The following is a 144,179-nucleotide window of genomic DNA, read 5'->3' as shown; positions in this document are numbered from 1 at the left end:
CAGCAACCTGAAGAATTATTTTCATCTATGTGATTGAGCATATTAAAAGTACAATGAACCTAAAAGTCATTGCGACGCTGACGCTAACTAGTCAGAATATCAAAGTCAGTGTCAGAATCAGGATCGGGTGTCACACTGGCATTATTCTGATACTTGACTTTGATATCTGATAATGTCCTAAAATGAACACTGTACTCTTGGACATTGCCAGCACCTTGCGCAAGCCAGTGGACCCTATGAAAAAGTGTTGCATGGCTAGGTTATTAACGTGCGCCATGCAGAGAGCATGTAATATATCTCCCAGGTTCAGGGCGGCCAATGTTGCTGTCGCTGACCACATTGCCCAGTTGAAGTTGATGTACTTTAGCAAATGCTCGTATGTGTGGCTACTCTCACCCAGGCCGATCAGCTTCAACATGGTGTGGCAACGCTTGACTTGACACGTGATAGGAATGAGGGGAGTGAGAGCGGCGCTGTGGGTCTAACCCTCCCACAGTGTCAGCAGCATCACCAGATCCCGAAGCAGAGGTGGCCCTGGCTGTTCTTTGGGAGGTATGTCACCATCCTCCTCTGATGTTGCCTCCTCCTCTGCACTCCGATCTAGGTCCTGTCCAACACACCATCGTCATCTGAGTCCTCAACCTCCCTGCTGCTTTTATCAGACTGTGAGATACAAAGGTGGGCTCCTTGGCCCCCCTCCCTCCCCTGCTCTGCATTTTCCCCGACTGCCACTGTCACTGCCCCCACTGCCGATAAGTGGCAACGGGTGCCACTACTACCACCATCAACACAGCTATGCATGGGGTCTACAGCCTCCTCCTCAGGGCAGTACAAACACTGACTGCTCTCACACAAGTCATCAACAGGGAGACTCTCTTGACTATCTGCCATAGGGCATAGTGCGGTTTTCTTGCCTCTTATTAAAAAGGAAGGCACCCCACTAGGAAGGGGCAGTGAAGACTGAGAAAACTCCTGGGAAACGATGATCTTTTGTGCACAAAATATGAGCTTCGGTAATCGGCGGTGTATTTACTTTGCCAGATCATCGAGTGTTACTAGTATCGTAGCAATGATTGTTTCAATTTTTTCGACCCGTGTAAAGGACCCATTAAATAAGTGTTTTTGATCTTTTAGTAATTTAGAGATAAGGGTTATTAGATGACCGGCACAAAGTGAAAGTACCAGTCACACAGCTAGAAAAATAATGAACCCTTGACAAAATGACTTAATATTTTTAATAAAGGCCAATTGAAAAAATGTTTTTTAGCCCAAAATGAGTAAAATGCAATCACAAAAAAATGGTCTCTGAAGCTGTACTATAGCCTTTAAAGACAGGGAGGCATAATACGATGTCCTTCCCCTTCTACAAACACAGAAGACACTGCTACTGACAGTTGGCTTTGCGAATGATGCCCTATCGGTGCCATTAACAGATTTGCCTAATGCTGAAAGTCTTTAGGGCGTTAAAATATGCAGACTCAGACACTTGAAGTGCTCGGAGATGCACCATCACGGATTTTGGACTAGTTTTTCACTCAGAGATGTAAACCATTCAGCCTAGTATTTCTCTATATAATCTAACGTATCCAATTATGCGTAAACGTGAACGGGGACCACTTTCAGCATCTTCTGTGACTTGTGGGGAGATAAAAAAACACTCCACTTGCTTATTCATCTTGTCATGCTATCGCTGGAGCCGGTCTACTTTTTCATTGGCAACACTGTGTAATCGTCAGCTACCCTGTGTGTTGTAAGATGCCCTGAGTTCAGACTAGTGTTTCAGGTGTTTTCGCTGAGATTTTAAATGATGTATCTATATTCTAGATAGTAAAACACGTGTTGTACAGTTTTAGGTTTATTCCACCCCCACCCCCTACACACACAAAATTGTATTTCTGCCAAAATGGCAAAAATAATAATAAAAACAATGCCCTTGCAGGTAGCTGCTTTTGATGTTCTGCAGGAATCCCTGGCTGACAGCTTTCCCTGCCTTTCCCTATTATGCACAATTATTCTTCTTTCTATCCTCTCCCTTCATTGCCCCTCACACTAGAATTGAAGCTTAATTGTGACTCTCTCTGACTCCCTAAGGCCTATTTCACACGACTGTATGGCTTTTTCAGTATTTTGCGGTCCGTTTTTCACAGATTCATTATTCAGTTTTTTGTTTCCGGTCCGTTTTTCTATTCCGTTTTTCCGTATGGCATATACAGTAATTACATAGAAAAAATTGGTCTGGGCATAAAATTTTCAATGGATGGTTCCGCAAAAACTGAACGGATACGGAAGACATAGGGTGTACATTCCGTATAGGTTCTGTTTTTTGTTTTTGTTTTGCGGACCCATTGACTTGAATGGAGCCACGGAACATGATTTGCGGGCAATAATAGGACATTTTCTATCTTTCAACGGAACGGAAATACGGAAACGGAATGCAAACATTCCTTTTTTTTTGCAGAACCATTGAAATGATTGGTTCCGTATACGGATCGTATGCGGAACACAAAAAACGGCCCGCAAACAGAAAAAAAAACTGGTCGTGTGAAAGAGGCCTAAGATGTTTTCTCTGTCAGACACTGTAAGACCCATCCACCCTCATTCACAGCGCAGCACAGAATGACGTTCTGCTAGGCCACCTACCTCCCTGCTGCAGCACTGATTGGCTCATCCGGGCTGTCTGTCAGTCTGTGAGCCCAGGAGAGGATTGGCCATAGCCCTTACAGGGAAATTTTCCAGTGGGCCGATGCCCGGGGGGCTGCCTGAGTCCTCCTCACGGTCAGCCAGTGGAAGTTTTTGGGGATGTATGTTAAGCTGCTGGCGGTTGAGGTGTTCGCATGAAGGATGAATTCACCCGATGGACAAGCGTCTTGCTCATTCATCGGGTGATCTGCGGCATCTTTACACAGGCGAATTATCAGGAATGAACGTTCATTTTCAATAATCTGCCTGACATTTGGGCAGTCTAAATGCAGCATTAGGATACGTCCACAAAGGGTTAAAATAGTGAATTCTTCCATAATCTGGAAATCCACAGCATAAATGTAAAGGTTAGATGTGGGTTCTGTTGTAGTCTTTATCTTTGCTGGTACTTCAATAGGCAGCAGATTTTCCGGATGCAAAATCCATACCATGTAACCACACTCTTATTTGTGCTGCCTCTCTTTTTAAAAAGAGGTTCTTCAGCAGCTGCAGGCTGTAGCGTACAGTTCTATGCCTACCTTCTACATTATCAGATGCTGCATCCCTTCTTTTTGAAAATAATAAAAATGTTTCATGTTATTCAATTAGAGGTGCACCCACCATTCGCCACCCCTTACGCTATTTCATATGTTGCTGTTACCACTGATTTATTTGTTCAAAAACAATGTTGGCAGATATTACGGTAAAGGGATTGTGCCACTAATGTAAATGAATCCTGCCCAGTAGATAATTCTGTTATATCACTTTCTCCAAATACCAACATTTATCGAAACTGAATTATTCTAAAGTTATTGGCCTACTGTTGTAACCTGTGGCAAGAGGTTACAACAGAGGTAAAGAACAAGGGGCGTGGTCATGGTCACAAGATCTGCTGATGTCAGGACACATCCCGCTGCCATAAGGCATGATGGGACATCAGACACGTGACAAACCAGGAAGTAGAAACATAGGGGGTCATTTATCATGCTGAAAGACATGTATTAGGCGTGTTTCAGGTGCATGTCAATGGCTAGTTGACAAAGATTTGACAAATCTTAGCTACACCTTGCGTATATTTTCAATGCTAAAATTGATCAGCCGTACTGATTTTGAAATTTGAAGCTCGTCAGGGTGAGATCAGGTCAGGTCAAAGCTGCAAACAAATTCACAAAACCCGTACCAATGTGCAGATAGCCTTAAAGGGAGTCTGTCCCCAGGAAATTTACTGATAAACCAAGCAAAATGTCTTATAGGGCTAGGTCAGCTGGATGTAATCATACCTTCGACTTAGTGTGCAGTGGTCGGGTTTGGGGTGGCCCCAACGATACGCTGGGTCCCCCGGACACAGTCGAGGTGTCACCATGTGTTGCTGCTGTCCGGAAGTGATGGTAAGGCGTGGTGCACCCCAATGGGAAATAAGTCCAGAGAGTCAGGGTCTCCAGTAACCAGGGTGCTTCTTTACTGGAGGCAAGGAATACAGCTGGCTTCTCCAGTCTCCTCCCTGGCAGAAGAAGGGTTCATGCTGAGGAAAGGCCTGAGCTAGCTGTCGCTCTCTCTCTTCAGAAGGCTGGTACCCTAGTCCAAGGCTGGTGGCCCATGGTCTATAGCTCAGTAGTCCAGGTGGCTCCTTGGTCACAGGGTTGGTGGCTCAGCGTCCCCATCTCAGCGGCTTCTTCTGGTCACTCATGCAGATTAGCAGAGTCTCCCTTGTCACTAACTTCAGAACACTAGGGGCTCTGGCTGCTCTCCTTATATACAGTTTTAGGCCTCTTTCACACTACCGGAAACAGAAACACAGGGGAAACAAAAAAAACGGAACAACGGATCTGTGAAAAATGGACCGCAATAAACTGAAATAGCCATATGGTAGTGTGAAAGAGGCCTTAGCTAGACTTGAACCTTCTAGTGGGAAGGGTGGAGTGGAGATGCTCAGCACAAACAGATGCATTGTTTCTGTCTCATAGACTTACATTAGACCTTCAATGATACTCAATGGCAATGACAGTATTTTTTCCAGTCAACAATAAGTTTCCAGTCATAACAACAGAGCTAAACCAGACATTCAAAAGGTAAGTCTGTCTGACATTTTCCCTTCAAAACATGCTCTTCTTTAAATCCTATGGCAGCTGTGGAAAATTACCAGCTTCTCATTCAAAGTCCTAACGGTCTCTCAATATTCATTAACCCTTTCCACAGAGCCTTGCAAATACAGTGATAATGAAAAGGATATATATATATATATATATATATATATATATATATATATTTTAGGAAGGCGCAGGGGTCCGTCATTGACGGAAGGTACATGTCACCGAGGTTCCTGGCCTCGGTGAGATAAGAACCAGTAGTTTTGGGTGTCAGCAGCAGCTAGGCTAGCTGACTCAGTGTTTTTTTACTTAGTGTGTCAGTAAATCCGATCCAGGCCGGTTCTTATTGGGAGCAGCCAAAGAGCAGGGTGGGTGACTGTTCCCCACGCTGCAGGCCCGGTTTTGGGCTGGGAATAAGAACCCAGCCAGCAGTCACAGCTGGATTACCCTGCATTTTCATAGTGGAGCTGTGAAGCACTGTGGTCTTGGGTTCCAACCAGTTGGTAGCGTGCTGGAGAGCTGCACGCTGAAAATCAGGTGCCCTAAAGCCTGCTCTGGACGGCTGTGGATTGCCATAGACAAAACAGTCCGCCAGATGACACGTTTGTGCTGTGGACTTTATGTGGTGTGAATTAGCACCAGGACTCTGCACAGTGTTGTTTTTGCTTTATTGCTTTTTGTGTAAATAAACACTGAACTTTTGCTTTACTACCGTGTTCTTGCCCCTGTACTGCGTCCGCTTACCCTGCCTACCAGAGCAAATCCCTACAATATATATATATATATATATATCACAACATATAAAATGCAGTTACACAGTAATGAACAGTATAAGGCCTCATGCACACGACCGTAGGTCCGTGGAAGGTCTGTGCGGCGCATTGCTTATAGCACAGACCTTCCACTTACCACTAGGAGGAGCGCCCGGCCGGTCACAGACATCGCAGCTCGCAGGTAAGTATAATGCTTCTAAAAATTGCTAAGTAACCATGGCAACCAGGACTGCAGTAGCGTCCTGGTTGCCATGGTTACCGATCGTAGCCCCAGCGATTAAACTGGGACTCCGATAGGTACTCTTCGCTGCCACCAATGATAGTGGGGGAGATTTTAATTAGGAGGGGGGGGGGCCCACTGGCTACCAATGAATCTACAGTACTACAGGGGAGGGAGGGGGGGGGGGGGCGGGCGCACTGGCCACCAATGTGTTAAATACAAGGGAGGGAGGGGTGGCCCACTGGCCACCAATGAATTAAAAACTTGGGATGGAGGATGCACACAAGATTGGCATCCGCGTCCGTGGCCGTAGGCTACTTTCACACAGACGGATCCGCAGCACCTGCGGGGTTAATTGTGCGGATCACAGCCCCCTGTAAGAGATCGGGTGCTGCCAGGCAGCAGGGGGCAGTCATGTACACAGTTCAAAGTATATTCTAACTAGAAGCGTCCCCATCACTATGGGAACGCCTCTGTGTTAGAATATACTGTCGGATCTGAGTTTTCACAAAGCTTTTATGCAGACGGATCTGCGGATCCGTGTGTGTGAAAGTAACCTACGGCCCCGGACCACGGAAGCGGATGCCAATGTTGTGTGCATCCGTATTTTTTCACAGACCCATTGACTTGAATGGGTCCGTGAACCGTTCTCCGTCAAAAAAATAGGACAGGTCCTATTTTTTTGACGGACAGGAAACACGGATCATGGATGCGGCTGCAAAACGGTGCATTGTCCGATTTTCCCACTGACCCATTGAAAGTCAATGGGTCCACGAAAAAAAAAACGGAAAACGGCACAACGGCCACGGATGCCCACAACGGTCGTGTGCATGAGGCCTAAGGCTACTTTCACACTTGCGTTCGGAGCGGATCCGTCTGGTGTCTGCACAGACAGATCCGCTCCTATAATGCAAACGATGGGATCCGTTCAGAACAGATCCGTCTTCATTTTATTTGAGAAAAAATTCTAAGTCTAATTGTTAGTCAGACGGATCCGTACTGACTTAACATTGAAAGTCAATGGGGGACGGATCCGTTTGAAATTGCACCATATTGTGTCAACATCAAACAAATCCGTCCCCATTGACTTCCATTGTAAGTCTGGACGGATCCGTTTGGCTCTGCACGGCCAGGCGGACACCCGAACGCTGCAAGCTGCGTTCGGGTGTCCGCCTGCTGAACGGAGCGGAGGCCAAACTCTGCCAGACTGATGCATTCTGAGCGGATCCGCATCCACTCAGAATGCATTAGGGCAGTACGGATGCGTTCGGGGCCGCTTGTGAGAGCCTTCAAACGGAACTCACAAGCGGAACCCCGAACGCAAGTGTGAAAGTAGCCTAGGTTAACCCTTTCAAGAGAAATAAAGTAAACTTTGCATAGGGGAAATGGGAAAATGTCCACAAATGTCCAAACGTCAAAGTACCCCCTTCTTCAGGGCACTACAAGTGATCCGTTGCTTCATTCTGGAGAAAAAGTACTTTTAATCCATGTGCAGCACAAGCCACTGTATGCATCTTTGCTCCTTCTGTTTCCTCTGCTAGCAACTGGAGGGTGCACTTAAAGGGGTATTCCCATCACAATAATCACTGTTAAATCTGTTAATGATTTGACAGTGATCATTTTTGTAAATACATTTAATTACCCAATTCCCACCCTTTTTGAGAAAATAAGTCCCCTCTTACCTGATTGTTGTTTTTCGTCTCCCCTGGTTACGGCCACCTCTCCTGTCGAATCCCGCCAGGCCGCACTTGCGCAGAAGACTGTAGATTTTCTCCCGGCCGGGCCGCGCAATGTCCTGAACGCGCACGCCGCCGCGCATGCGCCTTGATGACTTCTTCCTGGCCAGTATAGTACAGAGTCGCGCACGCCGGTTCTGTACTATACAGGCCAGGAATAAGTCACCACGGCGCATGCGCAGCGGCGTGCGCGTTCAGGACATTGCATGGCCCGGCCAGGAGAAAATCTTCAGTCTTCTGCGCAAGCGCCGCCCGGCCGGCAGAAGAATCCAGGAAGTGAAGGTCGCGCTCAAGCAAGGTAAGTATGAAAAGGGAAGATGGGAATACCCCTTTAATTTAGGATGAGGTGCAGGCCTCATAGATCAACAATATCAGATTGGCGAGTTGATTTAAGCCTCTTCCTAGGTCAGTGACATCACCGTCGATCACATCATCGTATATATGCACTGAATGTACCAAACACATCCACTGTACCATGGACAGCTCTGTGCTTGGTAAGCTGTGAGGAGCACAGTGGCCTCTTCAAACAGCTGATCACCAGGGGCGCCAAGAGTCGAACCCCCGCAGATCTACCCTGAGCATAGGTCATCAATATCAAATTCCTGGATAATCCACTTTAAAAGCACTTGAAAAATCTAAAATCAGATTGTAAAATATGAAGAATTCAAAGAAGGAGGAGATTGAATTGTGTAATAACATGATGATATGGTAATTAGATCATTTATTTCTGCTCGCCCACCACTTGATCATCTTAATGAATTCATATGTCATTATTCTATTTCTTAGGCTTTTCAGGTTTTCTCATAATATGAAGTGTGTTTTGTATGTCTCTGCTCAATCTTCTATCCGAGGTCTCACCTATCATCACATTCTGGTATTATCCCTAGTCTTATAACTCATATTTTACCAGTGGATGTGTCAGGTCCTCTCTAATTAGACCCTTTCACAAGCCTCATATAATTAATATAGATATTCATGTCTTATTATCCTCTTTATGTACTTACTAAGAGAAATGATTCACCCTCTGTATACTGCAGTAAGCATGATGTATAGCTGGGTAGATCAGCAGGTAAACCTCATTTAAAGGGGGTATTTCTGGGGCACCCTCAAGTTACAAGCAGCTCTATTACTGCATTCTGGGGTATGCAATAGCTTATACCAAGATAAAGACTATACATCTGACTGGTGGAGATCCGACCGCTGGGATATCTCCGGCAGTACCTTAGAGAATGCGTGAAGAGGCGGGTGCATGCTCGACGGCTGCTCCAATTATTTAGTAAGGGGGAGAAATCACAACCCCCATTCTTTGGATCGGTGGGGTCCAGCTGCGGTTTTTCACATTGGAACAAACCTTTTAAAGTTAAAGGGATTGTCTGGTTATTTTTTTTTTTTAAGTCTCTGAACTTTTTAAAGTAAAACAGGGTTGGCAACTGATTGGCAGGGGTGAGAGGAGTCCTAAGCATAGGTCATCTATAAGGAATACCACTGGCCGAAGCCTATAAGGGTGAACGATGGAGCTGGAAGCCATCAGCTTCTGTGCCCCGCCACAGTATTCAACTGTATCGCCATCCTGAAAAGTGGAATTCCGGAATGGCACCTGCGGCTGCCAGGGGGATACATAAGTACCTGCCGCTCCCAGTGTTATTTAAAGGGATTCTCCAGGATTTGCACATTAATAACTTATTCTCAGAATGGGTCATCAATATGAGATCAGTGGGGGTCCTACTCCCTGCCGATCAGCTGTATGAAGAGAGGCTGTGTTGTGCCGTGAACGCTTAGGCCTCTTCTTACACCATATGAAGTCATGTTCATCAGTCACATGGTCTAGTTATAGCTGACCCCCATTCAGGTGAAAGGGGCTGAGCTGCAATACCATGCATTGCCGCGATACTATGTACGGGCGGTGCTTGGTGAGCTGCAAGGAGGCCACGGCGCTCATGGGACTGCTGTGACCTATTCAACCAGCTGATTGCCCAGAGTCAGACCCCCGTCAATCAGATATTGATGACCTATTCTGAGGATAGTCATTAATATTGAATCCTTGAGAACCCCTTCAACGCTGGGAGTTCCAGAATGAAACATAGCGACCAGCGGCCGTGGAAGGGCTTGAGCGCCCCACTGGGCATTGGTCCACTGGGAATCATCCCAGTAGGGTCTATGGCCATTTTTCCCCTGAATTCCAGTCTTTCAATTAAAGGGCCATTTGCTTCACACATTCCCTGTTCCCTATAAGAACAGATGCTTATGATGTATCCTACGTATACTCCATACATGGTTATGGTTGAAATTCTCATCACCAAACGCAAGGTAAAAGTAAATCTCAAGTACAGAATGACAACCAAAAATAGTTACATTACAATTGTAAGGTGAAGCAATTCACTTCTCTTGTTTTAATTAGTGTTACGTTGTTATTCAGAAACTTTATGGTCCAAGCTACATGGCGACATCCAGTCACTTATAGAGAAGTCAGCAGGTAATGCCGTGTAGTCAAAGCATCTTCCAGTTAATTCAGTTGCTTGGGATTGACATTCATTTTAGCGTTTCCTTACAACCGTGGAAGCAGCACTATAAAATACTTTGGCGAATAATTACATTTTTCGACAATCTAAGAAACAATTAAATTCTTCTTGCGATAGTTCTTTGAAATGGTTTTGATAATGTGTCATTCCTAGCAGTCACATTATAACTGGGAGCGCAGACTATTTTGATTCAATCAGATAGAATGCGTGCGTTTTCCGCAGGGTGATCTGTGATTAACGAAGAATGATGTTTTTGAAATGCAAATGATTAATTTGTAAAGAGATGCAAAACAAGAGCCCGTTATCTCCTCTGAATTTACGTCGCTTGTCATTTCTACATTCTGATTGTAAAATCCTGTTCTAATTGCATGTTATGCTCCTCCGCATTCAATCCATCTGTCACCCAGGTAATGAAATCCACCAGATAGAAATAATATAAACCTATGTACCACCTGTCTCTAGGTCCGCTCCGATGGGCTGCAGTCAACTGTATCCATAGTAATATTCTAAGTGTAAAATGTATTTTATAGCTTGAATCATTCCAGCAAAGCAGAATTAGTGTGATAAATAACTTTATAGAATTATCTTTTCAACTACTAAGTATAAAGAAGGAAGTAATTTTGAATCTTAAAGTGTAACGGTCAAGTTTTCGTTAAAAAAAATATTTTTTTTTAGCATATGTTATTGCCGCAGTAACATAAAGCAATCTTTAGTTTCTTCACATACCACTGTTTTCCTTGAGCCTTTCCCTTAGGGTACATTCACATGACCGTATAATTTTATCCGCATTTTGCGGAATAGATGCAGATCGATTCATTTCTATGGGTGAATAAAATGTGCAGACAACGTTCAGTATGTTGTCCGCATCCGTGTTTCCGCATTTCTAGTCCGCAAAAATATGAAGCTTGTCCTACCATTGTCCGCACAGATCGATGTCAATGGATCCGCAAAATGCGGATGACATATGGAATGGTTTCTGTATGTCATCCGTTTTTTGAGGATCTGTTTCTGCATTTTTGAAGGCCTTAATAATTCCTTTTTTTTTTTCAATATTTTTTTTTGCCTTCCATTTTTTGCGGACCGTAAAAAACTGAAGACATACGGAACACAAACGGAAGTCATTTGTCCGCAAAATGCAGACACACGGTTCCGTTATTTGTTTACCGCAAAACGGAAAGGATTACACACTGTCGTGTGAATGTACCCTAAGTTAGAGGATCTTCTCAAGATGGCTCCTCTGCCAGTTCTCTGAGGCCAAAACTGCCTTCCCTCACTTCACATACACATTTTCCTTAGCCAGCAGCTTCCTGACAGCCAATCAGTTTGGATTACTGAGAGGCGCCTCCTCACTATGAAGCCTAATGCAGTGTATGTCTTCTGTTTATACTAAAGGGAAGACGGACAAGCCATAGCAATGACCTTTTAAGGGACTAGTGGAAAGAGACAGGGGACATTAATGAAAGCAATTATTGACAGATTAAGGCCTCATGCACACAGCCATTGTGCGGCCGTTCCATGCATTGGGGACTGAAATTTGCAGTCCCCAATGCACGGGCCCAATCCATGTGGCAGCCACAACGGATCCAGACCCATTCAACTTGAATGAGTTTGTGATCCGTTCGCACTGTTAAAAATAGAACAAGTTCTATTTTTTGCGGTGTCGGAGGCACGGACAGAAACGCCACGGAAGCACTCTGAAGTGCTTCCGTGGGGTTCCGTGCCTCCGTTCTGCACCAAAGCTCCTGATTACGGACCCATTCAAGTGAATGGGTCCGCATCCGTGATGCGGGGAGCACACAGCCCATGCCCGCATATTGCAGGCAAGAATAGAACATGTTCTATTTTTTTCCAGAGCTACGGACCGGAAATTCGGGGCCGTGTTCCGGAAATGTGGATGCGGACAGCACACTGTGTGCTGTCCGCATCCATTCTTGCCCCATAGTGAATGAATGGGTCCGCACCCGTTTCGGATAATCGCGGAACGTGTGCTGACACATTCTACGGATGTGTGAATGGACTCTTACTCTAATAAACTAGCAAATCAAAAATATCACAGTTACACTTTAAAGACGTTGACTGGTTTAGGAAACAAATTTTTGATTACGTTATTATGGGTTTTAACCCCTTTAATGATTCCAAATTCTGATACAATAATACTTTTTTGTGTGATCTAACAGAGAAATGTAATAGTTAATGTATCAGCATGCCCAATAGTATTAGATGTGTCAAAAATAACATTTCACTCCTGCAGTGCATATGACACACACATGATACACATGCTTACATAATTCATTCTCGCTGGGATCCATGAGTACTGCACATTTCAGATACTTCTAGCGCATTTATTAATGTGTCATTATTATAATAGAATTGGCGATGCAGTCACAGTAGCCGTGGGAACACAGAGAAAGATAAGTGACATTATCGTTCATGAACGTTTCCCTCTAGAAGGTCTCTGCTGAGACTGTTACAAACATATTGGACGGACAGAGCGTGTTCCAGAGGCCTGGTGAGTTTTCTGACCTTCAGTCTCTTGATTGATCCATCTAAGGTCCAGGCCCCATGCCGACAGATTTCAAAAGCTTTGAAATTGTGAATATTTTATCATTTCAGATTCATAGTTAAGAAAGCCAACGTAGCCGGGTAAACTGACATTTACAATATATGGCTTTTAATTCAATACTTAGAGCCCCAGGTTCTACCTCACACTGTTACCATCACTTTTATAACATTGAGTTCAAGAAATAGTTTTGGTAGAGTCGGGAGTGAAAAGACCCTTTCCGGGCTCATTAACAAACCCAGAGGGGATCGGATATAGCGGGTACAAGGCTGGTGATGATACGTGTATGTGACCTGTGCTGTCACACACAGAGAGAGCTGTAATAAAAGCACCATTAAAACATATTTTCTTTCAAATTATGACTTTGATGAAGAATTTTCTAAAAAAACTGATAGTTCACAAAGGTTCATAATTTCAATAATCACATGTGATCAGGGAAAGGTAGACGGGGGTGCTGGAGCGATGAGCCTGTAATACCTGTGTTATGAAGGTGAGGATCAGAGCATTAAGAAGACAGCAGCTTCCTTCACTGCATATATTTAATAGTAAGAACCAGGGGCAGACTGGGAACCTAAAGGCCATGTACACCTTTGGAGGCAATTTTCGTTTATGATTGCTTTTTTCATCAAATTTTTGCTAAAAATCATATTTTCAATTGGCCTTTATTAAAAATATTGAGCCGTTCTGTCACAAAAGGTTAACTGTTTTTCTAACTGTGTGACTGCTACTTTTACTTTGTTCCGGTCATCTAAAAAACCTTATCTCTAAACTGCTAAGAGATCATAAACACTTATTTAAGCCACATTCTTATCAGTAAGATAAGAGCTGAGCTATAATGAGTGTTTATAAGATCAGAGATCAGATATAAGGAGCCCTTCAGCTCCCCAACTGACAGAAAAGACAGAAAATCCAGAAGCTGCTGTTAGAATATTTCAGCAACATATTGAAAAAATGATTTTTAGCTCAAAATGAGTACAATGCAATAATTTAAAAAAACTGACCCAAAAGGTGTACATAGCCTTTAATGTGGCCCTGGAAAAAAAAAGCGGCCCTGTGTTGTAAACGGGTCCAAAATGGTACAAGGCGGGAAAACACAAATAAACAGTGTCAACACAAGTAGATGGCCCCGACGCAAGTAGATGGGGTCAGCAATACCATAGTGCAGCACAAAATACCACCCCAGCAGAACTAAATACCACAGTGCATCACTAAATACTGCCCCAGCTGTCCCGCTGTGGTGGGTGGTGACCATCAGTAGTTTTACGTTCTGTGCTTCTCCAGTTGTCTCTGATTAAGATATGAGGCCATCGGCTCCCATCGCCCGTTGCAGTATTAAACTGTATCACCATCCTGAGGACAGCCATCCAATTAAATTCAGGAGGGCAACTGCAGCCGCCAGTACCTGATGTGCCCAGCATTAATTACCGCTGAGGGTAGCAGAGAATTATGTACTTGGCCAGTGGCACTAAGGAGGACCTGGGCGAACCTCTGGGCATCGGCTCACCAGGAAATTTTCCTGTAGGGTCTATGGCCAGTTTGCCCCTGTTAACAACTGTATTTTCATAGCAGGACATAACCAGGTGGTGGGATAGAGGCAGGGGAGCACACAGGAATTTTGTCTTGGGGGGTCCAAAAGGCAAAAAAATGTGGCCTGTGTAGTGCGCTGTGCTAATTCAATTTTTTAAAGCCCCCTTTATATTTAAAAATGCGGGGAAGGGGTGTAGTGTGTTGCAATGATTCTTTTACTTGGCAATTCTAAAAGCCCTGTAGGAACAGAACAATGCGGCACGCGAATGGCCCCGCCCATTATTAAAAGCCCCCCTACATATAATAGGCCACTCCCAACAAACACTGTACAGCTGACATTCTATAGTTGCGGCCTGTCTCTACACATCATACGGAGAGGGGAGGCCCGTCCTGGCTGCACTGCCTGCTTCACATCATACAATAAACAACAGCAGGCTACATCCAGGAAGCTCTCCGCTCTCCTCCCTCCCCAGATCCTGCTCAAGGCCTGTGGTTCCCCCCCACCATCTGCCACCCGCCCGTGGCCTGCTTCCCCCCTTGGCCGTCCTCACCCAGCTCTGAATGCTCCTTCTGCAAATGGCAGGGGAAGGAGCCGGAGCATCTCCTCTCCTACATAGCGCCCCATACCTCTTACATCCAGTGATGTCACCTTTGTTATAGACGATCTCTTTCTTTATCTTCTCCATTCAGACCAGACCGCCATGATGATTTTTCAGCCATCTCCCGTCTCTGCAGAGATTGACAAACAGACATTAGTTTCCCACATTTCCATCATCTTCACATCTTCTGAACACCCTTTCCTGCCACCCCCAATACTGTGCCCGCTGTGCCCCCAATACTATACTGCAGAAACAGTCCCCCTGGAAATACTACTACCACACAGATAGTGCCCCCTTCAACAATTATTGGCGCACACAGTGCTCTAAAAAATAACTGCGCCCAGACACTAATAGTATAAAGATAATGTCTCCCAAAAATTATTGTGCTAAGCTGATACTGTGGCAGGGTGCCCCCCAAAGTAACAGGGCTCCCCAAAATAGAAATAATTCTCTGCCAGAGCACACTTAGTAGTAATAATGCCCCTATAGTGCCCATACTAGTAATCATGTTCCTCATAGCCCCCCAGTAGTAGCAAAGCTCTGCATAATACCTCCTAGTACTAATAATTCTCCCTACAATATGACAGTACATGAAATACCCCGCTTAGTGCCCGCTGTTGAGCTAATGTCCCCATAATGTATGCCAGTATAAAATACCCATATATAGTGCCCCAGTAAATGCCCTCGTAGTGCTCCTCTCCCCCTTAGTGTCCCCCATAATATACCAGTAAAAAATGCCCCTTCTAAGTGTCACCATATGCCCCAATAGTGCTCCTCTCCCCCATAGTGCCCCCAAATAATGCCCCATAGTGCCGCTCTCCCCTATAGTGCCTCCCATAATGTGCCAGTAAAAAATGCCCCCTTAGTGCCACCAAATGCCATAGTGCCCCCCATAATGTGTCAATAAGAATAAAGGCCCCTTTAGAGCCCCCACTTCCCCATAGTGCCCCCAAATAATGCCCCTATAGTGCCACCAGATGCCCCATAGTGCCATTTTCCCCTATAGTGCCCCCATAATGTGTCAATAAAAAAAGCCCCTTTAGACCCCCCAGATGCCCCCATAGTGCTCCTCTCCCCCATGGTCCCCCCATAATGTGCCAGTAAAAAATGCCCCTTTGAAGTGCCACCATATGCCCCAATAGTGCTCCACTCCTCCATAGTGCCACTCTCCCCTATAGTGCCTCCCACAATGTGCCAGTAGAAAATGCCCCCTTAGTGCCACCAGATGCCATAATGCCCCGATGTGCCAATAAGAAAAAAGGCCCCTTTAGAACCCCCACTTCCCCATAGTGGCCCCAAATAATGCCCCTATAGTGCCACCAGATGCCCCCTAGTGCCGTTCTCTCCTATAGTGCCCCCCATAATGTGTAAAAAAAAAAAAAAGCCCCCATAGTGCTCCTCTCCCCCATGGTGCCCACCAAATAATGCCCCTATAGTGCCACTAGATGCCCCATAGTGCCGTTCTCCCCTATAGTGCCCCCCATAATGTGTAAAAAAAAAAAAAAAAGCCCCTTTTAGAGCCTCCATAGTGCTCCTCTCCTCCATGGTGCCCCGCAAATAATGCCCCTATAGCGCCACCAGATGCCCCATAGTGCCGTTCTCCCTATAGAGCCCCCCATAGTGTGTAAAAAAAAAAAAAAAGCCCCTTTAGAGCCCCCATAGTGCTCCTCTCCCCCATGGTGCGCCCCCCATAATGTGCCAGTAAGAAGTGCCACCCCCCAAAAAATGGGACTGTAAGAAATGTCAGATGCCAGCTCCCCCCTCCAAAAAAAAAAAACAACAACAAAAAATAAATAAAACAGATACTTACCTCCATCAGCAGCGATGTGATGCAGGCCTCTTCCGGCCTGTGTCCCTGCTGTGTGCTGCCCGGCTCAGGCGGCGCGATGATGACGTCATTGCGCCTCCTGAGCCGGCCTCTGATAGGCTGCAGGCATCAGAAGAACAGGGGCGGGACACGCCTCTCCCTCCCCTGCCGCAGCACAGCACAGCCATCTGTATCGCTGTCTTGAGGACGGCGATACAGATGGATATGGAGATGAGCGCTTCCACAATGGAAGCGCTCATCTCGTACTGCCCCCCCCCGGCACCCCCCACCGCTTCTGGAATTACATCCAGGGCCGCGCCGCCTGTGGTGATCGGTGGTGCTGCCCTGAAGGATAAAAAAAAAAAAAAAAGTATTGTCGGTTGTTCTAGGGGGGGTCCAGACCCGCTGGACCACCCCTGTAGGTGCGCCACTGGATAGAGGTTAATAGAGCAGCAAATTGCGCCCATCAGGCTTAAATAATGATTTCAGATCTACCAGAAGAAATGTTATACATGTAGCAGTGCAGATCTAGCTCCAAGTTGATTAGGCCCTTGGAGAATAGAATCTCCTAGAACGTAGGTTAAAATATTAAAAATGTGACTGTTTTTTCATATCCAATAGCAGCTAAATATAACGGCTCACCTACATAAATGTCTTTGTTCTACTATTTTTTTCAGGTTTATAGGAAAGGATAATTAACCAGCAAATGGGGAATGTATTCTGTGTATGTACTCTAATATAGTGGTTATTCTTCAATAAACAGCAAAGAGCACGTAACATAATTCTTGTCAAAATATATATAAAATGGGTCTACCCGTGTGCTGATTGGTGTCCCATCCACCTAATCTGCCTAACTCCAGGTAGATTGTAAAGCATTGAAGGATACTCTTAGGGCTGTTTCACACGAGCGGATGCCGTGCGTGGCATCCGCTCCGTGAAAGAGTGCCAAGACCCCATGCAGACTGCAGAGGCACGGAGCAGTAACATGACTGATAACGCTCAGTGCCTCTCTGTGACCTCTTTACTACGAAATCACAGCGACAACTTTATCTCACAGAGAGGCACGGAGCATTATCAGTCATGTTATTGCTCCGTGCCTATGCAGTATGCATCGGGTCTTGGCACTCTTTCACGGAGCGGATGCCACGCACGGCATCCGCTCGTGTGAAACAGCCCTAATTGGAGGCTATATATGCAGGGTTAAAAGACAACCTCCACCTTTAGTGATGATTAGAGATGAGCGAATCGAAGTTGACGAAGTGGAATTCGATCCAAATTTCTGGAAAAATTTGATTTGCGCCGAATTTCCTCACGCTTCGTAGTAATGAATCAAATTTTTTCCTAAAATGGCTGCTGCACGTGTGAGGACATGGAGCAAGGAACTCTGGGAAGGCGGGATCCCCCACAATGCCATGCATGCATCCAATCAGCAGCCAGCCAGCCGTGTGATGTCACAGCCCTATAAATAGCCTCAGCCATCCTGGATTCTGCCATTTTCCAGTGTACTTAGTGCAGGAAGAGACGTCAGCAGGCACTAGGGACAGTGCTAGGAAAGACTTTATTGTGCTAAGAAAAAACAATTTACAATTTCTGGGAAAGATTATTCAAGGTGTAGGGAAAGAATAGGGAGGACTCATTCCACAGCATTTATGTAGAACAGGGTTCAGTAGGGGAGGTTACAGACTGGGTAATAGGAACAATCCTATTACACCTTGCTGCACTGACTGGGGATCCAAATTGCCATTATACAGCTCTGTAATTCCAGCAAACCGTTCGTGTTATTGGGGTGCAAGTGCTGTTTGATACAGCCATTAACAGGGTTTATTACAAGGAAATATTTCTGTGTCTTATTTGCCCTTGTGCGGTGCAGTTATATGTTCTAAAGCATTTTTTGGCTTGTATTAGTGGGAAAAAAGGGCTTATTAGCCGTTGTGTGGTGAAGTGCGAAAATGATGGCCCTTTTAGTCATGTATTAGTGGCAAAAGAAAAATATATTTGTCGTTTAGCGGTGCAGTTATATGTTCTAAAGCCCTTTTTGTCATCTATTAGTGGCAAAAGTAAAATATATTTACCGTTCAGTGGTGCAGTTATATGTTCTAAAGGTTTTTGTAGGGTGTATTAGTGCAAAAAAATAAGGGCCTGTTTGCCGTTCAGCGGTGCAGTTATATGTTCTAAAGCCCTTTTTGGCATGTAATATAATAAAATAAAAATATATTACACTGTACCCCATGTATATTACACTGCCCCCATGTATAATTTTGTATATTACACTAGACTCAGGGGTGTAGCTAAAGGCTCATGGGCCCTGGTGCATAAATTCAGTCCCCCCCCTTCTTCTTCCCTCAGGGCTGGTGCACCTACTTTTCTGCTGCCTGAGGCAAAAATTTAAACGTCCCTCCACATGACAAATTCTCAACCTAACCCATTCCCTCCAGTCCTACTGTTAAAGCGTGTTAAAACTGTTTTTTTACTACTGTTTGAAGAGAGGCACAACACCAATCAAAATTAACGCCCAAAGGCAGTAATGGCTGTGAGTTAAAGATAGAAATGAATAAACACCTATAATTGTACAACACAGCCGTGTTCAAATATAAAGCATACCAAATCTTTATTGTTACATACAAAACATAAAAACATAATAATAAAAAAACATATATATGGCAATGAAGACACAGGAATAACACTGGACTGCTGGAAATGTAGCAATATAATAAATGCATTAAATCCCATCTACCCCTGACAAGTGCCAAGTAGGTATCAAGTCAATAGGTAATAATAAAGTGCAAAGTGCATTAAAATGGGGATAAAGGTGGGAAAAATAGCTGCTCAATAAATACAGACCAGTATTTCCATTGGACCTCCAGACCCCAATCAGACACACATCAGACCTCCAGACCCCCTCATACCCCCATTAGACCTCTCCAGACCCCCACTGGACCCTTCAGACCCCAATATCAGACCTCAGATCAGACTGTAAAATAAATAAATTAACTTGCTTCTCCTGCCGACACTCTCCTGGTCGTGGCTCTCTTCTCTTCTTGGGTCTCATGCTGCACAGTCACCTGACTACCTGCAGCGTAAGGTAAGAGAGCGCTCTATATGTCATGACGCTGCAGGCAGCCAGTAGACAGCAGCGCGGGCCCCAAGAAGAGCAAGCAGGAGGAGGGCTAAGTACAGCGCTCACAGCGCTTCACTCCCCAGCCTCTGCATACTAGTGAGTAGTGATAAGCAGCATAGGCATTATTTTCTTTCGCAATATTTTGTGAATTTTTGGTCTAATATTCCCCATAAATTAGCAAATTCTAGAATTCGTGATCTCTAGTCATCATTATTTTCTTGATTGCGAAAATCGGCAATGTAATATGTGCGTATTGTGCGCGCAATACAGATGTGGGTCACTTTTGCTACATTTTTCAAGCTGCTAGAAGTTTCTTGAGACTGGAGAAAATGGTTGGCAGCAACTTTCGTGACTGTGAGGAAGAACTCCTGATCACTGTAAGTAATTTTACATTACAGCACTGTTTTTTATTACATTTCGCATTCATGGCAGAACAATAGCTTTATATGCAGATAGAGTGCTCCAATGTTTTCGCGATTGCGCAAATCGGCAATTAATGATGCGCATATTTTTTGGCACAATACATGCAACTTCCCATTTTATCAGGTCTGAATAGATATTACTGATTGGTCCTGCACTGGAACCTATCAGCTACACTATATCAGGATATAACCTACACTGATCTCCAACTATCTGTATTATATATATGAGCTAACTAACTAACTAATGTAATTGGATAAGTCATAGTAGCTAGTAAGTACAGTACCACTGGCAAGGGGGGCCATCTGCACCCCCCTGCCTTAGGGGCCCAGTCGCAACTGCAACTGTGATCCCTATAGCTACGAAAGTAACTACACTCCATGTATACTCGCACCCCATGTATATTCCTGTATATTATACTGCACCCCATGTATAGTCCTGTATATTACACTTCACCCCATGTATAGTCCTGTATATTGTACTGCAACCCATGTATAGTCCTGTATATTGTACTGTACCCTGTGTAAATCCTGTATATTGTACTGCACACCATGTATAGTCCTGTATATTGTACTGCACCCCATGTATAGTCCTGTATATTGTACTGCACCCCATGTGTAGTCCTGTATATTACACTGCATCCCCATGTATAGTCCTGTATATTGTACTGCACCCCATGTGTTGTCCTGTATATTACACTGCATCCCATGTATATTATACTGCACCCCATGTATAGTCCTCTATATTACACTGTACTCCATGTATAGTCCTGTATATTACACTGCACCCCATGTATAGTCCTCTATATTACACTGTACTCCATGTATAGTCCTGTATATTACACTGCACCCCATGTATAGTCCTTTATATTACATTGCATCCCATGTATAGTCCTGTATATTGTACTGAACCCCATGTATAGTCCTGTGTATTACACTGCACCCCATGTATAGTCCTGTATATTACACTGTATCCCATGTATAGTCCTGTATATTACACTGCATCCCATGTATAGTCCTTTATATTACACTGCACCCCATGTATAGTCCTGTATATTACTCTGCACCCCATGTATATTCCTGTATATTGTACTGCACCCTATGTATAGTCCTCTATATTACACTGCATTCCATGTATAGTCCTGTATATTACACTGCACCCCATGTATAGTCCTGTATATTACACTGTACCCCATGTATAGTCCTGTGTATTATACTGCATCCCCATGTATAGTCCTGTATATTATACTGCACCCCATCTATAGTCCTGTATATTACACTGTACCCATGTATAGTCCTGTATATTACACTGCATCCCCATGTATAGTCCTGTATATTACACTGTACCCATGTATAGTCCTGTATATTACACTGCATCCCCATGTATAGTCCTGTATATTACACTGCACCCCATCTATAGTCCTGTATATTACACTGCACCCCACATATAGTCCTGTATATTTCACTACACCCCATGTATAGTCCTGGAAATTGTACTGCACCCCATGTATAGTCCTCTATATTACACTGCACCCCATGTATACTCTTGTATATTACACTGCCCCCCATGTATAGTCCTGTATATTACACTGCACCCCATGTATCATCCTGTATATTATACTGCACCCCATGTATAGTCCTGTATATTACACTGCACCCCATGTATAGTCCTGTATATTACACTGCACCCCATGTATAGTCCTGTATATTACACTGCACCCCATGTATACTCTTGTATATTACACTGCACCCCATGTATAGTCCTGTATATTACACTGCACCCCATGTATAGTCCTGTATATTACACTGCACCCCATGTATAGTCCTGTATATTACACTGCCCCCCATGTATAGTCCTGTATATTACACTGCACCCCATGTATCATCCTGTATATTATACTGCACCCCATGTATCGTCCTGTATATTACACTGCACCCCATGTATAGTCCTGTATATTACACTGCACCCCATGTATAGTCCTGTATATTACACTGCACCCCATGTATAGTCCTGTATATTACACTGCACCCCATGTATAGTCCTGTATATTACACTGCACCCCATGTATACTCTTGTATATTACACTGCACCCCATGTATAGTCCTGTATATTACACTGCACCCCATGTATAGTCCTGTATATTACACTGCACCCATGTATAGTCCTGTATATTACACTGCACCCCATGTATAGTCCTGTATATTACACTGCACCCCATGTTTAGTCCTGTATATTACACTGCATCCCATGTATAGTCCTGTATAGAGATGGCCTTGCGGTTCGCCTGGTGGTGGTTTTGCGGCAAACTTTGCCAGTTTGCGATTTGCTGAACATGCGAACTTATGGCGATATTCGCCTGAGCCATATTTTTTTGCATAGCGCCGAACTTTGGCCCATGACACATCCATAAGATGGGACAGGACAGCTAATTTTGGCGTTTCAGCACATGGAAACACCCCGAACCCTATAACAGAACCCGATCTGGCAGCCATTTTACATTATGTGTTTTGCCAGTGTAGGGAGAGGTTGCATTTTTGAGCAGGGACAGGCTGTTAGGGACACCAAACACTAGCTAATGTAGTGTCCCACTAGGTATGGGTGGGCACTACACAAGGGTCAATTGGTGTGCGCGTTACTCCTACTCACAAGGAACAGAAATGTCATATTTAATTCTGCATTTAATGTATGTTTTAATGTGTTGTTATATGCAATGTACCCCTGTCTAATGCAGCAGCAGGCCTAGTTGGGTGTAGTTAGACATCCCAGACACTAGAGGGAGATAGGGAGCCCCTAGTATAAATGTCCAGGCCCAGACAGGGAGAGGGTGTGCAGAGTCAGGAGTCTGAGAGGACACAGGTTAAGAAGCCTGCTCCTGACATGCAGCTGGACAGCCCTGGCTGCTAATGATGTCCAGGAGGCTGTTGAGAAGCTCCAGCCTGCCTGAGAACAAGAGAGCCTAAGTTAGCTCTGAAGAGATATCCCAGTTGCAGGATTCAACCTCCTGGGAGAAACCGACAGTTATCCACCTGATGGGAGGAGGCGTCCCAGGGTAAGCAAAGTGACCCTGATAGGCAGAGGAACTTAGGAACCATAGCAAGCAGTATATTACCTGAGGAAGAAAGTAACCAAGGATATAAGCCACCCTTTTAGGCATCCGGGCCTTGGGAGATATAAAGCCAGAGCAGGAGTTCTATAAAGGACAGTGTACAGTGATTCTGAGGAAAAGTACAACCTGCTGCTGAGTGCTTGTAGAATTTACCCTCAGTGTAACTTGCATGACTATTGCCTGCCATACTTGTGAATAAGCCCCTTTCTGTGGAACTGTAATACAGAGACTATACTACTCCCTGCTGTACAAAGTTGGATTGTCCAGTAAAGTTTCCGTTTGGTTCACTGCATACTTGTGTACTTTCATCTTTCCAACCATCCACCGGCGTGCCACCGGCCAAAGGCACTGGCGTCACGAATACCACAGGGACCTTGCCCCAGGCACACAAAATACCTGTAACATCCAGGGCACCTCAACTACCATCAGGCCTGGTCCCTATCTACAGAGCGTGCCCCAGAGGAACTGTGTCTACCTCTCCTTCACTGCCACGCGCCTGCCCAGGGTTCTGCAAATATAGTGAGTACCCTCGATTGCCCATAACTGTGACCTCACTTCGTCATACCCTGCAGGTCTGGCGTGTTGCATAAATTGGCGTCACGAACAGGATCCGAATATTCCTGCGCCATAGCGGATTTAAAAACTGTGTGCTGAAAATTGTCTTAAAGTGACATGCCCCAATTGTTTTATTGAAAATTGCTGGGCCAAAGTGAACTGTAATAATTGCGGTGTGAAAATAGCATTGTGTGGACTGTTTTCTACTTATTTAAGTCACCGCTTGCTGTCAGTGAATAGACAGCTATTTTGCTCAAAGATGGCCGCTGAGCTTGATTGAAATTGTTTGCTGCGTCATCTTCATCTTAAATTGGCGGTAAAAATTGGCGCCTTCTGCTAAAAGTGCGGGAAGGCTGTATGCTGGCGCCACCGCCCTGTCTGGACATTTGCATGTCTGCTGTGATGGACTCCGCCTCCCCCATACTGGAGTACCTGGGGGGCGGCCTCCCAGTGTAATGGGAGGATCTGTCTGAACTTGTTGGCGCCACCCTGTCGCTCTCCAGAGAAGGATCGAGCATGTTGAGGAGTGAGGACTTTCCTGCTGATATGTCCGCGCCTGATTTATTAACCATGAATGTGACTGGTGTTGAGCAAGAGGATGCTCCACCGGCCTACTCTCCGGGACCGGAGAGACCCGCCTGCCCGCCACCGAGGACGCAACCGGAGACCTACTATGGCTCCTGGAGAGACTTCTTCCAGCCCTCGTTCAAGTGGTCAGCTCTAATGGCAGAGATCCGGGAGGCCGCAATAAAGAAGACGACTAAAGCCAAAATTTACTACGAAGAACTGGCAAAGACCGTTCACGAGTGCCACACCGACACACAACCCCGCCTGGAAAGGAGAAGGGGGTTGGTTGTGGCCTTTGACAAGGACCGAGGCTTCGGTTTTATAAAAGACTACCTGACTGGACGAGACTTATATGTCAACAGGAGGTCCGTCAAGCGGAGTTACCTCCCAGAACGTCTACACAACCTCCGCGAGGGAGAGGAGGTTGAATTTACCCCTGCTGAGGGCCTGCGAGGCCCCTACGCCACTGCCGTGTCCCGTCCGAAAAAGAAGTCGGAGGACTGGGACTTTGATGAGGACTACTCTGGCTACGAGCACGAACCTGTGTGCTCTCCGGAGGACAACCCTGGCTGCGAGCGTGAATCTGAATGCTCTCCAGGACCGGCCCATCATGCCTTCCAGGAAAGGGGCTCTTTCATTGGCCCAAATGTGTTCTGGCAGCCAACAGTGGTGGAGAAGAGGGTTAGTCCATGGCCCTCGCCTGAGTTGCCTTGCAGGGAGAAAACCGTACGTGAACTACAGGATGCAGAGAGATTCAGAGCTGCCCTGGAGAATATCCGCAGAGGGAGGAAAGCGGACGCCTCGCCTGAGCCTGCAGCGGCTGCGCAGGACGAATCACCCACCTTCCAAGTGCCGACGGCGACAGCGGAGACCAGCGACCCCGACTCTGAAAGCCTGGACGACCAGATCGTGCGGCTGGAGCTGAAACTTCGGGAGCTATGCCAGACTGCCTCCGCCAGGATCCGGACTCCACCTGACCTACAAGAAAGAGGACGTAAGGACTCGGACGTCTCCGGGTCTAAGGTGAGAGTACCTGTACCCTCCAGCCGTCCCTCCTTTGTATCGGCACCTGCGGTGAGGCCTTCTTACGCTGTGCACCGGCGCACAGAGCCAGTTGTTCCAGAACCCACCGGACCGCTTGCAGCAGCGGTACCCATGCCAGTGCAGCAGCCCACATTTGTTATGCCTGCTCCGGTGAGGTCAGCGACTTTGATTACCCCTAGGCCTATGGGGCCTATACCTATTAGGGGTCCGTTTATGTTGCAGTTGCCCCCCAATACTGTGTTGTGGGCACATCCATCTGTTGAATCGCAATACAGGCCCAATGTACAAATGGAGCCAGGGAGCACCACTGAAATGCAAAGTGAATATGACATGCCCCTGTGAATTGGCCTGCTAGGCCCTTGATGTTTTGCTTTGTTTACCAAGGGATCCTAAAGAAGAGTTAACCCTTTCAGGACAGGAGTCCTTCGTTGTTTTGGCCCTCTGTTGCTGCTGCCAGTTACCCACGGCTCAGTGGAGGCGGTGAGCCACTGAAATACCACGTGCAGCAAGGCCATCTTGTTTACAGGACCTCCGGCCTGCTTTCTCAGAGTGAAAACCCAGTTGTGCCTGTTTTCATAAGTTGCACTCTTAACCCTTTAACCCCCTTTTCAGGTTGATTAAGGGTATTACAGCACTATTTTGATGTGTATGCCATTTGAATAATGTGGACTATTTTATGTGCTGCTATTTTATTATGCAACTGGAATTTCAAGAATTGGGCCCAGGGATAGACTCAAATGCACATGAGCCTCTGAGATTTTGCTACTATTTTAAAGTATTGTGCCCAGAGATGGACTCCACCATGTGTGAGCCTCTGTGATTCTTACTGCCCTTTATAGCCTCCTTTGCCTATATCTTTGCTTAACTGTGGATTAAACAAAAAGAAAAGAACCTGGGTACGGACTCATTTTATATGCTTTGAGCCTCCAAGAATTGTTACTTAATGTTTTTATATTTTCCATGGACTACAACTGTTCTATCATGGACAATTTGCACTTAAGAGTATTATTTGGACTATCCTGGTATTTACTGTTACGCTGTGCCAGGTCAGCGCCCCTGTTCCCATTGTTTTATCCTGAGAGAAGAGAACGACGCCCCTTTTCACCATTACTTGCTCCTATTCCAGTGGAACTGCCTAATATATGTATACATATAATGTATATTTTGCAAATGTAGATGTGTTTTCCTGCTTTGCTTTATTGTCCTCATTACAGGTGCAGTATCCAGCTGTGCAGGGACCCTCCATGTTGCGCCGAGGACGGGCAACGTTATAGCGTGGGGGTATGTAGTGTCCCACTAGGTATGGGTGGGCACTACACAAGGGTCAATTGGTGTGCGCGTTACTCCTACTCACAAGGAACAGAAATGTCATATTTAATGTATGTTTTAATGTGTTGTTATATGCAATGTACCCCTGTCTAATGCAGCAGCAGGCCTAGTTGGGTGTAGTTAGACATCCCAGACACTAGAGGGAGATAGGGAGCCCCTAGTATAAATGTCCAGGCCCAGACAGGGAGAGGGTGTGCAGAGTCAGGAGTCTGAGAGGACAGAGGTTAAGAAGCCTGCTCCTGACATGCAGCTGGACAGCCCTGGCTGCTAATGATGTCCAGGAGGCTGTTGAGAAGCTCCAGCCTGCCTGAGAACAAGAGAGCCTAAGTTAGCTCTGAAGAGATACCCCAGTTGCAGGATTCAACCTCCTGGGAGAAACCGACAGTTATCCACCTGATAGGAGGAGGCGACCCAGGGTAAGCAAAGTGACCCTGATAGGCAGAGGAACTTAGGAACCATAGCAAGCAGTATATTACCTGAGGAAGAAAGTAACCAAGGATATAAGCCACCCTTTTAGGCATCCGGGCCTTGGGAGATATAAAGCCAGAGCAGGAGTTCTATAAAGGACAGTGTACAGTGATTCTAGTGATTCTGGGAAAAGTACAACCTGCTGCTGAGTGCTTGTGGAATTAACCCTCAGTGTAACTTGCATGACTATTGCCTGCCATACTTGTGAATAAGCCCCTTTCTGTGGAACTGTAATACAGAGACTATACTACTCCCTGCTGTACAAAGTTGGATTGTCCAGTAAAGTTTCCGTTTGGTTCACTGCATACTTGTGTACTTTCATCTTTCCCAACCATCCACCGGCGTGCCACCGGCCAAAGGCACTGGCGTCACGAATACCACAGGGACCTTGCCCCAGGCACACAAAATACCTGTAACATCCAGGGCACCTCAACTACCATCAGGCCTGGTCCCTATCTACAGAGCGTGCCCCAGAGGAACTGTGTCTACCTCTCCTTCACTGCCACGCGCCTGCCCAGGGTTCTGCAAATATAGTGAGTACCCTCGATTGCCCATAACTGTGACCTCACTTCGTCATACCCTACAGGTCTGGCGTGTTGCACTAATAGGGCCACAAAAGTCCTTTTAAGGACTGATATAAGTGTGCGATAGGTTTGATATAGAGGGGTGTGATATACTGATAACAGGGGCGTCGTTAGGTCAAAACATTCGGGGCTGGAGCCCCGGATGTTTTGTCCAGTGCCCCGAATGTTTATGCTGGTGGTAATGTTTTTTTTTTTTTTTTTATTAGGCTATTCCTAGCCGTCTGGGCAATCCCATAGTCATCCCCCAACCCCCCTTGTACTTGCAGGCTGCGCGGGCATGAGTTCAGAACTTCCGTCACTTCTGTGATTAGTTTATAGTTGGGGGGGGGCGTTGCTTAATTTGAAATTAGGCTGACCATAGGTTAGGATGATCTGTGGGGTTGCCCAGACGGCTAGGCCCTTCACTGTAGTTATTTACCCCTTTCAGCAGTCCCCCATTCACTGAAGGGGGACTGCTGAAAGGGGTTAATAACGACTGTCAAGGCCCCCCCCCGGTGGCAATGAGGGCGTGGCTTCGTGGGGTGGGGGCTTGTCTTGCTCCCAAAAAAACAGCTTGAGGGCTGTGATATACCTTCTTCCACAAAATCCTGATTGAGGGGTGCTATATACCTTCTTCCACCAAATACGGATTCAGGGCTGCGATATACCTGCTTACACAAAATACTGATTGAGGGGTGCCATATTCCTGTTTCCACCAAATACTGATTAAGGGGTGCCATATACCTGTTTCCGCCAAGTACTGATTGAGGGGTGCCATATACCTTCTTCCACAAAATACCGATTGAGTGGTGCTATCGCTATAAACCTTCTTCCACCAAATATTGATTTTAACGTGTCAGCTGCTGATAATAGTGTTGCCATCTGCAGCCTGTGCTGTCAACTCATAAGTCGCGGTAAGCCCAACACTCACCTAGGGATGACCGCCTTAAGAAGGCACCTGGCCTCCCATCACTCCCATCAGAACCCACAAAGCCACACTCCCGGCGCTCCACGTCCTGCCTCTTCTCCTCTCTTCTCCCATTTGCCCTCCACCTTCCACTGTGCCGTTGTCTCGTTCATCTGGCACAAGACAGGCTTCCGTGGCCCAAATGTTCGAGCATAAAAAAAATGATGACGCTGGATAATCCTCTTGCCCAACGGCTGACCGCTGGCTTGACGGAACTGCTAGCCCGCCAACTACTGCCATATAAATTGGTGGACTCTTAGGTCCCTTTCACACGAGCGAGTTTTCCGCCCGGGTGCAATGCGTGACGTGAACGCATAGCACCCGTACTGAATCCTGACCCATTTATTTCAATGGGGCTGTGTACATGAGCGTTGTTTTTCACGCATCAGTTCTGCGTTGCGTGAAAATCGCAGCACGTTCTATATTCTGCGTTTTTCACGCAGCCCTGGCCCTATAGAAGTGAATGGGGATGCGTGAAAAACGCATTGCATCCGCAAGCAAGTGCGGGTGCGATGCATTTTTCACTGATGGTTGCTAAGAGATGTTGTTTGTAAACATTCAGTTTTTTATCACGCGCGTGAAAAACGCATCAAAACGCATTGCACCCGCGCGGAAAAAACGGAACAACTAAACGCAATTGCAGACAAAACTGACTGAACTTGCTTGCAAAATAGTGCGAGTTTCACTGAACGCACTCTGAACGCATCCGGCCCCAATCCGCAACGCCCGTCTGAAACCAGCCTTAGGCCTTTAGAAATTGTGACCATTGGCACACTGCAATGGAAGGAAATATTTTCTCCCAGAAGGGCATCCCAGACCTATATGGCCACGTGCAGCGGCAAGTTAATATATCTCTGGCACACAGTGTCGGTGCCAAGATACATCTGACCACAGACACAAGGTCTAGCAAACACGGGCAGGGAAGGTACATAACTTTTACTGTCCACTGGGTGAACCTTCTGACGGCCGCCAAGCATGTAACCCGTGCACCCGTGTGTATTTGGTGTTACCACCACGGATTGCATGCAGGCCTGCCTCTTCTTCTCCTCCTCCTACTCCATCCTCTGTCTTCTCCTGGGCTGACTCCTCCTTTTCCACTGCTACTGCCTCTTCCGCTGCGTCCCCTAAGCTCCCCAGAACCTATTTGACGTGCCAGGTGAGACGTTGCCATGCTGTGCTGCGGCTGTTGTGCCTGGAAGCTAAGAGCCACACCGGTCCTGCACTCCTTTCAGCTCTGCGGTCACAGGCCGATCAGTGGCTAACCCCGCTCAATTTGACAGTTGGTAAAGTGGTGTTCGACAACGGTGCCAATCTGCTGAGCGAGCTGAAATAGGGCAAAATGACACACGTGCCGTGCACGGCACACGTCCTGAACTTATTCGTGCAGCGATTCATTGCCAAATACCCCGGGGTCCAGGACGTCTTATGGCAGGAGAGGAAAATCTCTAGCCATTTTAGAAGATCTTACACGGTTATGGCTCGCCTTGCTGACGTTCAGCGGCGACACCACTTCCCCGTCAGACGTCTGATTTGTGACTGCCTGACGCGCTGGAACTCCACCTTGTATATGCTTGATAGGCTTAAACAGCAGAAATGTGCCATTAACGACTACCTGTACGAATTCTGCGTCAGTACAGGTTCTGGGGAGCTTGGTTTCTTTTCACCGCGCCAGTGGCTGCTCAGGCGCGATGCATGCAGACTTCTGTGGCCATTTGATGAGATCACCAAACTGGTCAGTCGCAGCCAGGGCGCCATCAGTGACATTGTACCTTACGCCTTCTTTCTGGAGTGTACATTGCGTTGTGTCATTGATCAAGCCCTCGAGGAGCAGGACCTGGAAGATGAGGAAGTCGCAATGCTGAATGAATTCCCAGGGGGGCTAGTCCATCTGAGACAAGTCAGCAGGAGTCTGAAGAGGAGTCAGAGAAGGATAGTGGTTGGGGGGAGGAGGAGGAGGAGGAGCAAGAAGAGTAAAGCTTTAAACTTTTCGGGGATCCCTGGTGTTGTCCGTGGCTGGGGGGAGGAGACTGGGGACGACATTTTCGTGGGCCATGAGCAGGAGTCAGGGCGCTCCACTGCTTCCAATTTTGTGCACATGGGGGCCTTCATGCTCCAGTGTTTGAAGTGGGACCCCCGTATAAAAAGCATAAAGGTCAAGGACCTGTACAGAGTGGCAACGTACTTAGACCCCTGGTACAAACACAAAATGACAAACATGTTACCAGCATCACAGAGGGCTGTCAGAATGCAGCATTTCCAGGCCTTGCTGCGAGAGATGCTGCATTCTGCTGTGTGGGCACTGTCCGAGGAATTTCCACCCACAGCGAAACAGGTGCGGGTACCAATTCTACCACGCCTGCAAAAAGAGGGAAGTTTGAAGATGTGTTGGTCACTTCGGATATGAGATCATTCTTGCAGCCAACCCATTGACAGCCGCCCTCCGGATCCAGCCTCAGGGAATGCCTAGACCAACAGGTGTCTGACTACATTGGGTTAACGGCCAATGTGGACGATATGAGAAGCGAGGAACCCCTTGACTACTGGGTGTGCAGGCTTGACCTGTGGCCAGAGCTGGCACAATTGGCCATGGAACTTTTGGCTTACCCCTCGTTGAGTGTCCTGTCCGAAAGGAAGTTCAGCGCAGCAGAGGGGATCGTGACCCATAAGCCACTTGCCTAGCTCACAACAGTGTGGACTACCTCACATTTTTAAAAATGAATGAGGCATGGATCTTGGAGGAATTCAACACCTGTGAAGACCACGTGTAATTGAATTTCCTCATGCCAGCCCACACATATCCTCCACAACCCAGAACAAAGTATGGTCCTTGCCTTATGTATATACAGCAACATAAAAGGCCTTTTATGTGAGGTGAATGCCTAATTTTTGGGGCCTGTACTGGCCGACAGTTATATATTTATCCTGTGACCGCCTAATGCACCTCCAGGCACAGAATCCAAAAATCTGTGCTGTCAGGTGAATGCCTATTGGCTAATTTTTGGGGCCTGTACTGGCCGACAGTTTCATATTTATCCTGTGATCACCTAATGTACCTCCAGCCACAGAATCCAAAGTTCTTTGCTGTCAGGTGAATGCCTATTGCCTAATTTTTGGGGCCTGTACTGGTTACATTTTTGTTATCTCTAGCCACATAATCACAACCATGTCTCACTCCTCTGCCTTTCATTATGTTGGCGTATGAACCGCATTCACTATAAGAACCTTCTAATGTCACAGGGTCATGTGACTGTGCCCCCTTATACCCTGCATTGTGCCCTCTTACCACACCCTGTGCAGTGCCCCTAGTCATTCCCTGTACTGTGCCCTCTTATGCCCTTTTATCCGGTCACGGTATGGCGGTGTTATCCGGTCACTGTACAGAGGTGTTATCCGGTCAATGTATGGCAGTGGAATCCAATTACTGGATGGCCATAACTGTATGCCTTTCCCTGCCCACGCCATCCTTTTTTAGACCTGGCATGAGCAGGAACAATATGCAGATTGCGGTGCTAAGGACCCTTGCGCCACAATCTGTGTCAGAAATACGCCTAACATAGATTTATTTCTATAAAATAAATGACCACCTAATTGTATTATTATTCGGGGGTAGGGCTAATATCGTTATATTATATAGATTCTAGTGTATTATACTGTGCCCTGTATTTCCCAGTATAAAATGATTCTTGGGAAACACAGTCCTCATCCCTGACCACCAGGACCAGTTAGCGCTCTGTCAGTACATGGCGGCCTCCCTTCTCCGCCACACTGCTCCGCTGTGTACTGGGGCTTATTCTGACACTAGGGCTGGGTTCACATCCTATTTTTGCCATCCATTTAATGCATACCAAAAATCTAAGCGTTAACAGACTGATGCCGTACAGTGGCGTCCGTTCACCATACAGTTCCATGGTAGAAAAAATATTTAATAACGTATGCATTTTTTTTATGGACTCTGCAGGATACAAAAACGTGGAGTGCTGCACATTTATATACATCAAACTGATAGGAAATAAAAGTTTTCTAGGCTCCAGCGGGGCACATTTTTGAGAGTTTCTCTTTAAGACGCATAAAAATGGCCCCTGATTAAAATACATATTTTTTGTGGGAATTTTTGCTAATGATCCCCCTCTGGTATGTCACTGTTCATGTTGTGGGACTATTTGTGTACTTCTAGTTAGTGTTTGCTGGCTGCAAATATGACCTGAAGGTTTTTCAGGTTCACCTGCCATTAAAGTGAATGGGGCCCGCCGTAAACGCGCGATTCCTGAACATTTGATCAAATTCGCGAATTGTCCCGGCCGATGTTTGTCCATCACTAGTCCTGTATATTGTACTGCACCCTATGTATAGTCCTGTATATTGTATGGCACCTTATGTATAGTCCTGTATATTGTACTGCACCCTATGTATAGTCCTGTATATTGTATGGCACCTTATGTATAGTCCTGTATATTGTATGGCACCTCATGTATAGTCCTGTATATTCCACAATAATCCACTGTAAAGTGTCAGGAATATCTTTAAAATGTGTTATTGTCTAAAGGCACTCCAATCATCTCACAATGTATCACACCCATCATGCTTTACATAATTTAACACTCCCACCTTTTCACAATTTATCACTCCAATCATCTAGAAAATTGGATTAGATTAACAGTAAAGCTGTCTTTCTTGCCCATAGCGACCAATCACAGCGCAGCTTTTATTTTCCAAGAGCAGAATACGAAATGAAAGCTGCTCTGTGATTGGCTGCTACAGGAACCAAAGTTCTACTTTTAGGTGGTTTCATAAATTTGCCCCATAATTCCACCTCTGGGGTCATATATCCCACTACTCAACCCAAAATCTATGGGAAGAGAATGAACAGATGCTGTGATATTACAAAAAATGTCCCAAGAACTCTCCTGGGGTCAAAGTGTGAGTGCACTTCTTGTGATGTAATTGTGATGTCATCAATAGAATGCTCGCCCCCCCCCCTTGCTATGACGTGACCCCTTAACTTGTGATGTCATAATGAGGGGCATGACTCATTTACATATGACATAACAATCAGGGGGTGTGGTCTAATCCCATAAATTGTGGTCGCACCCTGACACCAGTGTCAGTTTCTCTAGCTGGCTGTCACCATGGGCAAGTCAAGGAAGAGGAGGAGGTTGACTGTTCCTGTGGTGAATGCAGTAGAGAGCATGGATATCGGCCCAAGGCAATATCCAGATGATGAAGACATGAAGTCTGTCCATGATGAGGAAGATCAGATGGATGTTGGCCCTCGCCAATATCCCGACGATGTAGAGATGAAAGACCTTCAGGGGGCCACCACCACCACCATCAGGGCCTCATTCCCCCGGAAGAGAAAGCGGCCATCTTGCATCATCTGCCGCCGGCTATAACATCTGCCGCTAGGCCCCTTTAATAACATCTGCCCCTTGGCCCCCAAATACCATCTGCTGCTTGATTCCCATTTACCATCTGCCGCCTGGGGCCATTTACCATCTGCGGCGTGGGGCCATTTACCATCTGCAGCTTGGGGCCATTTACCATCTACCCCTTGGGGCCCACTTACCATCTACTCCTTGGTACCCATTTAACATCTACCTCTTTGGGCTCATTTACCATCTACCCCTTGGGGCCCATTTACCATCTACCCATTTACCTGCCATCTATAGATGGTTTTTACCATCCAAACCATCTGAAATTCCCATGAAGATGAGCGGAGCTCCACCAGGTACGGTAAGTTTGGCCGCTTCCCTCCATCTTCTCTTCTCCTTGTGTTTTTGTAAGCTGTTTTTCTTATGTGGATATTTTCTCTTCTAGGATCCAACTACGAAACAACATAAGGAACCTCTGGTGACACTCTTCTGCCAGAAGTGCGACCACCGACCTCCTCTGTACAAGTTAGCGGACCTAAATCCAGACAATCCTGAAGACGGAGCCACCGCCTCCTTAAAGAGCCAGAGCCGCAAAAATTGCACTGAAAACTCAAAATGTTTTACAATAAACTGGTTTTTTTTTTAAAGAAAAAAGTTGTGTTTTATTTCTCTTAATTATCAAATTGCACAAACTGTACTCAGCTCTTATTTTCTATGAGTATCCTAAGGGTGTATTAGGTGAGTTCAGAGCTGGAGCCTGAAGGGATGAGTTACCAATTTTCGAAAGCGTATTATTTAAAGTCACATATTTTTGCAGGAAATTTGTGTGTACCAAAGCTTGTTACTTTGCCAAAAAACTTGCACAAATCTAAAAAAAAAAAATTATCCACCCAGGTAATAATTCATCCACTAGTAATATGTCCCTTAACGCTATGTTCATAAAGTGTAAGAACATTACATTCAAGATGGCCGCTGTCATGCTGAGGCACCGCTTGTGATGTCATCATTAGAATCCTGGCATGGTCACACCTTTTGTGATGTCACCATTAGAATCCTGGCATGATAACGCTTCTTGTTTCCATGGAAACAGTAATTGTGAAGTCATCGGCCACAGAGTCTGAGTGTGTCATAATCAGTGGCTTGACTCAGGATCATAGCTAAGGTTTCAGCATCTGTCACCTGAGTGGCCCCCAATCCATGTAATGCCACACCATGCCTACTAGTAAAACAGCTAAATAGTGACTGAATATTACCACCGTGCTGGTACTAAACAAACCACTGTAGGAAGATTAGTATTACCCCCATACATTAATAAGATAGTGACATAGTTTATAAGGCTGAAAAAGACATCTGTCCATCCAGTTCGGCCTGTTATCCTGCAAGTCAATACAGAGGAAGGAAAAAAAAAAAAAAACACGGTAGAAGCCAATTTTCCTCATTTTATAGAAGAAAATTCCTTCCCAACTCCAATCAGGCAATCAGAATAAGGCCCTGGATCATTGACCCCTCTCTAGTAGCTATATCCTGTAATATTATTACACTCCAGAAATACATCCAGGCCCCTCTTGAATTCCTTTATTGTACTCACCATCACCACCTCCTCCGGCAGAGAGTTCCATAGTCTCACTGCTCTTACCGTAAAGAATCCTCTTCTATGTTTGTGTACAAACCTTCTTTCCTCCAGACGCAGAGGATGTCCCCTCGTCACAGTCACAGTCCTGGGGATAAATAGATGATGGGATAGATCTCTGTACTGACCCCTGATATATTTATACATAGTTATTAGATCTCCCCTCCGTCGTCTTTTTTCTAAAGTGAATAACCCTAATGTTGATAATCCTTCAGGGTACTGTAGTTGCCCCATTCCAGTTATTACTTTAGTTGCCCTCCTCTGGACCCTCTCCAGCTCTGCTATGTCTGCCTTCTTCACAGGAGCCCAGAACTGTACACAGTACTCCATGTGTGGTCTGACTAGTGATTTGTAAAGTGGTAGGACTATGTTCTCATCACCGCCATCTATGCCCCTTTTGATGTAATCCATTATCTTATTGGCCTTGGCAGCAGCTGCCTGACACTGGTTTCTACAGTTAAGTTTCAGTGCTCTAAAATTCCTAGGTCCTCTCCACTTGTAACCTGATAAAGGGGCTTTGAAACCCCATAAAGGTGTTGTTTATGAAATAAAAGAAGACTCCTGATTCAACTTCATGTTTGTGATTTGTGGTCTCTTGCACTGAGCAGGAATCTCTAAATCTTTTTTAAACAAAATGTTTATTAAGATTTTTCAATATACAAATCTCTCAATTTACATGTCATCCATATCACGGTTGTAATACTTTCACATGTGAAAGATTAATCCTAAACACCTTCCCCCCCCCCCCCCCTCCTTTCTCAGGTCATCACTCTTTATTTCCTCATGTCTTTTGGTATGATTTTGAGCCGTTTTGGTTGATCTTTATTGAGTAGTTGTTATGTCAGTACATTTCAACTTCCCTAGTGTGGCGGCAATGCCTTCCGTGAGGTACCAGGTTGAATCTTTAAAAGGCGATATTAGTTTATGTCTGTTTCTGACATAAATGCACAAATCAATTTTCTCCATTACTTGAAGAATGCAGTTGCCTGAGTTTCTTGCCTCCTTTCAGTCTCGACTCTCTCCAACATCATACAGTGTTTCACCTGGGCTACCACCTCGGACACATTAGGACATTCTGGGTCAAGCCATCTATTCAGATGACATCTCTTGGCTGCCAGAATGAATAAGTGTGCAACCTCTGGCAGGTTATCATCCCTACTATCCCACATGCCTGGAAGAGTATCATTTCTGGTATCTCCTGGGGCTTAATCCTCAGTTTAGTTTTAAGTACCTCATTTATCTGGCTCCAATAACGCCTGGAAGCCGGACATTCCCAAAGTCCATGATATAGAATAGTATCTTCCAATTGGCATTTGGGGCATGCAACCAGTCTACCTTGACCTATAGTTGTTTTGCCTTTCCGGAAACCATATATTGTCCTATGTATGAGCCTAAATTGTGTCTCCCTCCATACTTCATTAACAGTCACCTTCCTTACTCAAGTCCACCCTGTCAGGATGGCGTTATTTAGGGTATCACTTGGGAAATCAGATTTCCAACCTTTAAATATTGCGAAGTCTGATGACTGCATAATTCGGTCTCTAAGGTTGGCATAGAGGATAGCTAGACTCAGTTTCCCTTGATGGGGTGACAATAGTGTGTCAAATTAATTGACTTGAGTTTCTATAGAGTAGTCCTGTAGTTTTGCCCGTGAAGAGCTAATTATTTGGTGGTAGGTTAGGAAAGATGAGTTCTCTACGTTATATTTGGTTTTGAATTTATTAAAGGGGTTATCCAATTTCTCAATACCCCCCCACGTGCAAGGCCCCTCACCGGTAATATACTCACCCCCGCTCCTGGCGCCTCTCCTAGTCCCCGCACCGCTGCTGCTTCTCCCTGCGCACGGATGAAAATATTGGTGCGGGAACCAGGAGCAGCGTGGGAAGCTGGGTAAGTATATTACCGGTGAAGGGGGCCAGGCACATGTGGGGGGGGGGGTTTGATAAATTGGATAACCCCTTTAAAAGTACAATATATTTTTTGTTCTGGATGCCAAAAGTCAGATATAGTCCTCTTTGTACTAGAGATATGAGACGCGCTGATTTTGACCTGTGTCCCACCCACCACCACAATCATTTTCAATAGATCAAGGTATTTGGAGACCTGCTATGGCAGGCCATAACTTTTGTGTATCGCTTTCCATGACACTATGGTGTCCCTCAGCAGAAGGCTTTTTTTGACTGATTGTGGGTGGAGAATGAGGTATGTAATAGACTGTTTAGTTTCCAGGGATATGTTAGTGCAGATTCCAGTGCATAATTTGAGTAGTTGTTGGATTCTTTTATCCAGTCAATACAGTGGCGTAGAAGACCAGCTAAATTGTATGATCTGATGTCAGGTAGAGCTATCCCTCCCCTCTCTTTGGGTAGTTTTAGCTTGTATAGTGATATCCTGCTACGTGTAGACTTCCATATAAATGCATTAAATTCCTTCTCAAGAAGTTTTATGTCTTAGTGCTTCAACAGTAGGGGAATTGTCTGCAGTGGGTAGTGGAGTTTCGGAAAGCTCATCATCTTTAGGAGATGGCATCTACCCATTTCCTCAAGTCTCTCACTATTGACCTGATTATAGGTAGATAGTTTAGGGAATATATGGTTTCCGGTGTTCTGCCAACTTGAATGCCCAAATATCTAATTGAAGTCCTGCTGATATGTAACTGATGGTCTATAACTTTCCATGTGTCTCGGGATGCTCGAGGAGACAGATCCAGGAGCTCACATTTATTTTGGTTAACTTTGAAGCCTGAGAATGTCCCAAATCGTGAGAGTAGTGCAAATACATGTGATAAGTCCCTGTGTGGGCATGCGAGGAAGAGCAAGATGTTGTCGGCAAATAGGGCATGTTTGACTTCTTCTTTAGCTATCTGTATACCCTGAATGTTGTCTGCTAAGAGGTTGACTCTGGATAGGGGTTCTAATGCCAAATTGAAGAGCAGTGGTGAAAGTGGGCATCCCTGTCTGGTGCCCTTTTGCAAGGAGAAGGATGGTGATAAAAAGCCTGGGGTGTATACCATAGCATGGGGTTCTCCATATAGTGTTGTTAGATAGGATCGAAAGACTCCAGAATACCCCATGTTATCTAGGACTAAAGTAAGCCAACTCCATTTGACGTTGTCGAAGGCTTTCTCTGCATCTATCGTCAATATAGCTGGGTGCCTGTATAATTGTGGGTGTCCCGAGACATAGTCAAGAACTGTCATGACTTTTCGAATGTTGTAAACCGCCGGCCTCCCTTGTAAAAATCCCACTTAATGATTTTAAATGAGGCCTGGTAAAATATTGGCCAATCTTTCATTCAGGATTTTATTAAATTCGCCAGTATATCCATCTGGGCCAGGCCCTCTGCAAATCTGGAAAGCAATTTCCTGGCCTTATTGCCAAACCTGTATAATTGGACTTCCCTTTTGAATCCAAATCTCAAATTGAGACTTGGCGTCCTGCTAGGCCTTTTTGTTTGTCGATGTTGGGGAAGAGGTAAAAGTTACACATGCCTTCTCAGCATAAGGCTGTGTTGTTCTAGTGGATATATACTTTTTCCTATGTGCCATATGAGAGTAAATGTCCCCTTATCACCACTTTGCCTGCATCCCACAGTAGTTAGGGATCTGTAGTTGTTGAATTATTGTCTAAAGATTCCTGCCATGATCCCTTTAATTTAGAGCAAAATCCTTTTTCTCCATAATGCTGAGTTGGGAATCCCCAAATGTAATCGGCTCCCCTTGGGATAGAGTTTGTATCATAAGGGTTATAGGAGCATGGTCTGATATTATCATGTCTTCGATATTAGTGACTGGACTGCAGGTTGCCAGAAGAGGAGACACAGAGATATAATCTATTCTGGACCAGGAAGCATGAAATGTGTGAATAATGTGTATATTCCCTACCTTCAGGGTGTAGAGTTCTCTATAAATCTACGAGGTGGGACTCAGTCAATAGTTTCTGTAGTGCCTGTTCCCTTCTTCTCGAACCCCTGCCAGTGTCCACAGTCTGCTTCCTATCTTCTGCTGGATTAACCACTTTGTTCATGTCTCCTGCAATCACCTTACATGGTGTCGGATCCTCAAGAAAATGCAGTGTAAGATTCTGAGAAAAGGGGCTGTTAGATTTGTTTGGGCTGTCCATATTATAGACACTAATTTCAGCTGTTGGTGAACTAAGCATAAAATGGTGCAGCCTGCCCATGTCATCTGAGTGTTTAGACTGTTCTGTGAATGGCAGGTTTTTTCATATCAGTGTGATAAGCCCTGCTTTTGATCCAACTGCCGATGATCCATAGACCTCGCCCACCCACAACCTTTTCATTCTAAAGAAGTCTTGTTGTGACAGGTGAGTCTCCTGGAACAGCGCCTCATGCCCCTTTATCCTCCTCAAGTGGCGCAGCACCATAGGATGCTTCTTACTAGGGGATCTCAGCCCCTTCACATTCCAACAAACTACTTTCATAAACTAAACATACCAATGTCAGTCCCTGCCTATCAGGTTCAGCTCTATTTTGTGTCCACCTGAGAAAGGTTCCCCTTAATAGTGATCCCCCGTAAACAAAATAAAACATAAACATTAAAAAATAACTGAAGAAACAGACATCCCAGAGGGCTAAGGAGTTGGGATACACTGCTAGGAATATACGTCTATAGACTTCACGTCTGCGTCATTATCCCTGCATCCCAGTCATCCATTGAGCCTCGTGGCTACATCTCGGAGCTCCTTGTCGACATCCCACTTCTGTCCAGCCAGCGCCTTGGCTGCCTCGTCGGGGGAAGTATTACAATGTCGTTGAGCCATCAGATCCAAATATCCTTCATGTTTTTATATTCCCGCAATATGGCCGCCTTTTCTGAAAATTCCAGGTATTTGACGATGACTTAGCCAACAAACGAAACAAACCAATAACCCCCAAAAAAGTTGAGAGAACACACATATGAAATATATGTAAATTTATTAAGACATGATCAAATGACAAAAATTAAATAACATAAGGCACAAGGGTGGAGGAGGGTGGGAGGCCCCGTGTAACAGGGTCAAAAACTACCTCCCTCACAAAACACCCAACTGACAGTGAAAAAGGGGTCACAGCCCTGGGTAAGAAGCCGCATAGATATGGGGGAACTGTGGGTTACCCCAAAGTAACATATAGTAATAAGTGTGCTGCATGCATATACAAAGTGATTATGATCACACATAGCCAGATTGCCTGCCCAGGATAACTAGGATAGCCGCATAGAGATGCAGATAGCCAAGTGACTATAAGTGAGGCAGGACAAAATTGCTAGGTGCAAGCAGTAACCTTGAAATAACAAGCTAGCAAAGCATGACAACAAACCAAAAATTACCCATGGTATGCTGGAACCCAGAGACTCTGACTGGAGCTGCACCTCGACGCACGTTTCGCCTGGAGAGGCTTCGTCAGGAGGTACATACAATTTGAGTCTTTCTCGTATAGGTTGGTCTAAATTTAACGATGACTTGTCTGGGGCGTTGCCGCGGTCCAGTGGTCTCTAAATTTTAAGTCCTTTTCCATGTCAGTGTTACCCAGTGTTTTACCATTTAGTATGTACTGGTGACTTGCATTATTCCTTCCCATGTGCATAACCTTACATTTGTCAGTGATGCCTCTTGCTTAGGTGTTGCAGCCTCTGGGGCCTTTCAAAAATGGTGTGTATATGCAATGACAGATCATGTGACACTTAGATTGCACACAGGTGGACATCATTTCACTAATTATGTGACTTCTGAAAGTGGTTGCACCAGAGCTTTTTATGGTCTTCCTAACATACGCACATGCCAATTTTCTGTTTGATATTTCTAAACAATAGTTTTATTTATATATTCTTCTCATTTCACTTCACCAACTTAGACAATTGTGTTCTGATCCATCACATAAAATTCTGATTAACAAAACATTGAACTTAAGGCTGTAATGTAACAAAAAGTCAAGGGAGGTGAATACTTTTGCAAGACACTGTGTATCTATATACTGTACATATATATATATATATATATATATATATACACACAGTATATTGTCCTCTTCCATGTTAATTACTTTACACAATTTTACTATGTAAGCCTTCTACAAGATCACTATTAAGTGACCCACTGACAGTGACCCAATCTGAGTGTGTACCGTTAATAACCACCCTCTGTTTTCTACCCCCGAGCCAGTTACTTACCCACTTACAGACATTTTCTCCCAGTCCAAGCATTCTCATTTTATATACTAACCTTTTATATGGCACAGTGTCAAATGCTTTGGAGAAGTCCAGATATACGACATCCATTGTTAGAAATTCTTCTTACAGCAGCGCTCTGCCGACTGTATAAGGGGAAATTCACATATTCAGGGCTTAGGTGCGGAGACTCTGCACTGAAATCTGCAGGTGTTCGGAGGAAAATCCATGTGGATAATCCACATCAATTGGTGAGGATTTAAATGCGGATTTAATGCAGATTTTACTCTCGTTTTTCAAGTGAATGGAAAAAATCCCGCCAGGAAAAATAAAATTAACATGCAGGTCAAAATCCGCACAGAAAAAATCTGCATTGTGTACATGAGAATTTCAAATTCTCATAGAATACAATGTACATGACCTACGGTGTGCATTTTCTGCAAGTGCAACGCAGCGGCAACGGCCAGGGACACTTGTAATTGGTGGTAGTACCCATGTGTTGGAATGGCCGAGTGGTATAGGGTGGCCTAGAATGTCCCTTAATGTTTTGTATGAGTGTCACAGTGCTCTTACCTGGATACGGCTGGAACCCCAGGTGTTGGCTCTGAAGCAGACAAATAGGGGGTAGTAATTGAGGAATGAAAGAAGTAACTTGAGTCCAGACCATGTATGAAGTTCAATAACAGCTTTACATTGGTAAATGTTCATCCAAGACAATCTTCAAGCTTTACCTTGGTCCCAGCAGGCTTTAGCATTAAATTTGGCAGGCAAACTCAACTCTGCTACATCCGTTGCTCTCTAGCTCTGCTGTACTGACAGGGTAGCTGTATAACTTAGCTTCTTCTGTCTGCTGCAATTTCTCTATTTTTATGGCCTATCTCTTAATTAGGCCAGGGAACTCTGCTCCTGGCTTCTGAGGCTCTAAGCTGTGGCCTCCACATCCAGCAGAGCTAAAGGTGCTCTGGCTGGCTTGGCTTGACGTGCCCAGCACTTGCTTCCTTCCCCTAGCAGGGGTTAAGCTAGACTGCAATAGAAACTGGTCCCCTCCCTTCCTGCAGGAAGTGGGACTCGCCCACTCCTCCACAGAGAGGGGTTAGAATGGAATGGAAAGCTCCATTCTACCTAACTGTAGCTCTGCCATATTTGCTGCCACCTGCTGGTGAACCAGGCATATTACATTTTAACATAACAGTTACATAGAAAGAGGAATGCACAGTGTAGTGGACCTGAAATAAATACACAATATGACATGATATTAGCCCATTAAAGACAATAGTGGGGTGAAGAAGTGGTAATTCCACTCTGGAGCATTACACATGCAAATCTGCACAGAAAATCTGCACGCTGTCCTGATCGTGTGCATTTAGCCTAAGTGACTACAGTGTAGTTATATCCAATGGATCGCAGGTGACTTCTCTGATTAGAATTATTTCCTGGTATTTTCCATCTGGCCCGGACGACTTCTTCCAGCCATGACTTGTATTTGTAGAGTTTGAAACAGAGGCATCTTTGGGTCCTCACATTTCCGGTATACCTACCTTAATTCTGTGTCTATTGCTGCCCCATCCTCCCTATTGCCTCCTTATTAAACAATATGGTCCCACCTGCCACTTGGTTCTCATTTACTATCTGCGGCTTGGGGCCCATTTGACATCTACACATTTTTTTATTATCCAAACCATCTGAAAATCCCATGAAGATCAGCGGAGCACCACCAAGTACCACACACAGGGAACGGCGGGAGAAATAATTCCTGTGCCCCACCGCAGCATTTAACTGTATCACTGTCCTGAGGATGGTGATTCAGTTGAATAGGAAGAGATGAGCACTTTCAAAGCTCTTATTATTTAAAAATGTCTGCCCCGTGCCTCGCTTTAAGATAGTGAGGTTACAACCCGGGCCATTGTGCCCCTCGTCAGATCCTAGAAATGGCCCTGCACAGAAGTGCGTATATAAGTGAAGGCCGCCAGTGGTGTAAATCAAATAAAAATCTGTCATACTCACCTTCTCCCGAGGAACGGACCACGTCCCACTCTCCCCAGCAGGCACAATGTAGTAACTTAATCACACCTGCACATTGGTGACCTGGTGTCTTAAATGGTCAGTAGGTGCAAAAGTGCCCTGACTCCAGCTTCGCCTCCTCCTTGTCCTCCGGTCCACTATGAATGTGTGGCCATGAGAACACTACTCGCGACCAGCGATTAGTTTATGTGCAAGCTGAACTCCCAGCTGGCCAAGTTGCTGGAGGTGCAGTTGCTGCAGTACCACTTAGTTGTGGAAAATCTGACGCAGTTCCGCTCTTTCCTCATTAAGTAATTCTTCTCTAAAATTTTATTCTTCTCTATGTCGTCAGTCACAGTTTTTGCCTAATCCCTTCAGACGGACTTTTGGCCAAGTATTCACAGTTTCACGCTTTCAGTAAAATTTAGGTAGGTATGAATACTTTTTCAGGGCACTGTAGGTTTTGCAGAATATTTGCCCACAAAATTAAACATCAATCTGCTCAGCTCATACTGTTCTATAACATGATATCTACAGCTTACACTGCATTTTGATGGCGACAGGTTTATTATTTTATTTTTTTCTTTCATACGCCTATTATACCATACAGTACTGGCAGCAGTGACATATTTATCACTGTCTCTGCTGCATTTTTTGTGTGTTTTTTGTCTATCTAAGAACAGGAAAAAAAACACCATGTGTGAACATACTTCATGAAGGAGAGAGGCAGCTATATGCCACAAAGTTGTTTTTTTACCAAGTCTTTTTACTAAGGGAAATCTGTATGCTGTACTTGTTGAAATGACCAGAATAATGTTTTTTGTTTTGCTTTGTGTCACCACATTCATAGCCCTAACAGCCATAACTTTTTCATTTTTAGTTGTATGAGGTCCTTTTTTTTTTTTCTTTTTTTTTTTTTGGGTTGCAAGATTTGCTGCATTTTTTGAACTGCACATGTCCTACACACACATGCAAGTAATTCATTTATATTAAAGAGATTGTGGCACTAGTATAACTATATCCCACCCAACAGATGTTGCTGTTATATCCTTAAATACCTCCATTTATCAAAACTTCCTTATTCTAAAGTTATTAGCCTACCATTGAGCCCTGTGGCAAATCTGTTTTAATATTGAGCTGCTACTGGTTATGTCCTGCATTGGAGCCTGGAAATGTAGGACGCACAAGAGTAGTTGGATAGAACAAGGAGTGTGGTTAGTGCCACTTGTCCTGCTGATGTCAGGACACATCTCACTACCCTAAGGCCTCATGCACACGACAGTATTTTTTCACGGTCCGCAAAAACGGGGTCCGTAGGTCCGTGATCCGTGACCGTTTTTTCATCCGTGGGTCTTCCTTGTTTTTTGGAGGATCCACGGACATGAAAAATGAAAAAAAAAAATCTAAGTCAAGTTTGCCATTGAAATGATAGGAAAAAACGGACACGGATCACGGACACGGATCACGGACACGGATGCCAATCTTGTGTGCATCCGTGATTTTTCACGGACCCATTGACTTGAATGGGTCTGTGAACCGTTGGCCGTGAAAAAAATAGGACAGGTCATATTTTTTTCACGGCCAGGAAACACGGATCACGGATGCGGCTGCCAAACAGTGCATTTTCCGATTTTTCCACGGACCCATTGAAAGTCAATGGGTCCGTGAAAAAAAACGGAAAACGGCACAACGGCCACGGATGCACACAACGGTCGTGTGCATGAGGCCTAAGGCATACTGAGACAGAAGACACATGATAAACCAGTAGGTAGGATTCAAGCATGGGGGATAAGAGTAAACTGCAAATGAAAAAATAAATAAAACAATCCAAGATGGAATGGGATGCAAATACACTTTAGAGTGAAAAGTAGTTTATGACACAACCCTTTTAATTGTGAGTAAATAGCAGAAAAAAAGTAATTACTCCATTTTTATTGAGGACATTTACTGGTCAGGTCACTGGATTGTGTGGGTTGTTGCTGCAGCTGTGAAAATACCAAATATGTTGTTTATTTACTGTCATGTGATGTTTATTTAATAAAATGCATTTAATTTAACATTTTTTTAAATTCTTTATTATGTTTTAGTGACTTTATTGGAAAGAAATACACTTTTTTATTATATTTATAATATACTGGTATATAGAGACACATGTGTAAAATTGTCTCATAGCTTGCAGTGCAGCCTGCGGCTTACTTTAACCCTGGGTTCACACCTGAGCGTTTTACAGTGCGTTCAAACGCGCTGTAAAACGCTCAAGACATGAAATCCAATGCTTCCCTATGGGAATGGTTCACACCTGGGCGTTTTACAGCGCGTACGAACGCGCTGTAAAACGCCCGACGCTCAAACAAGTACTTGAGCTTCTTTGGGGCGTTTTGACGCGCGTTTGTGGCCATAGGACACTGCAGTCAATGACACAAACGCGCTTCAAACGCGCGTTTACTATTACAAAAACGCGCATAAAAACGCGCGACTAAAACGCGCGTTTGAGAAACGCTCAGGTGTGAACCCAGCGTTAGGCTTAGTTCTCATATGAGTGATTTCCATCAGTGATTGTGAGTCAAAACCAAGGGTGGGTCAGAAACACTGAACCTGTGCCAAACGTTATTATACCTTGTGTGGGCTTCACTTAGTTTTGGCTCACAATCACTGAAGTGTGAACTAGGCCTTCGAGTTTCTGCCTCCCATAAGCAAGGTCCTGAGTCTGAGATTGGTCAGAGACTAGGGAATTATATAAATATATAGAGGCATCCCGTAAAGCCTGCCAGAGTGCTACCAGGACATAAGAGAGCAGCAGTGTCCCGTCCAGTTCTTCCTCTAGCCCTGTAGTAGCAAGACAAGTCATTTCGATGCCCTACACATGGATTTCATAATGGGGCGCTATTGTCTCTGAAGGTTAATGTGATGGTTGTTGCATCAAACATTGTTCTGTTATTCCCCCCCCACCCCATCCTCTCTACACATATAGTTAAAGCGGTGTGACCACTCTGTCCACATACATATTTGCAGTATCTATACTAATAAAATGTGGTCTGCTTTTTTTTTTTTAAGTCAAAATTATAGACACATTTAACTAACACAATAGCATGCAAGCAGTTGTACTTTCCCACTTTTTAAAAACAGCAAAAGTACAGGCAGAAAGAAAGAGAAAGGGGAATCCTTGAATTTAATAACCTGTGATCCCCCCTTTAGTAGCAATCACCTCCACCAAATGTTTCCAGTGGCTGTAAATAAGATTTGCACAACATTGAAAAGGAAGTTTGGACCATTCCTCCCTGCAAATGTCTTTCATCTCAACATATTTCTGGGATGCCTCTTTTGGTCATGTCGCAGCATCTCGATAGGGTTAAGATCAGGACTGCTTGGTCAGCCCTAAAATCAAATGTCCTTAACCAAAACACCTTGTCCTATTTAGCGTTTGGAAAAGTAATTAAAGGGGTATTTCCCTATACTATCCTGAGGATTCAGATTGGGGTGGGGGGTATGACTTTCGGCAGCCCTGCTGACCAGCACTAGTATGAGGGCTGTGTTCTCTTCGATATTCACCTGCACGCCATCTCCATTGTAGCGGCGGTGCAGTGTCCTTACAGCTGTTGGTTCCATTCAAGTGAATAAGAGAGGAACTGTGATTACCCTACACCAAGATTACAATGTAGATGGCGTGCAGGTAACCATTGAAGAGGACGCAGAATTCGCAGTAGTGCCGCAGCTCCTTCAAACAGCTGATCGATAAATTGTACCCACCTCTTAGTCGTGTCCTACTCGCCCTACTCTGTCCAGCTCTGATATATAAAACCAAATATGGGTTGATACCCTGGAAACCAAGTACTGGTATAAAGTATATTAGGTGAGTATCCCTACTTAGGACTGAATGGAAATGAACACAGTGGCCAACAGACTGGAAACTCATTATAAGTTTCTCTTTGCCTTTACTCTGTACGCCTAGTGTTTATTAAAGCTTTACCATAAGGCAAATAAATTGTCATGTCCCCATCTGTCTCCATAAAGGCCTGTTGGCATCCACATTGAAGATCTATTCTGTCCTTAGCTCATATTAATAAGAACATTTATCAGCATCTAAAAGGTTATTTACATGAAAAGTGCCACTTTGTGAGCTACACATCACATAAAATATTAGATAAAGCAGTGGTCAGGCCTATTAATGGTTTGGAAAATATAGTCAGCCTCTTATTGGTTGATGGAAAATTCACTAAATCCTGTAAAGAATTCTGATGTTCATTGCGATTATTTTCTGAAATATATTTTTTATACTCTACTACTTACTGGTAGTTTCATTAATGTCATTTCTTTTGTGATCAGGGCAATCGAAGCCAGCTCCTTTGCGTCGAGTTGGAAACAGGAAGTGGAGAGGAGTGGAGAAACAGTGAGGTGGGGAATTTTTTTTTTTTTTTACCCATTCTCCCATCCCCCCCCCCCTTTTTTTTTTAAACTGTATTCCTCTGGAACCTCTCTAGGTACACCACTAAATATCAGTATTTTATAAAAATTTAGATACAGTATTTAACACACACCATATTATAAGATGCACCTAGGTTTTAGAGGAGGAAAATCTGATATTTTTTTATTAGACCCCCATATCAGGCCCCCAATCCTCATCAGACCCCCATATCATACCTCAGATTAGACTTCCATATCAGACCTCAGATCACGGAATTTAAGTTTTTGGGGAATAGTGATTGACACAGTTAGGATGGAATGTAGACTGCCTAGGGATAAGTTGGTGGATTTAAAGGGAGAGGTAGCGAGGGCAAGTCGTTAAAAAAAGATAAAATTGCGTGAGCTTCAGTCACTTCTGGGAAAACTTAATTTTGCGTGCCGGATTAGGCCCATGGGGAGGGTTTTTAGCAGACGGTTATCGGGGGCAACGGCAGGCATAATTGCACCACACCACTACATTCGGTTGGGGAATGAATTGAGAACAGACTTGAAGGTTTGGAGTTATTTTTTGGAGAATTATAACAGTCGCTCGCTATTCATCGGTAAGGTGGTGAACTCTTTTTATTTTGTGCTATTTTCAGATGCGGCGGGGGGTTGTGGTTTTGGAGTTTACTGCGGGGGTCAATGGTGCGCTGGGGGATGACCAGATAGTTGGGTTGAAAAGGGCTGGGTTAAAAATTTTGCATTGTTGGAGCTTTTACCCATAGTGGTGGCAGTTAGGTTGTGGGGAAAAGTTTTTGGGGATAAAAAGGTTCGCTTCCACTGTGATAATTTGGGAGTGGTTCAGGTGATAAATGGGTTGTCAGCCTCGTCGCCATTAGTGGTGCGGATGCTACAGCGGCTGGTATTGGAGTGTCTATCACTTAATACTTGGGTGGTGGCGGTGCATGTGTCGGGGGTCGACAACGATGTTGCTGATGCTCTCTCTCGTTCACAGTAGGATCTTTTCCCGGCAGCTGGCCCCAGAGGCAGAAGAGTTTTGGAGGGTGAGCCCGAGTTGTCTGTGGGATCTTCTGGAGGCACTGTAGCGGGGCTCATTCAGGCATCATTGGCACATATTTAAAAGCGTGGCAGTACTGGGAGGACTGGTGTAATGGGTTGGGTGCTGGGAACAAAGAGTTGGAAGTTCCACTGTTGTTGTTTGTGAGGCATTGTAGAGAGGAGGGTTGGTCGGTGGCAAAAATGAATAGTTACATAGCAGGGTTGGCTTTTAGGTTTAAGTTAAGGAAAATTACAGAGTTTATGAAGTCCTTTTTTGGTCATGCGTTCAGCCGGACGATCGGTAATTAGGCTGGCTTCCCGCGGTCGGCAGTGGTAGTAAGGTGGTTGGGTTGCATGGGCATGGTATGGGCAGGGGTGTTGCCAGAAGTACATCGGTTTGTTAGGCAGGATAGGGCACATGATGTTTTAGTGCTGCATGTGGGCAGCTACGATTTGGCAGCACGCCGTTTCGGGAACTACTTTGAGACGTTAAGTTTGATCTGTTGAGGTTACGGGCTTTGTTTCCAAAGTTAGTGACAGTATGGTCAGATATAGTCCTGAGGATAGTTTGGAGGGGTGCCAGATCAGTGGAGGGCGTGAATAGGGCGAGAGTTAGGCCCCTTTCACACGGGCGATTATTCTGCGCGGGTGTGTTGCGTGAGTTGAACGCATTGCACCCGCACTGAATCCTGACCCATTAATTTCTATGGGGCTGTTCACATGAGCGGTGATTTTCACGCATCACTTATGCGTTGCGTGAAAATCGCAGCATGCTCCTCTTTGTGCGTTGCGGTGCGATAATCCACGCAATGCAGGCCCCATAGAAGTGAATGGGGTTGCGTGAAAATCGCAAGCATCCGCAAGCAAGTGCGGATGCGGTGCGATTTTCACGCATGGGTTCTAGGTGACAGTTTATTCACTGTATTATTTTCCCTTATAACATGGTTATAAGGGAAAATAATAGCATTCTGACTACAGAATGCATAGTATAATAGTGCTGGAAGGGTTAAAAAAATAAAAAAGTTAACTCACTTTATCCTCTTGATCGCGTAGTTCCCGGTCTGTTCTTTACTAGCTGTGGGCTAAAGGACCTGTGGTGATGTCAGATCACATGCTCCATCACCATGGTGATGGACCATGTGATTGGAGCATGTGATCTGACATCACCACAGGTCATTTAGCCCACAGCTAGTAAAGAACAGACCGGGAACTACGCGATCAAGATGATAAGGTGAGTTAACTTTTTTATTAACTTTTTTATTTTTTTAACCCTTCCAGCACTATTATACTATGCATTCTGTAGTCAGAATGCTATTATTTTCCCTTATAACCATGTTATAAGGGAAAATAATACAATCTTCAGAACATCAATCCCAAGCCCAAACTTCTGTGAAGAAGTTCGGGTCTGGGTACCAAACATGCGCGATTTTTCTCACGCGAGTGCAAAACGCATTACAATGTTTTGCACTCGTTTTTCCCGCAACGCACCCGCCTCTTATCCGGGCAAAAAACATGACGCCCGTGTGAAAGAGGCCTTAGGGTGAACCGGGCAATGGGTTTCTTTATGGCCAGGAATGGGGCAGTGGCAGTGAGACACATGGTACTTGAGAAGGGGGTTGTTTTTTTTTGGAGGTCTGATGGTGTGCGTTTAAATGCAGTCGGTTTGGATATGTGGAGTCTGGTGTTAAAGGAAGGTATCGAGATGGCTTTGAAATTATGGAGGGACGCGCAGACTTAAGGGGTCAAGTCTTTGCGTTGGTGGCGGGGAGAGGTCCTCCAAATTGGTTATATTTACAGGGGAGGATGATGGGAAGGCTCCATGGTTGGGGCTGCACTCCCAGTTGTGGCGGAATTAAAAGGGGCCAGTCAGTGGTGCTTCTGAGCTGGTGGGTAACGGCTTCAGTTCAGGTAATTTGGAAGGAATTATCATTGCAAGGAGTTTATGGTTTTTATATATATTGTATGTATGTTAATAAAACGGCTGCTGTGGCCGATTCATTCCAGCTTGGTGCCTGAGTTTTATTAAGGTTAAAGGGATATTGAACACTGGGTGGGACTGTATCGGTGGGGAGGGGGCCAGATAAGGGGCAGGTGAGTATTAGAGTGGTCGTACGGAAGGTAACCCGGAAGGTAAATACCTCCATCATGAATATTGATGAAACAGCTGATTGTATGTTCAAAAGTAGTTAGAATTGATGGCTCCTTCAATTACAATTTAAAGGATAGTTCATCAATATCAGATTGGCGAGGGTCTGACGCCCAGCACCTGCGACGATCGGCTGTTTGAGGAGGCCATGGCACTCCTGATGGCGGGGCGGAGTGCCTTCATTTGATAGAGGCTGGCTGTCCTTGGTATTGTAGCTCAGTCCCATTCACTTGAATGGGACTGAGCGGCGCCTAGGCCATGTGACCAATGAACGTGACTTTAGGATGGGCCATCAATATCAAAATTTTAGATAACCCCTTTAACCCGCTGCCATATGTAGCTTTTTATTTAATTCAAGCAGTTTTAAGTGGAGTTGGCTAGTATCCAGGGGATACAGTAGGATTAACACTAATCTGTTTGTGTTCAGAAAAAAATTGATAATTGTCCAGAAATTTGGGAGGTACAAGCAAGAGAATCAGCGTCAGTAATATCCATTCCCTGCCAAAGATGAAGGGGTGGACGCTCACAGAATCTGAATCATCCGTCTGTTCTGATCTTACTGAATATGACTTTTCCCATAATTAGAAACTAATTGAACATCTTGAAGTTCCTGAGATAATTGCAGTGTTTTGGAAATTTTAAAAAGATTTCAATAGATAAGCAGAACACTTGCAATGTGTACTAATGGATGTGCTTCACTTATAGGCAATTCGACTTGGAATGGACAAATATAAAATACAGATAACAGAATATCAGAGAATGGATGCAAACAAGATTTTAGTGGGTAACATAATTTTCCACTATTTCCAAAAAGATCTGCTGTTTAAAAAAAACAAAAAAACAGCACCTCCTTTGTCCATTGGTTAGGTTTAGTATTGCACTTTTACTGTATATACAGTAAGAAAGCCGTTTGTATTAAAAACCTTCCTCAATTATCTGTCTGCAATGGAGACCAGCCAAAAAAAATCCATCTCACGTTAGCCTCTAGCACATAATGGTAGGAACCAGTGCTTGGTTTTCTACAGTAGACTTTCAACAGCTGTTGTGTCATGCCAACTTTCTTTTCTTCCCAGGTCTTACATGAGTGCCCACCTAAAGAACATAACATGATTTCTGTCTGCAAGTCTCTGTGTTAAAGAGCATCTGTCAGCAGGACCAACCCTATTAAACCAGGCATCCTGCCTGGTATGGTTGAGCCTGCTGATTCCAACGATATAGTATTTATTCTTCTACACTATGCCATTCAAGTGATAAATCTATTTCTTGTGATATGCAAAATTAGGCTCTTGAAGCACCGAGGGGCTGGTCCAAGCCCTCGAAGCACCAATACCCTGTTGCTGAAGACACTCCCCCTTCAGTGCCAGAAAATTTGCCTGGTCAATCTTACACCTGCACCGTTGGCCTGAGTATCAGCACAAGCACAGAGACTCTGCTGCTGTTTTCTAAACAGCGCAGACACCTACAGCATTTGACAAAGCCAGGTGAGATGTCTGGTCATCAGTCAAGGTGCTCCAAGGAGGTGTTCCTGCGTGACCGTGGCTGTACTGTATTATACTCCCATGTAGCTGTGAGCACAAGACAGTAGACCTTCAGTCACATTGATAGTGTTTCCCAGACCGAACACGCTTGAGTGAAACTGGCCTAAGGGTATTAGCCGAACCAAGATCAAAAGAAAAAGAGGCTCTGGTGCAGACAGATTGCATTTTTTTCTCATTTTGGGCTAAAAATAATTTTTTCAATTGGTCTTTATTAAAATTATTTAGCCGTTCTGTAATCCTTACAGTAACTGTTTGTCTAGCTGTGTGAATCATACTTTAACTTTTTGCCGGTCATCTAATAAACCTTATCGGTAAATTACTAAAAACACTAATCCTAACACTTATTTAAGCCACATTCTTATTAGTAAGATCAGAATTGAACTATAATGAGTGTTTAAGAGGTCAGAGATCATAGATAAGGAGCCGTCAGCAGAGCTGTCTCATGGAAGAGAGTCAAAATACAGAGCCTTCTACTAGAGAATCTCAAGGCTGTACAGAGAAAGGGGTTCACTTTTTTTTTATAAAGACCAAATGAAATAAATTGCTTTTAGCTCAAAATGAGTACAATGAAATATTAATAAAAAAAATACCCCCAAAGGTGTACATAGCCTTTAACTAAATTGAATATGTTAGCACTAATATTGTAATATCTACTACTTCTTATATGGTAAATACAATGCACCCACTGGAGACAACAGGACCATATCTCATAATAAAATTTTATTGTGATTTCCCATTAAACATGTGGAAAAATATGCTTTTATCAATATAGAAAAGATACATTGTAGAAGTGTAACATTCTGATTCTGTACATCTATTTAGCAAGTGCAGATAATGTGCCAGCAATTAATACATGAAATGTAATGAACATGAACATTATATACAGACGTGGACAAAATTGTTGGTACCCTTTGGTCAATGAAAGAAAAAGTCACAATGGTCACAGAAATAACTTTAATCTGACAAAAGTAATAATAAATTAAAATTCTATAAATGTTAACCAATGAAAGTCAGACATTGTTTTTCAACCATGCTTCAACAGAATTATGTAAAAAAATAAACTCATGAAACAGGCATGGACAAAAATGATGGTACCCCTAGAAAACACAGAACATAATGTGACCAAAGGGACATGTTAATTCAAGGTGTGTCCACTAATTAGCATCACAGGTGTCTACAACCTTGTAATCAGCCATTGGGCCTATATATATGGCTCCAGGTAATCACTGTGTTGTTTGGTGATATGGTGTGTACCACACTCGACATGGACCAGAGGAAGCAAAGGAAAGAGCTGTCTCAAGAGATCAGAAAGAAAATTATAGACAAGCATGTTAAAGGTAAAGGCTATAAGACCATCTCCAAGCAACTAGATGTTCCTGTGAGTACAGTTGCACATATTATTCATAAGTTTAAGATCCATGGGACTGTAGCCAACCTCCCTGGACGTGGCCGCAGGAGGAAAATTGATGACAAATCTAAGAGACGGATAATCCGAATGGTAACAAAAGAGCCTAGAAAGACTTCTAAAGAGATTCAAGGTGAACTTCATGCTCAAGGAACATCAGTGTCAGATCGCACCATCCGTCGTTGTTTGAGCCAAAGTGGACTACATGGGAGACGACCAAGGAGGACACCATTGTTGAAAACGAATCATAAAAAAGCAAGACTGGAATATGCCAAACTACATGTTGACAAGCCACAAAGCTTCTGGGAGAATGTCCTGTGGACAGATGAGACAAAAATCGAAGTTTTTGCCAAGGCACATCAGCTGTATGTTCACAGACGAAAAAATGAAGCATATCAAGAAAAGAACACTGTCCCTACTGTGAAACATGGAGGAGGCTCTGTTATGTTCTGGGGCTGCTTTGCTGCGTCTGGCACAGGGTGTCTTGAATCTGTGCAGGGTACAATGAAATCTCAAGACTATCAAGGAATTCTAGAGAGAAATGTACTAGCCAGTGTCAGAAAGCTTGGTCTCAGTCGCAGGTCATGGGTCTTGCAACAGGACAATGACCCAAAACACACCGCTAAAAACACCCAAGAATGGCTAAGAGGAAAAAATTGGACTATTCTAAAGTGGCCTTCTATGAGCCCTGACCTCAATCCTATTGAGCATCTTTGGAAGGAGCTGAAACATGCAGTCTGGAAAAGGCACCCTTCAAACCGGACACAACTGGAGCAGTTTGCTCATGAGGAGTGGGCCAAAATACCTGCTGAGAGGTGCAGATGTCTCATTGACAGTTACAGGAAGCGTTTGATTGCAGTGATTGCCTCAAAAGGTTGCGCAACAAAATATTAAGTTAGGGGTACCATCATTTTTGTCCATGCCTGTTTCATGAGTTTATTTTTTTACATAATTCTGTTGAAGCATGGTTGAAAAACAATGTCTGACTTTCATTGGTTAACATTTATAGAATTTTAATTTATTATTACTTTTGTCAGATTAAAGTTAATTCTGTGACCATTGTGACTTTTTCTTTCATTGACCAAAGGGTACCAACAATTTTGTCCACGTCTGTATACACGTTCTCGTGGGTTCTACATATCGTCTAACTGATGATAATACATTTCAGGCTTATTAAAATATTACTGGCAACGTCTTGACTTTATTACACTAATTAAGACATCAGGGAATCTTTTGGACGTTTCTAAGATTCTGTTGGAGTCCGCAGTTTATTCAAGACCATGAACATATGGGAAAAAGTTACTATTCTTTGTCTGTAGAAAAAAGTTATATTCTCACAAATAACTTAAAGGGGTTGTCCCACAAATAATATTCTACGGTGTTCAAACCAGCATCTGGATCTGAATACTTTTGTAATGTAGGATTCATGTGAGGTACAAGGCTGGTCCCTGCTTTGTTAGAAAGAGGTTGTCATGTACTTGATTATGTATGATTTTAATTTTTTTACTTTAATCATGGGATAACCCCTTTAATATGGAGCTTTGGAACCAATTTAAAGAATACATAAAGAAAATGCATACATAGCAATTGTATAACATAACTATATTATCACAATCAATTTTTCTAGACACAGAAGCATTAAAGGGGGGTTTCCAGGATTTTGATATGACCTATCCTGATCTGATCGTTGGAGGACCACTAAGGAGAATGGGGCAGAGCGTGATACCAAGCACAGCCGCTGTACAATGTATGGCTCTGTGCTTGGTGAGCATGAAGAAGGCTGTGGCGCTCACAAGAGCGGCGATGCCGTCTCAAAACAGCTGATCGGCAGGGATTCTGAGTGTTGGAAACCGGCCTGTTTCTGGCATTGCCCGGCCGAATCCCGGCACTAATGGTGGAGACAGGCCAGATGCCTGCTGAGTCCCATTATATTCGGTGGTCTCCGGCTGGGATCCGGCCTGTTTCTGGCATTGCCCAGCCAAATCCCGGCACTAATGTTGCAAACTGGCCGGATTCCAGCTGAGTCCCATTATAGTCAATGGACTCTGGCCTGTTTCTGCCATAGTATGGCCGTATCCCAGCACTAATGGCAGAAACAGGCCGGATCCCCGCTGAGTCCCATTACAGCCAGTGGGCTCTGGCAGGGATCTTGCCTGTTTCTGGCATTGCCCGACCAAATCCCAGCACTAATGGCGGAGACAGGCCGGATTCCCGCTGAGTCCCATTATAGTCAATGGGCTCCGGGCTGTTTCTTGCATAGTATGGCCGTATCCCAGCACTAATGGCAGAAACAGGCTGGATCCCCTCTGAGTACCAATACAGCCAGTGGGCTCTGGCAGGGATCCAGCCAATCCTGACACTAATGGCGGAAACAGGCTGGGTCCCCGCTGAGTCCCATTATAGTTAGTGGGCTCCAGCAGAAATCTGCACTGTTTCCGGCATCGTCTGGCCGAATCCCGGCACTAAGGCCTCTTTCACATGAACGTGTCTGGATAAGGTCCGGATGCGTTGCGGCAAACCCGCTCGAGTAGGTACGCAATTGCAGTCAGTTTTGACTGCGATTGCGTTCCGTTGTTCAGTTTTTATCGCGCGGGTGCAATGCGTTTTGCACGCATTTGATAAAAAACTGAATGTGGTACCCAGACCCGAACTTCTTCACAGAAGTTCAGGTTTGGGTTCAAGGTTGTGTAGATTGTATTATCTCCCCTTATAACATGGTTATAAGGGAAAATAATAGCATTCTGAGTACAATAGGGCTGGAGGGGTTAAAAAAAAAATAATAATAAATTAAATCACCTTAATCCACTTGTGTCATCAAAATAGAGCTTGCTGCACAAAATAGAGCATGCTGCGATTTTCACGCAACGCACAAGTGATGTGTGAAAATCACCGCTCATGTGAACAGCCCCATAGAAATTAATGGGTCCTGATTCAGTGCGAGTGCAATGCGTTCAACTCACGCATTGCACCCGCGTGGAAAACTCGCCCGTGTGAAAGGGGCCTAATAGTGTAAACAGGACGGTTTCCAGTTGAGTCTAATTATAGTAATTTGGCTCCAGTGGGGTCAGGCAGTATCCGGCTATGCTGGATACAATGTCCTCTGGCAAGCTGTCCCTCTGCCAGAACAGCCTGTCGGAAGAATTTACTGCTGGTGTGAAACTAGCCTTAGGCTGGTTTCACACGAACGTGACGGATTAGGTCCGGATGCGTTCAGGGTGCGTTCAGTGAAACTCACACTATTTTGCAAGCAAGTTCAGTCAGTTTTGTCTGCGATTGCGTTTAGTTGTTCAGTTTTTTCCGCGCGGGTGCAATGCGTTTTGATGCCTTTTTCACGCGCGTGAAAAAAAACTGAAGGTTTACAAACAACATCTCTTAGCAACCATCAGTGAAATACGCATCGCACCCGCACTTGCTTGCGGATGCAATGCGTTTTTCACGCAGCCCCATTCACTTCTATGGAGCCAGGGCTGCGTGAAAAACGCTGAATATAGAACATGCTGCGATTTTCACTCAACGCAGAACTGATGCGTGAAAAACAATGCTCATGTACACAGACCCATTGAAATGAATGGGTCAGGATTCAGTGCGGGTGCAATGCGTTCACCTCCCGCATTGCTCCTGCGCGGAAATCACGCTCGTGTGAAAGGGACCTTATACCTAATGCAGAGTCTGAAGGGCGCTGCATGAGTCTCCGATCCCTGCTGTGATTGCATTGTTCAGATGAACTACAGAGCAGTAAAGCCTTTCCAAATTTCCTTCTACACCAACATGCAGAAGATCCTTGACATTAAAGGACTGTTTCCACCATAGGAAGTTATTGCATTTTGCTACATCTTTAGGTCCCAGAGAACAAAGTGCAGGGATACACTGTGCAGCGCTTATCTAGTATCTCTGCGCCTTCATCCTAACAATTTAATGGGAATCCCAGCAGTCACATGACCACAAGCACTTACTATGATGGGAGAACCCCTTTAAAATTGTGGTTCTGCTTATATTCAATGGTTTATACATGTTGCACTATAAAAGCTACATTGGAAAAGGCCATTTACAATGAAGGAACCAATCACACCACCATTTACTCTTGTAAGTAAACCCCTGCTAGTATAGAGGTTTTATTGGCTACGGGTAATCCTTAAAGCGGTTTTCTGAAATATTTTAGCTGATGAACTATTCTCTGGATATATCATCAGTATCTGATCGATGGTGGTTTCTACACCCAGGACCCCCAGCGATCAGCTGTCTGAGTAGGTGGCCTTGTCACAGCTTTGCCTAGGCCATCTGACAACAAGTTCATTGGTAACATGGCCTAGGCACAGCTCAACCCCATTGAAGTGAATACCAAGTACAGCGCTCTGCTTGGTGAGCTGAGAGAAAGCCGTGGCGCTCACAGGAGCTCATCAGCGGGGGTCCCGGTGGTTGTACCCCCACCGATCAGATACTGATGACCTATCCAGAGGATAGTTCAGCAGTTTAAAAATCTTGGAAAACCCCTTTAAACACAACCTTTTTGTATATTGCTTGCAAACAAGAAGACTTGAAGATGGATGGTGTACTGGTCCCAGCACCAACGTGTTATTTTTGGGTTGTTCAGTCTTCGTTCCTGTACGCCGTATATAGCCGGCCATGTCTCTAGCAGCATCTCTAATCATTAAGAATTTAGGAAGTTAGTTCCCTTCTATAGAAAATGACTTACAGGTTTATCTGCAAACACAAATCAGCTTCAGCCATGTTTCTTTCAAATATAGTGATAATGACCCTGCTGTATAACCGTGTCCAGAAACAAGGCTTTATTGTTCCTCAGAACAGGATTTGAAACATTGTGCTACAAGCCTCTGCTATGCCATACTATATGGTCATACATTCAGGGCCTGGAGCAGGGATCAGCAACTTTTGGCACTCCAGCTGCTGCGAAACTACAACTCCCAGAATGCACACTGAAACGTGAAAGGAGGATTCTGGGAGTCGTAGTTTCAGAACAGATGGAGTGTCGGAGATTGGCGATCCCCGGCCTAGAGTGACACTTTACAAGAGGATCTGTGGAGGGATGGGCAGGAGACATTTTGATCTTTGTATATGGGACCCCACGTTTGTTGTAACCCTTAATTTACTCATAGTTTTAAGAGGACCTGTCAGTAGGATCAACCCCATAAAACAAGACATGACGTATGCTAGGTTTGATCCCGACAAGTCAAATGATACAATTTTTATGTTTGTATGTGCCACTGTTACCAACTCGCTTTTTTCAAGTTTGGGTTCGGTTTCTGGTTGAATTCCGTCATGGATTCCGTTATCACGGAAGTCTATGGGCAGCATAACGGATCCATCTGGTTTCCGTTATGCAGGACAGGACTCCTTATAAACATCAAGTTCGCTCATCCCTAGTAATTACCCTTTTTATTGACATTCAGATTAGCTTAGTGGTGCACCGAGGGGTGGGCTCAAGCCCCTCGAAGCACCAGATCTTCAATGTCCTTCAATGCCCTGCTCCTCCTACCACTCCCCAATTCCCCTAGCTTGACAGAACCAGGCATCTCACCTGATCCTGTAATCTTGCACCCGTGCTGTTGCACCCAGTATCGGCACATACCCAGAACATCTGCTTCAGCTTCCAGAGCAGTGTTGTTACCTACTGCGCATGTGCGATGATGTCAGCGTGCAACCAGAACTGGAGACAATGGCTTCCCATGCAGGAGTAGTCCAGAGCTGTGAACAGAATCATAACATAAGTATATTCCCCTCTCATACATCTCTCCCTAGTGCTGATGCTGATACATCACTGGCACATGGTCATAGATCTGGTGCTCTGAACCCCTAGTGTACCAGGAAGCTAATTTGCATATCAATTAAAAGCGATGATTACTTGGCAACAGCGGCACATACAAACATAAATATGGTATGATCTAACTCAGCAGGATCAACCCGACCAGGTATTATGTCCGGTTTAATAGGGTTGATCTTGCTGACAGGTCCTCTTTAATCAGGCAATAATTAAAGGGCACAGCCGTACCAATGCTCTCCTGAACTTGCAGAACTGGAAGTATTTTTTTTCTCTATTTGTCCCTTCTGAGAAAATGTTGACATTGTCCCAGTCATATGAAGTCATGTCCTCAGCAACATAATCCCATTAATGAGGAGGTCGCTGCTCCCGTTACAGGATTAGAGTTTGCTGTTGTGTGAGTTTCAGTGATACGACTCTTTTGAGACACTGCACTTTCACACAATTTAGTCTAATAGAGAATGGTGCAATTAGCAATTTTCTAAATTACTTCATTTAAAAAATCTGTCTGCATCCACCTTAAAAAAAGCTGTAAAGTCATGGCCATTAGGGGTCTCACTTCCGCCTTACTTGCTGTCAGGCAAGATCCGTCCTTAGTAACAGAGACACAGAACAATGCTCACAGGAAATGGGGGGGTGTCAGAGCTAGCTGAGATTCTGAGCCTGAAGAGCAGAGAAGCTCCTGTGAGTCTGAGTGATCTCCCTCTCCTTATCAGCTTTCTGAGCTCCCTAGAAGAAAACAAACATAGTGGGAAGTAAGGGAAGTGAGGTCACTGCATACAGTACTGGCAGATTAAACAGAACGGAGACACCCCCCTGCCTGTGAGAGAAATGCATCTAGCTGTGCAAGGGAAACAGGGAATAATATGTCTGAGAAAGACATTAGGGAAGCCCAAAAAAACATGCTCCTTCACAATTATGTTTCTACAATGAAGCACAGCCATTATGAAACTTTTTTTTTTTAAACTCAGATACGCTTTAAGACCACCTGATGTGTCTCACCCTTACCACCTCAAATCAGACATAACAGTTGTCAAATTACAATTATAGAATAAAAAAAAAAACACAAAAAAAAAACCTAGAGGGATCCCACCCGTAGTAGTGATGACCAAGGACATGCAAACCACAGAAGGAAGATCATACAGCCGCTGTCTTTCCTGGCAGACAGAAATCCCATAATTTGCTACTTGGTGGCCAGTACCTGTCCAGACTCTCTTCTCCAGAGGAAACGTCATTGTTAACAAACAAGGGGGTAGTGAATTGGCCCAAGGTTCATGAAAAATAAAAAAAAGGCATGGAATGGAGACAGATACCAGACCCTTCTGTCCTCGGTCACAAAATGCAACTAAATAATAGAGGGCACAGTTTTATGTCTTATAAGGGGTATGCGCAATTCCCAAAGTGAAGGAGAGCACACCGTGCAAGCGCGGACATCCTCCATTCACCGGGGGCCCCGTTCTGGAGATAAGTGGTGGTTCCACTGCTGGGACCCGCTCCTATCTGACATTGATGTAATATCCTAGTGATGGGTCATCAATGTCTGAGGTAGGTATAATCCTTTAAAGCTACTTTCACACTTGCGTTTCCATTTTCCGTTATTGAGATCCGTCATAGGATGGGGACAATAACTGAACAGGACGTAGTGCTCCAAAATGCATTCCGTTCTGTTTGGTTGCGTTCCTATACCGAAGAGCAAACCGCAGCAACCCACAATGCAAGTCAATGGGAACAGATCCGTTTTTTTTCAGACACAATAGAAAACAGATCCGTCACCCATTGACTTTCAATGGAGTTAATGACGGATCCGTCTTGGCTATGTTAAAGATAATACAACCGGATCTGTTCATAACGGATGCAGCTGGTTGTATTATCAGTAACGGAAGCGTTTTTGCTGATCCCTGCCGGATCAAGCAAAAAGGCAAGTGTGAAAGTAGCCTAAGCAAGAGCCTTATATATCTAAGGGAACAGACGCGTGCCTTCTGTTGCCAACAGTCTTTTCTTTGTGTCCACTCCACCACATTGGAAACTTCAGGGGAGTGTTGTGATTTATTGTAGCTCAGAGTAGAACATTGGCACATAATGTAATTGGAGGAAATGCAAATCTGATTGAAAAAAATAAACAGCGCCGATGTATAACCATGACAAATGTTACCTGTCGAGGGCACTAAAAGTGCATTAGATAAAGCGTGACACCTGAAAATGCTGCACTAGGCCTCAGCCCCACCGCTTTCCATCTTTTCTGACGTCTCGACCCCTTGACTGACAGGGCCAAGCACCATCATTGTCCTCTTGCCTAGCCCTGTAACCGCATGGGGCGAAGGTTCTATGTGCAGTACATCTTCTTAGGTTTTCCCCACTGGTGACATAATTACTACACGTGTGCGGATTGTAGAATCTAAGGCGCATGCGTGGGACTATCAGGCCAGGCAAAAAGAACAAAAATGATGCCTGGTCTAGTCAGTCAATGGGAAAGAGTGTGAGAAAGGGGATCAAGGGGAGGGGAAGAGGCAGAGGAGGCGGAGGTGCACCAATGGACTAGGGTCCAACCCTCAGGGCACTGAAAACCTAATTTGCATACAGAATCAAACTCCTTTTTCTCTGGAACGCCGCAGTGGATTTTGACCATAGAGGTATGAATTTAATCAGCAAGATCTACCCTATCAGGCAGTATTAATAAGGCTGATCCTGCTGAAGGTCCTCCTTAAAGGTAATGGGTTATCAGGACAGGGCCCGTTAAATTAGAGCATTTGAAAGAAGCACTAGTGAGGCTGAAGAAATGGATGCCAGCACATCCACCAAGCATCGCCCTCCCCTCCTGCCATATCCTTTGTGTGACCAGAGCCCTATGGCTAGTGCAGTTCTCATCACCTCAGTGAGGGTTCTTGACCAGTCTACAGTAAGTGACATGGTAGCTGTCTTCCTCGCCCTAGGCTCAAGAGAAGCAGAACGTTGCTACAGTGTCTGGCAGGGTGCTAGGTGATCCCTTTTGGTACAATGAAGTGAAGGGCTGCCTGGAGAATTCACATAAAATTCACCCAACAAACACATTTAGCTTGTGGTGCCACAGGTAGTCCTGATCACTGGATGGAAGAATACACATTGACCAACCAACCTGTGTATCCCTTCAGGGGCAAGTAGAGCCAATCTGCTGTTTTACTGCTTGCACTGACTGGGTGTTTAGTAGACCTGCTTTGAGTGCCACATGTACTGTACAGCTCTGTACCTGTGCGATCTACCTGTACTACATGTACTGTTCTGCTCTCTACATGTCCTACATGTACTGTTCTTCTCTCTACCTGTACTACATGTACTGTTCTGCTCTCTACCTGTACTACATGTACTGTTCTTCTCTCTACCTGTACTACATGTACTGTTCTACTATCTACCTGTACTACATGTACTGTTCTACTATCTACCTGTACTACATGTACTGTTCTACTATCTACCTTTACTACATGTACTGTTCTACTATCTACCTGTACTACATGTACTGTTCTTCTCTCTACCTGCACTACATGTACTGTTCTTCTCTCTACCTGTACTACATGTACTGTTCTGCTCTCTACATGTACTGTTCTTCTCTCTACCTGTACTACATGTACTGTTCTGCTCTCTACATGTACTGTTCTTCTCTCTACCTGTACTACATGTACTGTTCTACTATCTACCTGTACTACATATACTGAACAGCTCTCTACCTGTACTATCTACCTGTACTACATATACTGTACAGCTCTGTACCTGTACTATCTACCTGTACTACATATACTGTACAGCTCTGTACCTGTACTATCTACCTGTACTACATGTACTGTTCTTCTCTCTACCTGTACTACATGTACTGTTGTACTATCTACCTGTACTACATGTACTGTACAGCTCTCTACCTGTACTATCTACCTGTACTACATATACTGTACAGCTCTGTACCTGTACTATCTACCTGTACTACATATACTGTACAGCTCTCTACCTGTACTATCTACCTGTACTACATATACTGTACAGCTCTGTACCTGTACTATCTACCTGTACTACATATACTGTACAGCTCTCTACCTGTACTATCTACCTGTACTACATATACTGTACAGCTCTGTACCTGTACTATCTACCTGTACTACATATACTGTACAGCTCTCTACCTGTACTATCTACCTGTACTACATATACTGTACAGCTCTGTACCTGTACTATCTACCTGTACAACATATACTGTACAGCTCTGTACCTGTGCGATCTACCTGTACTACATGTACTGTTCTTCTCTCTACCTGTACTACATGTACTGTTCTACTATCTACCTGTACTACATATACTGTACAGCTCTGTACCTGTACTATCTACCTGTACTACATGTACTGTTCTTCTCTCTACCTGTACTACATGTACTGTTCTGCTCTCTACCTGTGCTACATGTACTGTTCTGCTTTCTACCTGTACTACATGTACTGTTCTGCTCTCTACCTGTAATAAATGTACAGTTCTGCTCTCTACCTGTGCTACATGTACTGTTCTGCTTTCTACCTGTACTACATGTACTGTTCTGCTTTCTACCTGTACTACATGTACTGTTCTGCTCTCTACCTGTAATAAATGTACAGTTCTGCTCTCTACCTGTACTACATGTACTGTTCTGCTCTCTACCTGTGCTACATGTACTGTTCTTCTCTCTACCTGTGCTACATGTACTGTTCTGCTTTCTACCTGTACTACATGTACTGTTCTTCTCTCTACCTGCACTACATGTACTGTTCTTCTCTCTACCTGTACTACATGTACTGTTCTGCTCTCTACCTGTACTACATGTACTGTTCTGCTCTCTACCTGTAATAAATGTACAGTTCTGCTCTCTACCTGTGCTACATGTACTGTTCTGCTTTCTACCTGTACTACATGTACTGTTCTGCTTTCTACCTGTACTACATGTACTGTTCTGCTCTCTACCTGTAATAAATGTACAGTTCTGCTCTCTACCTGTACTACATGTACTGTTCTGCTCTCTACCTGTGCTACATGTACTGTTCTTCTCTCTACCTGTGCTACATGTACTGTTCTTCTCTCTACCTGCACTGCATGTACTGTTCTTCTCTCTACCTGTACTACATGTACTGTTCTGCTCTCTACCTGTGCTACATGTACTGTTCTGCTCTCTACCTGTACTAAATGTACTGTTCTGCTTTCTACCTGTACTACATGTACTGTTCTGCTCTCTACCTGTACTAAATGTACTGTTCTGCTCTCTACCTGTGCTACATGTACTGTTCTGCTTTCTACCTGTACTACATGTACTGTTCTTCTCTCTACCTGCACTACATGTACTGTTCTGCTCTCTACCTGTACTACATGTACTGTTCTTCTCTCTACCTGCACTACATGTACTGTTCTGCTCTCTACCTGTACTACATGTACTGTTCTTCTCTCTACCTGCACTACATGTACTGTTCTGCTCTCTACCTGTACTACATGTACTGTTCTGCTCTCTACCTGTACTACATGTACTGTTCTGCTCTCTACCTGTACTACATGTACTGTTCTGCTCTCTACCTGTACTACATGTATTGTTCTTCTCTCTACATGTACTGTTCTGCTTTCTACCTGTCTACATATAGCGTACAGCTCTCTACCTGTGTTTAATGTACTGTACTGCTCTCCACTTGTACTACATGTACTATAAAGCTCTCTGCCTGTACTACATGTACTGTACTCATACTACATATAATGTACTGCTGTCTACCTGTACTACATATACTGTTCTGCTCTATACCTGTGCTACATATATTGTATTGCTCTCCACCTGTGCTACATATATTGTATTGCTCTCCACCTGTGTTACAAGTACTATACTGTGCTTTACCTGTATTATATGTACAGTACTACATGTACTGTACTGCTCTGTGTCTGTGTGACATGTACTATACATTTCTTTGCATGTACTGTACTGCTCTCTACTCATACATGTACAGTAGTACGCTCTACCTGTGCTGCATGTACAGTACTGTGCTCTGGCTGTACTACATGAACTATTTTGCTCTCTTCCTGCAATGCATGTACAGTACTGCGCTCTATCTCTATTGTAAATACTGTACTGCTGTGTAGACATGATGTGTACTGCTCTCTACCATACTACATGTACTGTACTTCTCTCTTCCTGCAATACATGTACTGTACTCCTCTTTTTATACACATACTGTTCTGTTCTCTTCCTGCAATACATGTACTGTACTGCTCTGTAGACATAATGTATACTGCTCTCTACCATACTACTTGTACTGTACTGCTCTCTACCTTTATTACAAATACTGTACTGCTCTCTACCTTTATTACAAATACTGTACTGCTCTGTAGACATGATGTATACTGTTTTCTACCATACTACATGAACTGTACTGCTCTCTACACATACAACACATCAAAATGTTGTCCCATATTTAACGTATATGCATGCAGTATGCCTCTGGTGGATGGCATACATCATCATAGGATCCCATTGCAAATAAAAAAAAGTATCTGTTTAACAGCGGTATAAAAAAAATATGCAGTGTGCTATAATTTTTCATCCTTTTTCCCAACGTAGACAATAAATGTGGGACAAAAACATAATGTGAACACTCCTTCGGCTATTTTCACATCTGTGTCGGATGCTCCGTTCAGGGTTTGCGAACTCTGCTATATGTACTGTACTGCCACCTGCCTGTATTACATGTATTGTACTACTCTCTACCTGTACTACATGTTCTGTGCTGCTCTATACAGATGTGACCACCTTTACTGTGTCTTCAGTTTGGGTAAGGACTCCAATTTCTCATTAAATATATTCAATACAATATTTAGAAAAACTCCTGATTGGCTGCAATGCATGACACAACCAGTTGATGGCTGCACGTAAACATAAGTAGTATAGACATCCCCTGACAGAATATCATGAAATCATGTTTTTTAAAACTGGTTATCTTGCACTACACATCTCACCATGTGATGAGCCAAGAGGAAAGGTAAAGAAGGACAAATCTGTCAAATGTGTTGCTTTGCGTACCAAGTGAGGGTGGTTCCTATATATCAGCTACAACTTCTATCATGCCTGGACAGCCTACAGTTATCAAAGTATATTGGGAGTTGTAGTTCTGTAACAGCTGGAGGGCCTCGAGTTTGATATCCCTGCTTTATATTATTAACAGTATCCAACAAAACCTTGAGAAAGCTCGATAGAAAGTCATTCACTAGTTTCCAGCAGTTTTTTGTTGGGACTAGTTCCCCATTAAATGCTGATGACCCATCTTTAAACAAATTTAATAACACTGTAAAAATCTAGAAAAGACATTCCTGTATTGAAAAGGCCATATCTTACATGTATCCATGTATCATTACAGCTATGTACAGTAGCAGATCACTATTTAATGCACCTTGTATGGCAGTTGAGGATAGTGTCCTAGGGTTGGGATCTTCTCATGTCTGTGAAGTGAGGGCCAAGTTCCTCTACATCTTGGATCATGTGAAATCAGGCAAGTCCTCCAGGAATTTTGTGAGATATTTTCTTTTTAGAATGTCAATAGTTCATTCATTTCTAAGGCACATAGTTATAACAAATAGCAGTCTTAGGATGTCAGCCATCTCAATCCATGTCGTTACTCAGGGGCACGGGGTTCATGTCTCCTTTGAGAAACTTTTTCATGTCCGTAGATTTCAACAACATGCATTCCACTAATAGTCTGTATGGCAGCATTGGAGCCAGGGACAGGAGGTCTGCTCGAGTGGTCTTTACTGTGACAATGCCCACAATGCCCTTCTCTAGAAGAATGCGCTGGGCGATCATTGCTCCAAACGTCATGGCATCTGCAAAGGATAAACATGTTATGTCCCGTATTTGTGGCTTGAAAAATGTAAAAGGTATGGCCAATATTCAATGCTATTTTATAGTATTTGGTAGATATCTTTGTAAATAAATGGTATTACTTATCTCACATGGAACGATAGAATATTGGGAAACATCATATCATTTGAAGAGCACCAGTCCCCAGGTTAAACCCATTTAAACCATCTAGTAGGACTGATCCTGCCCATTAAAATGATACCTGTTTTGCAAAAAACGGTTGTGGCGTTCCCAAGAAAAAATACTTTTATCCTTTATGAAAATAAGGGGTTCAGTGCACTAAAGGGGCGGTGCCTAGAAACTTGGCGCACTTCAGCTTGTTAGCGTCCGATTCCAGTGCTGGCTCCGCCCCTTGGTGCACTGACGTCCTTATTTGCATACAGAATAAAAATCTTCATCTCGGGAATGCCAAGACCGATTTTCACAAGGCAGGTATCATTTTAAAGTGCAGGATCAAACCTACCAACAGCATGCCTAGCTTAATAGGGTCGATCCTGCTAACAGGGGCACATTAAGAAGAATGGGGAGGCAGTGGTCATCATGTAAGTTAGTTAGAGGCTGTGGAATGGCTTGAATGATCAGCTCAATCGCCAGACAGCAAAGATTAATAAAAACAATAATTTCCATTTTTTCAAATGTCTCTTCAGGCCCCACCAAGTATATAAATGGGTGGCAAGGTCGCTTGGTGGTTAGTACTGTTGCCTAGAAGAACTTGGCTCCTGGGTTTGAATCTGACAGCTACGTGTTTGCACTTCCGGGCAGCGTTACAAGTGCAATTGGTACTCACAAGGCAGAATTTGAGTTTTGGGGTCAATCAACAGGCAGGTGGGCACTTCTTCACCCTTGAGGACAGTCCTTCAAAAGGTGAAGAGCTTGTGCCAATGAGACTAATTTATTTGTTAGCATTGATTTGCTCATCCCTAAAACAAACACATAGCTGTCAGATTGAAACTTAGGATACCAGTTCTTCTAGGCAACAATACTGACCACCAAGCGACCGTGCCTCACTTGAGGACTGTGGCTCACAGAACTAATGAATCAATGCGCTCACCCCTAGTTTGCATATCTATGTGCGTCTCGACTTCTTATGGAATTGACCCTACTGTGTGTGACATAGGTAAGCCCAGTGGCATAGCGTGGGGGGGCGCCAGGGAGTGCCAAATTGTAGGGGGCGTCAGGCAGCATAATGAGGGTGATGGAAGCCTATGGCTCCCATCCCCTTCGTTCTGTCTCATAAGCTTCAGGCCAGGCCTGAAGCCTATAAAGCAGAAGAATAGCGCAGGAGATCGCGATTACATCACCGTGACCTCCTGCGGCGGGTCTCGCGAGATGACGCGGCACAGGAGGGCAGGGTGATGTTTTCCTGACCGCCTGCACCTGGACGCCCGAGCAAAGACTACAAGAGGCGGTGGGGGAAAAATGAGGGCCATTACATATTATACAGAGGAGCCAATATATATTATAAAGAGGGGCCATTACATATTATACAAAGGGGCCAATATATATCTTATACAGAGGGGCCATTATATATTATAAAGAGGAGCCATTATATATTATAATTATACAGGGGGGCTATTATATATTATACACAGGGCTATTATATATTATGCAGAGGTATTATTATATATAATAATTATACAGGGGGGCTATTATATATTATACACAGGGCTATTATATATTATACAGAGGTATTATTATATATAATAATTATACAGGGGGGCTATTATATATTATACACAGGGCTATTATATATTATACACAGGGCTATTATATATAATAATTATACAGGGGGGCTATTATATATTATAATTATACAGAGGGTCCATTAATAATGGCCCTTTTGTATAATTATAATATATAATGACCCCTCTGTATAATATATAATGGCCCCCCTGTATAATTATTATATATAATGGCCCCCCTGTATCCTGTATAATTATTATATATAATGGCCCCCCTGTAATATTAGGATATATAATGGCCCCCTCTGTATTATTATTACATATATGTAATGACCCGCTGTATAATTATTATATATAATGACCCCCCAGAATTATTATAATATATAATGGCCCCCTCAGTAATATTAGGATATATAATGGGCCAATATATATTATAATAATAACTAATAATAATAAAACTCTGCAGAGATGAGACGCAACTGAAACAAGTTATCATGGCGGTCTTATCTCCGAATGAAGACGTTGAGGAAAGTCTACATCACAGGAGACGTCACTGGATGGATGAGGTATGTGGTGCTGTATTATACTGTATATTTTGTAGTGATGTTTGTATTGTCCAAACACATATCTGTTTCACGGTAGGGTTGGGGGGGTGTATGAGGAATATGGCCCACCCTGCCGCATCCTGGCCCCAGACTTCAGGTCACATTGTTCGTGTTCTGAATTCTGGGGTCTCACACCCATCTACTACATGATCTGTACTCAGAGAATTATCACTGTATTATCTGTTGTGTTACATAGGACTGCTACATTATCTGTAAAAAAGGGGTGTGTCCACAGGTGGGGGCGCAATACATGGCTTGCCCCGGGTGCTGGCAACCCACGCTACACCACTGGGTAAGCCCAATTGGATTGTAGGCACAACTGGGAACAGTCACTTATTACGTGAAGGTTCATCTAGCGCACACCTATGTAGGTCCTGCCTGTGATAAAAATTGATGTAGGAAATACTACAATTACGCAGATTTAAGACTTGCCTACAAAATCCCTGGTTCTCATAAGCCATATTTATCCAGTCGTCCATTCTCGGCCGGCTCCCTTGCTTGTTGTTATTGTTATTTCTTCCTTTCATTGCAAAGTAGGCGGCTTGCATGTTTTCCAGTTCCTCGCACTCTAATTGATGCCACATGACCTTGTCTCTGTACAGTGCGAGATGACAAGAGATTAGATGAATGCAGGACACAAATCATTGCAATATGCAGACTCTCAATGCTCCGTCTTTCAGAGCCACGTCTAACCGCGGAGATCTCAGTCTCCTGTCACAATTTGATATATTTTGCTGAATGTTATATTCCGTTTGTCTTCAATTCACAGTTGAGATTATGAACACAAATCCATTTTGATCACGTACAACCTTTTCTGCTTTCGGCTTCACAGATTCATTGTTTGGGAAAGCGTCTTATCCTGCTATGCCGCTTCTGGAACAAAACAGCCGAGCGGCAGATACCGAAGTAGAAGGGAGAATACTCTATAAAAGAGAGATCAATCTGATGGAAAAACTTTTTATTTTTCACTTTGAGATGACTCTATTTCATTCTTAAAGGGGTCATGCCAAGATTTTAAATGATCCCCTATTCACAAGACTCCCACCGGTCCTGTGTCCCCCCCCCCCGTATGAGTGGAGCAGTGGTTGAGCATGCGCACTGCCATTCTATTAAGAGCTCATGAACGTATTTTCTTTCCGTGTCCCTTCCATTTTTTTCGCGGACCGTTTAAATGGGTCCCAAAAAAAAAATGGAAGTTACTCCGTGTGCATTCCATTTTTGTATGTCCGTCCCGCAAAAAAAAAAAATAGAACATTTCCCATTATTGTCTGAGAAAAATGTGCTCCTGTTCTGTGTTTTTGACCCGCACCTGGTTTGGGCTCACAAAAACAGATGGAAATCACTGACCGAATAACCAAAGTGTGAACTAGGTCTTATTCTCTGAAGGACTGCCAGAGATAACCCCCAGCTATTTCTAGTGGGCCCATAGAGATGAATGCTCCACTGCTGCTCTATTCATACAGGACACCTCTTTTGGTGATCACGGAGGTCCCAGTGGACAGTGACAATTAAGCACTCACCCCCTATGCTGCCCAACCCTAGATCTGGATCCAGTGAAGAGAGAGAAGATCAAAAAGTTGCAAATTATGGTGCACACCATATCGTAGCACAATTTACGCCTTTTTTTTACGCTACATGACGTACAGACATTGATAGATGTCGCACAGACATTGATAGATGTCGCCAACTGCTTTCCTTGTGGGGCTAGCTCAGCTAAGTGTAATGGTACCTTTTACAAAGCTTAGCTTTATTCTGGAGAAACGATGCTTTAAATCTTTATGCAAATGAACAGTTAAAGGGGTTGTGCCATAAACTACTTTTTACTCTAAGGCCTCTTGCACACAAACGTTTTTTTTTCTGTTTACGTTCCGTTTTTTTGCGTTCCATATAAGGTCCGTATACACAACCATTAATTTCAATAATTTATGCATTTAGTTTGCGTATTTCCGTTCCGTTCAAAGATAGAACAGGTCCTATTATTGCCCGCAAATCACATTCCGTGGCTCCAGTCAAGTCAATGGGCTATAAAAAAAACGGAACGGATACGGAATGCATCCGTATGTCTTCCGTATCCGTTCCGCTTTTGGCGGAACCATCTATTGAAAATTGTATGCCCAGCCCAATTTTTCTATGTAATTACTGTATACTATATATGCCATGCTTCCGTTTGCGATGCGCAAAAAACGGAAACCAAATGGCAAAACGGAATGGCAAAATGGAACGGAAACGGAACGGAAACACTACTGAAACAAAAAACGGATCCGTTTAAAACAGACCACAAAACACTGAAAAAGCCATACGGTCGTGTGCAAGAGGCCTGAAGTGCATTTTCATCAATGACTGTAGCTCCTTCCTCCTTATTTACCTCTTCAGCAGTTTTCTCTTATCCCCCATGCTTGAATCCTACTTCCTGGTTTGTCATGTGTCTGCTGTACCATTATACCTTAGGGCAGTAAGATGTTTCCTGACATCAACAAGACATGTGACACAGATTTGCCACAGGGCACAATGGTAGGGTAATAATTTTAGAATAAGGTAGTTTTGATAAATGGTGGTATTTGGGGAAAGCGATTTAACAGCAATATATGTTGGGCAGGGTACGTTTATATTAATGGCACAACCCCTTTAAGTGCACCGAGGGAGGACCAAAGCCACTCTGTGCAACCTTGCTCCTCCTGCTTCCTCCGACAGACCCTTCCTCTTCTTGATTAACAGGGCCAAGTAAGGTGACTATGCAGAAGGAGGAGGAGGGGCTGGTAGAGGAATCAGGAGGGACAAAGGTGCACAGAGTGGCTTTGGTGCACTTAGCTGGGGGGCTGTTCAGGAAAAGAGAGGGGAGGTGGCAACAACATCTATCACACATTTATGCCAACTCCCCCCAGACATATTAGCTAACCGCTAGGGGTTATAGGAGCCAGATGCATTGCAATTAACTGATTGCTGGGGTAGCTTCCTCTCACAAAGGAAAACCCAAAGGGAATGTGTCACCTACATGTTTTTTACCAACTAAAATCAGATATCGACAAACATTTTTTTTTCTAATCATTTTTTTTTTTTAATTGTAGATTTTTTTTTTTCTTCTAATTTCTATGCAAGATTATGGGGGTAGGCATCTTGCCTGAGCTGCTGTTAACAGCATTTAGAGAAATTCTTTACAGCAGCCACGTGTGACACAGACACCATATATTCTGTATATAGGTATTACCTTTCATTGTAATCCTGCCTGTGATAATAATGAGATGACTGCTGAAAAGTGATCTCTACATACAGTACAGACCAAAAGTTTGGACACACCTTCTCATTCAAAGAGTTTTCTTTATTTTCATGACTATGAAAATTGTAGATTCACACTGAAGGCATCAAAACTATGAATTAACACATATGGAATTATATACATAACAAACAAGTGTGAAACAACTGAAAATATGTCATATTCTAGGTTCTTCAAAGTAGCCACATTTTGCTTTGATTACTGCTTTGCACACTGTTGGCATTCTCTTGATGAGCTGGTTTTCACTTCACAGGTGTGCCCTGTCAGGTTTAATAAGTGGGATTTCTTGCCTTATAAATGGGGTTGGGACTATCAGTTGCATTGTGGAGAAGTCAGGTGGATACACAGCTGATAGTCCTACTGAATAGACTGTTAGAATTTGTATTATGGCAAAAAAAAGCAGCTAAGTAAAGAAAAACTACTGGCCATCATTACTTTAAGAAATGAAGGTCATTCAGTCCGAAAAATTGGGAAAACTTTGAAAGTGTTCCCAAGTGCAGTCACAAAAACCATCAAGCGCTACAAAGAAACTGGCTCACATGCGGACCGCCCCAGGAAAGGAAGACCAAGAGTCACCTCTGCTGCGGAGGATAAGTTCATCCGAGTCACCAGCCTCAGAAATCGCAGGTTAACAGCAGCTCGGATTAGAGACCAGGTCAATGCCACACAGAGTTCTAGCAGCAGACACATCTCTAGAACAACTGTTAAGAGGAGACTGTGTGAATCAGGCCTTCATGGTAGAATATCTGCTAGGAAACCACTGCTAAGGACAGGCAACAAGCAGAAGAGACTTGCTTGGGCTAAAGAACACAAGGAATGGACATTAGACCAGTGGAAATCTGTGCTTTGGTCTGATGAGTCCAAATTTGAGATCTTTGGTTCCAACCACCGTGTCTTTGTGCGATGCAGAAAAGGTGAACGGATGGACTCTACATGCCTGGTTCCCACCGTGAAGTATGGAGGAGGAGGTGTGATGGTGTGGGGGTGCTTTGCTGGTGACACTGGTGGGGATTTATTCAAAATTGAAGGCATACTGAACCAGCATGGCTACCACAGCATCTTGCAGCGGCATGCTATTTCATCCGGTTTGCGTTTAGTTGGACCATCATTTATTTTTCAACAGGACAATGACCCCAAACACACCTCCAGGCTGTGTAAGGGCTATTTGACCATGAAGGAGAGTGATGGGGTGTTGCGCCAGATGACCTGGCCTCCACAGTCACCGGACCTGAACCCAATCGAGATGGTTTGGGGTGAGCTGGACCGCAGAGTGAAGGCAAAAGGGCCAACAAGTGCTAAGCATCTCTGGGAACTCCTTCAAGACTGTTGGAAGACCATTTCAGGTGACTACCTCTTGAAGCTCATCAAGAGAATGCCAAGAGTGTGCAAAGCAGTAATCAAAGCAAAAGGTGGCTACTTTGAAGAACCTAGAATATGACATATTTTCAGTTGTTTCACACTTTTGTGTTATGTATATAATTCCACATTTGTTAATTCATAGTTTTGATGCCTTCAGTGTGAATCTACAATTTTCATAGTCATGAAAATAAAGAAAACTCTTTGAATGAGAAGGTGTGTCCAAACTTTTGGTCTGTACTGTAAGTGGTGGTGAATTTTATAATGCTTAGGCCGCATGCACATGGACGTTGTGCGGCAATTCCATGCATTGGGGACCGCAATTGTGTCCCCCAATGCACGGGCAACATTCGTGCAGCGGGCCGGACCCATTCAACTTGAATGGGTCCGTGGTCTGTCCGCACCGCAAAAAAATATGACATGTCATATTTATTTGTGGTGCGGAACAACGGAAAGAAACACCACGGAAGCACTCCGTGGTGCTTCCAGTGTTCCGTTCCGTGACCCCGTTCCGCATCTACGGAATTGCGGACCCATTTAAGTGAATGGGTCCGCATCCGTGATGCGGGGTGCACACAGCCGTGTGCATGAGGCCTTAGTTGCATACTTACCAGAATGTAAAAAGTTAAATTATGAGCAAAAATAGGCTGTACCACCCATGCAATACCCAGTTGGGCTGCCACACCTAGATCAGGACTGTTGGTAAGCATGTTAGTAGCCAATGCAAAACTGCTGAATTTAAGGATTTTTTTTAAATATAGATAGTGACATGGAAAATGTAAAAAAATTCTAATAAAAAATAACATTCCTCACATTAATCTACTTTCCCTTTCCCATAATCCCACCTTCCCCCAGGATTTTCTGGCTCTTAAATTTGCCATAGACCATAATAGACGGCTTATTTCTGCTTCAGTCAGAAGCCGTTGGGTCTCCAATTTATTAACAATATTTGTTTCCAAACATAAATTTCAATGTGATCTCCATCAGGTGTTATTACTCAGCAGTGAGTGGCATTTTGGTGACAAAGTCCTTGACTCTGAGTTTATTTTTACCATGTAATTAGTTTAATCTGCTACCTTCTGTGAGTTTAGTTGTACTTCACACGGTTCTGAGCTATTTTTCATCACGTCAAGGCTCAAGGCATGGAAAGATGTCGAGTGTTTTGTTTACTGACAGTGATGCAGTCAGACAACTTGCCAAGGCGACCAGAGCCCTGGTGCATACCCTTGGGTAGATGACAGTACGTGCGTGACATTAAAATCAAACTAGTCAGCTTTTTATTTATAAAGTAACAGCCTCTCTAATGGAGAAAAGGGAATTATATTTAAAGGGGTTAACCATGGAGAATTACATTATTTTAAAACATGGTCTAGACAATGTTAAAAACAAAAAAGAAGCATTACTCACCTCCACCAATCCGGTTCCGATGCTGCTCCAAACCCTATTGCTCTCCACTTCCTGCCCCAGATCAAAACTCTGAAAAAGCCAGGAAAGGCCTGCTCAGCAATTTGCAGGCCTTAGTGGTGACTTGCTTCACCCAGTAATTTGCTAAGAAGGTCCTTCTTGGTATTATTCATGTATGGAACTGGGACAGACAGTGTAGACCAGTGGGGATTGAAGGAGCATCAGAACAACAGCAGCAAGGGAACGGTACAGGTGAGTAAAGCTTCTTTTTTATGCCTCATTCACATGTCAGTGTTCGGTCAGTGATTTCCATCAGTGATTTTGAGCCAAAACCAGGTGTGTCTCTATATACAGAACAGATGCAGATCTTTCCTTTATACCTTATCTCTGTGTAGCTCCACTCCTGGTTTTGGCTCACAATCACTGATGGAAAACCCTGATAAAACATTGATTAGTGAATTAGGCTTTAATGTTTTATTTTTATTTTAAATACCTGCTGAAAAAAACCTTTTGAGTTAAAATGTTTCAGAGTAAATAATCTATTGATGTAGATGACAATGAGAATTTTGCAGAGAAGATCCAATCTTTGAAAGGTAAAAGATGAGGCCTACATTCCTCTCCGCACTGCACTTTATAGAATAAAATAATTTAAGGTCGAAAATGAAACCACCAAGGAAGCTGTGCATCTCTTGACCTCTAAAGAATAAATGCTAATGGGGTTGTCTCGTTAAGGGCTCATGCACATGACCGTGATTGACTGGGAAACACGGTCCGTGTGTCTGCCAGATCTCCCGAGACAACCGCAGCTTCCCTGAACTGACTGTATATTAGTGTATAATGGTACCGTCAGTTCTGTATCTGAGTGATAATGAGTTCTGTACAAGAGATCCCTGATCAAATATGAACTGACTACATCATAAAACACTATGATACCGTCAGTTCAGCTCAGGGGAGCTGTGGTCGGCTCAAAAGATACGGCAGACAAAACGGACTGTGTTTTCTGGGCCGATCACGGTCCTGTGCAAGAGCCCGTATAAAACCATTTTTCAATACCCTATTAGAAATCAGCACGTAAATGCCCCAATGAGGATTGTCGGTGCACTCACCGCTGCCTCCATCAAACCATATCCTTGAACTGTAACTGATAGAGAATTGACTGGTGAGTGGTGACTGCTCTTTTACATACTGTAAAGGTGTCTGAGATTTTAAAGTCCTCAGCCTATCAGATGTCTGGCAGATTTATGCACCTACTACTAAATTTAAAGGGAGCTGTATAAACAAGTCTACAAGGAGGACCCCTACAGGTAGCCATAGGAAACCAGATGGCTTTAGGGAAGCAGATGATTTGGAGCTCTGTATCAGAAGAACAGAGCTACAGCCATCAGCAAGGAATTTTAAACCTATTCTAATTAAATTACATGAAAATACAATCTCACTTTTTCTAGATTCCGTAAATAACAATATAAATCCCTTCACTATCCTAAACCACTGGGAATATCAGATAGGGCTAGTTTTCCACCAGCGGTGTGATTTCTGGCAGGCTGTTCCAGCAGAGAACAGCCTTCCAGGAATTCACCAGTTTTGGCACTGCTGGATGCACATGGAATGTCTGCTAGCCCCATTTAGTATAATGGGGTCCGGTGGACATTCCATCCGCATCTGGCTGGGAAGTGAAGAACCCGCGGACAGAAACCGCTGCAAGCTGCGGTTTGTGTCCGGCTAACCTCCGCTTGCCTGCTGGAACATCTTGCCGGAACATAGCTACCTCTGGTGTGAAGGTAGCAGAAAACATCTAACCAACTTTAAACCTTCAGGTCTATTAAAAGAGTTTTCTAAGATATTTTTACTGATGAGCTATCATCTGGATAGGTCATCAGTATCTGATCGGTGGGGGTCCAACACCTAGGACCAACACTCCATTTATTTCTTTTTTTTTTTTTTTTTTTTTTTAATATTTCTTTATTGTTATACAAAACACATTAAATATACAGTATCAGACCGTCCAACGGGTCATTACAATAATCATTCAAATTAACTTTTTAGCCCTACCGCCCCCCCAGCCCCCCCCCCCACCCAAGCTCACCACTATTTATAATAACAGTATAAGGTACTATATATAATAACAATATTCCATTCTTAATCTATACATACCCAAGTATTTTTATTCCCCAGTTTCCCACCCTCCCACCTCCCCTAGGGGGGAGGGGGAGACGTGCGATACACAGAAAAAAAAAACAAAAAACAAAACAAAAGCGACCTATCTATCCAGCCCTAAAGTAGCCAACTCTTCCATATTTCATCCGTAGTTTTTCCTTTTCTACTATGGCCCTCCATCACCCGTTCTTCTTTAATCATGTCCTCTACTGCTTTCCTCCACTGCCGAACTGTTGGAGGGTCAACCCCTACCCATTTCTTGAGTATTAGGAGTCTAGCTTGAAATAAAACCTTACTAAGAACCATACTCATATCTCTATTTAAACCCAGATGTTCGGTTGCCCCCAAAATACACGTCATCGGGTCCTCTGATATTTGAACCTTCAAAATTTGATATATAGTATCTGTTATTTCTGTCCAATATCTAAACAATCTGGGACATCTCCAGAAGCAATGCATTAAGTCAGCTCTCTCTCGCCCACATTTTACACAAGGGAGCATGGGAGCGTCTGACGTGAGACGCTAGGCCCCGCCTCTCCGCTCCTCCGGCATGTCGGCTGTTCCGTCCGCTCGTTCCCGCTTGCCTGCTAAGCCGTTATGCTGAGGCAGGCAGGGGGGCGCTACCGCTGATATCTGAGCTTTGACGCTGCCATCTGGTCTGCTACCCGGTCTGTGAAAGAGGCGTGGAAGCGTAGAGGGGGATGGAGATGCCATGATCTGCAGGCGGTGTGGAAGATTACCCGACGCTGAGACCGGAGTATTGATACCTGGGCTTGCTGGTGACAGGAGGAGCCATTGTTACCCCCAGGAGGCAAGGAATGAGCCGCAGGTGCCGTGGAGCGGTGGACTTGCGTTGGAGAAAGTCGTGAGTTGCACATGTGTGCCTGTGCTTGCAATATTGGTTTAGAGCTCTTGTGGGGCTGTCGTTCCCCCCCTTCTTAGAGTACGCTGGACTGTATAGGAGTCCCATACGTGCTGTTGGTCTCAAACCTCATGTAGAGGATATATGGGCGATGAGACTTTGACCACTGTGGACTTTGGGGTATAACCTCCGGTATATAGCACCTTATTTTTATCCTTGGAGGAATACTGGGAGGGATAGAGTAAAAAAAAAAAAAAAAAAAGGAAGCACGAGTGAGAAAAAGAAGAAAGAAAAAAAAAAAAAAAAAAAAAAAAAAAAGAAAACTAGGAGCGAATATATCGTGCTTATTACTGAGTATATTGCTCACCTCCCAGTTTATTGGTGCGTAAGCCCTCATTTGTTCTCTCCATTTTTTCCGACCCCGAGACTCTGGCTCTAATTCTCTAAAGAAGTTCTTCTAAAAAGGGACTAACCTCATTCCTGCATCTATAAGTACTCTTCCTACTTTGGGTTCAAAGTTATACTAACTTTACTAACTTTACTAAAGAGAGGAAGGGGGAAAAGAAAAAGAAGAAAAAGAAAATAATCACTTGCGTTGCCCTATGTTCTATGGGTTCCGACCTGGGAGATACTGAGATACTGAGATGATGGTCTGGTAGGGGGATATGCTGGGAGCGCCCCTTGATACTATCTTGCTACTACCCGGATTTTTTCTACTTGTTCGGCGGTCTGCTACTAATACTGTCTCTCTGCTATCAATGTTGCGAGTTTGGCCGGACTGCCAAGATTGAACCGGGCTGTATGGAGGTGGAGGGTGTAGTTGCTGGTGCAGTCGTCGGATTATGGTCAAATGTTATGTACTTTTTTTCCCCCTTAGGAATGGTTAACTTAATTAATATTTGACTTTGCTAATATTTTCACCCTTAACCCTCCGCTGGATTAATCCTGGACTAACTCTTATTCTTTTTCTTTTATTTTTTTTTATTTTATGATTGAAGATCTAGTAGATAAGTGGGTATTAACAAAGTTTTGTGTTTTTTTTTTTTCTTTTAGAGGCGACTTCTGTGTTCTACGGAAAATAACGACAGCTTCTTTAATTTTTGACGCTTGCTTTCTGTTTTTTTTTGTTCCTATCCCTGTTGTTCCAGTGATTTTTTGTGGGTGGGTTGACGGGAGGCGAGTAGGGGTGGGAGATAAGGAGACCTTAAAATGCCACCTAAGAAAGTTCCTACGGGGGGTAGCAGTAGTAGGAGGTCAGGTACGGGATTGGAGACCGGCCCTAAACAACAGGGATTAAATAAATTTTTAGCGCCAAATTCGCCTGGATTTGGGTCCCCACAAAGGGAGAGAACGATAGAAGCTGGGTCTCATGATTTGGTGCAGGATGGTGGGGCTTCGGGGGGAGGGGGGGAGAAGGGAGTATTAGCTGCATTCACAGAAAATGATGCAAAAATGATGAAAGATATACTTTGCACTGTCTCGAGGATGGAGAACCTAATGGGGAATATGGTGACCCAGATCGGGGCAGTGCAAATGGATGTTAGTGTAATACGGGTTGAGATGGAGAAGATAAGGCAGCGCCTACATGAGATGGAGGACAGGGTTCCCGTTTTGGAACATTCGGTACAGAAATTGGAGAAAGAGGTGGTTCTGTTAAAGGAAATTAATATTAGGATGGAACAAAAATTAATAAGTCAAGAGGATAGATCAAGGAGATCTAATATAAGATGTATAGGGATCCCAGAGCGCGCAGAAGGTGATAATTGTACCGAATATATGGAGAGATGGATAAGGGATAATTGTACGGAAGGTGCTCTATCTCCACTGTTTGCTATTGAAAGAGCGCATCGGGTCCCTACAAGAAAGAGGGTCCCAGGAGAATCTCCTAGACAGATATTGGTTAAATGTTTACTGGGCCAGGATCGAGATAGAATATTAACCGATGCAAGAACCTCCGAAAAGTACCAGATACAGGGTGTAAAGATAAGGCTATTTCCAGACTATTCTGCGCATACTAACGCCCACAGGAAAGAGTATATTGTTGTTAAGAAAAGATTAAGGGAAGCAGGTTTAAAGTACAGTTTACTATTTCCGGCAAAATTAAGGGTGGAATATAAAGGTAGGATTGTTTTTTTTCAGACTCCGGAGGAGGCTAGCGATTGGGCGGATGGGGAGGGCCTATGATGCCGGGGGACGTGGAGAGGGAGGGAGCTAGTATGCTAAGTTATGGAGTCGCCCCGACTGCTGGACAGCAGGGAGGGGGGCTATCTGGGATGGGGGGGTGTGGGTGGCGAGAGGGAGACGTGCTGCGATTTCCTTTTTTTTTTTTTTTTTTTCTTTTCTCTTCCCCCTCTGCTAGATGGTTAGGATTGTTTCGCTGAATACGAGGGGTTTAAGGGAGAGAGTGAAGAGGTATGCTATCCTCGAGTGGATGAAGGGGTTTCTGCCAGCCATCATTTGCCTACAAGAAACACATTTGGATAAGGAATCTTTAAGATGGTTGCAGAAGAGATGGATAGGGGAAAGTTACCATTCTGTATACACTACTTATTCAAGAGGGGTCTCAATTTTGATCCATAATACAATAAAATTTGAATGTCTGACGTGTGAGGCCGATGATTGCGGCAGATACCTCTTTCTATATTGTAATATAGAAGGGGTCAAAATGGTAATTGCAAATATCTATATTCCTCCACCGTATACGTCAGAGATTTTATATCAACTGTATGGATTCATGTTGGATAGACAGGAATCTATAATGATTGCGATCGGAGACTATAATGCAGTAATGGATCCACTCAGGGATAGAACCTCTAGCAGAGGGGGAAGAACACAAAAAGTAGATTTTTATAAATTAGCCCATGAATTTAATTGGATTGACGTTTGGCGTCTCCAGAACCCGGATGAAAATAGGTATTCCTGCTACTCCAAAACACACCAAACCTGGTCTAGAATAGATATGGCCCTGGGAAATAAAAATTTGATGTTCTATGATAGGATCAAAATAAAGTATCTCCCCATGGCTCTATCAGATCATAATGCCGTAGTAATGGAACTAGATTTGAATAAAAAGAAGGCCTTATTACCGTTTAAGTTTAACTCCCATTGGTTACCAATGATCCCAGACAAAGAAAGTATAATGGAAGAATTAAAAATTTTTTTTAGGGAGAATAATTATTCTGCAAGTAAGTTAATTGTTTGGGATACGGCCAAAGCATATCTAAGAGGATTGCTTAGTAAAAAAGTGAATTACTTAAAAAAAAATTCCAGGGAAAAGGGGATTGCTCTGGAAAAAAAAGTTCAGGAATTAGCAACAACATGTATGAGAGATCCTACTGATGATAATAAGAAAATATGGGAGGAAGAACAGGAAAAGTTAAAGGCATATTATATGGAGAGAAGTAGGAAAGAATTAAGGTTTCAAGGGATCCGGCTGGCCACAGAGGGAGAAAAAGTTGGTAAAATTTTGGCAAATATAGCAAGAAATCAAAGAGAGAAAGCCTGGATAGGGGCGATTAAAGATAAAAGGGGTGAGACAATTAACACACCAGAAGGAGTTAAAGAAGTGTTTGTAAAATATTTCCAGGAGGTATACAAGTCTAGGGTACAATACTCAAAACAAGAATTAGACTTGTACCTAGATCAGATCCCTTTTAGGGAGATATCCCAGGCCCAAAAAATATTTCTAGAAAAAGAAATATCAATTGTAGAAATAAATAAAGCCCTGGGGCAAGTAAAATCTGAAAAGGCACCAGGAAGTGACGGGCTCCCTTTTGAAATTTATAAAACCTTCTCCCAGGTGTTAGTACCAGAACTAAAAACAACATTGGATGAGGCTAAAAAAATTGGGGACTTACCAGACTCTATGAAAGAGGCAATTATAACACTAATTCCAAAAAAGGGCAAAGAACAACTAGACCCGGGATCATATAGGCCAATATCTCTTTTAAATACCGATGTTAAAATTTTGGCAAAAGTTTTGGCCGATAGACTTTCAAGGGTGATTAAGGGTATAATAAACATAGATCAAACAGGTTTTATACCGGGCAGAACGATATACTCAAATATAAGAAGGTTGTATTTAAATATCGAAGCTAACAGAATAGAAGCGGGGGAGAAAGCCGTATTATCACTGGATGCCCAAAAGGCATTTGACTGTATTGAATGGGAATATTTATGGGCAGTATTAAAAAGGGTCGGTATAGGGGAAGGATTTATAAGATGGATACAGTTAATATATCAGGATCCGCGGGCCAGAGTGATGGTGGATGGGAGCTTGTCCCTGCCCCTTGCCCTATATCGGGGCACTAGGCAGGGATGCCCTCTCTCTCCACTATTATTCGCCATTGCGATTGAACCTATGGCAAGTATAATAAGAAACGATAGGGAAATTAAAGGCTTTCACTATGATGGAGGGGAAGAAAAATTGTTAATGTACGCGGATGATATTCTGTTATTTATGCACAATACTGGAGACCAGTTTGATAGAGTTATAGATATAATAGATAAGTTTGGTTGTTTTTCTGGTTCTTAAAGGTGCAGGTGTTGGGAAAACAAGAAAACTTTAAATATTTGGGGATACAAATTTCCGGAAACATAGGAGAATATGAAAAATTAAATGTACTTCCCCTAATAAAAGAACTTAGGGCCAAAATACATGTCTGGCGTAGATTACCAATTTCAATACAGGGTCGGGTAAACCTAATAAAAATGGTTTTTCTCCCCAAAATACTATATGTCCTTCAAAATGCCCCAGTCAGGTTGTCGCAGGATACCTTTAGACTGCTCGATAGGTTAATGGGAGATTTTCTTTGGAAAGGTAAGATTCCCAGAATAAAGAGAGAGATACTTCAACTCCCAGTGAGAGAAGGTGGACTCGCAGTTCCGAATTGGTTTTTCTATTATATAATTACACAATATGGTCAAATAAAGAGTAGCTTGGATGGGTTGGTGGGTAGTCAGGTAGTAAATAGACTGGGATGGAAAGAAGAATGGAACTTTTTAGAGGTGTTGGAATCGGGTACACTGGCAGGAAAAAATACAGGAAATAGAGTTCTAAATTTAATGGAATATATATGGGTAGAGATTAAAAAAACACTGGAGATTAAAGGGTTTTTGCAATACACACCTATATGGAAAAATATTAACCTTAAGGAACTGCAGGGGATTAAAATGTATATTGACTGGGAGAAAAATGGGATGAAATACTTAAACCAGATATTCGAGGAGGGTAAATTGAAAGACTTTAATACAATGGTTAGAGAGTTTGGTATACCGCATAAGGACATATACAAATACTTTCAGCTTAGGAATGCATTGAGGTCAGTTATGCAAGAGGATAAATATAAGATGGAAAGATCTGAGATATTACACAAATTTACTAATCTGGGTGAAAGAAGAGGAATAACGGCAAAAAGATATAAGATATTGATGGGCGGAAAAAAGAAACGGGTTACAATACTAGCTAGGAAAAAATGGGAGAATGAACTGGAATTTTTTTCGGAAAAAAAATGGAACGATGCATTAAAGAACTATTCTCGAGTTTCAAACAGGGGATCACATAAGATTTCACAATTTTTTGTGGTTCATAGGTTGCATAGATCCCCATGGATATTGAAAAGAATGGGCGTTAGACCCTCGGATGATTGTGTAAAATGTGGGCGAGAGAGAGCTGACTCCATTTATTTCAATAGGAATTCCGGAGATAGCAGAGTGCTGTACTCAGCTACATATCTCCGGAACTCCCATAGAAATGAATGGATTATCCATGCGCATATGCGACCAAACGCTCCGTTCATTGCAGGGGGGCTGGAAGGTTACAGGTCCCTTGATCTTGTTCCAGCAGTAGGACCCCCACCGATCTAAAAAGTATCTATTGATGGCGATAACTTCTAACAACCAGAATACCCCTTTAAGCCATAAAGGACCATACATATAACAGATAAACTATTTATCAGCTTAGACCACCAAATATATTAGATATTAATCCCTAAATAACTGCAGAACCCTATGGATGCTTGTAAAATGCTACTCCTAAACCATCCTATGGAGCAACATGACATACAGTAGTACATGTAGAAAGCTGTCAAGGTGAGTAAAATAGGAAAGCGGGGCTCTCTGCTTACAAGGGGTTCCCCAGAAGTTAACAACTGGTGACCTATACTTGGGACAGGTCATCAATATCGGATCAGCGGTGGTCCGACACCCCACTCCCCCACCAATCAGCTGTTTGGGCGTAGCTGCAGTGCTGTGTAGTGGACGGAGCTGGTTACTGCAGCACTGCTCCCATTACTGCAGCACTGCTCCCATTATGAAGCTACAATTAATGAGTAAGCACAAATTCTCTGCCTCAGTTCCAAATACACACTTAATATGTCTCATAAAAGCAAGGGAATATGTGAATGACAATTATAGGCTATATCTTTAGAACAAAATGTCCCTTATACACAATTTTTGTAATACAAATAAGTAAAATTAATTTAACCAATACATAAGAAAAACACATTTTGATAATAATTCAGTGTGTCTTTTTTTCTCTTTCGCTTTACGCTTTTTCATTTATTTTTGCTTTCCACTTAATTAACTTTAACACAATTTCAATTTAAGCTTAGCAAAAACATAATGTTCGCCAGGCCGACTAAAGTGGAGTCTAATCGACAGCTCTTTTTTTTTAGGTGTCAGGAGGAAATGGATTAGCCTGGGGGATATTATAACTCATATACCCCATTTGAACTCAGGAATGAGAAGATGTTGACTTCATGTCACCATGAAAATGCAGTGTAATCTGAAAGCACCATGTTATAGAGCAGGAGGAGTTGAGCAGATTGATATATAGTTTTATATGAAAATATTTAGTGAAACTTGTGTTTTATTCATTTAAGTTCCTGCTCATTCTGAGCTTTGAAGTCCAGGATGCGGTCCTATCAGTGATTGACAGCTACCTCTGCATAGAGGGAAGGCTGTCAATCACTGATAGGACCGCCTCCCGGACTTCAAAGCCCAGAATGAGCAGAAATTTCAATGAATGAAATGCAAGTTATAATGAATGTTTTCCCATAAAACTATATATCAATCTGCTCAGCTCCTCCTGCTTTATAATATGATGTCTGCAGCTGAGACACCATGATCAACATGACAGGTTCCCTTTAATACACTTCATAGCTTATTAGTAATTATTTTAATTCTCTAACCCTTTCAACACTGAAAAATTCCAAATCTGTTTGCATTTGCATTTTTCACTCCCTGCCACCGTGGTTCGTGAAAATCCACGTATGTGTGAATGAGCCTTACTGGAGACGTAATTTTTAATTTTTTTTATTTTTCTGTTCACATAGCCATAAGTTTTTTTTTGGAGAGCAAGTTGTATTTTCTAATGGCACCATTAAATATTGCATATGATTTAGTGGAAAGCTGGAAAAAAAACTCCAAATGGGTTGGAATTGAAAAAAACAACTAACACAATTTTCCTATGTGGTAAAACTGACCTGTAGCTTTCATTCTACAGCTCGGCACATTATCATATGTACAGGGGCGGATTAAGTGCATGATAGGCTCGGGGCTGTCTACCCAACTTGGGCCTCTCCCTCCATTTTAGTTTAGTTTTTTTTATATAAAGAGGCTGCGGTGCTTCGTGAGCGCCAATCTCTTCCTAGGCATTATGACATCTTCAGACTAAAAAACTACCCCAAATTACCCCAAGTTGGGTCCTAAACTGAAAAATTTGGTCGCCAAATTTAAAACACATATAATTATATTAAAAAAGACATGGAGGAGAATACAGTACCACATACCTCTTACATCCAGGGACATCTCCTGTCATGTAGACCTTCTCTTTCCTCTTCTCCTCCGTTAGACCGCCATGACAAATTCTTTCAGCCACATCTCGTCTCTACAGAGTTTGTAATACAGACACGTTAGATTTCTAAATGTTTCCATCAACCCCCCCATCCTGGTGTCCCGACAGTGTCATTATGCTGCCACTCCCAATACTGTGCCCGTTGTGCCCCCCCAATGCCCCAGGTACTATACTGATGAAAAAATGTGACCCCAGTAGACATAATTGGGGTCATTTATCAAACTGGTGTAAAGTAGAACTAGATTTGAAAAGGAGCTGTCAAAAATGAACGGTAGAACCTGATTGGCTGCTATGGGCAACTAAGCCAGTTCTACTTTACACCAGTTTGATAAATTACCCCAAATGTCCCTATAGTGTCCACAGCAGCTATAATGTCCCCTAGAGTGCCCCAGTAATAATAATATCCTATATTGTGCTCCAGGCAATAATCCCTGTATAGTGTCCCTAAAAATAATAGAATTGCCTCTACAGTGCTTCCCCAATAGCAATGCCCCCATATAGTAATCACCCCATAGTAATTTCCCCCAAACTGCCCCCACACAGTAATTTCCCCCACACTGCCCCCACACAGTAATTTCCCCCACACTGCCCCCACATAGTAATTTCCCCTACACTGCCCCTATATAGTAATTTCTCCCACATATCAATTTCCCCCACACAGTAATTTGCCCCACACTGCCCCATACAGTAATTTCCCCCAAACAGTAATTTCTCCCACACAGTTGTTTGCCCCCACAGTAATTTCCCCCACACTGCCCCCACACAGTAATTTCCCCCACACTGCCCCCACACAGTAATTTCCCCCACACTGCCCGCATACAGTAGTTTCCCCCACATAGTAATTTGCCCCCACCCTGCCCCATATAGCAATTTGCCCCACATAGTAATTTCCCCCACACTGCCCCAATAAAATAGTTTCCCCCACACTGCCCTACATAGTAATTTGCCCCCACATAGTAGTCCCTCCCATAATAATTTGGCCCCACACAGCCTCCACATAGTTATCCTTCCATAATAATTTTCCCCCACATAGTAATTTGCCCAAATATAGTAATTTCCCCCAGATGTACTCTGTGTCTCTTAATATGTCCTCCTGTGTCCCCGCCCCACATGACCCCCAAAGTAGGCACATGAAATAAATAAAATGGGAAAAAAATTAAAAGCTAAATACTCACCTATGTCCAGGGCCAGGCGAAGGAGAGGAAGGCGTGATAAGGCAGGCGCGCACAAGTCACAGTGCTGCGTCCCAACACAGGCGCGCAATGACGACATCACGCCCGCCTGCGCTGAGATTTCACTACTGCATAGGCCTCAGGCCTACTAGGCCTGAAGCCTATGGCAGTGATCAGCGGACGGCGGCGGGGCAGGGAACTATGCTCTCCCGTGCCCCGCCGCAGTATGTGGGCAGTTGAGTCAACGTTAGGCCCCCCAGCGGTGCTGGGCCCGGGGCTGCCGACCTGAACGTCTCTATTGTAATCCGCCACTGCAAAAAAAAATTTTTTCTTTGCACCACCATATTCTGAGCCCCATAACTTTTTTAAAGCTGTGTAGGGGTTTATTTGTGGGGCGATCTGTAGTTTTTATTGATACCACTTTGGAGTGTGTATTATTTTTGATAACTTTTTATACATTTTTGGGGTAGAAAAAAAGAGAAAAAAAACAGCCAGTCATTTTGATTCCCCCCATCTCCTTTATGACCTTCACTGTATGGAATAAATACATTTATATTTTAATAGTAGGGGCGTTTTATTGGGAAGGGGGGTGATTTGAATTTATAATCTAACTTTTTTTAAACTTTTTTTTTTACACAAACTTTAAAGGCTATGTACACCTTCGGAGGCAAGATAAGAACTGAACTATAATGACTGTTTTTAAAGTCAGAAAGCAGAGATAAGGTGCCCGTCAGGTGAGCTGGCTGACGGAAAAGAGAGAAAATTTAGATCCTGCTACTAGAGGGACGCAAGGCTGTACAGAAACAAGGATTCCATATTTTATTAAAGACCAATTTCAAAATGATTTTTAGCTCAAATGCAATAATAAAAAAAATTCCCCCCAAACATGTACATAGCCTTGAAGTCCCCTTTGGGGACTTTAACTAGCGATTGTTAAATCAATTGTCCTATTGACTTAATAAATTACCATTTCAGCCTATGGGAGTTTCATTTTGCTCTATAGAACTACTGCCATAATAGCCTTGGATCCTTCAGAGGGATCGAGGCTATCACAAGAAATGACCGGATCCCCCAATCGCTATGCAGGGGAGTTGTTTGGACCCTGGGATTTCATTTATTGCAACTACACTGGGCCTGGTGATTGTCTCCACCATTTTCCAGCCATCACTATACCAGACCTGCTGCCATGCACCCTGCCAAATATCCACCATCAAGGGCACCCCAACTAGGCTGGAGCTCCAGAAAGTCAAGGAAGAAAGAGTGTGCCTTCCATTTATTGTCTATGTATCATGGAAAGCTGAAGTGAGGACTGTGGATGTTACTACCACCATCATAGCCACTACCACTACTCCCTTCCTCATTTACCACCTCCAGGTCACTGCACTAACAGTCCCAAATTTGTAGGGACTGTCCTTAATTTTCCCAATCATGTCAAATTGGGGGTTGTCCTGTTCTGAAAATGGATGGGGTTTACGTAAGCTCCGTCCACAAGTATATTTCCAAGGGCAGGGCTTACATGACCAGAATTTACCACCTACAATGTTAGAATTACGGACCGTGTGCCAGTTTTCTGATCACAAATTTTGGTACAGACCAATTTTGTATCAAACTTTGGGACATTTTGAGATTTCCTACTGCACAAAGTGGGTGGACTTAACAGAATGTGGTCTTTTCAGACCAACAGATTTATTACAATTTACTCCAGAAAACTGACATATATGTAAATTTTTTTCCAGCTTATAACAAGTGTAGGTTTTAGTTTTTCAAAAAAGGCATGGGTTGGACATCCACATGCCATGCATTGATCTACTGCTGCTAGGCAAAATTTCTAAATATGTACACAATGCACTTTTCATACATTTTTATTAACATGTATAGGTCCACACCACGTCACAGTGGCTGCTTTCGAGTGGTTTCCTACATAATTTGGCGCAACGCCACATGGCGACTGCCGGCAGTTAATACCTATTTGTCTGGTTTCTGAGCCCAGATGGAAAGCTTTTGTGATCTGTTCAGTTAATGCTGTACTGCATGATGCCTGGGGTGCTGTGCTTGCACGTTGGTGTGGCCCAGTGCCATGGGGGCTTAGTTTAATAGCAGGGGTGCTGTTGGGCTTTTGGATCTCGTTGCCTGCAGATGCTGTGGTGCAACGGCTGTGGTTTCCATTAGTGTAGGGACCCACACGAAGGAGGCCAGTGTGATGTGGTGAGTGGGCCTATGGGTTCTGATAATATTGTATACAAAAAATCTCATGTACATGTTTAGAAATTGTGCTTATCAGCAATAGACCAGTGCATGGCATGTGGTTTTTGGCGCATGGACAGGCCTATCATACTCCAACAGACTCTTGACTAAGAGCCTGTCTCAGTAAATCTGCCCCATTGTGTCCATTTCTGAATAATAAAGCAAAGAACATTTTAGTACATTTGGAAATGTTTTTTTTTTTGAGAATGACCACTATTATAGCCCCAAAGGAATCATCGCATTTCTCAGACTCTTGTAAGGCTCTGTTCACATTTGCATTTGAGCTTCTGTCACAAACTCCATCAGAAAAACAGCAGCTCTGGTCTTCCATCAAAATAACGGACACCACCACAGGAACTCAGAAGACCCCCTAAAAGTCAATAGGGTCTGTCAGGGTCCAATGGCATCCATCGTTTGACAGTTCCGGTGGAGCATAGTGCCTTCTATTAAGAGCAGAAACCATTACACAAGTCGGACCAGAGCCTTATGCTGCCATCAGTTCTCCACTTTAGCAATCTTGGATAACTAGGCCAAATTTCCATTCTAGGTCGTAGGAAACAGATTGGTAGGCAAATTATTGTCACTAAGGCTACATGCACACGATAGTGAAAAATGGACGCGTGATGGCCATCACACGTCCATTTTAAGACCAATGGTCATCTATGGGGTTATTCACACGGCTGTTTTTTTGACGGTCAGTGAATAATGGACATAAAAAATTAGAACATGTTCTATCTTGCCCGTTTTTTACTGACCGACTGCCCCTATACAATTGAATGGGTCTATTTTTAACGTCCGTTTCTCAGAAAGGCATCAGTGGGGGGAAAAACGTACACGGAAAATGGACAGTTTATCCGTTTTTAACAGACTTTTTTTTCCACTGTTGTGTGCATGTAGCCTTAGACTTTCTAGAAACTGGTATAATTATTGACTACAAGTTATAAAAATAGCCAGAAGACGAGGTGTATTTTAGGGAGAAATCCACTAAAACCTACCTTCTCAACCTTAGGTATGAATACCCTAGGGATGTGTGGCATGTCTATAGGGGTAGTCGTGGGGGGCGTTTTGTGTATGATAAAGTGAATGATCATAGCCTTAGGGGTACTTAGATGTAAATTGTAAAGCACTGTGGAATATGTTGCCGCTGTATAAAGATTATTATTATTAATAATAAATTGTTTCTCTAGGGGAGGCTTGACTTAGGAACGGCAGGAAAAACTAATCTACAACACAGAGGCAAATATGCTGACATGCAGCAAATGTAAAATACATAAGCGTGTAAAGCTCTGAGTCGCAAGGACTATAGTTAATTCATAGCGTTGAGAACCAATACCAGCAATAGTCAGCACAAAAGTGAGATGCTTCCAATATGAATGTGTACGCTCCAGACAATCAGTTACATATCATTATTACGTGACTTGGGGGGGGGGGGGGGGGGGGATGTCGCACATACTGTGAATACTAGTGCAAGTCACTACAACTACAGCCTCCTATAGCAGGATTAGATTTTTGTGTACGGATGTACCCCCCACAACACTTTATTAAAACCATTTATTTCCCTTTACAGATTCATTCTTAGTTTATTACCCACCGTTGTTTCCACTCTCCTGGGATATAAGACTGTTGTGTGCATATAATTAATACAAAAAAAGAGCAGCTCTCACCTGTTGTGAGCTCGGATACCAGCCTGGACATGGCTGTATTTTAAAAATTTAAAAAAATCAAAGGATAATCCAGCTCTGACTACGGAGAATGCTTTATTTGCAGTGCAGTAAAAAACTTCCAACTCACAAATGCAAGGTTTAGTCTACGCGTTCCGGATCCTTACATTCCAGTCCTTAATCATGACATGAATAACATATACTAAACAGGTTTCAATATACTCCTCTTACACCTATCCGTAATGATTAGGGTATCACATGATCGGAAACAAATTAATAAAATCAGAACACATAATATTCTTCCAAAAAACATGTACACATTCATAAATTCAAAGATCAAAACAATGCAATGGTCAACGGTAAATATTTTATCAACGATACTGTAAGATTAAATCGTGTCTTTTGTTCAAACCTGTAGGGAAGCACGTGCCTAGCTGAAACATCCAAAAAGCCTCTCTGTTGAGAAGCTTTCTCCGATGGTCTCCACCCCCCTCTCTTCGCCTTTTAAAGTGAGGTATATCAGAAATATGTTTTCTTATCCTGGTTTTAATCTCATTAGTTGTACAACCTACATACTAAAGTGAACAAAGCTTACAAGTAATTAAATATACGGCAAATTTAGTATTACAATTAAGATAAGCTTTAACCTCAAATTTCTTGCGATTTGCCGTAGACTCAAAGGTCTTGTCCACTTTCATATGATTACAACAAATGCATCTGCCATGTCTGTCCACACTTGAAATTTCCTTTACTAGTCAGCCAAATTGGCTTTGCCTTAGGAGTATCTACATATAGACTAGGGCTCAGCATATTTCCCAGCGTAGGAGCCCGGCGTGCCACACATTTAATGCCGCTCATTGTGAACGTGGTCCAATCCTTATCATAGCTTAGTACAGGAAGATGCTTTTTTATGATTTGGCAAATATCCCTAAATTCTTCACTGTAACTGGTAGCAAATATGATAGCCTTATCCTTAGATAGATTAGTGTGACGAATACCGTACCCCGACTGACGTCAGACGTCAAATACGTAGAGCCAGCGAGATACGGTATGGTCACTGGTTACCAAGGTGTGACGTTACGACGTCCCCGAGGAGCAGGTAAGGTCAGCTTGGTACAGTGTTCACAGACTCCTCCTGTCCACACGGGCACAGAGAGGCAACAAGCTGAGAGAGAGCCTTTTCACTGCCCCAGTTTCTTTCTCAGCCCGGGTATACTGCCACCAGTTTCTTGTTTGATGTAAGCCCGGTCCGCTAACGGAATTATACAGGGTAAAAAAACAACCCGCGGTAGTGTAATACTAGGCCGAAACGCGGACGTAGGGATTCGTTATCGAGATACAAAACAGCACAAGATTAAATTATATATTTAATCGCCTTAAGGGCTCACTAGAATTAACACTATACAGACAAAGAATATATACAGTGGTCTGAGGTTACAAATACAGATGGTGTGGTACAAACGGGGTTAAGCAGAACAAAAGTCAGTTTACCACGTATAGGAGTCCTTTGGGTTGTGATGAGTTCTTAGCCTTGGTCACATGGGTGCTAGTGATGTCAGCTGGTTGTAGGTTCCTATAAACACATGGTATGATGTGACCCTCCTTCATAGAAAAGACACGCCCGCTTGCTGGCACAAGCATTTATGTAGCCGGCCGCTCCTCTCCCGGCCTCTGGGAGGGGTCCACCCACCTCTGCTGGGCTGGTAGCACATGAGCCACAAAATCGATTAGGGCTCATGGCTCCAGACCAGAATGTCGCAGAGAGGTGGTTCTGGGACCAATGGATTCGCCTGGGTTTCCGGTTACCAGTAGAGTCCAAGCATGGTACGCTATTTGGTTTCTGTGGGGAGATATGTATATCTCCTCTCCCTGGCATCCCACCACCAAACTATGACCACGGGCCTGTTCATCGTGGCCACAGGGACCCAAATATGCATCTGGTTTATGTCTGTGATGGACGGGCGATTCATAATTCCTTATGAATCGCCGGTTCCATGATGTCTGATAATGTTCATTGAACTGGGGAATGGCCTAGACCCGCTGCAGAGAGGTTTTTCCTGTTCCATTAGCTGGGTTCCTGGCTGGCTGAATGGAGGTGAGAAACTGTAAACAACGGTGGCCTGCTAGAGGTTCTGGCTTTGAAGCAAGGCCCCCCTGTGGAGTTCACTACCTCTGCTAGATGACAGCTGATGGCTGGTGTGGGAACATGGCTGACATAAAATAATAATCCATATTCCTCATATTTAGTATTTTCTTTTTCATCCTCAATGGTATTGTTTGGAAAAATTAATAATTTTCTATCTAATGACAACGCCAGGTCTTTACAGCCTAGCGTCAATTGTGGGACATAAAGCCTATGCTCCAACCTTTTCTTAACCTTATTAGACTCCTGCAAGAATGTTTTAACATCATTACAATTACGCATGGTACGTATCATTTCCCCTTTAGGAATGTTACGGATGACATTGGGAGGGTGACATGAAGTTGCTAAGAGTATTGTATTGCCGCTGTGTCTTTCCTATATGTAGCGGTATATACCCTTGACATTGCTACATCATTAAATAGACAAAAAAGGATGGTATGGCCACAATGCTGTGTGGATATGTACAGGAGAGCGGAGTTACATCAGGCCGCAACACATTTGCCTAATGATACAAACAGATGGCCCGAAATCTCAGCAATGAGCCTGAAAGAAACCATAATTGGGGAAATTCATCAAAACTGGTGAAGAGGAGAAACAGAGTAGTTGTCATTAGCAACCAATCAGGGCACCGCTCTCACTTTCGAACGTTACCCTGCTACCTGCAGGGCTCCATATAAACTACGGCTCTAAAACCCTGCTTCCCTTATCACTTACTCTATTTACACTCTCAGATGCTATGGTCACAATTGATCATGGCATCTGAAAAGTTAAACATCTGCAATTGGTATTATTGCCAATCACAATCATTAACGGAAACTCGGGAACTACGGTGCGCGTTGCGCTCTCGAGCAGGCGTCTTCTTTAAAAACCTGACTTCTGCTGTACATGTATGCATGGTGGTCAGGAAGGGGTTAATACTAAATCAAAGATAGTCCCTTTAATGATGGTAAATAGATATCCTCCCTTATTACCAGAAGTGTAACTTGTAGCTCGAGGATCCCAGTTCAGAAATACTAACAGGGTCCCCACCTATCATGCTTTATTTACAGTACGGGTCTCCTCATGGGTGGAAGAGAGACCTTATGGCCCCCGCCCTCAGGCTTCTGAGCTTGGATTTGACTGCACTCCTTGCACCACTATAGTTATGCCTCTGCTTATGACATCTTTACATTTCTATTCACAAGACTCCTCCTGTGTTGTAACTTTCCACTATGCATCGTATCCTCCCTTTTCTCTTCAGTTTGCAAGACTTCTCCTGTGCTGCACCTATTCTTTAGGACTCACTGTTATTTGCTTGCTTTGTTGCTTCCTCAGTTGTAAGGCGCCGTGGAGTCCGTTGACACTATATAAACAATTTCTAATGTGGCTGGGCTGGATACCTTCATGGACATCTGTGTTAGAAGGGTATTTTGTTTTATTAAGCACTCATTGGTTCTTTCCCTTTTAATTATTATATTACCTTTTATATTCTTTGCAATGTAGCAAGTTACTAATAGTTAACATATACAAAGCCATTCTTCTGTTTCAGATGACCACCAGGCCACATCCCAGAATGTTAACATCCTTAGGAGTAGGGGCTGAAAAGTATAAACGTTTGTGCACAAAGACAAAGAACTTCATCTAGATAGGATGTTGTAGGTTACTATCTCTCACCTACATTTCCATGGCAGCATTGGGCCATGTGCTATATTTCCCCTCTGTGTTGCAAGCTGGGTGATTGATTGTTATTTATCTTTACTACGCTGTATGTGATTTGTCTATTTTATATATTTTTAGCACATTTAGTAGATATGTTGACTCACTTAGCCTGTGTAAGCTTATTCTATTCTTGAATCTTTGAATTCACGTTAAAACAACATCTCTATGGACCAATCAGAAAGTATTGTCAGCAGCTACTCTTTGACGTGCCCTCTAATCCCTACTGAGCATGGAAAGAGGTGAACAGGCAGGAATGGAAAATCTAGTGGGTCAATGGGACATGTACTATCTGCTGAGGCTACTTTGATAGGTCTTACTCCTTAGTAGTGATGAGCAGGAGGTGCCATATTCGATTTCGCAATATTTCGCGAATATTCGATTGAATATTCGTATTATATTCGTTGAAATCGAATATTCGTAATTATTTCATTTTATCGCGAATAATATGCGATTTAATAATCGCGTATTGCGATTTTAACTTAAGGCTAGTACTTTCCTATTGGTTTGATATCTAGAATTAGCGAAGATGACGAATATATTCGTCATATTCCTCAAAACAAAGATAACGAAGTATCTATTCATCAACTTCGCTAATTCTAGCAATCAAATAGGAAAGTTGACTATAGAGACAGCTACGTTTAATTCGCTATGCGATTATATTACTTTGCTTTTTTTTTTTTTTTATTGAATAGTTAAATACTTGATTATTATAATGATTCTACTTATAAAAAAAAAGCTAAGTAATATAATCGCATAGCGAATTAAACACAGCTGTCACTATAGTCAACCTTCCTATTTGATTGCTAGAATTAGCGAAGTTGATGAATAGGTAGCTAAGATGAAGATGGAGAATACTTCGTTATCTTCGTTTTGTGGAATATGACGAATACATTCGTTATATTCGCTAATTCTACCAAGCCAACCATAGTAAACCAGGTCCAAGTTGAAATCGCAATTCGATTATTATAACTTGAATTAATCGAATTGCGATTTCAACATAATTCTCAAATCCGACAGTACATTCTAGTATATGGAGACGTTCCCATGGTGATGGGGACGCTCCATGAGCACGGAAGTCGGCAGAAGCGGCAACGGGCACTGACTGGAGCAGCCAGGAAGCCAGGAATCCAAAGGACAGGTAAGAACAACTTTAGGGAAGTGGGAAAGAAAAAAATATAACAATAAAAAAAAAAAAAAAAAAAAAAAGAAAGAATATTCGATTTCGCGAATATATAGAACTATATTCTAAATATTCGCGAAATCTCGAAGTTACGATATTCGACAAAAAAATTTGCAATTCGAATATTTGCGCTCAACACTACTCCTTAGGCACTGGAAAAAAAACATGTAAAAGATTGGGCATAAATATCATTAAAAAATCCAACTTTTTTGCCTTCCATCTCACCTTTCTGATCGCCTCCTCTCACTTTTCTTCACACAGTTTACAAGGCAGCACACCAAAAAAGCCATTGACATCAACAGAATGATGGCACAGCTCACGATGGAGGCAATAACGGCCACTTTAAATCCAAATGTCTCGTATTTTGATAAGGCTGTAAAGTGATATAAATTATGAATGAGTACACTAAATGGAAAAGCCATTTAATCATTAAGCCACTGTTCAAATCCCCCCACCCCCACCTTTATTACTGAGCGGCTGATCTGTCTGTGCATGAACAATTAGGTTAAATTCTGGATGTCATTCAAACCACATAGTGTCCTTTAAGGCAGGGATCTTATTTTATATCACTAATGCGGGAGACTACCTGGTGACAGATATCGATTTGACGCAGCAAGCCAAGTAGACCTTGGTGATTAATAGCATATATATGGAGATTCAGGGTTCAGGGAGTGTTACATTGCGTTTAGGTACTAGAACAGTGAAAGATGTGCAGTATTGTTTTATAAAATTGCAATTACTGGGATGATTCTTGACAATAACTGAAGGGAAACTGTCACCAGGAGAATGCCCCCCAAATTGTCTGGAATACCTAACCATTCTACTCATCGTGACCCCAATGGTGTTCTTATTTGCTTCCTTGGCTAATCTTGTTGGAAAGACACTTTATTCCCCTCTCTTGTTGTATGTAAATTAGTGGTTCGAAGTCAAAGAGGTGGAGACCTTGATGTTTGAAGTCAGGTTTGTCAAGCCCATGCCCCATCCCTTCAATTTTGATTGACCTCCCTGTGCACAAAGAATGTGACTAGCAAACCTCCTGAAATCTCACGCATGTGCCTTTGTGTCACAATATTTCAGGAAATTCCCTCGTAACCGTTCCTGTTCTCGGGGATGTCTATCAATAGTGAAGGGATGACACTTGGATGACACTTGGCCTCCACCTCCTTGACGCCAAACCACTAATTTACATATATGATGGGAGTGGGGAATAAAGTGCTTTTCCAACAAAATTAGCCGTCAGATTAAGCAAATAAGGAGACCACTAGGAACATGATGAGCAGATTACCGAGTTTGGGGGTTTGGGGGATCTGTCCAGGTGACTGGTTTCTTTTAAAGGTGTTATCCCATGAAAAACACTTAGCACCTATCCACAGGATAGCTGATAATTGTATGCTCGCTGGGGCCCCAGAGATCACTATAACTGGTTCCCAAGTCTTTGGATCTGCTTCATTGCACGACCACAACGAGGAGGCATTTGAATGACGCAGTGGTCCCTTGTGCACGGGCGCTTCAGTCAATGTCTATGGGGCTGACAGCTTTCGCGGATATCTGCGTCAGCCCCACAGTCATTGACTAGAGCAGCATAGGGCTAAGCAATGAAACATGTATCACCTATCCTGGGGACAGGTGATGAATGTTTTGTTTGTGGGATAACTCTTGTGCTACATTGGAAGACCCCAGCTGTATAATAGTAGGCCATTTTACAGAATCTGCAGTGGAGGTCAGGAGCTTCTAGTTATGCCTCTGCATATACTGTACAGTGTATGTGCATGTATATACCCTTCTAGGCAAATCCTACATAAAGACAGGATTGCTTTAGTTTTGGGGAAACCAGCATTAACACTACAGTCCAGTCAGAATAGAGAAAATGGGCCAAAAACATATGGCCCTCCTCCTAGATTTGGGACCTCCCTGTAACATTCATAACGCGGAAATGCAGACCCGGAAGTGCGGGTCTGCATTTCCAGAGCTGGGCCGCACGTCGTGCAGCCCCATAGAAATTAATGGGTCCGCAATTCCCGGCAATCGCCTACTCATCAGCGGAGGAGACAGCTGCTATTACATGCAGCCATCTCCTCCACAGTATGGGGAGGAGCGATCGTTAATGCCATCGCTCGTCCTCATACAGAATCATTATTTGCAGGCAGCAGATAACTTAAAGGTTATGTTCACCTTTGGGGGCAATTTTTTTTTTATTATTGCATTGTACTCATTTTGAGCTAAACAACATTTTTTAAATTGGTCTTTATTACAAATATGGAGCCATTTTTCTGTACAGGGCTGAGATGCCCTAAAAGAGGGATCTGGATTTTTTCTATGCTCCATCCGCAAGCTAATCTGATGGGCTCCTTATGTCTTCTCTAAACACTCATTATAGCTATAACTGATAACAATGTCACCTAAATAAGTGTTTATGACCTCTTGGTAAATTAGAGATAAGGGTTATTAGATGAAAGGCACAAAGTGAAAGTAAAAAGTACGATTCACACAGCAAGATAAACAGTTAACCCTTTGTGACAGAACGGCTCAATATTTTTTAATAAAGACCATTTGAAAAATTTCAATCATAAAAAAAATCTGCCTCCGAAGTTGTACATAGCCTTGAGGTGTATGATCTCTACAAGATTTGTAAATCTGCCAAAATTTACCAAGAACCCTGCCACCAGTATGTTTATGATGTACTATAATGACTATGTATTTCAGCTTTTTATAGGCAGTAATTTTCTGTATGAAAGGTTTGTTATAGAATTTTTTATAGCATTTTCTTAATACATGATTGAACAGTTATACCATTACAAGGGTGTTGTTGTAATATTTTTATGCTTTTTTTTCTTCCCACATATTTCACTGATCTACATTTAACCTTCCTGCATCGTGCACGACAGTCAGCAGTGACAGATGGGGAGAGAAGCGATGAGTCAGCCATATAGAACAACCATCTCTCCCTTATCCACCTTATGTTTAAATAAAATGCTCCATAAACAACATGTTTATTTAAAGAGGTTTTTTCAGGACTAACAGTAAAGAGGCATTTTCACGGGCAGATTATCAGGAATGAACGTCCCTACGAATGCTCGTTCCCAATAATCTGCCCGTGTAAAGGTGCTGCAGATCACCCGATGAATAGGTAAAATTCTCCTAAAGAAAATTCTTGATTTAAAGAAGTTGACTGTGGTTAGAGTAAGGGGTCTGCTTTATTTCCTTAAATAGCCCCACTTTTATCCATAGGTAATGGCTGGCATAACAACTCAGCCCCAGTCCCTTGAATGAGCTGCAATAATTGAAAAAGCTAATGTACAATAGTGGCGCTGTGTCTGGGGAAAAAAAAACAGACCTTTTTGTTTCCATTTTTTGTAATTCTGAGCAATGTTTTTACCATTTAGTTATCATTTTGGAGTACATATAAATTATTCATATAATTTTTATCTCATGACTGATGTAAAAAATTAAAATCAGACATCATATAGAACATGACAACCTCTTTCTAAGAAATCTAGAACCAGCCCTGTACCTCACATGGATCCAGAGACTTCCCCATTCATTGCTTCAATTTCTCTTTTAGATTTATTTCAAGCTGGCAGCTCAGGGGCGTGTTCTTTCTCAGGGGGCGTGATCTTTCTACCTTTCTACTGTAGCTCAGGGAGTGTGTCCTTTCTTGGGGGGAAGGAGGGGAGAGTCTTTCCTGCTGCTTTCTCCCTGTAACTGTCAAAGCTTCTAACAGAAGATACAGCTAATGGCAATTGAAGGATAGAACTGAGCATGTGCGACCTCCTCAGCGGTGAAATGAGGTGGACAAGAAATAAGGAAAAGAACAATCAGCAGGTGGTGCTATACACAAAGTTTTATTTAAAAAAATAACTCAGTGGCTATACTATATTTTTAATTACATACAAAAGTATTTGGATCTAGGTGCTGCTTTAAAAAAAAATTTGAATATTTTTGTGGGAGAACCTCCTTAATTGACAAGATTATGTGACTGTTATTATTTAATTGACCTAGGGCAGCCAGTATGAAAACCTCTGCAAACACAATATCAGGGGTCACAGGACCTTGGCAGCATTGACTGTGGTGCTTGTCGGGTTAAATGGCTCATCCTGGCCATAAGAGCAGCTAGGCATAAGGACAGTGTCAGTGCTGTGCCTATGAATCCCCTACATGTATGGCATTGTGCTCTATATCCTGCTGAGAGTACATCCACACAGAGCAGTCTGCTGCAGATTTTCTACTTCTGGAATTCTGCAGCAACAGCTAAATGGGTGTCCAAGATTTGTGTCCCCAGACCCTCACTAATTGTCAGAACATGTCACTTGACCTCCTCTCAGTAGTGCTTTGCATTTTCCAGCAGCCCCATGGCTGGTCCCTCATCATATATGGATGGTCATGCAGCCTCTGGAAAATAAACTTTTGAGAGAGTTTAGCTGATCGCCATGTGTCAGGATTCTCAAAACCATGATGATCATCTGTTATCGCCAGGGCAGATTGAATAAAAATGGATGCATCTGAGCAAACAAAAAAATGAGCAGGTATAATAAGGGTTTTTTCAGGATTATGGCCCTTTTTATTTAGCACCTGGTTCGTGTGGTACCTAATGAAAAAGTCCTTCTTACCTGCTACCCACTGTTCCATTCGATCTGTTCGGCAATCTTCCGGTCTGTGGTCTGTTTTACTTCCGTCTGGGCGGGGCTACAGATGGGGTCAAATGCGCTGCAGCCAATGACTGTCTTCAGCAGTGACATGACCCCACGCAGCGCAACAGTGTTATGTCACGTGCCACTTGGAATCATGTCACCACTGAGGCCAATCACTGGCAGCAGTGGTGCATATGACCCCCATCTCTAACCCTGCTGCAAGTAAACAGGCCAAGGTCAGAATATCACCAAAAGGAGCCAAGGCTGGGAGCAGGTGATTAGGACTTTTTCATTAGGCACCAACCACCTGCTGTGAGGGCTAATTAAAAGTGCCATAATGGGGTTTTCCCAGACTTTGTAACTCCTCTGGGTAGGTTATCAGTATCTGATCGGTGGGGGGTCTGACACCCAGAACCCGGAATCATCTGTTTGACAAGGCTCCGGAGCTCGCAGTATTGTCGCGGCCTTTTCACAGCTTAGGCTAGGGCATGTGCAGCGTGCCAGTCCACAGGGGTAGAACACGTGAGGTGCACGGTGGCCGAAGTGTACAAACAGTTAATCGGTTACTCACGATTTAGCAGTCGCCTCCCTGGGCCGGGCTGCAGTGAAAAGGAGAACAGCACTGGATTCTCCGGGGCACGCTCTATTACAGGGGACACCGGCCAGGTGGTGATTGAGGTGCACTTGATGGTGATTGGGTTTTTGACTGCTTGTGCTGCTGGGCCCCTGACTTAGGTAATGTCGTGATGCCAGCACCTTGATGGTGCAAAATGTTGAGAGTGGTAGTAGTATGGAGTTAGAAGAATGAAGCAGGTTTGAATCCAACTGTAAACTTTACTATAACCAGGTTCTTGATAACAGTTTACATCCAGTAATAAAGCAGTCTCTGATACACATGCAAGTTGGATGTGATGAATCCCAGTAACAGGCTGTGCTGGTAGTAATGTCTCAGGCTAGGGTAGTTAGTTATGTACTCACTGAAATTCAGCTCTTTGATCTGGTTCTATTTCTCCAGCTTATTAATGGTGAGGCCGCCTGAAGCTAATAGAGCCTTCACCTTGAATCCAAAGGGCCTGGTAAAATGGCTGTTATCCTTTGTGTCTTTATCCACTTGTTCTCACTTGAACTGTCTGCACTCTCACTCCGTCCACTCCTACTCCTCCTCTCTTCTGACTAACTATGCCTCAACTGAGGTATATACATCCTAGTGCTATCCCCATCTAGTGGTGGAATGTATGTAGTGCACCTGACAGCCTGGTAACAGGGATTTCACATAAGAAAGCAATACAGCATGATATAACATGTGACACAATAAGCTTTTGCAGTGCCCACGTACACTAGTGGGACGCTGCCCATGTGATGCCACGTTCATCAGTCACATGGGCTAGGCGCAGCTCAGCCCCATTCAAGTAAAGCACAGCCACCTTACAATGTACAGCGCTGTGCTTGGTGAGCTGTGAGAAGGCCGCAGTGCTACTGTGAGCGCTGGTGCCTTTCTAAAACAGATCGGTGGGGGTCCCAGGTGTTGGACCCCCACCGATCAGATACTGATGATTTATCCAGAGGATGCCTCATCAGTTAAAAAATCTTCCATTCATACCACCGTATTTTTCTGTCTGCATCCATTCTGCAATTTTGCAGATCGGATGCGAACCTATTCATTACAATGGGGCCGCAAAATATGTGACAGCGCACCGCATGCTGTCCACATCCGTATGTCCGTTCCGTGGCATTGCAAAAAACATAGAACATGTCCTATTCTTGTCCTTATTTGCAGCCCTAACTCTGTAGCCAGTGTGATAGTAACGGAACTAGAGACTGTTTCCATTTTATCAGAGGGGATTATTCAAGGGCATTCTGTCTGTAATTGAAAGTTTACTCTAATTCCGTTTTTTCAGCAAAAGTATAGATAAAACCAGAAATTGCCAGTTCTGTTGGCATCCAGGTGGTGGGGGCAGGCGTAAAAGATAAGCACGCAAAGACCTATTCTTCATTTGTTCAGATCACTACAAATATTCCTATGTAACCAATATATGTGTGTTAAATTGTTTCATGATAATTGGTTTGTCGCAACGTGAAGGGCATAATGATGATTTGCTATTGTTTGCATAGTGATTCATAAAATAAACGGGTCACGAGTTAGGCTACTTTCACACTCGCGTTTGGTGCGGATCCGTCATGGATCTGCACAGACGGATCCGTTCAGATAATACAACCGTCTGCATCCATTCAGAACGGATCCGTTCGTAATATCTTTAACATAGCCAAGACGGATCCATCTTGAACACTATTGAAAGTCAATAGAGAACGGATCCGTTTTCTATTGTGCCAGATTGTGTCATAGAAAACGGATCCGTCCCTATTGACTTACATTGTGTGTTAGAACGGATCTGTTTGGCTCAGTTTCGTCAGACGGACACCAAAACGCTGCAAGCAGCGTTTTGGTGTCCGTCTCGAAAGCGAAAATGGAGACGGAAAGGAGGCAAACTGATGCATTCTGAGTGGATCCTTTTCCATTCAGAATGCATTAGGGCAAAACTGATCCGTTTTGGACCGCTTGTGAGAGCCCTGAAACGGATCTCACAAACGGAAAGCCAAAACGCCAGTGTGAAAGTAGCCTTGGTAGATCAGAGCAGGTATTGAATTTTGGACCTTATTGAGTTCCTTATCTCTTACTGCAGCGATTATTGTATATTTTCACTCATTTGGAACAGCAGATGAAAGCGAGAGCTGTGTTATTTATCTACAGATTTAGCCTACATGCACACAAACGTGGTTTGGTTCCGTGTCCGTTTTTGCGGATAGGATGTGTGCTGTCCGCATCAGTATGTCCGTTCTGTAGCCCCACAAAAAAATTGTTTTGCGGACAAGAATAGGCATTGTTACAATGGATCCGCAAAAAAATAGTCTGACATACGGACGCCATTCGTTTTTTTGGCGAATCCACAATTTGCGGACCGCAAAACACATACGGTCGTGTGCATGTAGCCTTAAAGGGGAAAAACCCTAGCAGCAGATTGTAAATATAAACCTCAGGGTCAGGCCTCATGCACACGACCGTTGTGTGCATCCGTGGCCGTTGTGCCGTTTTCCGTTTTTTTTCACGGACCCATTGACTTTCAATGGGTCCGTGGAAAAATCGGAAAATGCACCGTTTGGCAGCCGCATCCGTGAGCCGTGTTTCCTGGCCGTGAAAAAAATATGACCTGTCCTATTTTTTTCACGGCCAACGGTTCACGGGCCCATTCAAGTCAATGGGTCCGTGAAAGAACACGGATGCACACAAGATTGGCATCCGTGGCCGTGATCCGTGGCCGTAGGTTTTAGTTTCATACAGACGGATCCGAAGATCCGTCTGCATAAAAGCTTTTTCTGATCTAAGTTTTCACTTCGTGAAAACTCATTTCCGACAGTATATTCTAACACAGAAGCGTTCCCATGGTGATGGGGACGCTTCTAGTTAGAATACACTGCAAACTTTGTACAAGACTGCCCCCTGCTGCCTGGCAGCACCCGATCTCTTACAGGGGGATATGATAGTACAATTAACCCCATCATATCCCCCTGTAAGAGATCAGGGCTGCCAGGCAGCAGGGGGCAGACCCCCCCCCCCCTCCCCAGTTTGAATATCATTGTGCGGCCCCCCCCCTCCCCTGTTGTTAACTCGTTGGTGGCCAGTGTGCGCACCCCCCTCCCTCCCTCCCTCTATTGTTTTAATACATTGGGGCCAGTGTGCGCGCCCCCCCCCCCCAACCCCCCCTCCCTCCCTCTATTGTTTTAATACATTGGGGCCAGTGTGCGCGCGCCCCCCCAACCCCCCCTCCCTCCCTCTATTGTTTTAATACATTGGGGCCAGTGTGCGCACCCCCCCAACCCCCCCCCCCTCCCTCCCTCCCTCTATTGTAATCATCATCGGTGGCAGCGGAGTAGAAGATTTTCATACTTACCTGCTTCTTGCTGCTGCGATGTCTGCGTCCGGCCGGGAGCTCCTCCTACTGGTAAGTGACAGGTCTGTGCGGCGCATTGCTGTCACTTACCAGTAGGAGGAGCTCCCGGCCGGACGCAGACATCGCAGCAGCAAGAAGCAGGTAAGTATGAAAATCTTCTACTCCGCTGCCACCGATGATGATTACAATAGAGGGAGGGAGGGGGGGGGGGGGGGGGGTTGGGGGGGTGCGCACACTGGCCCCAATGTATTAAAACAATAGAGAGAGGGAGGGAGGGGGGGTTGGGGGGGCGCGCGCACACTGGCCCCAATGTATTAAAACAATAGAGGGAGGGAGGGGGGGGGGTTGGGGGGGCGCGCGCACACTGGCCCCAATGTATTAAAATAATAGAGGGGGGGTTGGGGGGCGCGCGCACACTGGCCCCAATGTATTAAAACAATAGAGGGAGGGAGGGGGGTGCGCACACTGGCCACCAACGAGTTAACAACAGGGGAGGGGGGGCCCACTGGCCACCAATGAGTTAAAAACAGGGGGGGGGGGTCTGCCCCCTGGTGCCTGGCAGCACCTGCCAGGCAGCAGGGGGCAGTCATGTACACAGTTTTTTTGTATATTCTAACCTGAAGCGTCTCCATCACCATGGGAACGCCTCTGTGTTAGAATATACTGTCGGAAATGAGTTTCACGATGTAGCTCATATCCGACAGTATATTCTAACATAGAGGCGTTCCCATGGTGATGGGGACGCTACAAGTTAAAATATACCATCGGATTGGAGAAAACTCCAATCCGATGGTATAACAGAACTCCAGACTTTACATTGAAAGTCAATGGGGACGGATCCGTTTGAAATGGCACCATATTGTGTCAACATCAAACGGATCCGTCCCCATTGACTTGCATTGTAATTCAGGACGGATCCGTTTGGCTCCGCACGGCCAGGCGGACACCAAAATGACTTTTTTTTTCATGTCCGTGGATCCTCCAAAAATCAAGGAAGACCCACGGACGGAAAAACGGTCACGGATCACGGACCCACGGACCCCGTTTTTGAGGGCCGTGAAAAAAAACTGTCGTGTGCATGAGGCCTCACCATGTGAAAACACCATAAAATGTCTTTGATTAAAAAAAATAATAAAATTGATCCCTTACGTTTACAGGAAGGCGCGCCCGCTGTCCACAAGGTGCTGTTTCCTTTCCAGACACAGGTCGTTAATCCTTCTCCAACCAGCTGATATGAAGAGGAGCACTGAAACATAATAACGGTCCCCACTGAAGAGCCATTTCCGTGCACAATGTGGAATGAGCCGGACTCCGGCGGCACAATCTTTTTACACTGACCTACAAACAAGCAGAGAGAAAAGCCGCAATAATTGCTAGGATTTTAGATAATCAATAAACAGGCGGCTGAGCGTGTAGAGCGCAAATACGAGGTCAGCTCTAAGTACTGTAGTTTCATGCTACGCTAAGCGGAAAGTTTCTATAAAGCCATCTGAAATGTTCCCGACCCTCTTTCCTGATGGAGAAATGCCCCGTACAGTGTGACCTGCATGTTTGTATCTCTATCGCATTGTTACTGGCTTTCTTCTAAGCACAAACGGAAGGTTCTGATAGATACAAGGTTTATAGCAATGAATCTTCAGCAAACGAGCCCTCGCTAAGGGCTCATGCCCACAAATTTTCTTTCCCTGTCCGAGCTGTTTCTTTTGCAATTCATTTCAATGGGTCCCCAAAAGAAAAAAATGAAGGTACTTCGTGTGCATTCCGTTTACGTATATCTCTGTATTTCCGTTCCGCAAAAAAATAGAACATGCCCTATTATTGTCCGGGTTAGGGTCCATTCCCACGTCCGTAGTGTCTGGTGGATCCGCAATACACCCGGCCGGCACCCCCTATAGAACTGGAATTTTGGACAAGAATAGGACATGTTCTATTTTTTGCCGAGCCGCAGCCCGGAAGTTCGGGGACGAAGCCGGGAAGTTCGGGGCCGCGTCACGGAAATGCGGATGTGGACAGCACACTGTGTGCTGTCCGCATCTTTTCTGTCCCCATAGAGAATGTTCGGCAAAATTGTGGAACAGAGGCGGACCCATTTGCGGACGTGTGAATGGAGCCTTACGGACAAGGATAGTACTGTTCTATTAGGGGCCAGCTGTTCTGTTCCACAAAATATGAAATGCACACAGATGTCATCCGTATTTTTTGTGGACCGCAAAATACATACGGCCGTGTGCATGAGGCCTAAATAGGATGACTGCACTTTTCATGCACTTTATCTTTTTATATTTTTTTGCATTTAAAGGGACATTTCGAACATATCTTTTAGCACCAATCCACAGGGTAAAGCTACATTCACACCACAAAAATGGATACACTGTCAGTTTTTCATGGCCATTTTTCCATTTTTCTACCATTTTTGCATCCATTTTCTGTCCGCCTGTCCATTTTTAATGGCTATTTTTCATGGCAGATAAAAATGGCTGTTAAAAACAGATGAATTTCATTGGCTTTTTTTAATAAAAGCCCAACTTCTGCGGTATACATATTGTTCCCCATAGTTGGCCCCTGCAGTCATAACATCCCCTATAGTGGCACGTAGCAGTAATAATGTCCCCCATAGTGGCCCCTAGCCGTAATAAATTCCCCAATAGTGGCCCCCAATGTCCCCCATAGTGGTCCTCTTTTTTAGGGGAAGTGGAAAAAAAAAACTCACCTCATCCACTTGCACATGCAGAGGCACTCACTCCTCTCTTGATGCTGAAGGCCCTGCCAAAGGACCTGTGCTCAAGCTTGATGACATCACCAAGCGCTTCCAGCATGATTGCGTGGTGACATCACGCTTGAGCGCAGGACCTTCAGCATCAAGAGAGGAGTGACTTCCTCTGCATGTGCAAGTGGATGAGGTGAGTAATTTTTTGGCCATGTTCCACTAGTGTCTGACGGCCGTTAAAAATTGTCCCATTGATTTCAATAAGGTCTATCTGGCCATGAATGTTCTATTTTTCGATGGCCGCTATTCACTGGCTGTTACAAAAAGCGGCCACGTAAATGGCCACATAGACTTCAATTTGTTCCAGAAAAGGCCTTGTGAATGTAGCCTAAAAGTGAAATGTTAGAACGTGGGGTATGAACTCTGGGACCCCTACCAATATGATACAATACTACTACAAGTGTTCATGGAATTCCCCTCTAAAACACAGCCATTACAGAGGGGTTTTCAGCTCATGAATTCCATATACATCTGTATTGTCTGCATTTTACATGTATTTTAGTCACAAACTGGGGGGGGGGGGGGCAGAATGAACTTTTGAAAGTGCTGCAGTGCATTGAATTGCTGGAGGAGGTGCATGTGTATTCCCAATGAAACAACAATGGTGAAGCATCTTTTCTTAAAATTCTGTGTTCCTCTGTTATTCCTCCTGGAAATGCAGGGTTGTCCTATGTATAAATCTGATCTGTGTCTGATCAGTTGGGCCTGACCTCTGGGATCTGCACCTATCTCTAGAATGGGGGTTCTGTGTCCCCCGGTAGGAAGGAATTGGCAGTCCATCATACAAGCAGATGCTCTATTTGTGTCACACAGCCCAGGAGGAGAGGAGGATGGGAGTGGTGGTGGCTCTGGCTGCAATGATTATTCACAGTGGCAATCCTGGGGCAGGGCAGTGACAGGAGTGTGAACCCTTTCTTCTCTCGGGGCACACCTTGATGTTGGGACTCCTGCCTCATGATAGTTGGGGTAGGGTTGCACCGGGTATCGAATTATCGATACCCAATCGATACTGTGCAGCCTAGTATTACAGAACATGGCAGGCGCTGCTCCCAGCATGCTCCATGTTACCTCAGCAGCACAGGGGAGAAGGAGAGAGTCTCTCCCTCCTCACTGAGCCGCTACTGCCGCTCCCACCAATGAGAATAGAGAGCGGAGGGGCCGTGGCCACTGCGCCTCCAATGTGGATAACTCACCCATTAATACAAATACACGAGGCGTGCCGGCTGCAGAATAACCTAAGGGGTTAACTGACGCTGACCGCAGCTCCCTGTCATAGAGGTCGGGTGCCGGCTATGTGATTCTGCTGCCGGCACCCGCCTCTTGTATTTATATTAATGGGCGAGTTAGCTTTATTGGTGGCGCAGTGCTCCCCTCCCACCCCAGTATTAAAGTCATTGGTGGCGCAGTGCGCTTTATCCCCCAACCCCCCCAGTATTAAATCAGTGGTGGCAGTGGCCACAGGGTCCCCTCCGCCCTCTTCATTGGTGGTGCAGCGGCAGTTCTGATCATTGAAATCGCGGGGCTCCGATCAGTTACCATGGCAGCCAGGACACTGCTGAAGCCCTGGCTGCCATGGTAAGCTCCCTGCTGCCGTGTGCACAAAGCCCAGGGCAGCAGGGAGAGTGTGAAGTCCTATTCACCCTAGTAGAGCTCTATTAGGGGGAGTAGGACAAGGGATGAAAAGATCCCAGGTTCTATCCCCTAAGGTGGAAATAGTTATTAAATAAAAAGTAGGAAAAAAGTAAAAAAAAAAACACACACCAAAATATTAAGTATAAATCACCCCCTTTGCCAATTTTACATATTAAATATATAAACAATAAATAGATAAACATATTACATATCGCCACATCCGAAGAGTCCAGACTATTATAATATAAAAAGATATCTCCTATGCGGTAAACGCTGTAACAGAAAATACAAATTAGATCAATGGTGTAGATAGGCACAACCAAAGATCTGGGTCGTTATTTAATTCCACATCTAATACAATATAAAAGGTACAATAAAATTCTATCTCTGGTGCGTATTACAATTCACCTATATGCGGTTCAAAAGGGGACATACTGTATATACTAAATGTCAATCAATGAGCAGAAGCCGACCTCCATAAAATATCCAAAGGATGAGATGACATGCAATGAAATAAACTAAAATAAAATAAACTTGGATGATGATTAAGGATAATGTATATTAGATCTTGTTGTTCATCCTTCCAGAGAAAGCGATAGGTTGCTCGTATGCTTTCAGAGTATATATAGTTTCTTACTCCTTCTTCAGTGGTCGAAGGAGTAAGAAACTATATATACTCCGAAACGCGTTTGGTTTGAACAAATTATTTACAAAGTACCCAAGTGTTTCTCTGAAGAAAAGTACAGATATACATAATGGAAACAACAAACAGGATCCTGTCTACAAAACAGCTGTCCACGGATCTATACACCCCGAGATTGAAAGTCGGCACGACCAACAGGGTGAATACTCCAGTTCTCGTGATAATTCATGAGATTTACTGCGCAAGCAACGCCGATCGCGCTGAACACAGGTGGGACGCCACACAGCGTGAAACTCTGACCGCAGTTTGATCGCAATAACTGTGAGTACCCTCATTTATGCCGATACTTTGGAAAGAACATTTTGCAGACAATTAGGGCAAATACAGAGTGGATTAGTGACAGCACATTCTCGATTATATGAACGCTTGGTCAACACAATGAACGTGTCAGCGTTAGGACGCTAAGCATACGAGCAACCTATCGCTTTCTCTGGAAGGATGAACAAGATCTAACATACATTATCCTTAATCATCATCCAAGTTTATTTTATTTTAGTTTATTTCATTGCATATGTCATCTCATCCTTTGGATATTTTATGGAGGTCGGCTTCTGCTCATTGATTGACATTTAGTATATATGTCCCCTTTTGAACCGCATATAGGTGAATTGTAATACGCACCAGAGATAGAATTTTATTGTATCTTTTTATTGTACCTTTTATATTGTATTAGATGTGGAATTAAATAGCTGTATTTCCAAATGACCCAGATATTTGGTTGTGCCTATCTACACCATTGATCTAATTTACTTTTGATAAGAGGGGGAACCATTTTTTATAGCAGCACCCATCTATCTTACTTACTCGTGGAGCCACCCAAATTTGTTTTACAACCTTTTTTCACTTTTAAGACCCCAGAAAAAAAAAAAAATAGTATAGGACTGTTCGATTATGGGCCGGACGTTCCATAAAATGCGGAATGCACCCGGCTTTTTTGGTGTTTTATTTTTTTCGCATGGTATCTAATGGCATAGAGTATCGCAATACTTTTTTATGGTATTAAAATCGAATCAAAATTTTGGTATCGTGACAACCCTAAGTTGGGGTGCCCTTGATGTTGTGGGTTTGGTGTGGGTGCAAGGCAGGAGATGTTGGGTGCAGTGGCCGGCATAAAAAATAAACGTCTCTCTTTACAAAAGTGCAGAATGGGAGTTGTAGTACATCCAACAGTTTCAAAACAGGGTTCCAAATAATTCACAGTGCAAATGTATGGATATAAGTAAGAATGTAGTGAGGGCTGGCTGTCAGTAGAGTAAAAGTAGATTTTTCATGTCCGTGGATCCTCCAAAAATCAAGGAAGACCCACGGAAGAAAAAACGGACACGGATCACGGAACAACGGAAACCGCATGAGGCTTTAGGCCTAGTCACATGAAGAATGGAGCACACATCACAGCTCTCACTTCCTCTACTAATTCCGTGTCTGTATGTCCGCATGTCCATTCCGCAAAAAAAATAAAAATTAAACATGGCCGTTTTGCGGCATTGTTACAATGGATCCGCAAAAGAAAAACGGATCCAACACGGATCTCATCCTTTTTTTTGTGGATTCCTGTTTTTTTGCGGACCACAAATACATATGGTTGTGTGCATGAGCCCTAATACAAGATGTAACAGAATTATCATTTTGCGGGGAATACATGAATTTATTAAAACAGACACGCCAGGAGGCATTTATAAGGGATTTTCTGGGAGTTCCATATTGATGGCCTATCTTCAGAACTCCTGGCTTAGTTGCCCATAGCAACCAATCAGATTCCACCTTTCATTTTTCAGAGCTCCTTTGGAAAATAAAAGGTGGATTCTGATTGGTTGCTATGGGCAACTAGCCAGTTTTCCTTTACACCAGATTTGATAAATTCCCCCCAGTGGCGTACGTCATCAAGTATTTTTAAAGACAGAGAAAAAAATATAATGTGCTTGACATCATGAGATGACTCAAGGATCCTCTTCTGTGTCAGATATGTTAGAGTCAATTACCTGTAAGATTTCATTTTGCATCATTAATTGAGTCAAGTGGAAGAAAATAATCAAAATGTAAGACAGCTCAGAAGCGGTCTTACGCTTTAAACTGGCGGAGAATCTGCCGAAGTTATGGAGGGGCCGGCGGCCTCTTCATAACTTTGGCGGATCCACCGCCAGCTTAGGGCTTTATTAAGATCGGCGTCTAAAATGGCGGTCTTAATAAATGTGCTCCAATATCTAGTCCATTCTGCGTTTTGAAAAAAAATACGCCAAAAAAGTGATGTAAAATGCAAAAAATGCAGTTTGTTTCCTAATGGTTTACAGCAAACATTTGGATGGAGCATTTTTTTTTACTGAACATTTTTTGAAAAATGCCACAAAAAAATCCATAACCATATTAAACCAAAACATAAAAATATGTATTTTATTTAAAATCTTGGGAGTCTATGGGTGATGCCACTATATGCCTGTACACTGGCAGATTAAAAGTCGGAAAATCCTAAAGACATATACAGGCCCTCTGATGGCGTGTGAATAGATTAAGCCTCATTCACACATCAGGTTCCACGGACGTGTGCCGTACGTGTTCTCCACAGACAGCACACGTCCCCATTCATTTAATTTACCATGGTCCGTGGTTTTAGCACGTCTGCATGCTCTATTTTGTACGTGTTCACAGATCCATCACGCCCATAAGGCTACATGCACACGACCGTATGTGTTTTGCGGTCCACAAATTGCGTATCCATTGTAACAATGCCTAAAACGGACAAGAATAAGACATGTTTTTTTTTTTTTGTGGGGCTACGGAACGGACATACTGATGCAGACAGCACGCGGTGTGCTGTCCGCATTTTTTGCGGACCCATTGAAATGAATGGGTCCGCATCCTATCCGCAAAAAACGTTCGTGTGCATGTAGCCTTATAGTCTATGGGTCAGTGAAATCGACGGATGCAACACGGATCCCATCTGTGTTGCATCCATGTTTCACGGATCATTAAGAAAAGATGTTTAGAAAATTATTTTTCAGCTGTTTAGTTTCAGTGAAACATGGATGGCACACGGACAGCAAAGAACAGAAACACGGACCACACAGATCCTTCATGGACAGCTTCACGGATGCATCACTGACCACCTTCTCCCGGATTTGAGCACCGACACGGACGTGTGAATGGCACTTTAGACTGGTGGACATTAATAGGACATAAAAAGCTTCCCAAATGTAAAATGCCTTTCCCCCGTCCTGACATGTCTGTTTTAGTAGCAGCTTCTATTTCTATGGCTCAATATTCTGCCATTTCTCTATTATTCCTACTAGAAGTTATGAATGAATTAGCATACATTTGTAATAGAGGTCCAGATGAGTGTTACCAGTTGGGGAGGTGTCCCTGCACACGTGTCTGACACTGGCAGCACTGATTGGGTAGTGTCGGACTGTGCAGGGACACACCCATCTGGACCTTCACTGCTAGTAATTCATTTATATATTCTAGCAGGAATAATAAAGGAATGGCACATCATAGAGTCATAAGAACAGATGCTCCAGAATCGTTATTAAATGGGGGATACAAACAGTTACTAAGGCCTCATGCACACGGCCGTTACTTTGGTCCGCATCCGAGCCACAGTTTTTGCGGCTCGGATGCAGACCCATTCACTTCAATAGGGCCGCAAATGATGCGGACAGCACTCCGTGTGCTGTCCGCATCCAGTGCTCCGTTCCGTGGTCCCCCAAAAAATTATAACATGTCCTATTCTTGTCCGTTTTGTTGAACAAAAATAGGCATTTCTACAATGGGCCGGCTGTTCCATTCCGCAAATTGCGGAAGGCACACTGGCGGCTTCCGTTTTTTGCGGATCCGAAATTTGCGGTCTTGTGCATGTAGCCTATGTCAGGAGAAGGGACAGCTCCTCTTTAACAAAGGCACTATCAGTTGGGAATGGAGCACAGTTAGAGTTCTGTTCTGGGGAGCCATGTTTTTTTGTGTGCAGCCCAAATCTCACATCCAATACAACAGAGGGCATTTATTACGTTATTTACGCCACTATTCTGTTGTAAAAAAAACGCAAATTATGGCACATGGCATATTTGCGCCATAATTTGTGAATTTTAGGGGTTCTCGTCACTTTTCTAAAGGGGTGAGATAAGGGGGCGGAGCTGTGCACAGCCCACCATATTTACTATAGCTTACGCCAGAGACTGCGGTAGATGTAGATTATAGCCCAAATCTACACCAGTTCCTGGCTGGCATAGACTTAAATATCTGGCGCACGGAGGGGCAGAGATGCAACTAATTTATTAGTGCATCTCTCCCCAGCGCAGGGGGATCAGACTGATGTACGGGAGCGCTAGTCGTAATAAATCTCCCCCAATATCTTATAAACTATAATCAGAAAACTCATAAAACTTTCAAAATATTGAAAAAATGCCTGACGTTACAATCATGAGATGAGTAAAAGATGCACAAGGTGGAAGATAATGCTAAGAAGAATCTTTATCTCCTTGTTTCCACCACTTGTGTCCCATACATTTGTATAAGTTTCCAGAAAGTTAAACAAATTCTCTATGTTATTTCAAGAATGCAAAAATAGGAGAGGAGCGCTCAAAGGAGAATGTAAGATAACGGCTACACAAGGCTTCCGCCAAGGTCCTCATTCCGCATTTCTGGATGGATTTACTGTGTGAAACTAAAAACCTACATCTTTACTAAAATATACAGTGCATTCAGAAAGTTTCCAGATCCTTTCACTTTTTTCACATTTTGTTATATTATGGCCTTGTGCTAAAATAAAATAAAAAATTCAAGTTTTCCCCCCATCATTCTGCACTCAGTCCCCCATGGGCTGTATTCACATCTCCATTACAGTCTGATCTGGCATAAATGCCGGCTGTCAGCCAGACTAAAAGCTGCTGCATGTATACCTGAAACCCGGCATTTACACCAGAAAGCGGCCAGGTCACTGCCGGATACCATTATAGTCAATAGGGATCCGGCGGTGATCTGTTGAATCCAGCAGTGCCGGATCTGGTGAACTCTGGCAGACAGGCACCAGAAATGTGAACGTGGCATCAATGACAAACTGAAAACAGAATGTTAGGCCTCTTTCAGACGGGCGTTGCGGGAAAATGTGCGGGTGCGTTCCGCGCGAGTGCAAAACATTGTAATGCGTTTTGCACTCGCGTGAGAAAAATTGCGCATGTTTGGTACCCAAACCCGAACTTCTTTACAGAAGTTCGGGTCTGGGATCGGTGTTCTGTAGATTGTATTATTTTCCCTTATAACATGGTTATAAGGGAAAATAATAGCATTCTGAATACAGAATGCAGAGTACAATAGCGCTGGAGGGGTTAAAAAATAAATAAAAATTCCACTTGTGTTCCACTTGATCGCGTAGCCCGGCATCTTCTTCTGTCTCCTTTGCTGAACATTCTATATTCAGAATGCTATTATTTTCCCTTATAACCATGTTATAAGGGAAAATATTAATGATCGGGTCTCCATCCTGATCGTCTCCTAGCAACCATGCGTGAAAATCACACCGCATCCGCACTTGCTTGCGATTTTCACGCAATCCCATTTATTTCTATGGGGCCTGCGTTACGTGAAAAACGCACAAAATAGAGCATGCTGCGATTTTCACGCAACGCATAAGTGATGCGTGAAAATCACCGCTCATGTGAACAGCCCCATAGAAATGAATGGGGCGGTATTTTGCAGGTGCAATGCATTCAACTCGCGCATCGCATCCGCGCGGAATACTCGCCCGTGTGAAAGGGGCCTTAGAAAGTTAGCAAATTTATTAACCCATTTGTTTTTTTTTCCTCCCATTACAATAGCCATAACTTTTTTAATTTTCAATTCCTATAGCCGTATGAGGGCTTATTTTTTGCAGGATAAATTGTATTTTAAGGGCACCATTTAATTTACCATGTCTGTTATTGGAAAACAGGAAAAAAATTATTTGTGGGGTTAAATAAAACAAAGATTTAACACATGTCTGCCAAGGTTTTTGGGGTTTTCGACATCACAGCGTTCACTGTGCGCTAAAAATGACATGATGTACGGTGATACTAAACTTGTATATGTTTTTTTTTTTTTACTACTTTTAAAAAATAAAAATCATTTTCTTTGCATCGCCATTTTCTGACAGCCATAACTTTTTAGATTTCTGTCCACAGAGTTGTATCAGGGCTTGTTTTTTGCAGGACAAACAGTTTTTTTTATTGGTACCATTATTGTGTATGTACGGCTTTTTGATCACTGTTATTCAATTTCTTGGAGGGAAAGGGGGGGGGGTGACTAAAAAATTGTAAATCGTGTGATTTTTTTTTTCCATTACAGCATTCATCGCACAGGAATTTTTGAAAAATATTTTAATAGTTAAAGACATTTTTGGACGCGGCGATACCTCATTTGTTAATTTTTTTATTGTTAATATATTTTTAGATGTAAAATTGGGAAAGGAGGGGGTGATTTAATATTTAATTATTTTTTTTTAGCTTAGATTGTAATAACTTTTAACCCCCTCAGGGGGCTAGAACATGAGATATTTTTATCCCTTGTCCTATTCACCCTAAGGATCATGCACACGACCGTGGTTTGGGTCTGCATCTGATCCATATTTTTTGCTAGTCGGCTGCGGACGCATTCACTTCAACTGGGATGCAAAAGATGCGGACAGCACTCCGTGCACTGTCCGTATCCGCACGTACATTCCGTGCCATCCTAAAAATTACAGAACATATCCTATTATTGTCCGCATTAACGGACAAGGATAGGACTGTTCTATCAGGGGCCGGCCGCAAAATGCTGAATGCTTACGGCTGTTATCTGTGTTGTGGATCCACAATTTGCAGACTGCAAAACAGCCAATGGTTTTGTGCATGAGCCCTAATAGAGATCAATTAGGGGAATTAGGATTCTGATACTCTCCCTGCTGAGCTGTGCCTCGTGCACAGTTCAGCAGAAAACTTACCATGGCATGCCTGGAAAGCTTCAGAAGCATCCGGGCTGCCATGGTAACCGGTCAGAACCCTGCGTTTCCCCTGTAGGGGCTCCGATCGGAAGGCAGTGGGATCCGCATCCCTCTGTCTAACTCCACAGATGCCGCAATTGGTGTTGATCGCGGCATCTGAGGGGTTAAATGGCAAGGTTTGGTGTGATTGCCATTCCCCGTCATTGCAGTCAGGAACCTGCTGTATGATACAGCCGGCACTCGAAGTGTATGGAGCGGGCTCACTGTAGCAGCCCGCTCCATACGTTTCCTCAACCAACATGACGCACTGGCACGTGGTTGAAAAGGAAAAGTTTAAGTTTCAGATGGACAATAGTATTCAGACCCTTTACTATGACCTTTAAAATTTAGCTCTCGGGGCATACAGAGAAGAAGAGGGAGGAGGAACCAACATTGAGGCTGGGTTCAGACCTGAGCGTCCTGACCTGAGCGCTGTGTATGCGCGATTCTCCGGCGTCTCACATACGCGGCTCCAGTAGTATGCGAACGCCCATTGTCGCGCGTTCCCGGAAGTCTATGTACGGGAACGAGCGACAAGACGCCCCAAAGAAGCTCCTGTACTTCTTGGGGCGTCGGAAGTTTTACAGCGCGATCGTACGCGCTGTAAAACGCTCAGGTGAGAACCATTCCCATAGGGAATCATTGGTTCTTGCCTGTTGAACGTTTTACATCGCGTAGGAACGCGCTGTAAAACGCTCAGGTCTGAACCCAGCCTGAGACCCATACTGAACTTCAGTGGCTTGTGCAGGCAGGGCAGGTGGCGCTTCCTCTGTTCATAGAATAGCGCTCGTTGGGCACTAGGCACCAAGCAGAGGAGAAGGCAGAAGCGGTAATAAACTGCCGGGAACTGACCTGCTAGACTACAGGAGCTTTAATCCACTCTGGATCAAAGCCCAGCACCACGCGCTGAATACATATGGTGCTTGGCCGTTATGGAGTTAAAGCTCTTTCTTCTTTTTCCTGAGTCTCCTTGCAAGAAGCAAAAGAACAGCTGTTCATAACCTGGTGTCTGTTCGCTTCACCTGCCTCCCACTCTCCCCAGAACATCTTAATGTGGCAGATGTTTGCCTTAGCGGCAGGAATTCTAATAATTTTTTCAGAGTAATCCACTTAAATGATAACCAAACCTCATAATTTTGTAAAACCGCTTTGTAGCCATGCGAGTTGCCGGGGTATACAGCACAACCCGGCTGAAAGTCTCTGTATAATTTATTAACCCGCAAGAAAACGACACATTCGAAAATAATAGCCGATGAATAACCATAAGTGAGTCACATATACCGAGGCTCTGCGCTCCCCGTATGTGTTCATTCATCACCTTCCAAATTTCCACGGTTTTATTTTATGTGTGTGGCAGGCTCTACGCTACCCCAACCCGCGTTTCAATTATTTGACTATATTTAAATGACAGGTTTCTATGGTAACTGGTATTGTAGAAATAATAACATTTGTTGCTCCTAGCAACCTGCTGAGAGATCAATCACCGAATAATTTCTGCTGGTAGAGTTCTGAGTATCCCCGCAGCTGCAATCAGGTATTACAGTTCAGCGCATTTATTATGAGGGAGGAAACAGCAGGATCTGCTAATCACAACACAACCACTGGGGGGCCACATATAGCCACATATAGGATAGACATCTCGTGACAGAATATCGCAATGCCATATTTTTCTTAGAAGCTGGTCATCTTGAGCCACACATCTCTGGATATGTTAAGCCAAAAGGAAAGATAAGGAAGAACACATATGTATGTGTATCCTAGGTGGTACATGCTATGACTGCCAGTCCTTAGGCAGTGCTTAAAAGAGCTGTCCGAGTTATATACCGTATTTTTTGCTTTATAAGACGCACCTTTTTCCCCCCAAAAGCGAATGGTGCAATTTTTACATTGCTGACACATCGCCGGCCGCTATGCTGCACAGCGTGGCCTGCGATGTGTCAGTTAAGTTTACCTCTATCACGCGGAGTGGGAGGAGGGGCTGGAGGCTGGCAACTGCTGTTGCACTCGCGGCGGGGCCCGGTGCAGTCACTGTACTCCATTACACCGGGCCCCGCTCACAGCAGTTTTCGTATGTAAAGTCTATTCATGTAATCCTCAACCAGTGGCTCTGGTTTGTTAAACTAGCGTAATCGTCTGTAGTCGTATTCACTATCAAAGCGGCAGGCCGGCCGGCAGTGTAATGTCACTCACTCCGTCATGCTCCTCCCACTTCATTAATGAAACTGGCGGAGCGGGAGCCTCTGAGTGGAGTAAGTGACGTTACGCTACCAGCCTGCCCGCCGCTTTGATAGTGACTACTACTACAGACAATTACGCTAGTTTAACAAACCAGAGCCACTGCTTAAGCATTAAATAAACAGACTTTACATGTAAAGACTGCTGTGAGCGGGGCCTGGTGTAATGGGGTCACTATTCACACAGGGACATGAGAAGACACGGAGGGGACCAGCATAAGATGCTATATATATGTCAGCAACAGACCCCCCCATAACAGTGTCATCCACAGCTCCCCCCATTTCAGTGTGTCATCCACAGATCCCCCATAACAGTGTGTCATCCACAGATCCCCCATAACAGTGTGTCATCCACAGATCCCCATAACAGTGTGTCATCCACAGATCCCCCATAACAGTATCATCCACAGATTCCCCATAACAGTGTCATCCACAGATCCCCCATATCAGTGTGTCACCCACAGATCCCCCATAACAGTGTCATCCACACATGCTCCCATAACAGTGTGTCATCCACAGATCCCCCATAATAGTGTCATCCACAGATCCTCCATATCAGTGTGTCATCCACAGATCCCCTATATCAGTGTGTCATCCACATATCTCCCATAACAGTATCATCCACAGATCCCCCATAACAGTGTCATCCACAGATCCCCCATAATAGTGTCATCCACAGATCCCCCATATCAGTGTGTCATCCACAGATCCCCCATAATAGTGTCATCCACAAACCACCATTAGTTCGAAACCTACCAAAAGCACACCTTTTGGTTCAAAATATTTTTTTTCTTATTTTCCTCCTCAAAAACCTAGGTGCATCTTATAAAGCAGAAAAATACAGTAAAAACTCGGGCAACCCCTGTAAATGGCCTTAAAAACCAAATGCATGGATACTCACCCTGTTTCTTCCAGCGCTGCGCTCTGGTCCTCCCGCTGCTAACGTCATCTTTTTGGATGCCATGCACTGGTGCACATTCCATCAACTGGTCAACACTGCAGCCAATCACTGGCCTCAGCCGTGCATGGGACATCTCTGCTGAGACCAGTGACTGGCTGCAGCAGGGACCTGAGGAATTTCTGGTGGTCGCTTCAAAGTGGTTTCACTATACTGTGTATTTTTCTGGAGCTGATAAATACACTGTTGCAGCAAACTTTCAATTGTCACTTAACATAATAAAAGCCACTGAAAATGTAAAACTAAACCCTGCTGCAACAGTGTACTGAAAATCAGGCATCATATGGTACATAACAATCTCTAACAAAGCTCCCCGTACCTCACATGGATCCAGACATCCCCCCATTCATTGCTCTGCTAGATTTATTTCAAGCTGTAAGCCCTGTCTGCCGAAGCTCTGGGGTGTGTCCTTTCTGCTGTAGCTCAGGGGTGTGTCCTTTCTTTTGAAACTCAGGGAAGTATCCTTTTTGTTGCAGTTCACGTCAGGACATGGCCTTTCTGATGCTGCTCTCACCGTATCACAGCTCGGGGGGGGGGGGGGGGGGGCGTGCTTTCTGCTGCAGCTCTCTCCCTGTCACAGCTTCTGGCAGGAGTAAAAGGATGGAGCTGAGCATGTGAGTCCACTTCAGCGACATTACTGAGGTGGATGGAGAAAGAAGGAAAGGAACAAACAGCAGGTGGCGCTGCACAGAAAGATCTTTTTCAATAACTCATTGACTATACTACATTTTTAATTACATGCAGTTACAAAAGTATTCAGATCCAGGTACTGGCTCGTAAAATGTAGCATATTTCTCGTAGGAATACCCCTTAAGGCGACTTTCATATCAGCGTTTTCAATTTCCGCTATTGAGATCTGTCATAGGATCTCAACAGCGGAGGAAAACGCTTCCGTTTTGTCCCCACTCATTGTCAATAGGGACAAAACTGAACCGAAGGGAACGGAGAGCTCCAGAATGCATTCCGTTCTGTTGGGTTGCCTTCCCATGACGCACACATGGAGCAGCCAGCAGCATTTCTGAGTGCGTCCTGCGATGCGGAGCAAGACGGATCCGTCATGACTCACAATGTAAGTCAATGGAGACGGATCCGTTTTCTTTGACACAGAAGCGGTCTTACATATTGAATTGGCGCTGGATGCGCCGAAGTTATGGAGAGGCTGGCGTCTCTTCAGAACTTTCGTGGAGCCACCACCGGCTTAGGGCTTTATTAAGACTGGGCGTCTAAAACGCAGAACGGACAAGAATAGGACATGTTCTATATTTTTTTGCAGGGCTGCGGAATGAACTTACGGATGCAGACTGGTTTGAGATGAATGGGTCCGCATCCGATCCGCATTTTTTCCCATGTGTGCATGAGCCATAAGTATAATACTTTGGAAAATCCAGATATCGCTGAGCCTGACCATTCGACAGGAACCTAAACAGTAAAGCGGATTCTGGGGGCTTTGGGCTCATCTGTTGCAAATCTTTCTCGAATATCTGCATCTGATTTTCCAAGAAGTTGCTCTCCTGTCATTACCGACTACCGTACAGTCACTCTCGGCCGCATGAAGCCGGGCCCCGGTTCCTATGGTAACAATCAGTGAACTCTCAGGTAGGATGCGGTGACATATTTTTGTCAGTTGATTCATTACACGTCTGAAACAACGCCTGAAACACTGACCGGAGGAACGTACCGTCCTTCAGAATATTATGAAGCGGCAGGAAAAAAAGCATAAAGAACAATGGGATTCTGCTCTCCAAACTCTGCAGATACAGAACCATCTCCGTTCTGCATGTGAAATGGAAAGCAGGATGAAATATGGGATGCTTTTCTGAAAATAATTACAGTGAATATACCAGCGGCGGCGGCGGATATAAAAGAACAGCATTTCTAAGTAAATAGAGTGCTCTGCAAACTAATCACAAGCACTCGACGTGACAATTGAAGCATAAATGAAATAAAAATAAGATACAGAAAAAATACCGTTGATTTGCGCCGATGACAGTTTCCAAATGAAAGAGCTGAATCTCAATGGTTTAGAGGAAAAAAATATATAACGCTATACCATAGACTCTAGAGTGAAATTGAGGAGCTCTGGGATAACATACAAACAGGCAGGGGGTACATGAAAGGGGGGACACAGATAGCAGTTGCATTGAGATCCTGGAGTCTGATGGTGCCTACAGGTTCCTCTGCCCCATAAGACACACCAGTATTCTGAATGGTAGGTGAGGTCCCTGTTACAGATTAGGCTAGGTTCACACCTGAGCGTTTTACAGCGCGTTCCTACACGCTGTAAAACGCTCAATAGGCAAAAACCAATGTTTCCCTATGGGCATGGTTCTCACCTGAGCGTTTTACAGCGCGTACGAATGCGCTGTAAAAACGCCCTACGCCCCAAGAAGTACAGGAGCTTCTTTGGGGCGTATTGTAGCGCGTAACACCTCTGTTTTTCATTGTGGTCAATAGCAAGAACGCGTTTCCAAAATACAAAAACGCCCCAAAATACGCCTCAAAAATGCCTGTAAACAGCGCTTATCGAATACGCTCAGGTGTGAACCCAGCCTTAGCATTGGAGACCAGGAGCTTCAAGTTATGCTTCTATAGTCTGTGGAAAGATGTGTCCTGGCGCCGTTTTGACCAGGGTATTTAGATACAGGGGTAGAACCCGGGTGAAGCCTAGCGGCACAACCTCTGCATATAGTGTATCTATAATATTATGTATATACTGCACCTGCCAATAAACTACTGTGTTTTTTGCTCCATAAGACACACCCCCTGCCCAAAAGTGGGGGGAAATGGCAGAAGGTCTTGTGGAGTGAATACTAGTGAGCGCTTCCATTATGAAAGCGCTTAAAGGGAACCTGTCACCAGTTTTATGGTGTCCTAACTAAGGGCAACATAAATAAGTGACTGATTCTCTTAGCAAAATGCTGGGTCACTTTCTTTAACTGACACAGTCAATCTGCCAACATCTTGTATTGAAAAGCTCCAGCTCCTAATGATGAGTCCTGAATATTCATGAGCTCCTGACTCTCCCCGCCCACCTGCTGCTGATTGACAGTTATTTTCCATATGAATCAGCAGCAGGTAGGCAGGGGAGTGGCTATAGCTCTGAATTAAATAAACGCCGGACTCAATGACATCACGCTGGACTCAAATCAGCTCATTAGCATGCGGCATCTTGGTGTGTATATTATGAGGTAACCATCTGTCACACCAGTAAGTGAATACATCCAAGGTACTTTTTAGTAGTTAATGATTGTATATAATTAGTTAGATTATAATCAAATATCCACATGACAGGTTCACTTTAATAGTATACAACAGGACTGGGGAGCGGTGAATACAAAATTCCTGGTGCTACATGTACTCACTGCTCCCTAGTTTTCTCTGGGCACCGTACTGCACTTTCCTGACTGCGTACAGCATCAGGACGCAGTGCGCGTACTATGACCTTACGTTGAGCAACATCAGGTGACAGTGCAGCGGGGCACCTGAAAAAGAGCAGGCAGCGGTAAGTGCAGGAAGAGCTGCTGGATCTGCAGAGTGGTCGCAATGTCCGGAGGAGGAGAGGTAAGTTATTTTATTTATTTTATGTCTATTGAGGGTCTGATCCGAGGTCTAACGGGGAATGGGGGCTTGATGTGAGGTCTGAGTTGAGGTCTAATGAAGAATGGGGGTCTGATCTGAGGTCTGATGGAGGTCTGTTCCGAGGTCTAATGAGTAATGGGGGTCTGATCTAAGGTCTAATAATGAATGTGAGTCTGGTCTCAGGTCTAATGAGGGCATGAGTTGGGGGTCTGATCTGAGATTTGATGGGGTCTGATGAGGAATGGTGATCTGATCTGAGGTCTGATGAGGAATGGGGGTCTGATTTGGTGGTCTCATGAAGATTAGGGGTCTTATCTGAAGTCTGATGAAAAATATTTTTTTTCTTATTTTCTTCCTCAATACTAGGTGCATCTTATGGAACAAAAAATACAGTAAATACCATATAGCTGTATATACAAATAGCAACAAGAACCACAGGTAATGAAATAATTATTTCCCATCAAAATGAACCAAAAATTTGGAGAAAAGTAATAAAGTAATAAAACACTACTTTTCTTCACCCTCAACCTCAGTGTATATTAAAGGGGTTTTCCGGAGAGGAAAATCTAATGTAGTAACAAGCTCACAATGTTTTTATGCATGTATATTGTAATTATACTTAATTTAAAATACCCTATTCATTGCATAGTGAAAGGGGTAGTCCGAGATTTTTTTTTTTTTTACTGATGACCTATCCTCTAGATAGGTCATCATTATCTGATCGGTGGGGGTCCGACACCCAGCTGTTTGAGAAGGCACCAACGCTCGCTGTAGCACCACATCCTTTTCTTTGCTCAGTGGGGCAGAGCTGTGCCTAGGCCATGTGGCTGGTGAACATAGCATCACATGGCCTAAGCAAATCTGCGAGAAGGCCCTAGAGCTACTGCGAGCGTCGGTGCCTTCTTAAACAGCTGATCGGAGGACAGGTCATCAGTAAAAGAAAATCTCGGAAAGCCCTTTTTAGGACGAGCTGTCACCTCGCATGACATGTCTGTTTTACTAATATTACTGCATGCTGTGCTAGTCTTCTATTATTCCTACTAGAAGTTTATAAATGAATTACCAGCAGTCTGCAAGGCCCACCTGGTGTTACCCGTCGAGGTAGCCTAAGGGTTCATGTACAGCGCCATTACCGTTTTTGTGGTCCGCATTTTTCAGAATGAAATGGCCGGCCCCAGATAGAACAGTCCTATCCTTGTCTGTAAAACGGACAAGAATAGGACATTTTCAATTTTTTTTGGAAGGCCCGCAGAGCAGACATACGAATGTGAGAACTAGTGAGAAACCTACTGACTTGTCATTACTTAAAAAACTAATATATATATCTTACAAATACTGCATACTGAATATATAGTGCCTAATGACAATTTCCGCTCTGCTGCATTTACAGACTCAGATCCGTTATATATTGTAACTATATCATGCAATATGTCCAGGATTATACTAATTAAGGCTACATGCACACGACCGTGCCCTTTTTTGCGGTCCACAAACCGCGGATCCGCAAGAAAACGGAAGCCGTCCGTGTGCCTTCCGCAATTTGCGGAACGGAACGGGCGGCCAATTGTAGACATGCCGATTCTTGTCCGCAAAACGGACAAGAATAGGGCATGCTATATTTTTTTGCGGGGCCACAGAACGGTGCAACGCATGCGGACAGCACACTGAGTGCTGTCCGCATCTTTCGCGGGCCCATTGAAGTGAAACTGCGGCTCGGATGTGGACCCGAACTACGGTCGTGTGCATAAGAGCTAATTCTGTATAAAAATCTAATCGGTAGGAAAACTAGAAAATCTCTCACATTCAACTTAGGCTCCATGCACACGACCGTATGTGTTTTGCGGTCCGCAAATTGCGGATCCATTGTAATAATGCCTATCCTTGTCCGCTAACTAGAAAAAAATAGGACATGCACTATTTTTTTTGCGGAGCAACGGAACGGACATACTGATGTTTTTTTGCAGACCCATTGAAATGAATGGGTCTGCATCCTATCCGCAAAAAAAAACGGATCGGACACAGAAACAAAATATGGTCGTGTGCATGAGGCCTCCTGCACACGACCGGTATTTACCCCCGTTTACTGGTCGTTTTTTGCGTTCCGTATACGGAACCATTAATTTCAATGGTTCTGCAAAAAAAAAAACGGAATGTACTCCATATGCATTCCGTTTCCGTATTTCCGTTTTTCCGTTCCGTTTAAAGATAGAACATGTCCTATTATTGCCTGCAAATCACGTTCCGTGGCTCCATTCCGTGGCTCCGTATGTCTTCCTTTTCCGTTCCGTTTTTTGTGGAACCATCTATTGAAAATGTTATGCCAAGCCCAATTTTATCTATGTAATTACTGTATACTGTATATGCCATACGGAAAACGGAATGGAAAAACGGAACAGAAGCGGAAACACAACAGAAACAAAAAACGGACCGCAAAACACTGAAAAAGCCATACGGTCGTGTGCAGGAGGCCTTAATCTCATGTTCGGCTTTCTTGTTAAAATAAAGTGTACGACCGCCTTTAGTTTATAGTGACACGATGACATAATGTCACTTCCTGCGGGGAATAATTGCATCTCATCCGATTTTTTCGTAGCCATGCCTGGCAAGGTTGCTGGAATTGAAATGATTCCCACTAATTCTTGCAATTACTTCTTGGAAACTTTCAAACTCTGTGAAATTGGGGAAGGGATTTGACTAATGACTTTATTGCCCAGAGCAATTCCTCTGTCTGCTAGAGCTGACTGTGTCAATAATGAAACCCACCAAGTCTGCGGCAGCTGAGGATCCGTAGCTGTGCACACTTACTGAGGTGACATCTGCTCCCTGTTTCTTTACAACTGGTTACAGGACAATTAGAGGCCACACACAGGAGGGCAAAAAGGTGACTTTTCCAGAAAAGTTCCCCCGCACAAAAGCAATACAGTGGTGTAAGTGATTCTGATGTAAATGTAGCTTTAATTGTCCAAGTTCCTGAACTCATCAGCACTATTGTCACTCATTCCAAGATGTGCTTCCCATTGTCTTATCTAATAATTATCTTTAGGTTTTTTTCTGAGATTATGAGATCCGCACTGGTCCACACCAGACACCCCTCCCAATCGGCTTTTTGAAAGGGTTGTCTCATTTCAGCATTTATCATGTAGAGAAAGTTAATGCAATACACTTATTAATGTATTGTGATTTTCCATGTTGCTTCCTTTGCTGGCTGGATTCAATTTTCCATCACATTATACACTGCTCATATCCAGGGGTTACGACCACCCTGCAATCCAGCAGCGTTGGTCGTACTTGCACACTATTGGAAAAATCTGAGGGGAAATTGATTCCCTACCACGAAGCACAAGGAAATTCAGCTTCACTGCAAATCGAAATTCGGATCGAAGTCCACTTGGGATACTTCAATTCGCTCAACCCTATTGATGGCCTTAGGGTTAGACCATCAGTATCCTGATTCAGAAAGCTACTTTAACAAGATGACCATCAAACCCACAATAACGCAAGGGCTACACAGCGACACGGCTGGATTTCTTGGGACTGCCTCGGCGATCCCATTAATTTCTATAGGACCACTACTGCTGAACAATCCTGGCCACGACAGGTGTCGCGTGACCAGTGTTCCCGTGTAGCCCTTGCCTAATAGTTGTGCACCTCTTGATCTTGACCCTTTCACTCAGTAGGTCTTGTCTGCTTCCTGACGATCTTTGCCTGCTGGTTCGTGTTGTGCTCTTGGGAACTGCGATCCTGTGAGTAGTCTTCAGCAAGGACCAACCTCAGCAAGAAGGTTAAAGGGGTTTTCTAGTACATACCTTCTATGTATCTAGACTGGAGATTCCTATTAAAATCATCTTACACTTTCTAATTTACACCCTCTTCAATTTCATTACCGATCCACCGATTCAGCCCATGGTTACATGACCCTGTTTATCTTCTTCTACTGAAGATCACTTGTTGTACAACCACATGGTCTATCCTCGCAGGCTACCACCCAAAATAGACATGTCATAAGGCATAACTTACTGGCCTGGACCGTTGGTAAGAAGACTACTGTGGGGATGGATAGACTGCTTGGGCTTTTCCGTACCTCAAAGGCCTCATGTGGAAATCTTCACAGCTCTGAAGTCTTGAGTGTCATAATCTGCCCCATTCCAGTCTACGTCTTTCAATGATCTTGGACACTAGGTTAGGCTATGTTCACATCCGTAGTCTTTTTTCCATTGTTTTGCTCCATTATAGAAGAAGAACAATGAAAATAACATAAACTTCGTATCCAGACACCAATGACTCCCGACAGACCTCACTGACTATAATGGAGTCCACTGAGTTTCCGTCATACAACCCGTTATTTTACCAGACAAAACAGAGCAGCGTGATGCACTATTTCAGGGATGGACAACCTGAAGCTCTCCAGCTGTTGCAAAACTACCACTCCCAGCATGCCCAGACTGCCTACAGCAGGGCATGGTGGGAGTTGTAGTTTTACAACACCTGGAGAGCCACAGGTTGACCATCCCTGCACTATTTTGTCCCGTATTTTTGATGTGAACATGACCTAAGTATGGATTTGGGGGTAGGGTACATACATTTAGTTGTATGATCTGTTCTCATTCTGCCTGGCCATGTGGGAGTTAAAAGCAGGCTGCCTGTCATACAAGATATATCACCAACGTTCAAAACAAGACATGACTAAGCAAATGAAAGCCCTGGTGGGAACTGATAAATGTTACAATTATCCGTCCTACAGAAGTGTTCTCCAAGCAGACGTATGACTTTTTTTTTGTACCAGGGCCTGACAAATATAAATTATTTAAGGCTTTTAACTAATCATAGATACTATGGTGTCTCCTCAAACTGCATAAACACGCTTTCTGGATGATTTTCTTCAATCAGCTGAGCAGAGGTTCCTTCCTGGACTCTTTCTGATGTCCCGTCTGCTGGGTTGTCATCTTTCCACCACAGTTAATCACTAACTACAATAACTTATAGTATACTAATTATACCATTAAGGGAAATGTTTGCGAATCAATATTACAAAGTATGTATGGATCTGTTTTTGCTAAGCCAGAAGCTGTGTGTAGCTCATTATACAGCATTAGGGCTCATGCACTCGACCGCTGTATTAGTCCACATCTGATCCGAATTTTTGGGGAGTCAGATGTGGACCCATTCACTTCAATGGGGCCACAAAAGATGTGGACAGCGCACTGTGTGCTGTACACATCCGTAGGCACCCACAAAAAAAAGAACATGTCCTATTCTTGTCCACATTATGGACTGGATGTTCCATGGCTGGTATCTGTGTTTTGCCGATCCCCAATTTGCTGACCGCAATAAAGACTATAGTTGTGTGCATGAGCTTTTACTGAGCAACGTAGCTGTGAATTCAGTTGTGGAGTGAGATAGAAAACTTATTAAAGGCTGCAGCAGCGTCTTGTCATTGTCCCATTCACCATTCTGTTTCTCCCTCCTCTACAGACTATGGGCTGCAGCTGTAACCAGATCTCTCGGTAAGCTGCTAACTCGCCTTTACTAAAGATGGCTTTTAGCAGTGAATTGAGAGGGAATGATCAGTGCAGGAAGCTGGAGGGGGCAGGAGCCTGATAGATGGAGAAAGAGGCATTTTAAAAATAATAAAATACCTTACAAAATTTCTTATCTTCACCTTATCTTCACCTTTGAAATGAGTTATTCTTTAAATTTAGTTAACCTATGAGTAATATTATCATATTCACAAAATCTCGTAATCTAGTAATAGATTGCTGACATTGGATATGACATTATTCTGATGTTCAAGGCTTATTAGCTAAAAACATATTTAAAAAAATGTATATAATGCTGTGTTGAATAATTCTACTTAAGGCTTTGTTCATACTTGCGTTATGGCTTCTGTTCATAATGGAAACCACAAAGCCCTGCAGATCCCTCACATGACAGATAGACCCTACTGACTTACATTTAGGTCTGTTGGGTTCCATTGTTTCCAGCACTATTCTTCCCATTCAATGTGCCAGGGCTGCCAATGGAGTTGCACATAGATGAAGGGATGTACGGCTACGAAGGCAGTTTTGACAGGAGTTATATGTTGGTCCTTCCATTCTTAGGTTGCAGCAATCATTAGTTTAAGAACACGGTTGACTATTTTTGTGCACATTATAGGACTTCACCCACTGATGAGGCACAGGTGTCACCATGTTCTAGATTAGGGGACTTCAGTAGAAGTTCCTTCAAGGCGTGATGAGTTTTTTGTTCACCCCATCACTGATAAACATATATGATAGCGGTCTATCATTACTGTCTATGCCTTACAGTATTACAGCAGTTGGGTTAAAAGAGTTTTTCAACAGCTTTTAACTGATGACTGATCCTCAGGATAGGTCATCAGTATCTGATTAGTGGAGGTCCGACACTCGGGACCCCTGACAATCAACTGATAAAGGTGGCAGAGTGCTACGCCTTCTTGCAGCTTACCTAGGCCAGTGACGACACGTTCATCGGTCACGTGGCCTTAGGGGCAGGCACAGTTCAGTCCCATTGAAGTGAATGAGCTGTGATACCAAGCAGTGCCGCTAAACAATGTAAGGCAGTGTGCTTGGTAAGCTGTGAGGAGGCTGCCATGCTCCTCCTCAAACAGCTGATTAGTGGACCCTATGCTGTGGATAGGTCATCAGTTTAAAAAACCTGGAAAACCCCTTTAATATTTACAGCAAAAGATGACAACTTGGGGTCAGTCATAAGAACCATATGGGGTGTTTTTACCATCTCCAGAATAATGGCTTGGACCTAGGAACATGTAAAAAGGAAATATTTGGAGTAGAAGTTACGAGCAGACAGGTAGACGAAGAGAAGACAGGAATCACAAAACAATTTCACGACCGATTAACGGCAATTCAATGGCAAGTGACTCTGCTAACCCTTTAAATGCTGACAGAGGAGTTTACCGAAGATTTTTATTACAGCAACCCTCAGTCTGATCCCAAGAAGAAGCCATAACTGAAGCAATAAATTGGAATAAAACCATTCATGCACGCCACCTAAAAAGGTCAATTTTAGCATAATAAAATTACCACTGGAATGTCTCACCAAACTCATTCCCTCGCTGACCTAACTCCGACAATGAATAACATAATATCGGCATAAATAGCCTGATATGATAAGACAGCAGCACTTAATGAATATTAGATTAAAAACTCAAGCATGAGAATAATAAAAGCATCTTCTGCTGGTAAAAAATTTAACATCATAAGGCTACCCGGCGCCGGAGCTGTTTCATGCACTGAGTTTATTGTCAGGCCTAAGTTGCTTCACGCGATTTCCTCTGGTCTGCTGCCAGCACCGATCGATCTACACACAGCTAAAGTAGAAACTGGCACTGAAGAGCCAACACAGAAATAACGGATGGCAGAGGTGGGTAGTGCCAAAGGTAAAATCCTGGATATCGCCCTTCTCCTTTTACTACGCGTAAATCTTTTGCTGCATCTTAGAATGGTTTTACGAGATTCAAATATTGGCGATCAGTATCTGATCGGTGGGGGTCCGACACCTGGGACCCCCGCCGATCAACTGTTTGAGATGGCTGCGGTGCTCCTGTGAGTGTCGCCGCTTTCTCTGTGCTCACCAAGCACAGCGCCGTACATTGTATAGCGGTTGTGCTTGGTATTGCAGTATAGCCCCATTCACGTCTATGGGGCTGAGCCGAGCCTAGGCCATCTGACTGATGAGCGTGACATCACATGGCCTAGGAAATGCTGCGAGAAGGCCGTGGCGCTACTGCAAGCGCCATTCCCCTCTCAAACATCTGGTTGGTGGGGGTCTCGGGTGTCAGACCCTTATTGATCAGATACTGATGACCTATCCAAGTCTCGAAAAACCCTTTTAAAGTTCTAGAGCCTCAAATCTGTACCAAGCCCACCCATTTATTAGGTACCAGTTATGAAATTGTGTCGTCATATGCGCTAGATTGACCTTCGAGCCTCCTTCGTCACAAAAACACCTTGGTAAAACAACATTTGCCAATTTCACCCATATCTTGCGAAGGCCTAGTCTGTCTCCTTCAGGGCACCTGCGCAGTGAAGCGAACCTTTCCAGGTGCATATCCTGCGCAGGTGCTGTGAAGGGCTGACACCAGGAGTTGTACACCCAGCTTTACTGTGCAGGTGCTCTGGAGGTGACAGATTGCGAATGCGGGAGTAGTTTGCAAGATGCGGAGAGGCGAGGAGCATCAATCAAGGGGCAGGAGGCAGGATTTGGGTGCCAGCCTCCTTGACTTGTAAGCACTCATAAGCTGAGAGTGGGGAATAAAGACGATTTTCTCTGCAAACATGAAACCAGGATAACAGCACCATCAGGGACAACATGCTTGGAAAGATATGTAAGGTAATGAGCATAGTTAAATGTCAGCTATCTTGCTGACCGGTTCCCTTTAAGGGTATATGCGCACGGTGTGTATTACATGTGGATATTTGTGTAGAAGATCCACTGCATAAGGGCTCATGCACATGACCATTGTTGGCCGGTGCCTGTATTGCGGCCCTCAGACAGCGGGTCTGCTATATACGGGCATCAGTATTTTGTGCACCGCATCACGGATGCAGACCAATTAACTTGAACGAGTCCGCAATCTGTTAGGTACAGTGCGGAACGGAGGCACAGAACACCACAGAAGCTTCTGCTGGTTTTCTGTCCATGCCTCCGCACCGCATAAAAGTAGTGCATGCACAACTTTTTTGCAGTGTGGGCAGTGTGGACTGCCAGATGCAGATTACGGACCCCATTGAAGTGAATAGGTCCTGTGCCCGCATACGGCGGCCCTACGGTTGGTGCCCATTCATTGTGAACTGCAGCCCAGCCAACACACGCTCATCTGCATGAGCCCTAAGGCAGTACCAACTAAGCTGTTGAGATTTTTAAAGTCTTAGGACTCGTTCACACGACCGTTGCCCCTCCGTTGCTGTATTGCGGGCCGCACACTTGCTCTATCTTTTTGCGGAACAGACGGATCGCCGACCCATTCAAATGAATGGGTCCGCGATCTACATGCGGCAATTTGCGGTCCACAGCACGGGCATGGAGGGGCAATGGTCGTGTGAACAAGCCCTTATGTACACTATGCGGAAATATTCTGTGTGAAAATTAAACCGGTGTGGATTTTGAAATCTGCAGTATGTCAATTGTTGTGTGGGTTTTTAGTGCAGACTTCACCCTCTGAAAAGCAGATGGTGAGATCTGGGGCAAATCCACATCAGATCCGCATCAAAATCACATAGATTTTGGTGTGATTTTGGTACATAAACGCAGCAAAAATGGCATGAAAACCCTTGTGGAAAATCTGCGCTGTGCTTCTTTGTACAATCATAACTGCGAAGGAACCATTATATTTGCGTTTCCCTAAAGTCTCTTTCAGTCATATTATTCCCTGTTTCAGTTGCACAGCTAGATGCATTTCTCTCACAAGCAAAGGGTGTCTCTCTTCTCCCAGTACTGTATGCAGTGATCTCACTTCCCTTACTTCCCACTATGTTTGTCATCTTCTAGGGAGCAGGAGTCTTCTGTGATGTCCAGAAGCTGTATAGAAACAGTTGTTTTATCAGGCACATAATCTCCGCTAGTTCTGACATGCCCCCACTTTCTCTCAGCCGTCTTCTGAGTCGGGGCCGATCTTGCCTAAAACAGGCAGTGGTCTGCAACTTAGATGGAAGTAAGACCCCCTAGTGCCAATGACGTTACAGCTATTTTCAGGTGGATGCAGACATATTGTTTAAATGAAGTAATTTAGAAATTTGCTAGTTACACCGTTCTCTAATAAATTAGATGATATTGTGTGAAAGCACAGTGACTCTTTAAAGGGAGTCTGTCACACTATTAAGTACAATAATACATGTATAGAACACCTACTGCTGACTCCAGATAAGTCATTTGTATGCCGATACTCACCGCCTTTCCCCCACTATGTACCCACAAACCGGACGTAGAATGTATAGAGAGGACTTCTCAATTGTGTGCGCATGCACAGGAGTCCTCTCAATGCGTCTCATCGCTGGTTTGCAGGAGCACAGCAGGGGAATGGGGGGGCAGATCGACATACAAATGACTGATCCAGAGTCAGCGGCAGGGCCTCTATACATGTATAGTACCTAATAGGGTTTGTCGGAGGTGACAGATCCCCTTTAGGGAGTCATTGGGTCTGCCAAATGATATTACATATGTCTACTCTTATAACCAAAGTATATAACATATATATCATATAGCTTGAACTAGTCAAAAAGAGACTCATTCACGATTTCACGAATACTGGATCCATTGTATAAAAGTGTGTATAGACAAAAAACGGAGCAGTTCTCCACTGTAACCAGTTAGTAAATGCCTTACGAAAATGTAACTATTCACAATAAGTGACTATTCACCTTTATACATAAAGTCCAACACATTGGGAAACATTTACATTTCGCAGGCTGGAATCAGCAGATAGAAGAAGGGAGCCTTTGAAAGTAAGGCTACTTTCACGCTAGCGTTTTGGCTTTCCGTTTGTGAGATCCGTTCAGGGCTCTGACAGGCGGTCCAAAACGGATCAGTTTTGCCCTAATGCATTCTGGATGGAAAAGGATCCGCTCAGAATGCATCAGTTTGCCTCCGATCAGTCTCCATTCCGCTCTGGAGACGGACACCAAAACACTGCCTGCAGCGTTTTTCTGTCCGCCATGTGGTGCGGAGCAAGACGGATCCGTCCTGACACACAATGTAAGTCAATGGGGGACGGATCAGTTTTCTCTGAAACAATAGAAAACGGATCCGTCCCCCATTGACTTTCAATGGTGTTCATGGCGGATCCATCATGGCTATAGAAGACATAACACAACCGGATCCGTTCATGACAGATGCATGCGGTTGTATTATTGTAACGGAAGCGTTTTTGCAGATCCATGATGGATCCGCAAAAACGCGAGTGTAAAAGTAGCCTGATTATCTCTTGGTCACTTGCTGATTAAATAGGAGTTAATGTAAAGTGTAAGTTATTACAGTGCGGTATAATAAGCCGCCACAGGGTGATACGGTTGGTTCAACACCGGTAATACATAACTGAATACAAGCTTTTCATAGGTACACAACTCAAAGTTCAACTTGACGAATGTTTTTTTCCTGGAACATTAGGGGTATTCCCATGTGAAACAATAGGGGGCATATTGCTAGGATATGTCCCCACTGTCTATATCGAGAATGGAGTGGGGAAGATGGTGGCTGAGGACCCCGGGCACCACCAACCGCACTCCCCATAGTAGTGAATGGGAGCGCACCACGCTTGCGCGGACACTGCTCCCATTCATTTCTATGGGGCTGACGGGGCTTGGCTATTTTCGGCACAGAAATTAATGGAGGGTTGGCTGCGCATATGCAGTGCGCCCTCCGGGACTTTTGGGGCTCCGTTCCCGATATAGGTGCGGGTCCTATCATAGAAATGAATGGAGGGTTGGCTGCGCATATGCAGTGCGCCCTCCGGGACTTTTGGGGCTCCGTTCCCGATATAGGTGCGGGTCCTATCAGACTATGGGGGCATATCCTAGTGATATGCCCCCATTGTCTGAGATGGGAAAACCCCCTTTAAATACTGTTTGCGTATACAAGGGCAAGTCGCCTCTAAATGCTGGGACCTGCACCTGTCTTTAGGGAGGAGCCCGAAAAGTGAAGGAAATTCCTACAGCAATGAATGGAGGGAGGCTGTGCATGGTGGTGATGTTGGTGGTGGTGGTGGGGGGAGAGGGGGGGGGGCAGGGGCTCCATTCTAAAGATACCACCTCTGGGACCCACACCATTGGAGGCATATCCTAGCGATATGTCTGAGGTCAGACAACATTTTTAACAGAATCTATTCCACCAATTTAACAATGGGAGCTATCTGCCTGCAGATCCTCTGACCAATATGTGGCAGAAATATGATTTTCAGTTCGATTTCTGCTATGGATTTTCTGGTGGTGTGGGGGGGGGGGGGGAATCACAGATCTGCCTATGGCAAATCTGAGTAGAGTGAATATTGCCTTACAGTCACAAGAGCAGCAAAAAGTGGCAGCTTAATAGCATCGGTCCACCCGGTCAATATGCCCTATTAGTGCAAAAAGACATCATAAAGGAGTACCTCCTGCTTAGTACCCCCCCTATCAGCCAATGTTCACCGAGAAGCATCGTCTCTGATGGAGAGGAACCCATCCATGTGATCCCATCATCAGATCTCCTGCGGTTTCAACATCTAGGCTCATGGTGATCAATTGGACAATTCCTTTAAAAAGGGGGTTTTCTATGCTCCTCATATTGATGACCCATCCTCAGGATAGGTCATTAATATCCGATCAGTGAGGGTCTGACACCCTGCACCCTCACCAATCAGGAGCCTGGAAAACCCCTTTAATTGCATTAATCCAACAGCATTAGGGTTCTAATCAACATGGTGGTAAAACCGCAGTGTCCAGGTGACTTTGCCAGGGCACCATAATGGGTCGACTCCTTGCCACGCAATTAGTCTCGCGTGATTGTATTGTCTTGTGAATAAAAACTATAAGGTTCATACTGCATTAGAGTTTTTATTTTATTTTTTATTAAATTATTTAAAATTATTTAATACAAAAATAGAAAATTCTTACACAATATCAAATTGCTCAGTATAATATATGCATTTTTGACTATAACATCGGAGAACCCATAAGGCTTGCCTCCAATAAATCATCCCTACCCACACTGGAATGCCCCCCCCCATCCCCCATACTGTAGTAGAGTTAACACACATGCTTTATGAGACGTGTTATCTAAACTAAATGTGTTAAGCAAACACTATCAATTGCTTTTGAATAGCTTTTGTTTCAAGATAACGCGATGAGTTAAGAAATTTGAGTAAAGAGTTTGAGTCTTAGTCCTGCTACATCTGTAGGTCTACTATTTGACTCTATAGCCAGCAGGCATTTGCTGTATGTAGCATTGCTTTTTTTATTCACAATTTTACATAAAAAGTATTAATTTTTACCATTGAAATTCCCTTTTTTTTGGTATATTTTTTGTTAATTTCTACAGGAGGGACCTATGGCCATGTTCATAATGTACCTTCTGGATCATGACTAGAAGGTCAGAACTAGAATGAAATCTGACCCCGATCCCCACAGTAGATGGTGAAGGAAAATGTGGTAGAGCGAGACTGGCCAATAGGAATATCAGAGGTTCCTTTGATGGGCCCAGGTTCTGACCCTATAGAGAGACCCAGACACAAAAGACTGTGGACCCATCGAAGGTGAGAAGTGGATCAGTTGCTGGTTGAGTTTTCCAGTTTTTTCACCCATTGATCTTATCAGTTCAATGAAAACAGAAAAGGAGTTATAACTAGAGTGTGGACTCTCAAACTCCCTTCCTCAAAGTGTCTGAAAGGGGTGGTAGTAGTCTAAGGGTAACCACAGAACATTTGTATGCCATTGAGGGTCTATGAAACGTTTGATGACCATTCCACCTGGCAATGTATCAACATTTGTTAGCTTTGTAATGGAATATTAATAGACCCCAGACAATGCAGGGTGGTGTATATCCATGTAGCCTCCCTCGTGTTGTATACATCACTCTCTCCGCCTATTCATAGCTAGATACAGCATCTCACAAAAGTGAGTCCACCCCTCACATTATTGCAAATATATTATTATATCTTTTCATGGGACAGCACTTGAGATATGACACTTTGATACAATGTAAGGTAGTAAGTCTACAGCTTGTATAACAGTGTAAATTTGGTGTGCCCTCAAAATAAGGTGTGAATGGGGAGCAGGTGTGTTAAATTTGGTGTTATGGCTCTCACACTCTGGTCACTGGAAGTTCGACATGACACCTCACAGCAAAGAACTCTCGGAGGATCTGAAAAAAAGAATAGTTGCTCTACATAACGATTGCCAACCCCCTGAAACTGAGCTGCAGCATGGTGGTCAAGACCATACTGCGGTTTAACAAGACAAGTTCCACTCAGAACAGGCCTTTCTCCGGTTGACCAAAGAAGTTGAGTGCACGTGCTCAGTGTGATATTGAGCATGGGGGGGTCAGCATGTCAGTGCTCAGACTATACACCGCACTCTGCATCAAACTGGTCTGCATGGCTGTCGTCCCAGAAGGAAGCCTCTTCTAAAGGTGATGCACAAGAAAGTCTGCAAACAGTTTGCTGAAGACAAGCAAACTAAGGACATGGATTACTGGAACCATGTCCTGTGGTCTGATGAGACCAAGATAAACTTATTTGGTTCAGATGCTGTCAAGTGTGTGTGGCGGCAACCAGATGAGGAGTACAAAGACAAGTGTGTCTTGCCTACAGTCAAGCATGGTGGTGGGAGTGTCATGGCTTGGGGCTGCATGAGTGCTGCCGGCTGCAGGGAGCTACAGTTCACTGAGGGAATCATGAATGGCAACATGTACTGTGACATACTAAAGCAGAGCATGATCCCCTCCCTGGGCCTCAGGGCAGTAATCCAACATCATAATGGCCCCAAAAACACCTCCAAGATGACCACTGTCTTGCTAAAGACACTGAGGGTAAAGGTGTTGGACTGGACAAGCATGTCTCCAGACCTAAACCATATTGAGCATCTTTGGGGCATCCTCAAATGGAAGGTGGAGGAGCGCAAGGTTTCCAACATCCACCAGCTCAGTGATATCGTCATGGAGGAGTGGAAGAGGATTCCAGTGACAACAATCCAAGCCCTGGAGAGTTAAGGCCGTGCTGGAAAATAATGGTGGCCACACAAAATATTAACACTTTGGGCACAATTTGGCTATTTTCACTTAGGGGTGTACTGACTTTTGTTGCCAGTGGTTTAGCCATTAGTGGCTGTCTGTTGAGTTGTTTTGAGGGCACATGAAATTTACACTGTTATACAAGCCGTACACTGACTACTTTACATTGTATCAAAGTGTCAGATCTCCATGAAAAGATCTAATAAAATATTAACAAAAATGTGAGGGGTGGACTTACTTTTGTGAGATACTGTATGTATCATTGGTTTCTATGAATATGCGTCATGTGAAAAGACAATAAGTCAATTCAGTGATACCACCACCACCATTACAACCAGAATAAGATGACTAGTCACTGGTTCGAATTGTTCAATACAAATTACACAGCAGGGGATTAACCTTGTCTCTGAAAAGCATGGCTTAATTACCGGCGGAGTGGATCTGTTACTTGTCCTCATTGTATTGTTATTTAAAAGGCCTGGAACTGAGCTGTCAGAATGGCCCATGAAATAGATCATATCGAACCCACAGGGGAAATAGATCACTCTCCCTGCTTCTGAGTCAAACTCTTCTCTAACAAAGCTTCAGGAGGGCAGACTTCTGGGACTGCACTGCTATTTTCTACAGAAAAAAAAGATTTAATTACTCAGGAGAATGGGAATTCCTGAACTGTTCTAGACTTTAACCTACTAAGGTAATGTGTTCCGTACAAGTAACGGAGAGAATGGCGCGGCATTAAAAGCTTATGGGCCGATTATATTATTAACACCTCTAGTACATTCTAAAGCTGTTAATGAGGGAGTGCAGCTACAATGTGACGCCACCTGTAGAAATAAAAAATGTCAAAAAAACACTGATTGATGATTTTGTATCTATCGCCATGACTGATCAATTCATGTATGATCTGCTAATAAAAGCTCGTTACTAATGGGGGTTGAGCGCAAAACGTAAAAGGAAAGAGTTTAGAAAAATACCACACATCTCGTAGATGGTGCAACTACAATGTGACGCCGACTATAGATATAAAAAATGTCAAAAACAGTAATCAATGATTCACATGAGCCTCGTGTCTCATAAGCTGAGCGATGACTGATCAATTCATATATAATCCACTAATGAAAGCTTACTATCAATGGGGGTTGAGTGTGAAAAGAGCAATTTGGAAAGATAATAGGTCAGTTCAGTAATACCACGCATCTGGTAGGGATACAGCTACAATGTGACACCACCTATAGACATGATAAATGTCAAAAATAATAATCAATGATGAGCCGAGTGTCTCATAAGCTAAATGATTACTTATCACTTCATATATGACCTGCTGATGAATGGTCATTCTTAATAGGGGTTGAGTGTAAAAAGAGTAATTTGGAAAGACAGTTCAGTAATACTACACATCTGGTAGGGATTACAGCTACAATGTGACGCCACCTATAGACCTAAGAAAAGTCAAAAACACTAATCAATGATTGATACAAACCCAGTGTCTCATAAACTAAATGATTGCTCATCATTTCATATATACGATCTTCTTTTTTTTTTTTAACAATAATTTTTATTGAAGGATTTTATAACTCGATCTTCTAATAAAAACTTATTATTAATGGGGGCTTGAGAGTAAAAAGAGCAATTTGGAAAGACAATAGGTCAGTTTAGTAATACCACACATCTGGTAGGGACTACAGCTACAATGTGACGCCGACTATAGATTATGAAAAATGTACAAAAACACCCAAAAAAAAAGTAATTTGGAAAGACAATAGGTCAGTTTGGTAATAACACACATCTCGTAGCTACAATGGGAAGCCACCTATAGAAAATGTCGAAAACAGTAATCGATGATGTATATGAGCCTTGTCAATTTATATATGATTTGCTAATGCTAACTCATCATCGCCCATGGAGGTACACTGTCAAAAGAGTCAGAACTGCCATAAATTGTGAAGAATTTGGAGACAAACATGCATTTTTACAGTAATTTTGGCACCAGCAGCACTACTGCTTGTATAAGGATCCATATAACAAGCTTCATTATATACACAAAGTCAAAGTGATGGACATGTATGATGGGCAATTACAGTATGGACAAAGGACTCATATAAAATATTTCAAGTTCATAATTGAATGCCCCCCCTTCAGATTGTCAGGACTAAGCACATGTTATGATTACAGTTAAATGGGGGGTCCATTCTGCATCACCCCAGCTCACATTATAGGTCACCTAGAGTCATCCTTTTAGGTCACCGAAAAAAAAATCACATTGAGCATACCCCTCATAAAGTAACCTGGGGCTCCTGGTCCCTGTGAAGCAAAATTATGTCTATTTACAAAACAATTTTGCTACATTTTTGTAACAATGTGAAGGTTTTCTAATCATCACAGATCAGATAATCATAAGAAAGGGTTACATCAACTGTATATTAATCCGCTGTATATTATATGGGCTATGGCTGGAGTGTAGTCTACCCTATGTTACTGTATATACCTCTAGGGATCAGCCCCAAGGGGCATGGAGCAGCCAGGTCCTTCCTTACCTGTGCTGTTATACAAGTTATTCTTCTCCTCTGTGACCAGGACAGTCCTTGACAGGTCCAACACTGAGGCTGTGGCTGACTGCATGCTTTCTGCTCTGTCCTCATTCAATAGCAGGAGCAAAAGATAGGAAGGAGACCTCTGTGGCAGGTGAGAAATCCTGGAGATCCCTGGGAGAGGTTCAATGAGGCATCAGTCTTGCTGCACACATAATGACTGCTGGGACAGGCTGCCGGCCCAGATCACCCCCCTGCTCTCCCATTAATCTCTAATCTGAAATGGACAGGGACAGTTGAGGAGTGAAATATTTGCTGGAGTCTGGAAGCAGCACTGAGTGTGCACTGGATTATATGTGCTGCAGGAAGACAGTGCTCCCGGGCGCCCTCTGCAGGCTGCTGTGGCTCATGGCACCTCACCTCAGGGACTCCAAATCAAACATTCCTCATCTCAGGAAAAAGATTGTGAAGTTTGCAGAAGGAGATGTCACTTCTTCTTCTTCTTCTTCTTCTGCTCCCATTACACAGGAGGAAAGGGCATCATTTATAAAACTGTATGAGCAGCAGGCATCCTGAGCAATCAGAGGTTACGCTGTCAGTTCCAGACTCTTTGGTAATAAGCCTTCAGTTGATCGCCGGACGGTCTAGGCTACTTTCACACTCGCGTTTGGTGCAGATCCGTCTTGTATCTGCACACACGGATCCGCACCCATAATGCAAACGCTGGTATCCGTTAATAACGGATCCGTTTGCATTATTCATTAAAAAAAAGTCTAAGTCAAAACGGATCCGTCTTGACTTACATTGAAAGTCAATGGGGGACGGATCCGTTTTCAATTGCACCATATTGCTGAATCCTGACCCATTCATTTCAAGGGGTCTGCAGGGGCGGACTGGCCGTAGACCCTTCAGCAAGGATCAGAGACCTCCAGGCGTGGTGAAACTGCGACTCCCAGCAGGCACACTTGCTTGCCTGTTCTCAGGACTCCTATAGAAGTGAATGGAGCATGCTGGGAGTTGTAGTTTCACAACAGCTGGCGTGCCGGAGGTTGCTGACTCCTGTTCTACAGGGAAATATCCCGGTGGGCCGATGCCAAGAGGGACATTTGAGCCCTCTTCACGGCCGCCGGCCGGGTACATAATAACCTGATGTTCTCAGCTTTAATTAATGTAGGAGCATAACCAATGACCGCAGGTGCCCTCCTGAATTCATCTGTATTGCCATCCTCAGGACAGTGATACAGTTAAATACTGTAGTGTGGGCGGCAGTATTCGGTGCTGCATTGTGGTGTTTGGTTCTGCTGAGATGGTATTTTGTGTTGGCTCTATCTACTTGTGCTGGTCTTATCTACTTGTGCTGGTCTTATCTCCTTGTGCTGGCTCTATCTCCTTGTGCTGGCTCTATCTCCTTGTGCTGGCTCTATCTCCTTGTGCTGGCCTTATCTCCTTGTGCTGGCTCTATCTCCTTTTGCTGGCTCTATCTCCTTGTGCTGGCTCTATCTCCTTGTGCTGGCTCTATCTCCTTGTGCTGGCTCTATCTCCTTGTGCTGTCTCTATCTCCTTGTGCTGTCTCTATCTCCTTGTGCTGGCTCTTTCTCCTTGTGTTGGTCTTATCTACTTGTGTTGGTCTTATCTCCTTGTGCTGGCCTTATCTCCTTGTGCTGGCCTTATCTCCTTGTGCTGGCTCTATCTCCTTGTGCTGGCTCTATCTCCTTGTGCTGGCTCTATCTCCTTGTGCTGGCTCTATCTCCTTGTGCTGGCTCTATCTCCTTGTGCTGGCTCTTTCTCCTTGTGTTGGTCTTATCTACTTGTGTTGGTCTTATCTCCTTGTGCTGGCCTTATCTCCTTGTGCTGGCCTTATCTCCTTGTGCTGGCCTTATCTCCTTGTGCTGGCTCTTTCTCCTTGTGCTGGCTCTTTCTCCTTGTGCTGGCTCTTTCTCCTTGTGCTGGCTCTTTCTCCTTGTGCTGGCTCTTTCTCCTTGTGCTGGCTCTATCTCCTTGTGTTGGCTCTATCTACTTGTGCTGGCCTTATCTACTTGTGCTGGCTCTATCTCCTTGTGTTGGCTCTATCTACTTGTGCTGGCCTTATCTACTTGTGCTGGCTCTATCTCCTTGTGCTGGCTCTATCTACTTGTGCTGGCTCTATCTCCTTGTGCTGGCTCTATCTCCTTGTGTTGGCTCTATCTACTTGTGCTGGCTCTATCTACTTGT

General features: G+C 43.8%; 1 protein-coding gene across 2 annotated transcripts; it reads right to left on the bottom strand.

The window, feature by feature from the left end:
- Positions 1-57,311: 57,311 nt before the first annotated feature.
- On the bottom strand, positions 57,312-142,272 carry SUSD3 (sushi domain containing 3). 2 transcript variants are annotated; one of them, XR_006390908.1, is made up of 7 exons: positions 141,975-142,272; positions 106,999-107,187; positions 97,500-97,647; positions 70,707-70,868; positions 67,521-67,950; positions 57,992-60,846; positions 57,312-57,505 (listed from the first exon to the last, which is right to left on the bottom strand). XR_006390908.1 is itself a non-coding variant. In XM_044302031.1 (5 exons), exons 1-5 carry the CDS (start codon positions 142,057-142,059, stop codon positions 67,743-67,745), a joined length of 792 nt encoding a protein of 263 aa, XP_044157966.1. In that variant the 5' UTR covers positions 142,060-142,272; the 3' UTR covers positions 67,392-67,742. The 2 variants fall into 2 exon arrangements, 1 of the variants encoding a protein (XP_044157966.1); XM_044302031.1 differs by lacking the exons at positions 57,312-57,505; positions 57,992-60,846 and having other exon boundaries at positions 67,392-67,950.
- Positions 142,273-144,179: the final 1,907 nt, after the last annotated feature.

Source organism: Bufo gargarizans, chromosome 7, assembly GCF_014858855.1.
Source record: "Bufo gargarizans isolate SCDJY-AF-19 chromosome 7, ASM1485885v1, whole genome shotgun sequence".
Classification (NCBI taxonomy): Eukaryota; Metazoa; Chordata; class Amphibia; order Anura; family Bufonidae; genus Bufo; species Bufo gargarizans.
This window is presented reverse-complemented; position numbering and strand designations above follow the sequence as displayed.

Excerpts from the sequence above, each read along its gene's own strand:
- SUSD3 (XM_044302031.1), bottom strand. The coding sequence starts at position 142,059 with ATGCAGTCAGCCACAGCCTCAGTGTTGGACCTGTCAAGGACTGTCCTG. Across the intron at positions 97,648-106,998 it reads GGGCGCGCCTTCCTGTAAAC|CCTTATCAAAATACGAGACA; the intron begins GTAAGGGATCAA and ends ATCACTTTACAG. Across the intron at positions 67,951-70,706 it reads GAGAACCAGGGATTTTGTAG|ATGCCATGACGTTTGGAGCA; the intron begins GCAAGTCTTAAA and ends TATCCTTTGCAG.